At 44.1% G+C, this 143,704-nt stretch overlaps 3 protein-coding genes and 1 long non-coding RNA gene across 7 annotated transcripts; 3 read left to right on the forward strand and 1 right to left on the reverse strand.

The window, feature by feature from the left end:
• The first annotated feature begins 7,106 nt into the window (after positions 1 to 7,106).
• LOC129737387 (uncharacterized) lies at positions 7,107 to 10,335 on the forward strand. Its single transcript, XR_008735159.1, has 3 exons — positions 7,107 to 7,289; positions 8,996 to 9,188; positions 9,913 to 10,335. It is a non-coding gene; the product is annotated as an uncharacterized LOC129737387 (long non-coding RNA).
• Positions 10,336 to 10,999: 664 nt separating this feature from the next.
• On the forward strand, positions 11,000 to 36,161 carry LOC102046175 (hepatocyte nuclear factor 4-beta-like). Of its 4 annotated transcripts, none has more exons than XM_027803430.2 (11): positions 11,000 to 11,286; positions 17,258 to 17,329; positions 17,673 to 17,844; positions 19,715 to 19,809; positions 27,431 to 27,537; positions 28,627 to 28,782; positions 29,348 to 29,435; positions 30,254 to 30,406; positions 32,105 to 32,341; positions 32,990 to 33,103; positions 34,150 to 36,161. In XM_027803430.2, exons 1-11 carry the CDS (start codon positions 11,097 to 11,099, stop codon positions 34,284 to 34,286), a joined length of 1,521 nt encoding a protein of 506 aa, XP_027659231.2. In that variant the 5' UTR covers positions 11,000 to 11,096; the 3' UTR covers positions 34,287 to 36,161. The 4 variants fall into 4 exon arrangements, with proteins under 4 accessions (XP_027659231.2, XP_027659237.2, XP_027659243.2 ...); XM_027803436.2 differs by having other exon boundaries at positions 34,362 to 36,161; XM_027803442.2 differs by having other exon boundaries at positions 11,001 to 11,211.
• A 2,261-nt stretch (positions 36,162 to 38,422) lies between these two features.
• On the reverse strand, positions 38,423 to 62,465 carry ZDHHC7 (zinc finger DHHC-type palmitoyltransferase 7). Its single transcript, XM_055726330.1, has 8 exons — positions 62,296 to 62,465; positions 55,823 to 55,908; positions 51,599 to 51,921; positions 48,696 to 48,820; positions 43,571 to 43,667; positions 43,019 to 43,100; positions 41,632 to 41,762; positions 38,423 to 40,653 (listed from the first exon to the last, which is right to left on the reverse strand). The coding sequence occupies exons 3-8, from the start codon at positions 51,902 to 51,904 to the stop codon at positions 40,477 to 40,479; spliced, it is 918 nt and encodes a 305-aa protein (XP_055582305.1). The 5' UTR covers positions 51,905 to 51,921; positions 55,823 to 55,908; positions 62,296 to 62,465; the 3' UTR covers positions 38,423 to 40,476.
• A 6,055-nt stretch (positions 62,466 to 68,520) lies between these two features.
• On the forward strand, positions 68,521 to 79,445 carry LOC102049963 (uncharacterized). The gene is made up of 11 exons (XM_055726927.1): positions 68,521 to 68,954; positions 71,087 to 71,221; positions 72,515 to 72,639; positions 72,932 to 73,000; positions 73,457 to 73,570; positions 74,383 to 74,498; positions 74,785 to 74,840; positions 76,315 to 76,367; positions 77,011 to 77,138; positions 77,667 to 77,823; positions 78,931 to 79,445. Exons 1-11 carry the CDS (start codon positions 68,742 to 68,744, stop codon positions 79,031 to 79,033), a joined length of 1,269 nt encoding a protein of 422 aa, XP_055582902.1. The 5' UTR covers positions 68,521 to 68,741; the 3' UTR covers positions 79,034 to 79,445.
• The last annotated feature ends 64,259 nt before the right edge of the window (positions 79,446 to 143,704 follow it).

A 143,704-nucleotide genomic window follows, 5' to 3' on the forward strand; every position in this document is an offset into this window, starting at 1 on the left:
TTAAAGACAGATGTGCAAAATACAGCCTATATGATGGATATAAGGAAAACATACTTTTCCATGTGAGTGGCAAAGCCCGCCGCCACAAATACCTCTCCAGTCTGGTAGCCTCAAAAATGTATTCACAAATATTATTCATCTCAGTGGTCTGCAAAGATTTATCGGGGGTTATAGCTTCCTGAAAACATCTGTGAAACGGGGAGTTTTGTATATGTGTGGATTTGTCACTCAGTAAACAGTCACTTTCTTTTACTATACCCACTAGTCGACGAGAGCAGCAATTATGAGTAAGGCAGTCCGGAAGGGACTGAAGTGTTCAAAAATGGATATTATGGGGAAAATATAGCTTGATGTTTACAATAATTTCTCCAATTTAAAGTCATAAAAAGCATCTTCCCAGCACGTCGGTATGTCTACATACCACTTTTTTTGTGGGAGAATCTTTCAGAAAGAAAAATCTGTCTGAATTTGACCCAAATACTGTTAAAATAACTTCTCATCTTGGATGAGGAAGGCAGGATATATCCACCTATAGATGAATGCAGTAATCCTGAAAGTCCAGGATTTAAATAAGAGGCACCTGATATTCACTGATTTTGATGAATAACCCCTTCTTGGGTTATGGATGTTGTTGAATGGATGCTATATCAGATTTCTTCCTGGTCATTAAGGTGTTTTTAAAAGATATTCCTACTAGGAATGAGGAAAAAAAGGAGAAGTCCCCCTAGGATGTTGGAGTGATAGCTTGGTAGAGATGATGGGTACACTGGAGTGTGCTAAAGACTGTAAGGGTACAAACATGCACCCAACCAACACCGGCATTTCTTTCCCGAATTCACAGAGACTGGGGTGCCATTGGTGTTACTCAGACTTGGTTTCTGGAGGAACCGCAGGATAAGCTACTGAATGACAGTGCTGGATTAAATACTTGCTGATGCTTCTCATTTTCCATCTTTCTTTCCAATATCTGGCTGGCACGCGTGTTTTATGATGACTACTTCTGGATGCATAGCTGTAGAACAGAGACCGGCAGTGATTCCTCAGAACTACGGGGGTTTCTCATCTCCCATCTGAAAAACAGTGCTTCAGTTCTGTAGACTAAACTATCTTTTCCTTTTGATTTTCTCATTTTTCTTTTTGGCTTAACCCTTTGATGTTACCCATTAAGACTCATAGATATTGTCCCCAAAGCCTCATTAATTTTGATACAATAACCATTTCAGATATTTTTTTTAAAAGTAATATTTCTTTAGGTCTGTGTGTTTCAGTTTTCCAGTCCCCTGCACAAATGGAAGAAAGTCAACTCCACGCATGTTGACTGAAGATCTTTCCTTCTTACCCTGATGCCAAGCTCCACCAAGATGTTTGTGTGTGTGCAAGAGCTGCAAGATCAGACGTGCGAATATATAACGGATTATGGTGGCTAAAGCAGACTTGACCTTGTTTTTTGAAGTGGTAGGGCTTCCGTCCTTTCTGAGCTTTTTATATTTGCACTTGGCTTACTTAGAAGACAGCACTGAAAGGAGTAATTTGCAGGAACTCCACATTTGTCCTGAGCTACTGATTTATCTGAAGAATGGCAAAGCTAGAAAATTTAGGGGACCAGAACAGAAACCAAAACTATGCAACAAAATGCTGCGCGATTTCCCCGGTAGGAACCTTGCTTTCAGTTCCACAGTTTACTGTAACACAAGACGATACAACCAAATGTCAACTTGTTCTTGATGCTTCCCTAGATCTGGGTCAAAATCTGTTGGTTTATCTCAGGTAATGAAAATACAGGGTGAAGACACAGAGGAAAATGCCTTACAAAAAGCTTACAACTGGAAAAGATGGATTTTGGGGAAATTTGAATCCTTATGGGGGTAAAGCTGGATCTAGGTCCCACCACAAAAGTTTTAACGTACAAAGGACCAAGGAACAATGTAAATGTTCTTAGACCCGGAACTAGGAATATGCAAGATACGAGCCCAAATGTAAGTCCTGGGTTAATTTTTGGGTATGTGGGATATTATGTTTTAAGATCTATGAGCATGGGTTTGATAGAAGAATACCTTTAAAAGGGTGCTTTATGTGATAGAAATATGCTTTTGAAATAATAAAGGCCTCCCCTAAAATAGAAAGAACAACAGCAACATAAAACACTCATCATGCTTTCAGTGCAAAGTGAAAATTTGCACTCCCAGCCTCCCACATTGGACCTGGGTCTTGAGTAATATTCCTGTTTTCTCTTCAGCTGAGCTAATGACAGATCCTGAAGAAGTGTCAACACTGCAACCGAAAAAGCTCAAAGCGGCAGGAATGTCATTCACGGGGGAGATGGGAGTCATAGCAAATACTCTTTTCAAGCGTGGCTACTCCTGACTAATGGCATGTCGTTTTCAGCAAGAAAAGCCGAAAATTTGCCCACAGGCAGAGGGGTGGTCCAGGTGAGTCCATGCCTACCCCAGGCAGCAGCAGGTGGGGTGATGTTGCCCCCCCAGCTCCTGCTGCCAGCTCCGGTCTGGGCTGGGGTATTTGCTTTACTTAGAGGTCGATGTCACCTGTGGCCAAGGAATCCAGCCTAATTCTTGATGGTGCTGTGTGTCATTCTTTGGGTTGGCAGGGGGAATTCATCTTAGGTGACTTCACCTTCCAAAAAACCCGCAGTGTGTAATTCACCTGCGCTCCCCACGTGCTCGGTTTAGAGGGATCGGCATTGCTGTGCAGTTCAGCCCCAGAACCCCGGAGACCTGACTTAGTCTGGGATAAATCATCCTCTGGACATAGGATGAGAGGAAACAGCATCAAGTTGCACCAGTGGAGATTTAGGTTGGATATTAGGAAAAGTTTCCTCACTGAAAGGGTTGTCAAGCACTGCAACAGGCTGCCCAGGGAGGTGGTTGTGTCGCCATCCCTGGGGGTATTCAAAAAGATGTGTGGATGTGGCACCTGGGGACGTGGTCTGCTGGTGGACTTGGCAGCGCTACGCTTATGGTTGGACTCTATCGTAAAGGTCTTTTCCAACCTGAATGATTCTGTGGTATGCCAGTTTTTCTTTAGTGGCTGCAGAGATACTGATGCTTCTGATCCAGATATGAAGCCTTAGTCTGGGATGGTGAAAATGAGGAGAACGGAGTTGCTTGGTGCGGTAGGCAGTGATCTGGGGCAGGTGGTCTGCTACAACCCTGCATTTCCCTGACCAGCAGACATCTGGACTAGCAGGTGGGGAAGATCTCATCCCGAGGGCAATGAAGTGGGTAAATGAGGGAAGGACTGGAAGGTTGGGTGGTACTTAGGTTTTCTCCATGTGTTTTGGTTCTCTGGCTAGTATGCTCCAATGTGTGCTTTCTGCTTCCTATTCAGTGTTGACCACGTTGAGAGTTTGGAGGAGTTTGGGCTGGATTGGTCTAAGCCAGAGCAGAGCTCACCCCAAACTCTCATGATTATTTGAGTCTGAACTTTCCCATGTAAGCTCAGCCTAGGAAAGACTCACATGGAAACGAAGCGGGTGTCATCTTTGTAGGAAATAAGTAGAAACAGAGCATTTCCCTGCCAGAGAGTGAAACACTGCGCAAAGGTCTCACCTGTGAGACGCTGAAAGAAGTTACCCGTTAATTTTGGTGACTGAGCTGGAGTTTCACAAATGTGTTAATGCTTTCACAAGTTGATGGTATCAGAGACGAGCTGGTCTGAAATTCTTAGCTTTTCAGTCAAAATGTGTTGCTTCCCCATATTTGCCAGTTTTGCTACCTGGGACCTAAAGCTGATGATGACTTTTGAAGTCTCAGCCACGTGCAGTGAACAGCAGGCAAGTTGCCAGGGGTCTCAAATGGCAGTCAGAAGCCGGTGCCATGACTAGTGTTTGCAAACAAAAGTTAAGAACCCAAATGTTTTGTTTCTTTCCTTTCAATACTTTTCCTTTTGTTCATTACTAAATATTTTAATTCCCTTCCCTTCTTCTGTGACTTTCAAAGTTCAGTTACAGATGAGAAATCATTTTGAAGCCAACAAATATTCTTTTCCCCAAAAAGAATCTAATGAAAGTTGTTGCCTTTTTCTCATAATTATTTCAAGTGTTGATCAACTGTTCTCTTTCAAGAAAGAAAAAAACCAAGAAGTTCTCTGAAATATCCCCCAGGAATACCCACTGACAGAGGTATTTGTTGGTGTGATGAATAACATGCAGTTCCAAAAACATTGCAGGCATTTCTTCTTTCTGAGAACTTACTCCTGCTTATGGAAAACAAGAGAAATTCCAAGTGGTGCAGGCAGGAGTCAGGTGTTTGCTGTGAAGCGTTTGCCAGCAAGGGACAGGTTTGCAAAGAGCATTGGTCTCCAGGAGACCCCACCTAGACTGGGAAATAAGGTCTTAGATTTTACTGAAGTGTCCAAAAAGGGGCATTTATTTCTAAAACACAGTCACCTGTGGCTACATGAAGGTATCTTTGCAAACCCAGTTGTTATTCCCAGTGGGAGTTCCCGTTTCGCAACAGATCTGAAATTCAGGCTGTCCCATTTTTAGAAACCTAAATGAGCACCTAGTGCTGCTGAAATTCTGGCCCTGGCCAAGCACGCCGGAGCCAAGAATGAAAGAATATGAACTCAGAAATAACAAGCCATCAGGTTAACCTTTGGTCATCAAAAGAATGTAAAACTTCTTAGATTTATTCCCCGAATCCAATTCAGGTTTCAGCTGTGCTGAACACTCAGTACATCAGTAAATTAACTGGGGGGTTTGTGAATTAACCAACCTGAAGTCTTTGCTGGCAGTAGGGTCTTTGTGTGATTTGTGCTTGACAATTTCTAAAGACCAAAATCTATCATTTACACTTGGTGGAAAAGGTTTTTTGGTGTGGTTTTGGTTTTGTTGTTGTTGTTGTTGTTTCGTATTTGGTTTTTGTTTTGTTTGAGTTTTTTTAATCATCCCAGATGAATTTTTTCAGCATAGTGACTGGAGCTTGCTTAACTCTATTTTCCTCAAAGGGTTGTTATTGAAGATGGAATCTAATTGATCTAAAAGCAAAATAAGTATATGTTAAACAAATGTGTTTGGCAGAAGTAAAGCAAAATAAGTTTGTCTGGAGAGAAAGGAGGTGAAAGTCCTAATCTTTTGCTTTTCTACTCTCCAGCCTCCTGTATGATGGGTGATGTTTTCCCATGTCCATCATGCCACTGTCCATCACGAGGACTTGGAGAAGGCTGTATGGTTAATGCCATCCCTACTGGAGATGCTGTCAAGTCATTGCAGAGAAAAGCCACTCAGATCTTGTTCACCGCCTCAGGGTATGACTCAGGGCTACTCCAGAAATTTGGTCTGTCCCTAAATGACCTCAGATTCCGTGGGTTTGGACTCTAAAGGATCTCTGTCATACCTGGAGGTCTTTGAGGCAAAGCTACCGAAGGATGGGTTTGAAACGGGGTGGGTTAAATGAGCGCTAATGCAAGCTGCCACCAAGCCAAACCTAAGATGTGTTGGGGGTTTTGGCCAATTTATTTTTTTTTTTTTGGGGGGTGGGGGTGGGTGGATCATGCTGTTTCTTGGTCAGCTGAGATTAGTTTTAATGGGAATGGTATTACTTGGGGGTGGAGGGGCCTTTGGGGGACTGTAGAGAAGTGAGCAGGGGCTAAGACTGGAGCCAGATTTAATTTCCCCTTCCTTGTTCACATACCTCTTTCACAGCACTGGAAGAAATAAACTGTTCAGCTTTGATGTCACTGATGGAGTAATTTGCCTCTGGGTTTCCACCTATACAGAGAGCGGGTGAGGCTGGCAGTGGTGGTGGGCTCTGTGGCTGCTGCCCGGCACCACGGGATGCTGAACGTCAGCCTGAAACCCCATCGGTATCCCCCGCGACCAGCCTGGGAACTTCAGCTTGGGCTGCCGCGACATCGACACTCCTAATAGGTACCTGCCTGACTGTCTTGCTTTTTAAACATACAGTGAGTTTTAAACAGAGTAAATTAATTGGCCTGATGCTTTTTGGGAAAATAGACGTTACCCAAGAAATTTCTTAAACTATTTTTATTTTATGAATAATCACTGCGCAGACAAAAATGTTTTTAGGAGATAACAGCAGGGAGAACAAGCAGCCCCTCACTATACTGTGAAAGGCACGGCACTGTGGAAATGCAATGTTAATTATGATTAGAAATACCTCAAAATGTAAAGAGAGATGTTGATGCTAACTGTATCACAAATATTATTCAGTGATTATAAGAAACTGCATCCATGAAAGGAGGGAACTGATTTAGTAGACATCTGGTCTAGATAAATGTGTCATGTCTGCCATTGTAATTATATGCTAATGATATGATTTCACACTGCTTATAATCTCAGAAGCATACTGTTTCTAATTATACCTTGCCCAGAAAAAAGGCCTTACTGGCTTCTGTCTTTCAATTATTGTTTTTATCCAGACATGTTCTCTCCAAGTAGATAATTTTATGGCTGCTGTTGCTTCTGGTACCTGGGAAGCACCTGAACATCGGTGGGTCTGTGCTCACTAATCCCTGCAAGTTCGGGAAAGGGTTTAATTATTGCTGCATTTCAGATGGAGAGAATCTTCAAAATAGTGGTAGGCCTTTTAAATGTGCTTCTAAAAATAAAAGAAGAAAACTTCTACGCCAAAAATAGTGGCTTAAGTCTGCCTCAGCATTTTGCATAGCAACAAGTCTTTTGTTAGGATTTAGTGTCTCGGAGACCTCTCCCCACTTGCAGCATACTTTCCTCTAAAAAACAGCCTCCAGAGACCAACGTACAGCTGCCATAGCCTGCAAGCATCTTCAGCCCCCACTTACCTGCCAAAGAAATGTTGTTTCTGATGGCTTGCTCACAATGCTTCGTGTTCTCTCTTAATTAATCAGAGCTCTTATCTTTTCTGCACTTCATCTTGTCTAAGTGCATTCCCCAAAACATCTGAGTCTTATTTCTAGGAATAAGCGTGTTGTCTTATTGGGACTATGTGTTCATCGGAGCCTGCCCTCTGTCCTCTCCGCAGTACGTGTGAGAAACCGTATCGGTTCATTCCCAGAGCACTATCTTGAACGTTCATGCCGTTTTAATTAAACATGTCTGGGTTTGTCTCCCTTCTCCCCTTTTTCCTGCACCCTCCAGCTACATTCAACCTCACCGATTTAAAAAAAAAAAAAAAAAAAAAAAAAAAAAGGAATAAATGGAAAACATATTAAAAAGAGGCTTATGTCCATCTGGAGGAGGATTGACGTGCATTTCCAAACTGGGAAGGCTGTGTTGTACCGTCCGGCCAGTTTTGCCTTCGGCTATCCCTACACCTAAGATGCCTGTGCAGGTGAGTCAATGCCCAAGCACCCAGGGAAAGGACAGATGCCCCCAGTCCTGTCCCCCTGCTGGAAAACCAGCAAGATATTTTGAGAAAACTGTGGTTATCTCTGTATGCAATGCGTTGTGGCCGACTCACCCATGCGAGCATCAGTACTGCAGCCCAGAGGGAGCTCGGCCACGCTCTGACGTAGAAGCTCTTTCCCTCTTGCATGGCTGCTTGCCAAGGCTGGCGTGGGGGCATAGCACCCCAAGGCGGGGTATTTGCTGCTGTTGCCAGTGGGGTTTCTCAGGTGGCCACAGCTGGGGAGCTGCTCCCTGCTTGTCTGGGCTGAGTACATGCTCCCCACACATGTTCCTCCTCTGGGTGAGAAAAGGGAGCAATATGGTACAGGCAGACGGTGGTCCTTTGGCTTTCCTGGTCTGTTCTGGCGAAAGCTCTTCAAACCCATAGATCTACTTACTGGGGTTAGTATCTCTGAATTGTGTCGGAGTTACCTTTACCTGTGGTTAGCGCTTGGCTTATGCAAGGACCTGAACGACCCCATCTTTTCTCTGCACTGAGAGAAGGTTAGAAAGGGGTGGTGGAGAAGGATCAGAGCCTGGCTTCAGCCCCGCAAGGTCTCCTTCCCCCCCCCCCTCCCTCAAGAAGGCAGGAGTTTCTTCCAGAGCTTTGTGCAGGCAACGTAGTAGCCCTTGTTTGACCTGATCGGCTCTTCTCAGCTCTGGCATGTTGCAGGGAGGGACAGAACATCTGCACACAACCCCCGACACACACAGACATCGTAGCTGAAGCAGCTTCTTGAGAGCTGCCATATCTGTGCCCCACAGGGGGCTCAAGCTGGGAACAGTGTCTCAGCAGAGAGCTGCTGGTCAGCCCCACAGATCTCTACCTTCAAACCTTTCCTTACTGTTGCCCTGGTTCTGTAAAGGATTTGAGATTCCTCCTGTCCCCAAAGTCCCTCTTGTGTGTTTGTGGCACGGTTCCATCAGACTGACCAAGGCTGATGGCTGCCCTGGGGACACCCTGGGAGATGCTGGGAGAAGAGCGAAGGGGCGGCAGGTCTGCTGTGCTCCAGGGTGATGCCAAAGCACAGCGAGCCAAACAGCAGCCCTCTCCCACCTGCTGCCAGCCTGTTCCCCACATCAAAGGGAGCTTTCCAAGGGCAGGGTTTTTTATGTCTAACACTTGCTTGAGGTCAACTTGAGAGAGATGTCTTCTTAGCTCCCCAGTTGGTCTGCTCCATCAAGTTGAATCATTGCAAGGCAATGAAGGAACCAGCTAGAGATTTCTGGCTCTTGGCTGGGACAAGTGTCCGCTCTGTTGCAATAACGAGCAGAGCTGAGTAGATGTTAGGGCACCTCAAAGTGAGCTGGATTTCTCCTGATGTTAATAAAACTCAGCCCCAGCCTTGAGGAATCACGCTTGAATTGCAGCTGTGACTCAGAAAGTGATGTAAGAAAGCAGGGAGAGGAAAAAGAAACGGTTCAACCCTCAGCAAAGCTCCAGGCTGCTGCTGTGCTGGGGTGGTTTGGAACAGGGTGCTGACATCTGTTTGAAATAATAGAAATGCCACATAACAACACTCCAACACCACCTTCCGTAACAAGTCAGTCCTGATTATCAATGTGGATGTGATGTTGAAATCCAGTCCTGAGCTATGAAATTCACTCTCTAACCTTTTCTTGTCCCCAATACCCTTTTCTCATTGCCAGAGTGAAAATTGTCTGTGCGTCCTCATCGCCCAGCTTTCTTTGGAAAGAAGCCTTAACCCTTGTTTTGGGCTGAGAGACCGAGAACATCAAGGGATCTCTAAAGCCAACATCATCAGGGCAGGAGCCCAGATTTCTTCTCTCAGGGCCACAACTGCCCAAAAGCACGGTGAACACCAATGTGGCTATTTTAAAGGTGAGAAACACATACAAAAACCCCCGGAATTGTAGAAATGTGAGAACTGTTAGCTGTGGTAGTAGCAGAGTGCTGAGAATTGGGCAGGATTGTGCCCATAGCTCAGTTAAAAAAAAAAAAAAAAAAAAGTGCCAGATTAATAGGCATAATCAAGACTGACATTGGGTAAGAGGCAAGAACGACTAATCAGATGCTAACTTAGCTGATGCTGGCATTACTGAGAGCCTGGGGGCATAGTCCAAGGATAAAAACATAACGTCTTATCTAACCAAGGAGTCATTTGTGCACCACTACTTACAACATGTTCTTAAAAAAGGAAAGAAGGAAAAAAAAATATCTACGGCACATGAAATTATTTTATGCCTCAGAAATGATAAGAAAATGAAGGTAAGTGTTCCTGTACCCAATCTTTATAGGGGAAAAGCCTATCTAGAGTTAACCCATTGCAATGTCCGCCCTAAGTCCCCAGGATATGGAAAAAGCCATTAAAAATAATTTTTAAAAAAAAAGGTGAAATGGAGGTGAAATCGAAGTGAGTATACCTAAGACATTTCAAAACTCAGCTTTGACGTATTTCTTGCTATTTGGAGATTGCTAGGCTACGTGGGGCCGCCCTGGTCCTCGGTTCAGTTAGAGTTCAGGCAGTCTGGCAACCCCCTTCTCTTGGCCAAGGCTCCTTTTCTGGCAGCGCATCTCCCTATTTCTCAAGATTCTTTTCCTCCAGGTTCAACAGGATGTTGAACTGTATCTCGCAGAACAGCTCATGGAAAGGCAAGGCCCTCTGACACAAAACAACGTCACCGGCGAGGGAACCGTCATGTCAGGGAAGGCGTCTGGAAGGTGAAACCGGGAATAAACCAGGCACATCAAGCTGTATCACTTTGCATGTCTGTTTTTTTATTTCCACCCTTCTGTAGTACGGTTCACGAGTCTTAACAAGGAAAGAGCTTCTGTGCAAAATTCAGTAAATTCAAAAAAAAAAATTAAATAAATAAAAGGCAAATAACACAGCCCTGTGGGGAAAACCTGGAATTGTATTTCCATAATACAGGCCTTTCCCAGAAAAGCCAGGCATGGGTCAGTGTGAAATGCAACACCACACATCTGCAAGGGAGTCTGCCGGTTCCTTCCAGCCTTTCCCATTTTCATCGTTTGCCATGGCTTGAAACCTCCTGCCCTGACAACTGCAACCGCAGCTGAGCTCCTTCGCAGTGGGAGCTCGGGACATGGGGGCTGCCTGGGAGCAGGTAATGGGGACAGTGGGTGGTGGTGGGAGAAGTCACCTCCCCTCTGCCTATGGGGCAGGGTGAAACCCTGTGGACGGCCGTAACGAGACCTCATTTTTCCCTTCCCATAGTAACTCAAGGGGTGATCTGGTGTGCAGCGTTGCTGATGTCTCATGGCAGACCTATCTCCACAGTCTTCAGCTACCAGTGATGCTGACTTGTGGCCTTCACCAGTTTCAAGTGGCATCGTTTGGTCTTTTCTGAAGAGCTAGGTGACATCGGGGTGGGTGTCATTTGGTGAGACCACCGCTTCGCCCTGGCGGGGTGGCACATGTGCGCGCACGCCTCTTGGCAACCCTTCTCAAAATGTTTGTGTAGGAGCAGCCATAAAGCAGGCTGTATCGACCCAAGGATACGATCCGAGTCGTTTGAGTCTAGGCCTTATCTACATCACATTATCAGGACCGAGAGAGCAGAGATGCACCCCGGGAAGGGAGGGGACTGGGTGCCGGGAGGGCACAGCTTCGTCCCCTCTCTGCCGGCGCGGGGAGGGGACAGCGGCGCAGCTGGGTAATGATTTGTCATTGCCAGGGCTGGGGTGTCTCTCTTTGCCGAGGAAACCTTGGCCGTGATTGACAGCAGGGCTGTTTTTTGCCGCTTCCCTTGCTGTTGAAAAGTAATAATGAAGCTTTGTCAGTCCATCATGGACATGGATATGCCAGATTACGTCAATTCCTTGGACTCCTCTTATACCATGCTGGAATTTGACAACCTTCGGGTGCTCCCCAGTAACACCGGTGAGATTTCTGTTCGTTTCCTCTTGATTTACCTCCGCCACCTTTGTTCTGAAGCTGAACACCTAGGAAAGGCAGGTAGGAGGTGTGGGGCAAAGGGTGGCAGGGGTAATATTTAAGCGGCTGACCTGTCAACATCTGTTGCATCTGCAGTTACGTTGGGGCTGCAACGGGACCCCTGCTCGTGCCAGTGCTGTTTTCATTTACTCTTTTCCTCGGTGGGCTGAGCGTCGCATCCTGAAGAGCTCACAACGTGTAGCAAGTGTTGGTAGAGCTCTTTGTGGCCCACCATGGGTTTGTCCCCCTGTATGACTTATGAGAGGATTTATTATTAACATTTCTTCCATAAAATGTGTGTTTCATTCCCATATATGATGTAAATTCATATTTAATCCTTGGGGAAAAAAATGCCGCCTGAAATAGCATTTGTCTATTGCTCGGACAATACACCAAGTGTCCAATCTAACTTGCTCCAGGTACTTGGATTGAGAAGCAATATCCAGATCATTACTTGCCTTATATTTTTTTTTCTGGCTACCAAGATGGTCTAAAAGCCTTTACAGCACACAAAGAACTTGGCGAGGCGTGAGTGTTTATAGGCAAAGGCTTCCACTTTGCTCACAGAAATAAAGCGTATCACCTGGTACTTAGGGTTTGGGTAGTCAAAAGTACTCTGACGTAAAGCGAATGCTGCTCTGTGAAATTAACTGTTCACTGTGTGAGGAATTAAGGACGTTTTAGTCACATAGCATAAAACCGATCGTGTAACTAGAGGAGATGCCAATGTTAGCAATGCCTTCGGAGAGTTTTGGCAGCATTTAATGTAATTTGTTAAGAAGCTTAGTGAAATTAAGATGGGATTTTCAGGGTCTCATGTTTGCTCATTAGCTGTCTCCTCAAAAGAAATCAGAATTTCAGTTAGGGCTATCGTCTACAATATAAAACGATTACACTTATTATTGTGGAACATGGAGGGATGTCAGGAGAAAAAGTTAAAAGGCCCTAGTAAATTAGAATTTAAAGCTGACTTCAAGAAAAGCTCTGTCTGTCCCCAAGTAAAGGACTTTCAATATATATATTTTTTTTGCCAGCTCCAGATAGACTGGATCTTATTTCTTATTCTTGCAGAAAGGTTTCCATCTGCCATCCTCCTCCAGAAATGTTATTTAACACAGATGTTTCTCTTTGTCACTTGCTGCTGAATAACAAGATTTTTTTAAATTTTTTTTTACTTTTTAGAGTGGTACAAATTTCCTCAAAATTCAATATAATTTTGCAATTTAACTACCAAAACCTGTTTGGGGCTCTCTGTTGTTTCATGCAGTGGAACTGACAGGTTGAGTTTTTTTCTGAAGTCTAGCTAGATCAGTATTGTGTTATTTGACTAGCTGTTAATGAGTAACCGGTTCTCTTGGGAACTAGCTGTTTTGAAATTAACTTGTTTGTCTTGGGTAAGTGTCCTCTTCTACAGTTTGTAAAAATATCTTCAAAAAAGACCTGAAACGTCCATACGTGGATCTATATTGCTAACCAACTGAGTTCAGTTCCCATAGGTATCTCAAAATAACAGTTCACACAGATCCTCTCTAGTTTCAGAAATTCTTTAAAAATTGTTAAAATCAAGACATAATCTCATTTTAGGTATTTTAAAAAATATTATGGATTGTTTTAAGCCATATCTTTCCCATTATGCAAGATTATTTCACCTCCTAAATGTAATGGCAGTTCTGCCTTCTATAAACAGGAACAGGAAGGGGAGCAATATTTATTTTAATGGATTCAGGACTGTTTCTTAGAATCTGAACAATTTTAGAAGTGAAAATCAGAATACTTTTAAACAAGGTCATGCATTCTTGAAAGCAACTGTCTCCTCCTTTGGAATATTATTTCATCAAGATTTTGGGCTGGTTAACGATGCGAAGCACTGCCGGTGCTAAGCTTTCTGTTCCAGGAAGCTGCTACCGTTTCGAGATTTGCCTAGATACATATTTTGACTTTCCAACCCTAAGTAGCCCATAATTTTCTGAATATTTTGAAACTAATTCAAAATAAGGAATATAATCTATTATGGGAGCGGAGAAGGAGTATAAACAATTGCCTGTTTTAAACAGGAAGAACAGCAAAAGGAAATGAACAAAAATCGATGTTAATCCTGCTTTCCTTCATAAAACACGTGTTGTAACTGCAGGAATTTTCCCGTTCTGTACAAACTTGTTTCCTTTACCTTGGCTGGCATTACAAGCCATGTTCTCACTCGGGTTTTATGTGCTGTTAATACAGATTTCCTCGCGCTCTTGTCAGAGTTGTCATTTTGCTTAAAATATGGAGCATTATTGAAAGACTGCACTAGTTCTTTAGCCGGGTGTCAGCGAACGCTTTCTCCCACGGTGGTGGGTCCTTCTCCTGCCTCAGCACTCAAATGCCACGCTGATCCCTGGGACTTTGGCTGCCGAAATGCCTTTCCCAGCCCCGCTGCAGTCCAACCCAACGCAACCGTCACCAGACCATCGGGGGGGTTGGCAGGGCCTGACCATCCCTCCAGCTGCACCCGTGCTCGCGAGGAGCTGCGGCCTCTTCGTCATTGCTACTGTAGGATTTGGGAACGTGAAATCAAAACGATGTTTTAGATCTCAGAACCTCCCCCTCTATTTGCTAAAAGCTGAGGTAGAAAGTGGCTGACCTGCACATGGCCAGGGCTCCAGGGCTAGCCCCCACCCAGCCCTACGCCTGTATGCACAGGTTTCACAATTCTGGCTTTGGCCACCAAGTTTGACCGTGTGTGCGTGCCCTAAACCCCTGTTTATGATCTCTCTACAGTCTAGCACAGCACATGTAATTAAGGGATTTGTTAGCTGTAAATCATGTGTGCTGAGACCGGCTTGGATTTCTGGGTAGGTAAAAGCAAAAGCCATTCCAGAAAGTATTGCAAGGTAATTCTCCTACACAATGTGCATCTGGAGGAGGTGTAGCCAGGAACATAACTGAAAGGAAAAGCAGCAAAGAGGTCTGCAGTGGTCACGTCTGGTGCAGAGCTCCACCTTTGAGTGGAAGCCAGATACCATTCCCCAGCAGCATCCTCGCTGAGACCATCCTCACTGTAACTTCTTATCACTGTAAAATCTGGCATCTTCATTTTGGCCTGGTTAGGTAATACCTTACATATGGAGGCAGTAAGTAATGAAAATTTCTATGCATTTGGTTGACCCCAAAGCTGGTGAAGCCACGGCGATACTTTCACCGGTGCTAGGCAGGCTGCTGCACGCTGCTGATCTATAACTCACAAAAGATGCTTGAAACTTCAGATTTTTCTGCCAGTGCACGTCTGGGATGGTTCCAGTGAGGGGTCTGGCCAGAGCTATGGGTCTTCAGCTCAGCCTGGGACCCACACAAGGTCAAGATGAGTTATGGTGTCTTCTTGGAGAACATAGTCAGCTGCACCTCTCCAGGAGAAATTTCGGAGGCCCCATGGCACAGCTCGGGAACTGTTCTGTTACACCACAGTGATGAGCGTCTATAACAATACATGCCCCTGAGCATCTCTCTCCGGGGCGGTGAGGACAGACGTGAGCTCGTGTCAGCTGTCGTGAGCCAGCTGGGCTCTGACCACATCCACCCTAGCAGCCCTCCAGCACATCTCAGTGCGGTGCTGAGCTCCAGGTGGCAACCCCTCTAGAGAGGCACAACATGTTGAGTGAAGCTCTCAGCCTCGTTCACAGGCAGGCGACTGTCCTGGCAGGGATCCTGGAGTTCCTCTGCCTTTCCTAGCAATGATCATTCCAGGGAAAACCCAGATATTTCCCCAAATACTGGGTGGGTTTGAAAGCCACATCGAAACAGTCTTCTGATGCACATGATATCATTTGTGCCTTTGCTCTTCTCTGAGCTAATTCTCATCTGGAACTCATCATTACTTGGTGACAGCCAGGATTTTGTAATTAAAATTTATCATCATAATTAACGTGTATACTGGCTTAGGGTTCCTTTTTTATTATTATTATTATTTCTGTTCACATTCTCAACCAAGCTGAAAAGGACATGTGGCCACCTAACAGCTCTTAGCTTCGTACCTGCCCTAACGCAGAGCCACCTAACTCAGCCGTAGCCCATGGGCTTGTCTGTGTTTTCATGGGTACAAGTGAGGCAAAATTTGGTTTGCTGATTACATGGGCCATCACGTGCTCAGTGCTGATGGTCCTTCCTCCAGTAATGCTTGGTTTAAGGCCAGATTATTAATTTCTTCCTTATACCAGAAAGCAGCTCCTCCTATGTCCTATTCACATAAGGGAAAAAAGTTTCCTCTGGTGAGTAAAAGTTTTCCAGCATCAGGAACATTTTGCAATCTGGACCCAGTTGAAGGATGCTGGTTTGCTGGAGACCCAGACTGTATGACCTTGGCTTGATTCCTCTGAAGTCAGTAAAGAAAGTGTGAGTGGAGCAAAGAGAAAATTGGCCTTTTTATCTTTTTGTTGTGTAGTTTTTTAAATAGAATCCAGCACAATCAGTGCGTTTGTTTATGGTCATATGTTCCTTCAGAAAAATAGATGGAGCAACAGATGCATGAATGTTTAGCAGTACGGTTACTCTCAAAGGAATATTCTAGTACAGTTTGTTTAATACTGAGTTATCAAGCAAAATGAAATGAAGCAGCATTGTAAAAAACCTAAAAATCAATGTAAACTGCCATTAAGCCCCTTTGATGCAGACAATGTTCCCAAAGGAGCCAAGTGCCACTTACTGACAGATGTCAGAGCTGGGAGCATCTTACATGGATTTTGGGAACAGGTAAATCTCAATTCCTGTCATTATGACCTAAGAATGATTTTGATATTGTCATTCTTCCTTGTTGTGTTGCTCCTATCTTGCTACAACCTATTTATTTATTCATCCATATGTTAGAAATTGAGATATATATCAAAAGGGTCTTTTGAGGGAATGAAAGGAAGTCTGACCTTTGCATTTGTGAAGCTTTAGCTAAAAATGTCTTAGTCTTAGCTAAAAAGCTTTCCAGTTCTTGAAAAACTAAAGCTTTATTGGCCTTTTTTTATTTGGCTTTTGATTACAATTTTCATTGCATAGTAAATATTTTCACTATAAATTTTTGATGTGTATTCATACGCAAAAATAGCCTGCTCTCTCCCTCCCCCTGTATATATGCGTGTTGTGTGTTGATTACCCAAAGCTATTTTTATGCGTTATATGTAGAAAACTTTCTCTAGTCTGCCTGGATCAGAGGCCAATTCCTCCCCTTTGAGTAACTTTCTCTAGGATTTGCCTTCGCTCAATGCAGCAGCAGCCGAGCCGTGGCCATCCCACCCGTCCCTTTGGCGAGGCAGGAGCTGTCTCGTCCCAGGGACTTTGCCGGGGTCGCTCCAGCACGAGGTCACTCCCCGGGTGAAGAACACGCTCCCGGAGGGGTGGTCAATTCAATTCACGACACCGTCCTGCAGTCAGTGCCCAGGTCAGGACAGACTCCACAAACATTCCTCCTCTCGGCAAGATGTAAACACCGTCATCTGCGTCTTCTCAAGTGTCTTTTTTTTTTTTTTTTTTTCCCTCTTTTTTTCCCCAAGCTGTGCCTCAAATTAGGAGGATTAAGAGGGCAGCGAGTCTGGTGGTTAAGGCCGAGGGAGAAGTTTAAAGGGGAGTTTTCAGCAGTGTATACACACAGCCCGGGCAGGGGCAGAGCTATTCCTGCCCCAAATGAGTGGGTGCAAACAGAGGACATGACAGAGGGCATTCATATGACCTAATTTTAGGTCCCTAATTTAGAAGGTTGATCTTCCTGCACCCCTCTATTGCTTTCCAGTGGAAAGCAATGGGTATTCAGAGGGCAGTTCAGAGCAGGAGCCAGACGCAGAAGAACTAAAGTGACCCCTGTGGGAGCTGCTGTCTCTGTCTTCCCCGCAGAGGAGCTCTCCAGAGCAGCCTTTTCTCTCCAGCACCTCTGCCCCGTGCAGGCACTTCATCCTTGCTGCCTCTGCTGTCTCTTCTCTGCTTCCCATTCATTAAAGTTAATGTTGTTCTTTCCATTGTCTTCTGTGGGCACCAGCTTTGAACCATGTTCTCCAGGTGTCTGAGGAGGTGGCTCCCCATCCCTCAGAAGCACGTATCTCACATCCAGGTAAGGTTTCCCTGCATCTGCCAGAAGAAGTAGTGGTAATTGTTAAATTCTCACGAGCATGTTGGGTTGCACAGCTTGAAATCTCTCTGTTCCCTGAAGCAAAGCAGAACACCAACACCAGCAGCCAAGCAACCGAGTTACTCTCGGTTGGTGTTGGGAGAAGCACCAGAATCAGTCTGGAGGCTTTACCAACAACACATACTGTGTGTACACATGTTGGGGGGGGGGGGGGGGGGGGGGGGGCTGACTCAGCACATGCTTCACTTGGAAAAAGCAACTGGCTGTCAGCTGATGCTGGTTTCCATCACAGAGGGGTCTAACGGTCCCTGTTCTCTGCCCTCAGATGCCATCGCAGCCGAATCAGCAAACACCACCCTGCTCACCAATGGCATCAGTTCCCTGTGCTCCATCTGCGGGGACCGGGCGACCGGCAAACACTACGGGGCATCCAGCTGCGACGGCTGCAAAGGCTTCTTCAGGAGGAGTGTCCGCAAGAACCATGTCTATTCCTGCAGGTACCTGCTCTTTCTGCAATAAATACATACAATTTATTGATGCTGTAAATAATTTGGGGTGGAGATCAGGTTGTACCACAAGGCCTTTATCCTCTATCCAAATGCCAAGTTACCATGCTGGGAATGCTAATGGGAATATTGCCATTTAGTTTATGGCTGGAGGATGGGGAGCTAAGGAGTAAAATAAGTCCTATTTCATCTTGGACCCTGACATCTTTTGTGGCACTGAGCAATCTCTTCGGTGAGTTCACCAGCACTGCTTTCCCCTTGCTGTAAATCAAGGGAAACTTACAGACCTGAGGTTTAACTGGCGTGTGTAACGTGTAAGTACAGATAGCGGGTGCAGAGTGACACCAAGACCTTATCACAGCCCAACAAGGGAAAGCCGAGGTGGCAAAGGATGAAAGCTCCAGAGATTTCTTCTGCAACACAGCCTTTCTTGATTTTCCTGGTAAAAAGCAACAGGCATCCAAGAGCCTGTCACCTCCAAAGCCTCCACCCCCCCACCGTACATTAAACTAAGTACGCTGACATACAGTTGATGTTTTTACAATCATTCTGAGAGCTGAGTATGGACCAGAGATGATTCACATCCACTTTGGCACACAGGTATACCTTTGAGAGAAGTTTTTACCAGGAGGAGGCTATAAATTATAAAGCAGCTATCTTGGTTGACCTCAGAAAAATGAAGTTTATTTTAGAACAGGAGGAAGGGGAGAAAATCCCCTGAATACACTCAAGCCCTTCATCTCTAGTTAAAACTGGAAGTTTTCTTTCTGTTCCAGAGCTCTTCCTCCTTTAAAAGCATTTCAAGTTTTTTAGAACGTGAGGCGCCCTCTCTTTCAAAATGCTCCTGGGGTCCTTATCACTCCAGGAGGCACCAGCCATGAAAGAAACTGGGGGTGACAGCAGTGCCCACCCCAGGAACGGTGGAATCCCAGCAGGAGGCAGCGACATCTACTACTGGTTTCTTTGCAGTTTCAGCTGTCGGTCTCCTGGGAATGGAGTTGTTGCCCCTCCCCAGGAATCCATGAATCTCTGTGATATTTGGCAGCTCAGGGAAGGTCTGCAGCACCGAAGCCAAGCGAATGGCAAATGCTCGCTTGCCTGCAAATCCTTATTTGGTGAGCCGCGCTGTGCTTAGCCCAGCTCAAGTTCTGCTGTTTATCACAGACGTGAATTCCTTGGGAAGTCTTTAGGCCTTTCTACCTTTGGCTTTTTACCAGTCTGGGAAAGTGTCTCAGCTTTTACAACTTGATGATGGTTCAGGAGCAGCCCACGTTGTCTTCTCTCTGCATGGCAGATTCTTCTTCCCTCACTTCACGCAACATGGCAAGGGCTGCCAAGGCTACGTTGGCCACCCCTTGAACAGCACCTAGACTCCTAAATCCCCCACTGAAATGAACAGGAATTAGGAGGCCACATGCCTCAAAACTAGGCTGCAGACACAAAAGCGCTTGTGGTCCATAATGTAAATATTCTATACAAAGCAGGACAGTGCCAGCAAGTGGGATTAAACAAGCCTAGACACCAAACACCTAATAACTGTCTGAAAGTGGGAGATGAGGTTCGTACACCAGCACAACTTGAGTCACAGCCGTGCTTTCACAGCCAAAACCATCGCAGTCCTCCAGGGTGGGTGGTCTGAAATCGCCGTGCTCCCAGCTGGCAGGAGCAGCAGTGGGGATGGTGAGGAACCGGGCCAAGCCAACGCTGATTCAAGCCGTTTCTTGCAAACCTTTGGCTCTTCTCTAAGTTCACTCAGTGCACAGCTCGGTGGGGTTTGGGACTCTATGTGGAGCTGCTCGGGGTGAGTGGGTTGCAGATGCCAGGCTGGTTGCTCCATCTTTTATTTCCCATCCTCTCCCAGGTTCAGCCGACAGTGTGTGATAGACAAAGACAAGAGGAACCAGTGCAGGTACTGCAGGCTGAAGAAGTGCTTCAGAGCTGGCATGAAGAAAGAAGGTAGGTGCAAAGGGACATTTCAGAACTGCCTGCTCATGCCTCTTGCACTACTACTGCAGAGCACAGTGGAGAGCAGTGGCAGCACTGGCCTGGAAAGATGATGTTCATGTGTCACAGGGAGATATTCCTTGTTGTTGCCCCTGAACCCCCTGTTTCCCACCTTATCAGATGACAGTTTCAGCGAGAGCCTGTGACAGTATTCACCCATCCTGGGCAGCTGGTCTCTCTGGGATATTTTTATACTGGGAGAGGGATGGGCTTCCTCAGGGTTCATTTGGTCTCTAAGTGCTTCACAACAGCAGTTCCCTTGCTGCATACCTGCTAGTGCAACTCCTAACCGCAGCCGTGACCATCTCAGTGAGGACCTGCCATCCTCCATCCCAAAAAAGCCCACAGCTGGGTGCTGCAGGGTAGTGCTTGGTGGTTGACCTGGCTGGTGCTCATGTAGCTGGGTGCAGCCCTTCGGGCGAGGTAGAGCCTGAACGTGGTGCCTTACGGTGCCAGAGCTGCTCCAGGCAGCGTTCCCAGAGGCAGCTGGCTCCTGTGTCCCCAGAGCTGGGACCTGAGTCAGACCCTTCGGCAGTGCTGCCCTCGTGGTGGCTGTAGCACAGCTATAAAGCCACTGTCAGCACTGATGCTGGAGGGTCAATCCAGTGTTGGCTGGTGCCTCTTGGTGCACTGCGCGTTGGCTGTGGTAAGGGGGAGGTGGAGTGCTGTAGAGCGGTTGGGTACCAGGGAGCATCGGAAAGCGTCCTTCCGATCCGACGCACTGAAGGACATACCAAGTGTTACAGTGCCTAATGCGAAGCAAGAGAAAACCCACTTCTGTTAACCCGTGCCTTACCTCCCTACCACCAGCTTCCCCGGGCAAGTCTGAGACCTACGGTAGCATTTCTGATCTCTGCTCGTTCAGTGTTTGTGTAGTGGGAGAGCGTAGGTGATACTACTTTATTTACTCCAAGCTTTCTGGGCAGAGGCTGCGTGTGTACACTGAGTGCTTAGTAAAGTGGGGGCCCAGCCCACAGCAGATGGTACATCCCTGATGTGCAGGTAGTTGGCTGATGGTTTCAATGCTCTTCATGCTTCATTTGTGCCGATTTCCAGCCCACTGACACCTAAAGGATGAGGGAGCTGGAAAAGAACTTGAGAGTTTCTTTCCACACCGCTGAGTTAAACAGCCCCTACCCAAGGGGTGAAATCATGGTCCCACTGAAACCAAGGGGAAATTTGTCACCAATTTCTGGTAATTCGTAAGGTTTCACTGGTGATGAAGAAACCTCTCCCACCTTCTGACCATATGTTTTCCTGGAGAACAAGGGTGTCTTGAAATTTAGCATAAGTCACGGATGTAGCAAAAATGCCTGCCAGTTTAATTTAGGAGAAATGTAGTAAATATAGCAGATGGGGTGTGTGTGTGTGTGTGTGTGTGTGCGCGGAAATAGCCCTCAAATTGATGAAGGCCAACCTGAAGCCAGCCTGGTCAGCTGTAGATGAGGATAAAGCCAACTGCCAATGCAGCAAGCTTGGAAAGGCTGAAATCTGGTTATCAGCTCCATTCTTTGAGCTGAAGCATGATTTTTATTGGTTTTATGGTAAAAGTTATAAAACCTTGGCTCATGCTGTCATTATTGATTGCAGCTCGATGGCAGATGACTCAAGTTCCACATAGTCACATTCTTTGAAACTCTTTTATGAGTGCACAGTCAGGTTGTGTGCTCACAAACCGCTCGTGTGTTTGGTAAGGAAGGGTTTAAAGCATCTTGAGCAACTGCTTTGCAGAAATTAGCTTAGCTGACCAGAGTTATATCCAAGGCATGTGTGCAGGACTGTGAAAGAAATTTTCTTGCACAATTGTGTGCACAAAAAGAACGTAGCTATTTGCTTTAGGGTGGTTCTAGATTAATATTAAACAGTATTGTGAAGTATTAGGGGAAAAGAGAAGCCATGTCTTGGAACAGAGCAGTATTAGGAGGATACAACGTTTGTACAAAATCTTTTGGTGGCACGTGCCAATTTGTGTCAGGAGATCACAGCTGTGACACCCACACTCGCCGTGTCCCCTCGTCCCAGCCCTGGCACGCAGGAGTTTGACACGCTTTCTCTGGCACACCACTTCTCAGCCAGCCCATGTAATAGCAATCAGACTTTCCAGGGTGTGGTAACAGCATTGTTTATTCACAGCCGAGGGGAAGAAACTGGGAACGATCCTTTTCCCAGCCTGCCTGTGACAGTGCACCTGGGGGGGTGGGGGGTGTAGCAGGGTTGTGTCACCCTCGATGGTCCCCTCTGCCACCGCCCCACTGACCCACTGCTGACAGGCGTGTGTGCAGCCTTGGAGAACTTGCTGTTCCCCAGCAAAACTAACTGATAAACCGGAATTTTGGATCTAGTGTGATTTTTTTTTTTTGGCTTCCCCCCCCCCCCCCAATCTTCCTGTGTTGTAAGACATAATATGGCACATTTGGATCTTTATTTTTCTTTCCATTTTTCAATTGTTTCTTTGGAAACAATTCTCGTGGATAAGAAATTGTGAGGAGCTGTATTATCTAGCCTTGTAGAAGGGAAATGTCTGTCTAAAGAAGAAGCCGTATGATGCAAAAACCCGGGTTAGCTTTAAAAAGACTGTCTATAGTAAGTGCTGGGCGAGGGTCTCAGCACAGGCTGGTCCTGGGAGCACAAGGGGTTTGGGGCAGCTGGGAAGAGGTTGTTGAGAAAAGCATCAGTGGGGTCCTTTAGATTGTCTTGTTTTACACTCTGAATTGGATCCTGCTTTCGGAAAGGACCAGGACTGTCCCACACACGAGCCCTGTGCTTCCAGGCTTGTGCATTGAGGTGGGATCCAGGTTCCATTGATGCCAGTGAGAGCAAGAAAGGGCCAAAACTCGAGTCTTGTGGAAAGTTCAGCCCCCAGATTTCCTAGAAATTAGCTCATTCAGAAACACTCCTATCCCAATTACATTTTTGGTATCAATAATTCATTTTAACTACAAGTAAGCAATCAGCAAAGTTGGGGTAAGGGGAGAGGAAAAGTCTTGCTTGAATGCAAACCTCTTATTGTCCTCTGAAACACCACTATAATCAGGTTTTGAGATCTGTACCAGAGATTCATGCTTTTATTCTTGTTTTGTGGTTGAGGCTGGGACTGTACCACTGGGTGGTTTGGTGCTTTTCTGACTCTTTGCTCCGATTTTCTGCCTTTGCACCGGAGAAGGTTCAATTTCTGTTGTTTAGCACAACGTTACCAGACAGGTTTTTGGTCACTATAGCATCGGTGGATGTGTGCACCAGATACTTAAACGCCCAAAGAAAACAGCAGGATACTATTTTTAGCATCTTACTGAGATCATATTTAACCTTGAATAAATTAGCAGGGTGTGATTTTTTTCAAGTGAGCCAGGTCATCTGCTCACATGGAGTTGAGTATCTGAAAACCTGGAAGCCTTTTGAAATGCCAGCATTGCACTGTCAGGATTCAGTGTGCTGGTGGAAAAAAGAGGGGTTAATGTTTAACCTCTCATCCCCTTTAAAGTAATTTATGAATGTACAGGAACTCCCTTAGTTTTATGCAGAACTAAAAAGAATTATTGTATCGCTTACTGCCACAACACAGTGGGAAGATTTGAGGCTATTTTTTATTTATTTTTGTTAAACTGGGCAGGTTTATAGGACAGTTTTATTAGTGTTTCACGGGACCTCTACCTTGTTTCGTACCTTTTCTTTGCACATCTCTTCTGCTAGCTTTCAGAAGTCTGGGACTGCGGCTTATTGCAAAGATTATGGAAAAGATAAAGGTTCTTCCCCACTTTACGATAGCCAGTGAAGCCAAAAGCCTGTGAAAGGATTAAATGTGCGTGCACCATTGGGATTTATTTGCAAATAAAATACACCACACCTACAGTATCAGAGGTAGCTCGGGGAAAAAAAAATATTTGCGCATGTAAGTTAATCAGGGAGCAGGAGGAGTAAATCGGTGAAGACAGAAACACTGTGACCGCTGGGGACTGCCAGCACCTCCCTCCTCCTGCTCTCTCCTTGTGCCATTTATTAACACATTTCTAACTCCATTGGCATTGAATGAAGATGTTTGTATGGAGTAATAATGGGACTGGTAATTCCCATGTAGGCAGGCCTTTAACCTCTGCAGTTACTGTGGAAAGTTACTGGTTTGCTCCTGTCCCCTTGCAGTCAGCGCCTGTGCCTGTATTTGTTGGACTCCCTGGAGATTCCTCACCACCGGCTCTGTACCTATGTGGCAAGGCAGCAAGGACAAAATGTTTGGGAAACACGGGTTTGTTGCAATCCCACAAACACACCGCTGTTTGCTCAAGAGCCCCCGTGCGTGCTCCGCAGCCTGCCCGGCTGCCGGCATCCTTGATGTGCTCACGGCAAAAGGGCCCAAGCTTGCGCCAAATAACAACCCCCCTCCGTCGGCTCCTCTGCGTCAGATGGAGAATATGTTTGTTTTCACATCTGCTTCCCGCAGCCAGGACATGCCGTAGCCATGGACAATTCCCCGGAGGGGGACACGGGTACATCTAGCCCTCTTGCCCCTTTCCCCAAGGGAAAGCCCAGATCAGGACCGTGCTGTCCCTGGCCGGCAGCATCGTGGGGACTCGCTCCCACTGATGTCCCCTCCCGTGGGGCTGCAGTGGCCCTTCATGGTGTTTATTGGCTTCGGGAATTGGAACACTGTGCAGAGGACAGGATTAGAGGGGGTGGGGGGGGTGGGGGAAAGGCAGCAAAGCTTTTGCCAGGCTCATACTGGACATAGTAGTCCCTGGGAGGCACTGGGATCCAGCACTGGGATTTTAGTCCTTCCTGCAAGTTTGCTGAGTTTTATTTCCTGCTAAGCCAAGATTACACCTGAGCCAGAGCGCCCGGTGCACACCCCTCCAGCACTCCCGATGCCTCACCACGAGTGACCTATCCCTTCCCTTTTACAAGCACAATAAATATAGCAATATAATTACCCCACAGTAATAGATTAATTTTGTGGCAGGTAAAAAATTAACTGCCTTTTGTATCTAATGCCATCACATCTTGGGTACTTTCAGCGATAACACCCAAATCACCTTGAGAAGGTTGGTCTGTACCATCCTCTTACGCTTGAAGATTGAGCTTATCGGAGCGTGAGGGAAGCACTGAAATATGGCCCATAAAAGGGCCCTGGAGAAAAACAGGCTGAGGCTTCTTAAAGGAGTCTGCCTGGGTTTGTAGGACTTAGGTAAAATCAGATGTGTAACTCAGCTGGGAAAGCAAAATTTGTATCTTTTAAGTGGAGAAAAAAGGCCCCATCCCCCCTAGGGAGCGATATCGGGGAGCATCTGGTATGAAACCAGGCATAGAAGGTTGGGTGGGGGCTCTCCAAGGATGTAATTCGGGCTGGCTTGTTCTACTCGGTGCTGGATGCTGCTGCTCCTCTTTCTGGTGTACCAAAAAGAGCCGTGATGGATTAATCTGTTTTGAAGATTAATTATAGATTATGGCTTCTATAACCACCTCCAGACTGGTGGGGATCCCCAGTGGAACAGCCTCTTCCATCACCCTGCCACGTGTAGGGTGAAGTACGCTGCTGTCTAAGGTAGGTGAGCAGAGCCTCCCGAGGGCTGTGGTTGTTTTTTCTCTAAATAGATGTCTAATTGCCTGTATGCAGTATCCACAGCCTAGGAAGGCTTCAGCGACACGTATGTGTGCTGCATCTTTTACAAATCGATGTACCCATCCAGCCGCTTGCTGGCAAGGTTGGCTCCGAGTCGCAAAATGGTTTTGGTGGCTGAACCCCAGCAGCCCCCCAAGCACACCCAGCTCAGTGGGGAGCAGGTCCCAGCTGACAGCCAGGCTGAGCCCCAAACCCTGAAAAATAAATACTGTGCTCCTGCCGATAACGGGGGATATTGATTTTTGTCACTGTTGCTTGTTCTCTGCCCTTTCACTTTGTTGGCCTCTCATCAGAGGCTGGCTAAGAAATTGATCGGTGGTTGGACGTGAGCTGGCAAACACCCACCTTCCCACCCCACGTGCGGAGCGGTGCCCACCTCTCCTCCTTTGCAGGAATTCAGGGAAACGTGCCCCGTGCAGAGAGTGATGCTTGCTCTAAAGCAAGGCCCAGCAGCCAGGTAAAGTCTCAAAAGAGTGATGGTGAAACAATTTTGCTGACTCTGCAAAAAAATGGTTACTGGAAAGATCTTCCCCAGTGGCCACTTTTGAGACAGAACTATGCTGTTTCACATCCAAGCGGTTGAAATGAAAAGGAGCCTGGAATTGCTGTATGAAGGAGGAGGGATATGTTGCATTATCACCATGTGCTGCATCTTCCCACCCCCCCATGCTTTAAGGACCTGACAATGGCCTTTCCAAGCAGATGTGGGAGCTGCCAGCAGAACGCTGCCTCTACGGTTGGGCTCCTTCCTCCAGCCCCACGTGGGCTTGTTTGCTGCTGGATGGAGGCAAAAGGGCTTGGGGGAGAAACTGACACTGCAAACAAGGTTGGACTAAGTCTAAATTCTGCTTTTTTCCTCCGCTGTTATTTTACTTGGTGGCTGCAGTGGAGGCGAGTCAGTTCTTGGAGCTTGTGTTGCAAAAATAAGCTGCCAAAGTGCAGTAAATCCCTTATGTTCAACTTGCAGGGTTGATGGAGCATGAGGCTAGGTGTGGCTTGTGCTCCAGGGAAAAGGATGGTTTGAAAGGTGGAATGGGACTCAAGAATTCAGTGGTTGGTTGGTTTTTTTTTTAATTCACCATGGCATGGCCATAGCTTTCTGTTTGCAAAAACACCAGGGCTGACCCTTGCTTTGCTGTGGTCACGATAGTACGTCCAAGGTGAGCTGTATCACTGTCATTAACAGCTCAGGACGCTCAGAGCTGATTTGCAGCAGGGATCTGCAGGGTGCCAGCAGAGCTGGAGACAAACCTGGCATGGTGCGCTCCCCCAGCTGTGTGCTGGCATTGCTGCCAGGGTTACAGGCTCCTTGGGACCTGCAGTGTGACGGGCAAGGCTGAGGGAAGGAGTTTTAATTGGGAATCGGCAAATTTAAGCTTCCTTTCTTTGGAGCCTTAATGAGGTGACTGTTCCTGCTCCCCATGAGAGGTGGTGAGGTCCCCTGGGGGACCACCAGCTGCGATGCCTCAGGGGCAGGGGACGCTTCAAGGCTGCTTTGAGGTGGGATCAGAGGATGGCTTTGCCAGTGCTGCCATAAGGTGAGACACAACCCCACGAGCATCCTGCTGTACCGGGAGCTCAGGAGTGGTCCTCAGCACAGACATGGCAAAAAGGGTATCGGAGGCCAGGACTCCAGCAGCGTGGGTGCATTGCCAAGTGGAAAGGGTTGACACCAAATCCCCTGAGCTGCTTCAAACCCACTAGGACCAGCTAATGTACCACCGAGGCTGCTCTGACAGACCTATCTCCCTCTGTTGCTCCTGTGCTCAGTCTTCTTCCTCTCTGTTGGCCTTTTCCCTTTCCCCAGGGCCTGTTTCACCTTATTCCAGCACCCAGCCAGAGTGGAGGGTCTTGCAGGCTCTGAAGCCCCATCCACTCTTGTTTGGGGACCACAAGTAACAGCAGCCATCGGCTGTGTAGGAAGGGTCTTGCTAACAGAGCTTCTGCTTGCTCTCCTTTCAGCTGTGCAGAATGAGCGTGACAGGATCAGCATTCGCAGGAGCAGCTACGAGGACAACGGCTCGCTCTCCATCAACGTGCTCACTCAGGCCGAGGCCATGGCGCAGCAGGTATGAAGTGCGGGGAGAGCCCTCCAGCAAGTACCCGTCCTTCAGCTGTTCCACATGGGCTTGTGAGCCCACTAAACCAACCAGGGCTGGACCTTCTTCTGCCCTTGGACGGCTTTTGCACAAAGCCACAGAGAAGAAAATGCATTAGAGGTGTCCAAAAGCAGAAAGCAAAGCCCCTCAGTGCATTATCAAGATGACAAGTCCCGCAAGGAGTAGATGCATCCTTTGGGGTGGAAGGTGTAAAGCCGCAATTCCACGGGCTGAGGGCTGTTGCAGACCCCAGGTCCCCTCTGCCTGCAGCCTAAATTTTCACTGCACCCCTAAAAACTCATTGCCTTTCCCACAGAATTTTATCCCTCCTTGCTGCATACTCTGTGCTGCTCAGGACATAATGTTCCTGTCACGGTCAATTATATCTTTTCTTGCAAATTCTTTTACCAAGAATTTTAGGAGAGAAGAATAGAGCTAATACAATTGCTGGGCTTCAACGAACGCTGATTGCTTTCTTATTTCATGTTCCACAATGAATTTCACCCTGTGCATCCTTTAAATTCTTATGCAAATATCCGTTCTTCACTGAAACATACGGTCCAGCTGTTGCGTATTACATGCAGCAATGCATCCACTTCCTTTCCAAAAAATACGAAGTTTTAACCCTCTCCCCCCCCACGCAGCTCTTCAGAGATTGAAATGGGTGTTTCGTGCCCCAGCCAGCACCCTGGGGGAGAAGGGCTGGGTGCGTGAGTGAGTGATGGGAAGCTGAGACCCGGTGCTGCTGGCTACTGCTAAACCAGGAATATCACCCAGATTTTGTTCGGAGCCAGCCCGGAGAGTGGGGAAGGAGGCGGAGGAGGGAGGGGTGTCTGTTGGGGCTGAGCACCACCTCGTGGAGGCTCCACCGTGGGCTGTACATCGGACGGTATACACTGCTGAGCAAACAAGCGTGCAACCGCAACAGCAAATGCCTTATCAGTGCCCCGGTGAGGTTAATGCCCGTGAAGGCTCCATGTTATCAACGAATTGTTGCTATGGAGGATGACAAAGCAGCGCTGATCTGGTCCCAGTGTAACCGGGTTGTTTCTCTTTCAGTATTCATCACTGAGCCCGGTGCACAGCACAGACATTGCTATGAAGAAGGTTGCAACCATCAATGATGTGTGTGAATCCATGAAACAGCAGCTTCTGGTGCTGGTTGAATGGGCAAAATACATCCCAGCGTTTTGTGAGCTCCCACTTGATGACCAGGTAAAATGCAACCACCTTCCCTGCAAACCCACCGCTTTCGATAAGAATTCCCAGCCGTACCTTTCAAAAGGAAAGCCTGACATTAACATATAGATCATCCTATGCAAAGCAATACACCACCAAGAGAGGAAGAATAATTAAAGGACAAGGGGTCATTTAAAAAGAAGTCAAGTAGTCAAAGTCCTAAAAATATAAGAGAGTTGTTCACTCCAGTCTGCACAAGGACCCAGTCAAAAAAATACTGGGTTTCCCTTTATTGGTACCCAATAGTTGAATATAAAAGCTATTTATTTCCTAAGAACTCAAATTACTCAAGCCCCTCTTTGCTTTTTCAGTTGAAAACGTGTTTATTATTTTAAATAAACTTTTTATTTAGTTTGCCATGAACGCAGCACTTTGGAGAAGTGAAGATACACTAACAAATTCTAGCTTTTAATAGTACTTTAGCTGTAGATCTGACATATTTAAGCAAACACCAAATTTGGCTGGATCTAAACAGCAGCTCAGTGTCCTGTTCTGTGCTTTTCCGACATAATACGATTTCTTTCTTCTGTGCCATCTCCAGGTTGCCTTGCTCAGAGCCCACGCAGGGGAACACCTGCTCCTCGGGGTGGCCAAGCGCTCCATACCATACACCGATTTTCTGTTATTAGGTAAAGTAGGGAAATACATTCCTGCTTTTATAGTTCGTGCACTCGAGTCGTTGCCAAGTATCCTGCCTGCCTGAAACCCTCCCTGCGCTCCTGGGCATGGTCTGCACGTCTGGCTCGAGGCTAAGTGCAGGAGGAGGTCTCCAAAGTGTAAAAAGGAACAGACAAATTCACGGGGACTTTCACAACTGTTCCCTTACTGCTTTGAAATTGTGGCTGAGAAAACACCCAATGTTCAAATACCACCTCAAACTGCATTGTCTTGGGTTTGTAACTGAAATTTCCAGGACAGAGGCAATGAGGTATTTGGGTATTGGTGCTTAAAAATTTAGCAGAAAGCCCTAGTAAAAATTACAGTGCAAATAGGTATTTCCTTTTCCTGTAGCTCTCTGCCCCCAAGAACACAGGCGTGATTATTCTTGGAAAAATGAGAATACTGACCTTGAAAGCCACACCTTAAAGAAAAGAGGGAGGGAGAACTTTGTTTAAAAAAAAACAAAACAAACAAACCACCAAAAATAGAGATACAGCACCACCAGCAAACAGATGGTAGGTATAACAGGGGGGAAACCAGAGCAGAACGTGGAGCAGGCTTTGTGTATGGTGTGGGTGCATCGACATGTGCAAATGAGTTAATTAAGGACCAAAGAATGAAATCCACGGCTTGTTTCTCAGTCATAAGTCTGGGTATGAAATCTGGAAATCTGCTACATGTGGGCACTGGGAATATCTGGCAGCATGCCTGGGGGTAACTTCTGGATGAGACCCTGTCCACAGAGCTAGAGCGAAACTCTGACGGCGTATTTCTCTTGTCTCACCAGGAAACGACTTCATCATCCCCATGCACTGCCCAGAACTGGAAATTGCTCGTGTGGCCACCAGAATCTTGGACGAGTTGGTGAAGCCCTTGCGGGACATCCAGATCGATGACAATGAGTACGCTTGCCTTAAAGCCATCATCTTCTTTGATCCAGGTAAGCTTCCTTCCCGATTGCCAAGCACGGGGCTTGTAAAGGAGTTGAGGGCTCTCCAACAACCAGGAAAACCCCTTGGCAGCAGCTCTACCTTCCACCCTGTCTCTGCTGTAACGAGCAACACCTCGCAGTGCAGCAAGGGCATGTTGGAAGTGACCTATCACCAAACACTTCACTATTTACCGAGTATTAGCTCCAGCCAGACCCATGTGCAAGACTCTGCAGACCCTAGAGGAGTTTTGCCGCTTCTGTAGCTTGGCTTCGGGAAAGCCCATCAGTCTGAGAGGGAGATGACAATTAAGGATGTATATGCCTATACTGAATTATGCACAAGTGAAGTGAGTCGACTGAGCAGTGGTGTGGAGCATCCATCGGGGTTCAGAAAGCAGCATTAAAACCCACAGAGAGCAGGGCTGTTAGAGAACCAGAAATGCTGGGGACGCCCGTTAATGGATCCTGCTGGCAGCCAGCACCGACCGAGGGCAGGGCTGAGCCACACGGGACCGGGAACAGGGAAACACACAGTGGCAAACAAAAACTTGTTTTGAACCTTTGCTGTATTCTCATTCCACAAACACGGGGGTTTCTGTCTCAGCCCAGGTTCCCCCCAAGCACGCCTGTTCCACGCGCGTACAGCAGGCACACAGCACCCCAGTCCCTTTGGGGTGCATGGCCCTGCAGCTTGGAGAGGAGATGGGAGAACAATCCTAGCTCCAGCAAAATCCCCTTCCGTCTTTGGAATTTATGAGCATAGCGAAATTAGAGTATCTTCCCTTACTTATTTTTTGCTGTGTTTGATCATTTGAAATCAGGACACGGGAGTTTTATAAACATCATGAACTTTGGCTCACAAGGAGCCTGCTGTAAACCCAAGTAAGGGCGCTGTCACCAAACTGAGTTTGACAAATGACCTTCTTGGTGGGTCAGTACCTCGGTGAGGCTTTAGATCATTCTGACAGGTGCTGTGATTTCATCTAACAGGAAGACATGTGAAGCTCTACAGAAGTGAAATCTGTTCATGTTAACAAGCAGGCATGGCTATAGAGTTACATGCTGACATACAATAATTGGTTAACCACTTTATCTAATCCCTTGGCATGATGATGGCTAAAATGTGGTGCTTGTGGATTCTTTGTAGACATTGAAAAGAGCGGTCTGGTAAGCCAGAGATCTGGGGTTTAGACAGCAGAAGAGGCAGGAGCAGAAAGCTGCAAAACCTGGCACTTCGCCCTACCCAGGGTGCACGTTTACTTGCTTAAGCAAAGCTGGACCAGTGGTCAAAGACAGGACACCCAGGCAAGACTCTGATGCGGCAGCGGGTGTCATTACAACATACAGGCACTAAACCTGCACCGAGTTAGTGGCAGTAGTTGGGACTCAAAGTATTCAGCAAAAAATTCCAGGCTGTTTCCTTGGGAGGATAAATATGGTTCAGCTTCTAAATCCTCTTCACTAGTGGCGGTAGCCACTAAAGTTTCTGTTTCCCCTCAAATTCCCCTTACTGTTTCCCTGATCCATGTGAGATATGAAGTAGCAGCAGCCCCATCCTAATCTGTCAGATAAACTTGGAGACTCTGACAGATAATTGTCAGAGGATCACTGGCATCTCATTCTTTTCCCTCTGCAGAGCCTGACTGACAGGGTAATGCTTCTTGGTTGCACAGGCTAGCAATTAACTTCATTTTTTTCCCTTCCAAGACTGCAAAGGCCTCAGCGAGCCCGGGAAGGTGAAGAACATGCGCTTCCAGGTCCAAGTCAACCTAGAAGACTACATCAACGATCGCCAGTACGACTCCCGAGGCCGGTTCAGCGACATCCTTCTCCTGCTGCCCCCGCTGCAGAGCATCACCTGGCAGATGATCGAGCAGGTCCAGTTCGTGAAGCTCTTTGGTGTGGCCAGGATCGATAGCTTGCTGCAGGAGATGCTGCTGGGAGGTACAAACCCCGCTGAGAAAGGACAGCGAAGTTATTTTATTTCAAAAGTCTTCATGTCTGGGCTTACATCCTTCTCTGGAGGACGTATGGTAGAGGGAACATGGTCTCGGGAGGAGCAAAGTGAAGGCTCAGGTTGAACTGCAGCTTGAACATGGGTCCTTCTCACTCCAGTCCAAAGCCCAAGCCATGTCTTTCCAGCCCATCTCCCCAGATCTGACCCAGGATCAGTTTTATAGAAATGGGTACACTCTGTGGTACTTCACACCGCTGGGGCACTTGACTTTTAGGCACCCTACCAAACTGCTGCGGTTTGCAAGAAGACAACACATTTTTTTGTTAGCAATATGCAGAAGTTGTAACTTTATGGGAAACCCTGATGAGAGCAGTAACTGGGACACCCACAGACAGATGAACAGTGGGTGGATATTAGCTGAAACCCAGACACAGCGGGAGGTTGTCCCTAGACAGTGGGAAGGCTGAGAGCAGAGAGGACAGCCAGAGCAGGAAGGCAGCAAAGGCGAGCCAGACCAGTAACCCCCACCCACAGAGGTCTTCCATGTTCTCTGAAAAAAAGAGATCTGGCCCAGAGGATCTGGCTTCTTGGTAACTAAGTAGAGAATGATGTCTTTTCCCACTTCCGCTTCCCAGGAACCACCATTGATCTCCAGTACCAGTCAGGACCACCCAACCTCAACCTGGAACCGCTGCCAGGACACGTCCTCCCAAGCAACATGAGCTCTGTGATTCACACCGCTCCAGACCGTAAGTGTCCATTTTTATGCTATTAGTGTCAGCATAATGAAGGGACTAGCTAGGAGAAGCAGTTAAGAAAAAGAGCTTGAAGGGTTTTTTTCATAAGTTTAAGCATTACACTTGAATCAGAGTGCATAGCCCCCCTTGCTGGCTCCTTTACATGCTTCCAAAGAGAAGCTGAGATTTGCACAATAGCATGATCCAGAGGGATTCTGAGATGCTACTAAATATCACAGTTTTTTTTTTAAAAAAAAAAAAAAAAGCAAGCAAGCAAGCAAGATCAGTGACAGTGTGTTTCTATGAACGTGGACAGCACTGGGAAATACCACAAAGCAGCACACAGTTATTAGTGGCAAAAGTTTCCCTACGTAAAGTCTTGCTTGCTGTCAGAACACAATACGACCTGAATACAAGACTGTCTCCAACCACTCTGGGCAGTGCTGCGAGGCAATGGCTAGTAGTTAAGGCATTTACCGCTGTAGTAGTAAATGGACCATGCTATTAAAAAAAAAAAAAAAAAAAAAAAAAAAGAGAGAGAACATAAGCTGCAATTTAACAACCGCTGCCACGTAATCACAGTGTTGCGCATATGCAGTCTCATTCTGCCAGCTACAATCACACACCTCTTGTAGCACATTTTGCTGTTTCTCAGCCATGTAAATCTTGGCATCATATATTTTAGCTTGCTTTGATTTTTTTTTAAGCCACCTTACAGCAGGGGAGACTAGAGAGATGCCGTGTTCTGAAAAGGAAGCATAGTGGCTAGCAGGCTGAGCTCTCCTCTGAGGAGAGGAAGGACTGAAAAGCCATTGGGGCCATGTGGTGCAAAATTCCGAGCAGAGTTGGTGCCTGCCTGCCAGCGCGCCCCGTGCCTCACCGCACACCAGGACAGAAGCCTGTGCCAGAACGTGCCTGAGTTTGGGCTGAATCCCCCTGCCCCATCCCCCAAGCTCCTGCTCCTTGGTTCATGGGCTGGTTTGCTGATTTTATTTGGGCACTGCTCTATCAAACAGCATCCAAGCCCAGGTTAATTCTGTTTCTTTTCTCTCCCACAGCATCTCCTGAAACATCCCTTCCATCTCCTTCTACGAGCACAGGCAGTGAAGACTATAAACTAGGTTCTAGCGCAGGACCCAACGCCGTAGTGCAGCTCTTACCTCAGACAGTGATACCCAAGCAGGAGATTTTATAGGGAGAGATGGAAGGAGAAGCTGGGAGCAATGTGGAAACCGTGCTGAAAGTGAAAACGGGCCCTTTCTCTTTGCAGAGGCAAAGCCCAGCAACGCCCTGCCTGTAGCTGGATCTGTCGGGCACACTCTTTCCCATCCGTGAGACAAGCACCAGGCACCAGGCTGCAGCAGGAGCCTCACCACGGGTCTTCCCACCACCGCCACCCTCATTTCATGGCATTGGGGTTAATGCTCTTCTCAGCAGGACCGAGACCGTAAGCTCTTTGGAGCGGGGATATCACATTGCATTTGTTATCGCCTAGCTTGGTGCGATCACAACCCTTTAAAAGCCTTCGGCCGCTATCTTCATAAAACCAAATGTCTTAGCTCCTGGTAATCGCCAGTGAGTACAGTGTGTCTTGAATTGTCAGTATGAAAAGGTCTATTCCCATTAAAAATTTCATTACACTCCCATTTCTCCTGCTGCATATCAAAAATACCTTCCAAACCCATTAGCAGGCCAACGCTTTCTTATTCCACACAAATGTCTCATTCCACACGGACCAGTTAACGTTTAATGCTGATCAGTTATTATTTGTGGTCAGCAATGCCAACATTTTGTTATTTTTCCATAGTTTCCAGTATATCTGCAGTCCAGCTGTGAATTGTTTGATGCACCCTCTACTTTGTGTGCACATCTAAGCTAGCTCCAAGACGGCACCAAGGATCTCTGCATCAAACCCTGGCTGCCTGGTAAAGCCCACCACCGGCAGCAAGCTCGAGAAGCCATTGACTTACCAAATCACTGCTTTCCATCTTCTGCAAACTTTTGCTGCAAACATATTTGGAAGAAGCAACAGCCATAACAAAAATGCCAAAAAAACTTTTTCCCAGCACACAGACAGAATTTTGCTGTAGTTTTCACTCTCTTTGTAATAGCTGCAAACTAAACTTCAAAGCTCTAAATTAGCCAAAAAAGGCTAATTTATATACAGGTCTCCTATGAGACATTTATTATAAAAGATGTATTTAAAACATAAGGTGCTTCTGCACTTAATGAAAAATATAATCAGCAGTAGGTGACCAATTATTAACCATGTTACAGCTACTTAAATATGCCCAACAGATGACTATACAACCTCACATGTTCCTAAATCGTGGTCATTGTGTTACAGTGTTTATTTTGAATTAATTGGACTTTTATTAGACAGCAGATTACTGGACTTTTGCTCAGCTGTACAGAAGTCAAACAACCTCCATCAGGCAGCTCTTGGGGGACCAGGAGCAGCTGTTCCCAACAGTAGGACACGATGGAGAATTGTAAGTTCTGCAACACTGGACAAATCTGTCAACCAACGCGCATCTGCGCTGATGGCAGAAGAGGTGCTGGTGCCCAGCTATGGCTTTGCGAAGGTTGTTTCACTAATGCTCGTGGAGCACTTTGAGAACCTCAGCTGGACAACACTGCAGAATGCGATCTTACTGACTGAGAGAAGCTGGGAAGAGCATACGAACTTTCAGCAAAAGCAGAAGACTGTGCATTTCATTCCTTGGGGAGGTATTTCAGAGTTGCCATTCTACAGCACAAAAGAGATCTGAAAACCGTTGAAGACTGGGTTGAATTTCACCTAGGATCACTGTTTTATTTTTCTACTGTCTATGATGAATTTGATCTGACATTTTATGCTGATAACTTTGATTTGAAACAGCTATATCTGGAAACCAGGTTCCAGTGCAAGCATTCCTGCTGCATGACAGATGCAAGGTACTTAGGTAACATTGCTTCCCGTTCCTCCATCATGTAGATCACATTACTTTTCTAGAAATTAAATGTACATTTATACCTATTAATGGTAAGAAAATAAATCTATGAGGGAAATAAATTCAGTATTCTCATATTTCAGATGGACAGTTTGCCTTTTTTCTCGAATTCCAAACCAAGTTTTCAAGTTTCTCTATCAGCTTCCGCAATACAAATACCTTAGGATTTTCACCTTAGGGATTTTGTTTTCATAAAAAAAGAATCCCCTAGGGCTACAAAGCCCAGCTTTGAGACCAATGTAATTAATCTAAGATATTACCTGATAGAAGACAATAAAATTGTCCAGGAACAAGTAGATTTCAGATTCAGCCTCCGGTGTTCAGCTAGTCGGGTGAAGGTTAACAGCAAGAATAATTTACTGTCTCACAGGGGGCCTGTATTAAGGGGCAGAACAGAATCATAACAAAAATATCTTTCTGGCTTCCCTATGTCAAACCTCATATTGTTATGGAAACATATTGTTATGGAATGTTATGGAATTGTCTATTTTATTAGATTTCTACTTTACTAGAATAACAATTTTGTTTACTGAAGAGGTTCAAAACCATAACCTAAAAATATTTTAGTTGCCTGGCAAGATGCCAGCACTGCTTTGTCAGAATACGAATCATGCATCTCTGACAGTAAAGTCCGTAAATTATCGATTTCCTTACCAATTATAACATTTGGATTTATTAACACTGAACCTAGGTCTTATATTAACTTTATCCTGCACTGCAATATTGTAAGAAATTGCAGAAATATTCTGGAGGTGCCAATTATCACTTATTAAGAAACTAAGACTGTGATCGCTTTGATGCATGCTGGCTATTTTCCACAACTCTATTTGGGTGCACCAAGAGCAATGTGCATTTCAGTAGCATATATGCCACTGCAACGCAGTCATGCAATACTGCAAAAACTGAATTACAGTATTTTCTCCATGAAGAAATTCAGAGCACAAGAAAAATAATATTAAAAATGTAACGAACTTACCAGCCAAGAAGCACCAATCCATATTCAACCACAAAGTACACTGTATGAATCGAACTGTTACTCTGTTCAGAGGAATAACACTTAAAAAAATATAAATACAGAACTGTAATGCTGGTGCATTTCATTTTAGTGTTATTAACAGAGTCAAGAATCATTTTATAGTCCAATTTCTGTATTTCAAAACCTATTATGCCACTTTCTTTCTCCAACAGCATTGAATACATTCACATATTGACACAGAGCCAATAGAAAGAAGTGAGAACAATCACAGAAACACAACACTTCAGCATAGGATAGCTGTAAAAAAGTCTGTAAATGTATTCTCACTTGCCACTACTGCAGTCTAAGACTTCAGAAAGAGTTCATGAAACAACCTGACATTACGACTAGAAATTAAACAAGAAAATAAAAAGGAGATAAATTAGCAGGATCCATCTGCAGAGACATCTGTTCCATTTGGAGAGTAAACAAGCTCTTCCTTAAAATATATGTAAACACAGCACAGCCTAACTGTTGTGGCACATAAATATAATCAAATCATTAACCTGCTTAAATATACAAGAAGCAGTGGCACAAAGTTCACGTTTGGAGCTATTTTCTCCATGGAAACAACAGTGTATGGGAAGTGTGATATTATACCCAGGAAAGGTACCACAGTATTTTTTAGAATTATTGCGAACAGGAAATTAATTGCTTCCAATCTCCATCCTTTACTGCCTTTCTAAACTTTGTTTCCAGTTGCTCTGTTAACATCTACCCAAATTGCTGCTTTCTAGGCTGCATAACTGTCTTGATATCAGTTTCAACCTGGTCACAGATTATATGTAGACAGCCTTCTCTGGGCCCAAATAAATATTATATAGTATTCTTTAAGTTCCAGCATAATTAGACTCAAACAGAAAACTGAGCTCCTCCTTTCTTTGCATCTGAAACTACAGAAATAGTGGAAAAAAGTCAACATTTGCGCAGCGAAACTAGGAAGTCCAAATGTGTATTTTACACAAACACCTTGCAAGTGTGAAGCCTGAGATACTTGGTTAAGAATTTTCAAACAGCAAGTGTTCACCCTGTGTTTTCTCACTCAACTTAGACAAATAGGTCCTAATAAGATAAGCAGTTACAGCAGAGGATGCAGAAAAGGAAACGCCCAAGGGCTAAGCAGTTAGCATAGCCTAAAACCCTTAATAAGCAGAGTAGCATCTTCACTTTGGAGCAATATCAGCTGTTACTTGATACACATATATAAATTACAAGCCAAAGGATGTAAAAATTAAAAGCAACCATTACCCTGAAGTTGCTGCAATCTAAATATATGTGAATATGCACATACATGTGCAAAAAAAGTGACATACAGAGCAGAAGTTAATCAACTAAGACTTCAATTCATTACTTTATTTTTTCTTTTACATTAAAAAAATTACAACGTAACAAGGGTTTGAAAAGCCGAGTAAACCTGATTTCACACACGCACACACTTGCTAAGTCACTGGTTTCAACCGCTTGAAGTGATATTTTCTGATTTTCGTCAGGATATTTTATTAAACAGTATACACATTAAGAGCCTCATGACAAAGCCAGACACATTTTTTCCCCAATCTTTAAGATGTGCAACTGAATATGCAAAGATTCCTGTGGAACTTCCAACTTTCCCCTCAGTTACACAAGACTTAGTTTTCTGGATTTGACTGCAATTTCATTGGATGTGTCCACCTAGAAATTCTCCAGTATTACATACACATGATCCCCCCCCCAAGCAAAGTGAACATATTACATAGTATTGCACGGTTTTGTTCGCAGGGCCATAGATAATAAATGGATCCCTTAATAATTTCACCCATCCAATGGTACAAAACCTGATGAAACTGGAATCGAGATGCCACAAACAGTTACAAACAAATGGAGAAGCAGGTCACTGAAAAAAGAAAGTATAGCTTCTGTATGTAAACTTTATAATGCAAGATTTTTCAGCATGTTGAACTGCTTGAGGTGGGACAGATCATGAGCAAAAGCAAGAACAGGACAATTTTAAGGCAAGTCCCAGAACAGGGAGCTATTTACTTTCTAGGCACGATTTCAAACTATGCATCAAGGCTCCTGCTTTATCTTTTATATTGTCAGTAATTTATAGAACAGATTAGCAATAATACAAAATATAGTCTAAGTAATTTTTAAAGAATCCACTTTTAGCTGAATTTCATTACTTGCAGCTTGTAGTTCATTACTTGCAGATTTATAAACATTTCTTAGCACTACTGTTGTTTGTCAGGCCCACAATAAAGCAGTTCTAGATCTATATTGCTCTCATTTCTTGGAATTATTTTGAATTTAACAGTTTTCCAACCAGAACTACTTCCTCCTATGGCAGATCTTTCTACATTTAAGATCAGTTGTACTTAGAAAGAGGCAACATCCCTCATTTCTGATGTCTTTGTTCAAGGGATCATTAACAGCTCTCCTATGAAAAGTCTGTACAATACAAAAGGGGCAGAGAAAGACCTTACAAAGACAACTGTTTTCTGTTAATTAACTCCAATCTGCAGTACATTCATTTTCATCTCACACAAGAGGATAAAGTCACTGGTCCCACTCATCCCTGCAGAGGACTAGATATGATCCTTAAACATCTACACTTAAGTTCCTCTAGAATCAATGCATTAAGAATTGGAGATGCATATCTGAGGGCAGAATCTAGCCCACAGCCGGTCGTTAAAAGTGTTGTTTGCAGAAGATTTAGAACTTACCTAAATGCCATATGAGATTAATACTGCCAAACACAAGACATGCTTCTGTGAGCCTGGGAAGACACTTGGCAGGGGTGTAACAGTGCCTCTGATGTGTTATGCTGTTATGTGCACCAGTCCTTTGAATCACTTGCATATGAGGAATGTGTGCCTGAAGTGGGACACAAGAGTACAGCTCTGTTTATTAGGACAAGCTGAAATATAAATTGTAACTCAACAAACCACTATTCCCTGAAAAGTGGATTTAGAAGGCTAGGTCTCATTTGAGATCAACTTTCACCATAATGCTCCTCCTTATGATTGACAACTGCACCTAAGTATATACTTCTTATAAAAACACACAGGTAATACCCCGAACATTTATCAAATGAAAAGGGCTTAACAAAAATGGATAATTAATCTCAGAAAATAAATTACAGTAGCATGACAACATTTGGCTTCTTTAGTGTGACCACGTGCTTTTCCTTCGTTATCTTGCTGTTAAGACCATTACAGATCCAGTTCGCGGCTCTGAAAGTCAATGAGATGTCTGTGACGATAAACGTAGAAAACTCTGCTTGCTACAAGCAAATGTCTGATATCAGTTTCACCTGGTCACAGATTATATGTAGACAGCCTTCTCTGGCCCCAAATAAATATTATATAGTATTCTTGTAAGTTCCAGCATAATTAGACTCAAACAGAAAATTCAGCTCCTCCTTTCTTTGCTCTCAGTAGAAGTCGCCTGATTTGAAATCCTGCAAAAGGACTGATCCACAAGAGTGAAGGCTGACCCCCAAAAACAGATTTCATTCCTTCCCAACGTAGTCGCCGCTCCCATGTTGGCTTTTCACTCTTCAGTCTTTCAATCTCCTGTATATAAGCAGACATGCAGCGATGCACTGTTAAGTGTGAAGTTTAGTAACATCTAATAGCAGTTATCAAAACTGATGCCTATTTTGCATTCTTTTAATGGGTACAGGGCAGAAAACTTAGAACACAAAACGTGTACAGGAAGGCTGCTCTACCTCTACCTCTTCCCTCCTCAAACTAAAGGGCAAACTGACCAGAAAAGCTGGTGTTACAGTAAAGGACCTGCATGCAATATACCTACACCACAAATTGTCTACTCAGTTAATGAATCCAGACAAGGTTTCTAAGAAGGCTCCTGTACTGCAACTACTGAAGCCAGGCTTACTCTCCCAAATACTTTATTTTGATGACCATTTTTTATACTTCCCATTAATGAAGGCTCGATATTTATCAATTATCTTCCACATTTCACAGTTATTTTTCAGTACAGAAGTATATTTTCAAACAGCCTCACATAAGAAAAATTCTGAACAGCCACAAGGTTCCAGTTCCCTATGTTTCCAGTCAATTATCCGTCACAAAACATCCTCCCTAAGGCTTAATACTGCAGATCTAAGGCCAAGGGAGCCGAAGGTCCAAACTATGGTTATACTCAAAGTGTATCAAAGTAGAGGAAGGTGTGACGGGTTGATACAAGATCGCTAGTTTCAATCTAAACCAGACCAAAGCAGACATTTCTCCTGACACATAGGAGTTTGTGACGGCAAGTCTGAACTGAAGTCAGAAACTGCAATCTTTGCAATTGAAAACCTAATTATAAAATATATGTCAGAAAAGCAAATAATGCAGTAACTTCTGTTAGAAAGCAAACCCCAAGAAAGCATTTCAATCCTTATAATTGTAGAAAATAAAAATTATGAGCTATTTCAGATCTGGGGTTCTCTCCCAAATAAGAGCTTCCCCTCATGCAAATAAAACAATATCTAACCACATCTTCCGAGAATAATTGTTATAGCGTACATAAGTAGAGGTCTTTACCGTTTCATCATTGCATATTGAGTGGATTTGGGTGCCAAACATGACTGCAGTGAAAGTGAGAAACAGAAAACCCTCAAGGCACAAGAAGATCATCAGGATCACAGTTACAGGTGGGGAGAAGTCACTGCATTCTGTGGAAACATTATATGTAGTTATAAATATTTTTTTTTCATAAATTATAGAGCCTGTTCATACTGAGACATCCCCTCTACAACAAACAGCCATAAAAGCTAAATATCTGCCTCCTGAAACAGCATTTCACAATTAAAACAAACTTCTGATTTCTAGCACTGCAGCAGCTTTATTGGCTGCCCAAGGAAATAAAAAATTTTATGGAGGTAACACTTTCGACTTCCTACGAAGTACATGGTACTGCATTACTGCAATCCTGCCTCAGTATTTCAAGAATATCAAATAAATGTTTGCACATGAGACTATTTAAGTACTCTGAACTGCACATATATAAAGATGAGATCAGCCTGACATTTCACGCATGACAAAAGCTGTAAAAACCATCAACACTGTCAGCTCCGACTCACTAGTTAATCCAGATGTTCCATTTTGCTGGGATAGCTTTATTTTTTTTTTTTTAATGTACCATACAATGTAATCAGGTTCTGACTTACACTTACAGTCACATCTCTGGAGATCCTCTGATCAACCGACTAACTCAATTATAGTTAAACAAGAAATTGGACAGTATACAGGAAGCAGAATGTTTCAAGTAAAAAAAAAAATGACTAAAATTCCATCCATTTAGCAGAATATTCAGCAAAAAACAATCACACAGATTCCCCTGTTGCTTCAGGTACCAGGAAGAACACGTGATCAACCATCTTCTGTCAAAAGCACAAGATCAGAATGAGCTCTGGCACAATGGAACATTAAGAAATGCAAGGCAGGGGCCTCAACAAACAACTGGGACAGTTTAGGACATTTCTTTTCTACAGGAGCCCCACAGTTGACTCCAGTAACAGAATGAGGGAGAAATTTGTTTAAGTTTCAGCTGTCGTTCACAGAATTGTCGTGGAACACACAAAGCCCAGCTGGTAGCTTCAGATAATATACTGCTGAGGTGGTGGAGGACCAGCTATCTGTTTCCTTTCTATTACAGAGGTAGTAAATTTTTGCTGTGTGGAAAGGGAGTGAGAATGCCCTTGACACCCACAGCTCTTACAGTAAATGACTAAATTAAAGAAAGATAGATATTTTTTAAAATAACTAAATAAAAAGGACGGGTAAACAGGTATGAGATATTTTCAGGACCTCACTTTAGAAAGATCGAAGTCCTTTAATATTTCACTCACGGGACTAAAATAGGTGGAATGCTATGACTTTCCCCTACTATCTGCTAGATTATGACAGTGAAAGTTAAGTATTTGCTTACCAGTCCACTGCCCTCGGACACAGGAGAAAAACTGAAACCCACACAGTATGAGCGCATGAGCTGAAATTAGGGCTATATACATCTGGAAATAAGAGAGAGTGCTTACTTTTGACTGCTGCCAGGTAGTAAATCAGACATTCCTTTCAGCCAGTCTTCACCACTGCACAGCGAATATACTTTCCTATTTCAATTTTTAATTCAATACAACAATGTAAAAACAAATTCTAATTAAGCTTCAATCTAAAAACATGGGCAACAGTGAAAGTTTAAGGATTAGCTCCCTAAATCACAGTATCATTTCACCAATTGTTACTACATAAAACACAGCAGAATTAAGGTAGTTTAAAATAACAGCACTTTACAACATTAAAATTGAGTATGAGCAAAAATATCCTCCTGCTTAGAGAATAGCATACACAGAAGGAAGAAAAATAAAACCCCAATACAGAACAATTGTGCCCTTAAGCCATTACTCACTACTAAGCACAATCAAAAGTGTTACAATCAAGGTAGATTCAGACCAAAATCAAGCTGCTGTTGATTTTCACTTACCGTAAACAGAACAAAAAATCTCTGATTTTTCTCCCCCACACAATTATTCACCCATGGGCAGTGGTGATCCATCTTTCGAATACATCGTTTGCAAATACTGAAGGAAAGGAAAAGAGACTTCTGTTGAGAAACAATACTTTGCATTTTAATGCAGGGACAAGGGCATCCAGTAGTCATGAGACGATGTGCTGAAATCTTTCTTGACAAACTGTAAACAGTGATTTTATTTGCAATTCTTTAAAGGAACTATTTGCTCACGTAAAATTCAGGGTTTGGTTGTTACAAAACTCACTGTGTACTTAAGATACTCTTCACTGGAGAAAAACAGTATTAATACGAGAATCACTGCATATCCAAACACAGAATCATGTGAATCCAGCAACTTGTTTTAGACATTTGTGGCACTCAATGAGCAAAGCTTCAGCTCTTTTTAGATTCAGTATTAAAAAAAACCTTCCCTTCTGGACAAGATTTTTTTAGACAAAGTAATTGGTTCATTTAGAGACTTTCAAGTTGTTAGTTTGAGAATTGGAAAAAAAACCCCACATCTTCAAGACAGAAATTGTCACTCCAGAGGTTTCAACTGGCCATACAATTCTAAACATAGGCAATCAAAACCTCAACTGAAAAACAACTTACAGTATCACGCCTCACTTCCTCAACATAAAACAAAAATATGGAAACTGTAAGCAGCACACATTCTTTGTCTACTTGTTAATGAATACTTAAACATCAGTGGGTTTTGCTAGTTCTGCAACTAACTGCTTAGCTTCTCCCCAGTTTTGAGTCAAGGTTATTTCCAGAAAAGTATGTCAATAACTCCATTTTACATCTGCTAGGCCATACAGCACCAGAGGGCTCATTTCTCTTATACTCAAGCCCATCTGCAGCCAACATGAACAGTTCTACAATACAAACAGAACAGTTGCAACACGCGTTGGAAGTTCTTCCATAAACGAATAGCTTAAGTAATGCTGATATTTTATTTTCCTAGCTTTGTACTTAAGATAGCCACACACTCAAAGTGTTCCAGATTTTCCTGCAGAATATCCAAAATATTAAGCATTTTCATTTCAGCAGTTATAAAGCCAAATAAGTTTAAAAAACCCGCAGGCACTATTATTCAAAATCCTTTGTTTTTAACACATGCTTATTTATGTATGGAGTGCCGCACTTAAAAGCCACAAAGCAAAGCTAGATGACTGTCACTAGAGTGAAGAAAAGGAGGGGTGTCAGTGAGAAATCAATGCTCCCAGGCATAAAGAAGTTTTTAAGTCATCAATATGCATGATTGTAAGGCAATTCAGCAAAGGGCAGAAGATACTCCTGTGCAGCTCATATGAAAGAATCCCAAACCTCTCACTGCTCCTCTGAAGCTCCCTTTGTCCCGAGTTATCATAACCCAGTTCCTACACACCCACTGCCTCTTGTTTTATATGGACATTAAAGACAATTAATCCTCTGATACAAATAACTTTTTAAGTAGTGCCCAGTTACCCATGAAAATCCCAATACCATAACTAAACACCGCAACCATTCTCCAGTGCAGAAGACACAGGTGTCAGTCAAGGGAAAACATTCAGAAGGCTCTCCAAAAGATTTTCATTTAATAACCTGCTGCCTGTAAGTTCAGCCTCTCATTAATCTTCCAAGCTCGGCGGGAAGGCGAGCTAACTCCAGTTGTAATGTAACACAGAATATATACTGTCACTCTAAAAAGAATATTAATGTGAAGTACTGAGTAAAATCACATCCAGACTCAATCGAGCCAAACACTGGAGGATGTGAGGTGGGCAGGACTCACTTTTGCTCATTCAGTATTCCTCACAAGCCCACACAGAGCTCTCCAAGACACCAGATGTCTGGAACCCTGCCTTCATTTCTTATCTCACACCACGACTCGGCGAACACTTCCAGCCAACAAACCCTGAGCAATGCTTAGAACAGTGGTTCTGCTCCTCCTACCCCTGTCACTTGTATTCTAGTCCTTCCCCTGTCCAAGCAGCAAGAGTTTGGGGAAGTCAGTCCATTAGCTGCAACCTCGGTCATTTCACTGTGCGTGAACACTTAGGCCTTACACAAGAGGGAGGAGCAATGTGGTAGCGAGAACCAGCAGCTGGACAAAGGAAGGTCTTCACCAGCTTGGCACTGCTGCTGAATGCACTCGGGCAACTGCAGGGGCAATTACAGTTGTGAATGCCAAAGACAACGTTCAGAAAGACACAGCTAATGGCTTAAGAGAAATTGGTCTGGATAACAGAAATTCACAGGAAGCCTGATGCAAGCATCTCAGTGAACTGATCCTGAACAACAGCTCCCCACACACACAGGAGGGCACTCAGAATAAACTAGAAATATTGACAGCTGCACTCCTTCAGTGAAAATGAAACAGCATTCACTCAGCATAAGCCTCTTCCTTATGCTCAAAATTTTAACTGGTTAGTAAAACCTCAGTTTAATGTATTTCGCTGAAGCTTGATATTTAGCTGTTAAAAAAGTTTCTTGTTCTTTTTCGTATCACTAATGTGTATTATGGAGCTACTTTTCATCCTTAAAAGAACTGCTGCAGTGTTGCACAACAATTTTCATAACTGCATTGTAAGAGTCTCTTCTGTTAATAATTTACCACTCAAAACATGCACTGTGGCTTTGAGTATATTTCCCAACAGGAACCAACTTCAATTTCCATTTTCAAGTCTCTTCTATAAACAAATTGCCACTTTGACTACTTGGGACTAGACCATCCTTTTAGTGTCCTTGGAATGGGTTTGTAAGCCAGTAAAAAGTTGGCAGTATAATCAAACAAATCGTTTTTTCTATTTGGTAAACTTCCGCAGCGCTAAATCTATGGCAAAGAATCAGATTCTAGTAGCTGGTTTCCAGCCCATTTACCTGTCTATGTAGCACATGTTCAAGAAATTACAAAAAAATCCTTTTTTTTTTACTTAAGAAAAGTTAACAGCAGCTAGTAGTAGTATGTATTGTATGAGTAACAGAAACGAAGACAATTAAACCAGATATCCAACTGCCGAGAAAAACATGACAGCAGGCTTACAAAAGGACAGCATATACACTTTCAGAGTCTGGCTTTCTCTTGCAGATGTTCTGTGCAGCCAGTTATGCATGGTGCAAGCACCAAAATGCATCCTTTGCTCTTACGTGGAACACCTCACAGCATATTTTTACCAAGGCATAAAAAATGAAACAATACACAAGACATGCAAAGCTAGGTCCCTAAACCAGTGGCTAGTGAAAACAAACCCTTTGAAAGTATCACAGGTTTCCTTCACTGTAGACACTACCCATTCTTAATCTGTTTTAACAACAAATGTTCCTCACATTCTTGCTATAAACAATGTATTTGAAGTCCCCACTTAGTTTATTTTTCTTCTTCTTCCACAAAGAAGTATTTTTTTGATCAACATTGCCTAAACTGGGATCACAGGCTACTGGAACATCCAACATAACACAGCACCTGCTCAGGATAACAGCCCACATGTATCCAAGGGACTCTGCAGGGCTTGCCTGAAACCTATATATTTTTTAGTTCCAGGTCTAACAGATAAGCACTGCCCACACAGCTGCACGGGCTCTAGGCTCTCCAATACTCCAGCTTTTTTGCTCAGATACAGAGTTCAACATAAGATGTCTTCATGCAGGGCTACTTCCAAATTAGTAAATCCTATCAGGACCAAAGATACGGGAAATACTTTACCAAGATACCTGCTAAGTCTCTGTAGGAACCAGCCTAAATGTGAGATGAGAAAAATTAGCAAGATCCAGCCTACACTCAGAAGAGGCTCTCAGGTGTCCCTTTACCACATCCCATGAACACAATGAACACCTGAACAGACTGCACAAAATTGTTTTGGATCCCCTGAGATTAACAGCTTATATTCTGCCACGAGAAAGCGGCTGTGCTGCTTCCACCCCCAGGCCCATCAAGCAGTCGGTTCAGCTATGTTCACGTAACGCTACCAGAGCTAATAAATCCAGCCAGAACCAAACCGACTGCACACAAAGGCAGGCCCGGTATCTGCATCCATGCAAAAGCTAAACAACACCACAGATAACCTAACTGAAGATAATTCTATACTTCGCTATTTATGCATGAAACTTTTCCCTTCACACTCCAGATACAAAAACCCACTCACATCTGAGAGCAGAACAAGATTTCAGTGCCAAGGCTGAGTATTTATAATGGAAATAGCTTCTCAGCCATAACTTTCACACAGAGAAGTGACATACACAGAGACATTTAATTTAGAAACCACAAATCTACAGAATAATTTCAAGAGTCCTGACAAGACTTCACTCTGTTCTTTTGACAGGCACTAACTCAGAGAGTTAAATGTAATATACCACACAATTCAAGACACATCACTCCTCACACCTAGAGGGCCACCAGAAACATTTACATATTTATGTAAGTCTTAATTATGCAGGCATATCTATTTTCAACTCTCACACAATAAACATTACAAATGCATATCCACAGTGCCTAAAAACTCAAAAGATTGAGAATTAAAAATGGATACATTTACTATCTCTTCTATAGCATGCTTAGTTCAAATTACCATCCCTTCTGTCCTTATTAAAATGAATCTTTAATAAGAAGTGCATTTAACCAATTATGTATACAACTCTGGGAAAATAATCTGCCAACTCACATACAGCTTTAAATGACACACTACGAAGACATGACAACACAAATCAAAGTGATAGTTTAAAACTGATCTGTATTTTCTTAATTTAAGGTTGAAGAAGTAATTTCTTAATTCAGCTTCCATCAGAAATCTCCTTGAGATTCTTCCTTTTGCCCTGCATTATCAACAGCACGCTAATTACAATGACAAACAGAAAAAAATATTCAAAGATCAAAAAGTATTTCAGACACCACAGTATGATTATTTTTAAAGCTTCTTTGAATCTCTTGCTTCTTTCCCCTCATCCACATTAATTTCTGGCCGTAGTACATTTTATTTACAAAATACTCTGCAACATATGAATTTGAAAGTTTATTTGATATCAAAAGGAATTTGTGGGAAAAACTAACACACAAGTATCAGGAACATTATTCCAAGACTCAATATACATAACTGCTTTAAAGAAAACCAGGGCATACCTGCAATGGTGTGCACGTTCAGGTTTGATACTACAGCACTTTGGACATTTGTAGATCACTTCTCCTGGTTTCAGTTGCAAATTATCCATGTATTCTTTAGTGGCATTTCCTTTGGGTACAGCCCCCTGAAATAATTCCAATTAAAGAACAGAAAGCTTCTTAAATGGTATGAGAGCATTTAAAAGAACACTTTATAGACTTAATACCAGTAATCTCAGGATAATTGCTGAAACAAGTTAATTTATTCAAAGCTAGTCCACCACAAACCAGAATCTTTTCCAAATGAATAAATTACCTCTGCTTGACCTCACATTCAGTTTCATTTCAGCAAGATTCATGTATGCCCAAGTACTAGCATAATTCTGATAGAATCTACTGTCACCAGCATACATAAAATGAAGAGCAAGACATCTTTACATGCAGGTACAAGCCCTACAGGTACAGTATTTGCTGAGAAGTTGCTCTGAACAGCCACTGCTAAGAGACGTGCTTTCTTATGGCAGCATACATTAATTGCGATGATGTTCAATTATTAGGCCAAGCCATCCACAAAAGTCAAATCAGCAACAACTACTTGAAAGATGTTATTTCAGCTCTCTGAATCCAAGATTTAGCCACCTGCCCCATGTACACAAGTTTTTGAGAACCAACAGTCAACCTTTTTTCCTTTATACTTAAGCTTTTAGTTTGGACGCTGTCAGTATTAACCATCTTCTTTATTCTACATCCCCTGCTGCCTTCTGCCACTGTGACAGTACGCACAGCTACATGGTAAACAGCTGAAGAAACTGATCCGGAAGAAAAATAACCCATCAGCAAAATAAATTATTTTTTACCGATCAGTTCTCTGAGCCACAAAGCTGCATTAGCAGCTGTTTTAACACACTAAGGAAGATGATGAACAGACAGGAACAGCAGGCAGGACTGCATCTTCCAGTAACAATATTAATCTAAAGTCTTGAGAGATCCAAATCTAACTTTGGATTAGTAAGAATTAAATAATAGACAGTACCACTGTCACCTTGCTTATTTATAGAGCTAATGGCTTATCCGTGACAGAAAGTGACTGTAAAATATACCGGGACGTGAAATGAAAGTGTAATGGCCTTTCTGTACCAGCTCCTCCAGGCCAGCATGTACTTCACACAGGGATAGCCTTCTCCAGGTTAACTTAAATCATCTACAACATTCTATAAATATTTCTCATTCAAAAAAAGCCCTCTGGCAACATCATCACTTCACATAAATACCTTAAGGAAGTTTTTGGGACAGACTTAAGAAAGCAGCAGGCACTTCAGATTCAATTGCAAAAGACCTTTCTACTTCAGCAGAAACTTTCTGTTGCCTATGGCATGGAATAACAATCTTGTGGTTTGCATTGCCCGAGACACAGCCCAAGTTCTGCCCCAGAACTCTTTGGCTAAGCGGTGCTTCAAACTTGAGCCAGCTGGCCTTTTCTGGGGTACAAACTGAAAGATTCTTAAACACTCATGTTGTATTGCTGAAGCGCTTTTTGCAATATGAATGTTCTCATTGAAGTTAATACTTTGGTGTAAACACGGTGAGTTATCTCAGAGAGAACTCCTAAAGCACAAATTTATCTTGTTCCAGGTAAATTTATGCTCATAAAACACATCACACATTCACCTATTCACCTGTCACTAAGGATGGTAACTTCAGGCCATGCTTTTAGCATTTTGCTGATAAAAATATGCTCTATTTACAAAACAACTTTAATAGTCTCAGACAGTCACCAATTCCTTTCAATAAAAAATACGGTTTTGTAGTTATAAGAGTAAATTTAATTCACATATGTTTTGAGGCAATTTATTCCTTTTTTCCTTCAATCTTAGCTCCTATCACACAGTCATGTCTTCCATTCTGGGAGTCAGCAGGAAAGGGGTGGAGAAAAAAAGGTAGTGATTCATCTCAATTTCTATCATGTTTTATCCATAAAGAACAACATAGCTCTAGAAAGACACACAGTTTTACCAGGAGATATTTTTAAGCAATCTATCTTTAAACCACTAACTTTCTTAGCTGTCACAGTCTGTGGAAGTTGTAACATTTCATCACTGGGTGTGGGCTCAGAAGTAAATCAAAGACCTAGAAAATTAACTACAACACCCTGCTGTTTTTTAACACTCCCATAACTTCTATATACACGTCTACGTCTCAAAAATCTGGGGAAAATAGATGTTTTTCCCCCTTACCCCTCTCTCCCCAAATTTATTACCTAAAAAAAAGTAATAGATGTTTGTACAAAACAAACAATTTCATCTCTTGAACTCTTGAATTAAAGAGTAGAAGTCCTAAAAAATAAGTACTTTCAAGACCTCTTACACATACACCATTCCAATGTAAGTTCAACTTAAATCTCCCATCCTGCTGACTCCAAATACCTAAACACAATAATGCATGAACCATGCAGGACAGCAGTTCTTGCTTTATGCCAATACATTACTGAGGTTTTTCAGCATGTCTACCTGTAAAAGTTCCTTCACATGTCATAAATAGAAGGTACATTTAAAATGATACAACAGGATGAATTTTGAAAACACATCTGATGAAAAAAAGAAAGAAAAATTAGGACAGAAAAGACCAAAGCTTAATTAGCTTCATCAGAATGTGGGTTGATATTTTACAAATAAAGTATTTCTCATGAGCCTACCTCTCACTTATAAACTGATTTTATACTGCCTGCTCCTCAAGATCAAAACTATTTATAGTTTCATTAACAGAACAACAGGAAAAGTACAGGTCATCTCTTTACCTTCAGGGTTTTGAATCTAACACTACTTTTCCTGGCGGGAAAAGACTTATTGATACCACTTCAAATTTCTCTGCAGATTGTGAGTTACATGAGAGAACAACCCAACGTCAAGGAACGATTGCATACTTACTGGATCAGTTAGCATAGTTCTCAGGTGTGATGACAAAGCTAGTACTGCCAAGCAGTTAAAGAGAACACCGTTGATCACAGAGTACCAAAAGTCTTTGGAAGGCAGCAACATGACAAAAGTCACTACGAAGTCTGCATAGACAACCAGAAGCCATGTCATTATAGCACAGACCATACCACAGCCATCTCGGATAAACCAAACCCTCTCTGCCATGTCGGCCTCTGAGGAAGAGGAATCGTAGCTGTCATTTTCAGCAAGAAGCGGGTGGTGCTCAACATCACGGAATCTGTGCCCTGATGACTGCATGGTTTTCTGGCCTTGCCCTGCAGGAAGCAAAGATACCATTATTATGCACAAGGAAACTGGAAATACAGGCAGGTCTCACTTTTTATTTCTGTAAGATAAAACATATCCAAGTTCAACATAGATTACTCACGTTTTGATCAAAACCTGAACAGTTCTATGATTAGATAAAGACAAAGTTTTTCTGTAATCAAAAGATACAAATTTATGAAGTTTCATCAACAATTTTGTAAGCCATTTACTGAGTTTTATAATCCTGTAACTTTTTTTTTAAATCATTGTGTTGGGTTTTTGTAACAAGGTTTTGGTAGCAGAGGGACTATAGGGGTGGCTTCTGTGAGAAGCTGCTAGAAGCTTCCCCTATGTCCGATGGAGCCAATGCCAGCTGACTCCAAGATGGACCCGCTTCTGGCCAAGGCCAAGCCCAAGCCCATCAGCAAATGTGGTAGTGCCTCTGGAATAACGTAGTTAAGAAGGGAAAAAAAAAAAACCCTGCACACCAGCAATTACAGCCAGGACAGAGAAGTGAGGATATGTGAGAGCAACAACTCTGCAGACAGCAAGGCCAGTGCAGAAGGAGGCCGGAGGGGCTCCAGGCGCCGGAGCAGAGATTCCCCTGCAGCCCGTGGTGAAGCCCACTGTGAGGCAGGCTGTGCCTCCAGCCCATGGAGGTCCATGGTGGAGCAGATACCCACCTGCAGCCCACGGATAGCCCTGCACCAGAGCAGCGGGATGCCTGAAGGAGGCCGTGACCCCATGGGAAGCCCATGCTGGAGCAGGCTCCCAGCAGGACCGGGGAGAAAGGAGCCCAGGCTAGGGCAGGTTTGCTGGTAGGACTTGTGACCCCACGAGGACCCAGGCTGAAGCAGGCTGCTCTTGAAGAACTGCAGCCCGTGGGAAGGACTCATGTTGGAGAAGTTCATGGAGGACTGTCTCCCGTGGGAGGGACCCCATGCTGGAGCAGGGGCAGAGTGTAAGGCACCCTCCCCACCAGGAGGAAGAAGCAGCAGAGACACAGTATGATGAACTGACCACAGCCCCGTTCCCTGTCCCCCTGCAATGCTGGAGGGGAGGAGGTAGAGAAAACTGGCAGTAAAGTTGAGCCTGGGAAGAAGGGAGGGGTGAGGGGAAGGTGTTTCAAGATTTACTTTTTAATAACCCTAGTCTGATTTGATTGGTAATAAATCAAGCTGACTTCCCCAGGTTGAATCTGGTTTGCCTGTGACAGTAGCCAGTGAATGATCTCTCCCTGCCCTCATACCTACCCATAAGCCTTTCATTGTATTTTCTCTCCCCTGCCCAGCTGAGGAGGGGAGTGACAGAGCGGCTTTGGTGGGCACCTGGCATCCAGCCAGGGTCAACCCACCACAGTTGTGCAACGTCAGTGCTTGACAAAGGGATTTTAGAAGGGTTTCATTTCCATCTCGCTGTGCCTGTAAACCATTCTTCCTCTCTTGTTAAAAATGCAACTTCTTTCTTTTATCTCAAACTAAAATGGCAAAGTCTTCACTAAATTTCAGCTCTCAGAAAACAGCAAATTATGGCGCCAGACTGTTGACTTTTCATACTGCTCCAGCAACCCAGGAACAGCAGAAGGAAAATAACAGAATGGAAATAAAGCTGTTCTAGTACATTGCTCACAACAAAAAACACAAGCAAGTTAGAAAGCAGCTAAATTTGTTGACAAAAGCACTATTGTGTTGGAAAAACCACAAACCTGTTACAAAGATGTACTGGATAACGTACAAAATGGTCTCAGATCAGACCAAACTTAAGGGAAACAAATGGTAGTGATTAAATCAGCATGGCAATGGGTTGCATGAATCAGACTTTCAGAGAACACATTAATTAATTTCATGAAAACTCTTTTACGGCTTTGTTGCTGTTCCAACGTGGAACAAAAACAAGATTTGAAACCTTAATAGTTTTCATGAAAACAGAATTATTTTCCAGACATCTCTAACAAGCAAAGATATAGAATGGCAGAACTGAAGCGCTATCAACAAACAGGAGACGAATTAAAGCTTAAACATTATGCATCAACAATAACATAGTACTTTAAAAGTATACGGTGTTCTAAAAATCATATTGATTCATGCTATTAAAGGCCATGTGTGAGAGAAACTTGAAAGCATTTATATTGATTGATGACAGCCACGCAGAAGTCTCCCGTTTTTTCCTCTTATTAATGGTAGCCTATGTATGACTGGTAGAAATTATGGCTCTTCAATTTACATCCTGAGACCCTGAATCTAGGAACACTTTGTTAGTCTAAAATGGTCAAAGTGACTATTACCAGGCAAAGAGACTCACACTGAGATAGTTTTCAGATGAAGCTATGAATTTCTAAAGCCTTTAAGAAAGTCTCAGTCCTATTACCAGGAATCAGAGAAACATATTCTGCCCAGTAAATCGTTCTGACCCTTAAGCCTTAAGGCTAGAATAGGCAGGAATAATCCAAGAGACTAGAAATGAAGACAAGTATATGCAGATTGCAGCGTAGGGATCCCAGAGCAACAGCGAAATAGCTGAGATACTCATAGGACAGAGTTAAGCGTGGGCTACATTCTCTGGTTGTGAAACAGAACAAACTGAAATACAGCTCTAGTGCTTGGATCTAGTCACTAACAATGCAATATTACAATTTCTAGCAGTTACACTGTGGTTTTTACCCACATGTTGGGTCTTCTGGGTTTGTTTTTTTTTCCACATGCAAGTCCCCTCTCTTACCAGAACGCAGCTACTAAGCCATGGGTGAAGGTAGTCACATACTACAAAAGCATACCTTAGAAAGGAATAAAATTCACCTCCCTTAAAAGCAATTCAAGCTTAACTTAACCTAGATAAGGACCTCTTTTCAGCCACTTTAAATTATCCTAATCTTTCTGAATGTTTACAGTGTAAATTACCATCTTTGCCAATTAACTTCAATGGCACATTGGGACATCAACCACCCCTCCTGGTCAAGACTTGTGAAAGAAAATGCAAGTTTCATAAAGCCTACATAATCAGCAGCTGGAACATGAAGATAACTAGACAAATCAGCTATTATTTCAGCAAAAATAGGCACATAAAACTTTTAAGAAATGTTATTGTCTAGCACTCAAAAAAAAAAAAAAAAAAAAAGGACCCACAGAAAAGCATGTACAATAAACTTTCAGCCAAGCCTTGAGGATGCCCAACAAATGCTCTAAAAAGCCAAAATTCTTCTAAAGAGGTAAGTGGCAGTACTGCAGAAACAGTCCAATACAGTGCATTCACATGTCAGCATTTTGTCCAAGTATTTTTTCACTGGCAAATTCTGGTTTTGTTAACTCAAATTTAGGGTAAACTCAATCAAATTCACAATGGCAAAAGTACTAGCTTTTTCCAATTTTTCAGTATTATTTTTCCCCCGATTTTATCTTTTTGTTTAAAAAAGTCAGTACATAAGTAATTTGGAACATTTTTCAAATATAATGCCATCTTTCTTTTTTTTCCCCACTAAAGAACTCTTTAGAAATCCTACCCCTTCAAGACCTCCTGCCACACAGATGTTTTGAAGTGTTTGCGAGGAATCAACGAATCAAGACCAACCTCCCAATTCTGAAGCTTCCTACAGAACACAGATTTGAAATGCCTTCCAGCTAAGGTGCAATACTTCAGGAGAAGAAATATAGAATTATTTTTCAATCAAGGCGAGTTTTCAGCTGCTCAAGTCAACAAGTACATTAAACAAGAACAGACATGAAGATTCTGGGTGAAAAAAGAAGTCGATCAGTATCTGTGTATGTCACGACAAATATGAATTTTAGATCAATTCTGCAAGCAACTCCTTTAGCATACAAATGAAATTGCATAAAATTGTTGTAATTTCTTTGTTGAACTGTATTAAAGACAACCAAGATTTTTTTTAGTACAACAGAAAAAAGACCCACATACCTCACAAATGTTTTGTATGTTATTCTGACATCACGTCCATCCTTTGGGCTATCCTAGGCTATTCACATAGTCATATCTGCTGTAATCTGAAAAAATATCATCAACAAACTGATTAGTAAAGCACTCCTGCTTCATTAGGAAAGTAGTGTTAAGCACAAATAATATATATAGTAGTACTTTGAAACATGCTGCATGTACTTTACAGCAGACAAGTTTCTGACCAAGAGGAAAAAAACTTTTAGATTAATCTATCAACCTAAAAAACTCCAGCTTCCAAGTGCTTCCAGTAACATTGTATCTGTCTTGTTCATTGTTTTTTAAGGCGAGTTGGATATCCAGTCTTTAACATTATGGATTAATGCATCCAAAGACACATTACTACTTTCTTCTGCTTGCCACTCCTACATGACTAAGAGATGCGCTATGCAAAAAATAATAACCTTACTTGATCGTCTTCAGAGCTTACGGCAAGGTTTTTGATAGCAGGTTATTAATAACAAGTATACATGCCTACCACTAATCTTACAAATGTAAGATAAGATAGGAAAAATTGTTTTGACTCAATTATTAGATCAAGCTATGGCTAATTTAAAATTCCAGAATCTATATATAAAAAGAAATGGCCCACAAGTACACCAGAGGGAATATATGCTTAGAAAGTTCCCCTTGCTAGAATTCCACCATATAGGCAAATAATTACCATACAACTTATGATATACAGATCAGTATAAGGACTGAAATGCTAGCATAAGCCATTCTAACTATGCTTAATTCGTCAACACGATTGTTCCATGATCTTGAATCGCATTCCTTCCTTTCCACAAGGACATAATACTCAAATCCAACACAGACTGCATAAAGTAAGTAAACATCAGTAATTTTAAATGTGTAGAAAACTTCCTTTTTCATAATGAGAGGAGGAGGAGGACACAATTTTATTTAGAAAACCAAGTATTTCAAAGCTTGAAAATTTTAGCAGTTAACTTTTGGAAATCACCACGTGATTTGGAAATCACCACGTCAATGGCATGTGAAGTGGGACTGCAGCACAAAAGCTTGAGTTAGATTTCTACTTGGAGAAGAGAACAGAAGAGGTGTGGGCCTGAATTTCTGACTGGAAAAGTTAGTGCTCACATGCACGCTGCACAGAAAGCACTGCTGCACTGGTTTCTGGCAAATTAAGTTGGGACCCCTGCCCTGCGCAGCAACATTGACTGTCATGGCCACTCGCTCACCCAGACCTACTGCAAACTGTAACATCTGTCTGGCAATTCAATCCTTGATATGTGATCAAGGAAGATTTTCTTGCTTTGTTTTATATCGTACAGGATAAAACAACAAGCTGGAAGTAGGAATTTCCAATTTCTGTCCGATTAGAATTGTCTGAAGAAGTACCAAGGTTTATTTCTTCAGGATGTTTGCATTTCCAGCATTTAAAATAAGCTTCACTCTTGCATTTGGAAGGTTAATTTAAATTAATATATTTTGAGTAATGTAAGGATTCTGACATTTAACAGCTATAGAAAATATGAAGCCACTAACTTGTAAAGGAAAGCTTCTGAAACTAAGCTTGTTAGAAAAAAATATTTCAAATGCAACATTACCAATGGAGTTCTCCAGTTTACATTTTCAAATTTTGCTGATTCAAGGGGAATTATACCAATACAGACTTTCCCTGAAAATGAGAAGCCTCTTGTCTTGTATTTCAACAAACTCATATATTCCACTGCAATCCTAAAAAGTAATGCAAATACTTATTATGCACATACAACTGCGAGAAGCTACTGATTGTTTTCTGGTTTGCTTTATAAATAAGCTTTTATACTTCTGTTAAGCAAGTTTTCACAATATTGTGAAATCCACCATCATTAAGTTGTCATTGACATGGCATTTTGTGGAAGCTGAGTAGAAACACATAAAAAGAAGACAAGTGTATCACATTAATTTGCAATGTCACCCACCCATTCTCTGACTTGAAGATGACAAGCAATAGAAGATATGCTAAGCCTCTGCAGGTGAAATAGTGAAGTCAGAGTAATCACTTGAAATTATTAACAGAGAATTTATTGACAGGACACGGACATGACTTGTTTAGTCAGTTCCCTAACCCTAAATGCAATTCTGTGCAAAATGTCGGTGTTTATCATAGCCTCATCAGTTACTGGTTTATGTGGAAGTGCCGCCACAGTTCAGCTTTTGTGAGCATAATAGATGTAATCATTCTCATGTGATTTCTCCCTCCCCTTCCATCTCCCCACTCCTGTACGTCATTCTCCTCTCCAGCTGCCTACACCATTACCCCCCACCTTGGTCCACTTCAAGGGGAAGAGGATCAATGTTGGAAAAGCACTTAGACTTTATGAAGAGCTAAGAATCCCCACTGAGATGCTCACAGATTTCCTCTAGACTATTAATTTATTGGCTTCAAGGTCTGTCCTAATCAAATTTACTTTGAGTCTTTGCTGTATAGTTGAAGTGCAAACCTTCAAGGCAAAGCATTACATTTCAAGCCCTAATACGCCAAGAAACAGTTCTTAATTTGACCTTTTAAAAATCTTTATCTAGCATTGGAAGATAACACTAAATTATTCAGTGTTTCATGCAAAATATCATCTGCTTGCACACAATAAACCTCATCTAACACAGCTCCACTCCTAGGTGTTATTCAGAATTCTCAGGTTAAGAATGCCTCATCTGACCTGCACTTCACTGTTAATGAAACATAGGCCCAAAACGTAGATACAGTATTGGAATAAAAAAAGCTTTTGCATAAATTACATTATAAACTCATGATCACTGGAAAGATGATCTTGTAAAATGACTGTGCCTAAGATGGTTTTAGTTTTCCAATAGGGCTAAAGAAGATCCACCGTAACAGGAAATCTCCCTTCCCTAAGTTTACTGGAAGAAGGCCACCAAGGGCATTGGGAAGGTAAGTGATACAATATAATCGTTGTATGATGACGTCCCTGTGCCGTTAATTAAATGAAAAAGGGCACCTCAAGGCTAACCACACTCCTTTTCCTGAATATTATTTGAGGAAGAAAGGAAAAACGTTGAGGGGGGATAAGATTTTTCTTTTTATAAAAAGATATACAGAAAGAATTTATATACAGGCTAAAAATCCATCAGATGTCAAAGCCTAAATCTTTTTTTTTTGGTTACTTTTTCCTTCAAGCTACACAATGGACAGTTCCTCAGATTCCTCATGTTTCAGTTACCACGCAGTAAAGAGAACGTCTTTATTTCAACACTGCTGATTGCATCCTGGTAAGTCAATAGGTGTAGGCCACTAACAGATATTGCACACTAGAATAATAATCCTGCAGCGCTTACATACGATGGATTTAAATCCTACCTAGAGAGCAAAGCCTTGGTGGCAAATCAAAATAACAGAACTGTAGTCTCATTAAAAAGTTACAGTGTTACATTAATAACTGCCAAAATTTTAACTAAACCAGGTGGGCACATCTACTACTGCATCCAACTCCATGGACAATTTGGACCATTAACTGCTGACAGATAAATGGCCATCAGATAGTGTCTAGACGTAATCACGCCTAATTTAAGTGAAAAACCTACTTTCTATTACAGATACATGCAAGCCAAACTGCAAAGCCATTTAATAAGTAAACTGCGGCTTGTTTCAACTTCTTCTCAGTGACTAGTCTAGCAAACAACCTCACAGCAAACAAATCAAACTACTCCAGTAACTATATCAACCACTAACCACACTGAAAACCCCTTAGCTCAGCCCCAGCAACTGCACAAGGAGCCCTCTGCTAGGGCTTTACGGCTGACCTTTCCCAGCAGCCACAACATGTAAGAACAGCTAGAGTAGCAAGTATTAAGAAGAACCAGTCCATCAACCACAAACCCAATTTAGCCCTGACTCAACTTCTGCTATCTGTAACTACAAAGAGATATGCCCAACACTGTGCACGCAACGTAGGAAAGAGCAGCTGAAATGGCTTGTGATGGCAACCCATGATACAACCCTAAAGTGTTATCAGCTTATCCCCAAATCTGTCCCACACCCTCAGTGGCGTAGCTCATCATCTCTCTAAATCCTTGTCCCTTTTGCTCCAACTTGATATATTTTGTACCATATTTATCTCATGAATTTCCTGTTTATGTCTTGTAGCCTGTCTTTGTACTGACCAATATCTGCTCTACTGCCCAGACAGGGACACTTTACAGCGGAAACTGTGATGCTGTTTATATGCAAACACCCAGCAAAACATTCAAGGGACACTCTTCAGTGGTACATATTTAACAAAGAAAACTTTCACGCTATTGTAATGATTCTCCTTATGCCAGCAAGTGCCAGGCCATAGGAAAACACGGCAATTGTTTCTTTTCGGCTCTGAAAAGGGAATATGCTTCTTCTAAATAACCTCAGAAAAAGAGTATATAGAAGGAGCACTTTGGCATAAGTATGCGTGCCTTACTGCAGAGCTGGTCATCTACTTACTTATGTCTTTACACCAGCAACATCTTTACAAACACCCTCAAAATCCAGAAATGAGAATCCAGGGTAAAACAAGTTATCGAAAATGAAAGAAAAAAAAAACCCCAACATATATTCAGAACACATATTTATAAAAAGTAATAAAGAACTTTGCTATCACAAATGAATCTGACAGATCTGTCATTTTTCCATAAGCAAGAAAATAATATCCAAGATATTCAGCATGATATCTTTTAGATAGCAGTTTTTCCCCCCGTGGATGTAGAAGTCAAAGAAAATATATTTCACTAGACTTTGGTGCCCAGCAAAGATACACATTATCCAATACATGAAGAGTTCATTGAGCTAAAATAGCAAGGACAGAACGCTTCTGGATTAAAGAACCACCTTCAACTGAGAGAAGGACAAACCCACAATCTACGGCTAGGCTTTTTATCTTAGCTCTTTTGGAACAGGGCCACAAACTCAGAATCAGATTAGATTCCAGAAAGCTAGATGCTTAAACCATTATCAGCATTGTTATGTGGAAACTGAAAGCTTTACTCCTTTGCCAAAAGCAACTGGATGAATCACATTCTACTTTAGAGTATAATTTTTTAATTCTAGCTTTTGCACTCATCACTGTATGCTATAACCTCAAACTCAACTGGAGACAGCTTGGGTATCACGTATACTGATTACTCTGTGATATCAGACTGGCAAGCACATTCTTCTGTCAGTTATACCCACATCCACATGTGTTTCTTCCTTCCAGGTTCCAAAAAGTAGTATCATAGATCAGAGCTGGATTTCTTGCACTAGCAATTTTCAATATCAATTAAAAGAATGCGAAAGCCTTTGTTTCAATAGTTCCTCATAACAGACATATATAAAGCCTCACATTTCCTCCGTATTCTTCAACTTCAGCCTTTCAACTGCTGCAAAATTCTATCACTTTCTTCAAAAGATCTATGCCTTCCTAAAAGGGATAAAAAAGAAATCCACCAGATATGTATGATACAAAATATACCACACTGGAGCCAAATCAAGAAAGTTTCAGAGATGAAAAGTATTATCAATTTCTTTTAGCCACAAAGAGCTTTCAGCTACTTAACTCTACAATCTAAAACCGCTAAAATTTCACATCAGCTTCATCTGCTAATGAATCAGTACAGCTCTACTTTATCTGTATATTTTCAAAGTCAGAGAGCATCCACTTCAAAAGATCTAATTTAAGCCTGTTAATATGAACAGTCACAGTGTCTTCAACCTAATTATGTCTTCAGCAAACAGCTACATCACTGTAATTCAGCATCCATTATATATCTGTATACGCAGTACAGAAAATCGCCAACAATTTCCCAACCCTTTTTTTCACGGCACAGATCACATACGTGCCGTGCTGTACGAATCTACCCTCTCATTTTTCAGAGTGTGAACTATTTGCACTCCCACTTCCTGTAAGTGCTGTGCTTCCCTCCTGGAAACAGGGCACACCAGCACCACATAAATCAGCAGAACTCCCAAGATCAAGTGCTAGGATGCCACGGAACAGCCTGGCGTGTCACATGGAAACTGCTGCTCCCTCCCTTCGGCTTCCCACGGCGGCACCTGAACGCCACAACTGAGCCGTGCTGGGGCACGGGGACACTTCCATGCACTCGTTCCCATGGCTGCTGACAGATGGGGTGTGTGTTAATTTATTATTTTTTTTTAATAACCCGAAAAGCGGCAGGAGCACAGCCAGGACCCAGACACGCCGCTAAGAACTGACACCAAGCACCAGCAGGGACGGCGGCCGCCGGCGCGCCCGGCCCTCACCCGACCCGCCGCCGGCGAGGGCGATCCCCGCTAACCTTCCCCGCCCGCCCTTGGCCGGGCCACCGCGCTCCGTCCCCGCGGGACCGGGGCTCCGCCAGGGCCGGGGGAAGCGCGGGGGAGGCCGGCGGCGGCGGAGGGTCCCTCAGGGGAACCGGCCGGGCGAGGGGTCCGTGGCCGGGGGAGGGAACGAGAGCGGATTTACCTCAGCAGCGGCGGCCCCGCCGCCCTCAGAGCTGCGGCTGGCGCCGTGCCGGCGGCGCGCTGGGGCGAGCCGGGGCCGAGCCCCCGCCGCTGGAGCGCCGTGCCCGCCACCGTGCCCGCGGCCGGGCGCTCCGCGGAGCCGAGTCCCCCCGGAAGCGGGAAGGGCACCGCCGCGGCAGGCGGAAGCCGGGCGCGCCGCACTGCGCAGGCGCCGCGTGGGGCGGGGCGGGGCCCTGGGCGCGGTGGGCAGGCGCGCGCCAGCGGGGAGGGCACGGCGCGTTGTGCGCAGGCGCCGGTTCGCGTGGGATGTCCTTGGCGCCGGGTGTCCGCCCGGGAGCGCAGTGCGCATGCGCCCCGCGCCGCAGCCCCGCCCCGCGCCGCAGCCCCGCCCCGCGCCGCAGCCCCGCCCCGCGCCGCAGCCCCGCCCCGCAGCCCCGCCCCGCGCCGCAGCCCCGCCCTCGTGCCTGAGGCGGCTGCACACCTGCAAGCGCGCCTGAGCGGACACGGGGTGCTGCGACTGGGCGGATTTCCCCTCAGAGAGCAAAATAATCACGATCTGGGGATCAAGTTGCACCCCTAGACTTCTAAATTCAGAACCGGGTGCAGAGTGAGGGCACAGAGACTGCTGATAGGGCAGCACCCGCTGCCTCAGCAAGAGGCTGAGCACGTGCCCTAGCCGAGGCCACTAAGGCAGAGCCTGCCCGGTGCCATTAAGGCTGAGCCTAATCGGAGGCAACGCATGCAGAGCCTGCCTGAGCCCGTGGCGGCACAGCCTGCCCAAGCCCATTGAGGCAGAGCTTGGCAGAGGCCATGGCGGCAGAGCCTGCTTGGTGCCATGGAGGCACAGCCTGCCCGAGCCCATTGAGGCACAGCCTGCTTGAGGCCATTGGGGCAAAGCCTGCCAGATGCCATTGTGGCACAGCTTGCCCAGGGCCATTAAGGCACAGCCTACCTGAGGCCATTGGGGCAGAGCCTGCCCAATGCCATGGTGGCACGGCTTGCCCAAGACCGTGACGGCACACCCTGCCCGGGGACATTGAAGCAGAGCCTTCCAGGGCCATTAAGGCACGGCCTGCCCGAGAACATGGTGGCAGAACGTGCCTGGAGCCATTAAGGCACAGCCTGCCTGAAGCCATTGAGGCACAGCCTTCCCGGGAACACTAAGGCAGAGCCTGCCTGAGGCCATGGTGGCTGAGCCTGCTCGGAGGCTATAGAGGCTGAGCCTGCCTGGGACCATGGCGGCACAGCCTGCCCAAGTCCATTGAGGCACAGCCTGGCCAAAATCTTGGCCAGAGACTATCTGGGGCCATGGGGGCACAGCCTGCCCAAGGCCATTGAGGCACAGCCTGACTGAGGCCATTGAGGCTCAGCCTGTCCCAAGACATGGTGACACAGCCTGACCGAGGTCATTGAGGCACAGTCTGCCCAAGGCCATGGCATCACATTCTGACTGAGCTCATGAGGCACAGCCTGCCCCAAGACATGGCCGCACAGCCTGACCGAGGCCTGGGCAGCAAAGCCAGCCTGGTGCCATTGAGACACAGCCTGCCCGAGGCCATTGAGGCACAGCCTGCTCAAGGCTGTGATGGCACAACTTACCCGGGGCCATGGAGGCACAGTCTGCCCAAGAAATGGCACAACAGCCTGCCTGAGGCTGTGATGGCACTGCCTACCTGGGGCCATGGCCACACAGCCTACCTGAGGCGATGGAGGCACAGCTGGTCCAAGTCTGTGACAACACAGCCCGCCCGAGTCCATTGAGGCAGACCCTGCCCGAGGCCATGGTGGCACAGCCTGCCTGGGGCTGTGACGGCACCAGCTACCTGAGGCCATGGCGTCACAACCTGCCCGAGGCTGTGGTGCACAGTGTGCCTAAGGTGATGGACACACAGCATGCCCGGGGCCATGGCAGCACTGCCCGCCCGAGGCCATGGAGGCAGAGCCTGCCCGGGGCCATTGAGGCCCAGCCTGCCCGATGCCGTGCCAGCACAGCCTCCCCAGGGCAGCGCTGCTGCCCCATCCCTTGGTCTCCTCCTCACCTGCAGCGCTGCGATCCGGCAGCAGCAGCAGCAGCAACAGCACAGCCACCTGTGCTTGCTATAACCGCATACAGACCCAGCGGGTGTTTCTTCTGTTCCTCCATAAAGGGTCTTTGCTTTATGTCTACACACATTTTTGTGGCAATACTTTGTTAGAGTCCCTCGTTGCTTCAGCGAGTCTGAGGAGGGTGATTCTGCACCAAAATCAAGGGCGTGTTCTGTGGCCATTCACTAAATTTGATGCGCCTAGGCTTCAACATCAGTAGTTAAATTAGACAAATTGTTTTATCTGGAAATATTACCACATGACACTCATTCAGAAATCTCCACTGTGTACTGGGAAAACTATGTACCCAGTAGCTTTAAAAATGACATGCAAAATAGCAAACCTTGCACTCCGTGAGCTGAGAACGCATTAAAAACATAAAAAAACTGAAGGATGACAAACAAATGACAGCTCTTGTGTCTGCATCCTGTATTTTCCTTGTAGCACGGTCACCATCTAGTGGGACAGGGGCAGCAAGCACATAGCGTCTGTGTACGCTACAAATTACAGGAAAATACAGCTGTCCACATGCCTGTGTGTGTTTCTGCTTCTTTTGCATTTCCTTCTGCTTCTGACCTGAAATATCAGGGACTTCAGAAAAGTGTGTTTTTGTAGTATTCTACTTCCAAACAGCTGGGTTTCGCGTACTAGAAGTTGTTAGTGGATGTCAATGCCACTGCTGTTCAAATGAAAGTATGTAAACATCTATAGACACAAAATCGGAAGAGCTGATATTTTTCTAAAACTTCCTTCTTAAGTTTTTGCTTAATATGACTAATAAGTCATTTATCCAGGAATAAAAATGAAATTAAGAAAAGCATTTTTCAGGGGTACATACTTATGGTGCTTATTATAGTGAGCTTAACTTCTGAGGAAACAGAAACGCATTGCCTCCCTTGCGCTTTTATCTCAGAATGGCCAAGATATGACAGTTACCCAAGAAGTTACAGAATAGTTAGGTGCTGTGTTGGGGCGTTTTAGCAGCATCAGCTAGAGAGTACACTGCATGTTGTCACACCCAGGAGGTTGTAGACTTCAGCAGTTCCCACACAAGCTTTTCAGTGAGAGCTTCTAATTCAGTGGAAGTTTTGCAATCGATTTCCATGGAACTATCTATGCTTAGTGACTTGTCACCTCAGTGTAACTAGCACGTGTGTCCACTGAATGGTGCGTCACCGATTTGTGCAGCCCTGGGGCAGCCTAAATAACTTTAGTCTTTTTGATCATATGACATCGGCAAACAGCCTACCTCCAGACAAAAATGCAGAGAGGAAAGGTGCACAGACATGGCAGTTATGCAACAAGTCTTTGAAGAAACATCCACATATAACGATATGCAACTTAAATATAGGCTGAAACTAGGAAATTCTGTCCCAGATCTGAGCTTTCTTGAAGTACAGGCCTATCTGGGTCTTATGCTACAGATGCCAGTCTGGCCATTATTTCTGGATGGAGTTCTGAAACTCCAGTTACATTTACAGCTCTCTGAGGAGGAGAGGCCATAATGCATTTTTTTTTTTCTTCTCTTGCCTTTGATTTCAGCTCAAACACTGCTAGAGAGCCTGGATAGCTTTGCACAGCAAATGCAGCCAGTGCTCACTGCTGTGCAAAGAGCCTGAGAACCAGTATGGACCTCAGAGCTACGCTTAATCTGATTTTACAGACCATTGATTTCTGAGAGTGCCAAAGTATTTTTGCTGATGGAATATAGCCCTAACATATCAATTGCCTTTGCCAGGCAGCCGGATTTAAAACAAGCAGTGCTGTTTAAAGTGTTCACTACCCAATAAGAAGTTTGATGGTCAATATTGCAGATGCTTAAATTAGCAAATTTATGCTAACCAGAAATTCTTAAATTCACCTTGCTTTGTTCTCTGTATTTTTAGCACTGTGCATCAGTCGCAGGTTCCTCATTTCCTCCTGAACACAGAAACAAACAAAACAATTGAATATTTTCCTCCCCACATTTTTCCTAAGTATGTGGAACAGATCTTAAGACTTGTTTTAACATGCACAGCATTGTTTTTGCCATGCTAAAAACACTACCAGACATGTCAGGACTTTGGTTCTTCTGCAAGTCCTGCTGGTTTGGAACCCATTTCCACAACAAACAATATTGCCAAGATAAATTGTTTGCCAGACATAACTTTCAGTCCTCGAACAAATTATCTAAGAAATGTTGAAACATAATGCTGCACGAAGCAAACTGCTTCCATGCTTCCTGTCCTCTTAGGAAGGAACAAAGCTTATCTCTGTTACAGATTCCGTAGAGACAGGCACAATAACTTCACCGGTGCGTTGGTTAGACTATGGGAGTTTTTGCATACTTGTAAGTATCAGAGGAACATCTGAAATATTCGTGCCCCATTGATCCTCCCCTCAGAAATGGAAGTACTGAAATTCAGATTTGTGTAAGGACTCCCAACAGTTCAGCAAGGAGCAGTAAAGCTGCTCGTGGACTGCATGAGGAAAAAAAGGAAGAGTTTACAAGAATCCGTCATTCGCCATAGGTTCTTGCTTCTCAAGCAGAGTAGAGCTGCTGAGGGTTTAATTACGTGCATATTTGTAAAGTCCCAAAAGTTTGTCATTTGTGTGGCTCTTTCCCCACTGAGTACTGCTTTGTGTTAATACTGTGCTTAAATTTTAACTAAAAAATAAAAGCTGTTTTTCATAATCCATTTCCTTTCAGCCTTTCTCTGGACTGAGCCGTGTCTGCTGTGCTGCAGGTACAGGGTGATAACATTGTGACACATCTCCTATTTTTAGACCGTTTTCAGTCCCTCCACGACACAATCTGAAGTAAGAAAATAACCTTATTATCTCTCTGGCTCTCTGCCTACTCTGTGTGGTTAACTTTAAGATGTACCTTTTCAATATTAACTGAAGCAATGGCAATTTACAGAAATAAATTTCTGAACCTCATTGTCTTAATCTTGGATGCCTTCTGCTTCTTAGTGCCTGCCCTTCTATTTTTGATTTGATGTGGTCCATGGATAGCAATAAAGCAACACAGAACAGTTCTGCCTGATCTCAGAAAAGGGGAACTGTGTAAAAATAAGGAAGCTTTTTAAGAAGGTAGAAGGAACACTAAAAGCTTTTGAAGGATAGATAGAAACATCATCACAGAGGCAGAGTAAGTGCACATCAGTATCAGAAAAGACTAGATACGGGGCAAAAAGAAGAACAGAACTAAGGAGGTTATTAAAAACAAGTTGCATTCAGAGAACAAAATCAAAAGAACCATAAGCACTGTTAAACACAAACCACAGCAGAGGTGGTTATAAAACCCAATCGAGGGACAGTTGAGATAAGGCATAAAAATGTACAGTAAGTGCTTTTCAGGTAACAGCAAGTCCTCTGAGAAGTCTGTAGAGCTAACAGGGAGTCCCAACACCCAGAAGACAAAAGAAAGCACAGGTTCTGAGAGCCCCATCTTCCTCCAAAGCCACATCAGCTACACTTCAGCTACTCCTGAGAGGCTGGGTTTATTTCAGCACAGGGAAATGAGACTACATGCTGGCTAACTGCAAAAGGAATAAAAAGATCTGTTCTGCAGCCAGCCAAAAGCCTTCAAAAACAGAGCCTCTAGAAATGGGACCCGCAAGAGCTGCTGAAGGGATGCCTGCTGCATTCAGTTGGGTTTTTGTGTGTGTGCCTTGGATGCCAGGGGCTGCCCAGCTTTCTCCCTGCCTCTTGCCCAGAGCTGGCAGCGGGAGCAAGCGAAGGATGCTGTGAGCCCAGTAAAACAGGGTCAGAAATCTACAACAGGAACTGTGATGCCAATTGATGAGCTGAGCCACAGCCACAGCCTTCCAGCTGGGGGGAGAGCCGCTGATACTGCCCTCACCCCCCAGAGATACCCCAAACCCACCTCTCCCGCACCTTCACCCGCAGGCTTTCCTGAACCTTGGCTGTGCCTCTCCAGGGGAACTGCCTGCGCTTCCCTGGGGGCCTTCCATGCAGCTGGGCGAAACGCGCACTCAGATCACGTTTCTCGAGGGAAAAAATGTTTGGCTTTTTTTTTTTTTTAAATTAAAAAATAAATAGAAGGAGCAAACGCTGCTTCCCAGCGTGACGCAGCGCGCCGGCAGCCGGGACAAGCCCCTGGCGGAAATGCCCGTGACCGGCCCCGGGACGGGGCGGTGAGCGGCCCTGAGGCGGGGTCTGCTGGCGGCCAGAGCCAGCGCCGGGCTCCGCGCACCGCTCCGCCAGCGCGCACCGCACCGCACCGCTCCGCCCCGCCCCGCGCCCCGCCCCGCGCCCCGCTGCGCCCCGCCCCGCGCCCCGCTCCGCTCCGCTTCGTTCCGCCCAGCCGCGCTCCGCCAGCGCGCAGGGCTCCGCACCGCCTCCGCACGCCCCGCCATGCCGGGGCTGCTGGCGCTGCTGGCGCTGCTGGCGGCGGCGCTGCTGGCGCTGCTGGGGGCGCGGCGGGCGGCCGCCCCCGGCGCGGGGGCCCCGCTGAAGCGCTGGGCCCTGGGCTCCCTCCTGCTCTTCCACGGCGCCTGGAGGCAGCGGGCGGCCGGCGGGGGGGCCCCGGAGCCGCGGCGGCCACGGCCGCTTCGCCCCGACCCCCACGTGAGTGTCCCGCGGCACCCCCGGTCCTAGGACCCCCAGCCCTGGGACCCCCATGCCCCGGGAACCCTTTCCGTGACACATCCTTCCCTCCCATCCCGGTCTCTCTGCACCCCTGCCACCCCACTCTTCCCTTGGGACCCCATCCCCAGCACCCCCACCCCCGATGCCTGGAACCTCCATTCCCTGGGACCCACGTGCCCCCCCCAACACCCATTGCCCGTGGACCCACACCCCCTGGACCCATACCACCTCCATCTGCCAACCCACCTGCTCCCCTCTGCATCCCCAGCACCTTGCACACCCAGGGACCTGCATCCCTCAGGTACCCCCATCCTCTGCATCCTGGTGCCTGGCAGCCCCCACCACCCAACCCCTGAAGCCTGGGGACCCACGTCCTTTCCCCCCACTTCAGCCCATCCCAGGGAGGGCAGGTTGGGGATGTCCCCTTGGCTGTCCCTTGCAGGGAGGAGGGTTACCTCTAATCAGACCAGCTGGTGTTGGTAGGAGAAAGCAGATACCCTACAGGACACAGCAGCCTTTTATTTTAGAATACTTAGTGAATTGAATTTTATTTTCCAGATGTACTTGGCTGCTTAATAAATAACAAACCCTCTGTCTCCAGCCTGTACCTTGCTGGTGTTTGGGTACCATCCTGCCGAAATGCTCACTGTGCCTAGCAGGGAGATGTGGGTGGGCTTTGCTGTGTTTCTTGGTGCGAGGGGGAAGCGTAAAGGCTGATGTGGCAGGATTTCCCTCGCTTTTCCTTGCCTCATCAAGATTCGACTTGCAGACGCCAGCTGAGATGTTGGATCCTAAGTAACTTCTGTGAAAAATGGACTTCTTATTAACATTTCCCAGAGCCTTCTAGGAGTCCTTTAAGATATATTATTTAATAAATGCACTGAGGCCTCTGCTTAGCCTTAAAAAAAAAAAAAAAAAAAGCTGTTTTCTCTAGCTTTTCCTTTTTACTAATTAAGGTGCTGCTTGGGGAAGCTTTTTGCCAATCTCAGCCAGATTTGATAGGGCAGGAGTGACACCTTCTTCCAAATCAAACTGAACATCCAGGGTGGTTTGGGATATAGCCAAGGGGTCTGTGCTTTCCTCTCTGCTCCTCCAGGCAGCGACACTGGAGCAACACTTACAAGAGAAATCTAAAAACGGATCTGGAAAATCTTTCAAAAAATTATGTTTCTGAATTTTTGCATTGGCATCCAGTGGGCTCGCTCTGTGTGTATTTCCAGACTGTGCCCTCAAACCCCCCTCTTACCCATATGCATAAAGGGGATAATCATCTGATTTTAGTATTTTTTTCATTAGCATTTTCTGGTGGATAATTTTTCAGAGATGGAACTTCATCTATGCCCAAAAATACAGACATAAATCTTAATTTCCACGTTCCAGCATTTAAAACCTCACTTTGAGTCAGTCCTGCACAAATGTGTGGAAATGTACGTCTGAATTTGAAGTTGTCACCTTCTGTTCCTAATAGTTTTTAAGATTTGAGATGGTAACTGGCCCTACAGCAGCCCAGCTGCTGATCGTGTTGGCAAAGTGCTGGGTTTCCTGTTACCTTCTTTCTCTTCCTTTTTCCTTTTTAGTGCTGTTTCCCCTACATGTCAGTTGTCCTACTTACAATTTGGAGTTAGGTGGGGAAACAGCATGTTTGTGGCTCAGTTGCATCCTCACAGACACACGTTTTGAGGGTGTATTTCATAAGGTCAAGGGAACTCATTGCAAGATAATCATCTTAATTCAGGATACTGTTTCACCTTATCCGTGGTTTACCATGCAATAATTATGTTCCCTCGCTGAAACTGCTTCTCATCCGCTCCTGCTCTGCTTTCTGTGTCTGCCCTGATGAGGAAATGGGCAAACAGGAAAGGAAAAATGCTTTTGTGTCAATGCATGATGTGCTTATTGTACACCAGCTTGACTAAATGTTGTGGATCTCAGTCATATGAGGCTTCACTGCTGCTAGCAAAACTCTCTGGCTGGTCATTGCTAATAAATATAAAAAGTGAAAGTAAAACTTGATTGCTGAGAAGCAACCTATGGAAAACAAAGAATTACTCACCTTCTCCCGCTCCTTTCCTGCCTCCAGCTGGGGCTGAAATCCATTTCCCTTTCCCTAGGCACTTGATTCGGTTTACTTCACCGGCTTTGCAGAGACCAACAAGTCCTTTGTGATTGCTCGTCTTGCAAAACGTCCTGACGGGATCTGTGAGATGTGGCTCTTCCTGAGAGTGGATGGAATAGGAGAGTTTGAAGTAGGTGGTGGATGTGAGGTGGCATTCAAGAGCAGTGCTTAACTCCTGTCTTGAACACATGTTAGGATCCCAAGCAAAAATTGATGTTCTCTACATCTTCTCTACAAAAACTTCCTAACAGGAAGACATCAGTGCTTTGTCTAAGGGCAGCAGCAAAATTGGCCAGATTGCTGGTAATGTCTAACATTTTGAGGAGATTCTGACATTCACTTCCTTTTTCCCATAATGTGCACAAAACATAGCATATTTTCTAAAAAATGCCTTGTTAAGTCTCCCAGGAAGACTTTGAGCGTTTAGTCTTTCTGATAACATGCAGCACATGGTTACTAAGTTATGTTGTATGCTTATAACATGCAGCACATGGTTACTAAGTTATGTTGTATGCTTATGGTTGATTTTCCCCCCTTTTTTAATGAGTGAATGCTATAAAAAACATTGTGCAATTGCCTCTTTAAAAGAGAAAGAAAAGCTTTTAGGGAGTTATGTGTACATCGGCTTCATTCTTGCTAAAAAAACCACAATATTAAACATATATTTTCCCTGTGAAATTCCCTTTTTGTCAATAGCTGACTACATAGTAAAGGAGGGAAGGTCTGGCATAAATCCCTTTGCACTCAAATATCTTTATATTCAAAAATTAGTTTCACTAAGTAGCCATGACCAGAAAAAGCAGGAGATGTCCTATTTGCAGAAAATTAAGAAAAGAAAAAAAAGAAGAGATTGATGTGCATTGTTTTGTTTTCTAGTAATATTTAGTATAATCATACTACTTTGTGGCTTTGTGACTTGGAACTGCCAAGTTCAGGACCTTCTTAGATCCTTCCCTACAGCAGCAGGTATAAGCTCGCTTTTAGAAAGGTGGCAGCTTTAGGAAACAAGACACGTTTTCCAAAGAGCAGCTGAAGAGTTTTGGGAGCTTGCATGCACTAGAAATTTAGAACATTTTCATCATCATCATCATTAAACTCAGTCTAAAAATAAACTTACCCCTAAAGCCCTGCATCAGCTTGGCTGTGAGCTTGACAGCCACTAGCGTCAGGAGTTGAGCTCTTCCAGTGACATCCCTGTGCACAAGTAATTCAGTTGTATTATCTGAAGCAATAATGTTTTATCTTATAACGCAGGTATTTTAGATGCAATTTTCTCTCTCTAATAATTGATTACCAGAAAGCAGGCAGAACTGAAAAGCCAATTCAACCAAATGTTGCTCCTGCAGAGGGCCATGAGAGCAGGAATCCACCCACATTGCGTCCTCACAATTGAATTGAATGTTTTCCTGAAATGTCTTTTTAGCACCCACAACATCCAAACATGATGGTGAGAGATGAAGCTGAAGACATCTGGAGTGGGGGAGGGCTCACTATTGAATACTTAGAGCCTCAAACATGCTGGAAAATAAGCTTTAATGGATTACTCAGGTATTGCAACACTCCATAGTTTCATTTATCTACCCTTGAGACCAAGGCTTTTTGAACACTGTCTGGAAATATATTTAACCAACTTGAACCAAAAGCAATTTGGTAACAATAGCATGCATTGATTTTTACGGAATGAAAATACAGCTAGTTATATACAGCATTACTCTTCTACCTTAGCATACAATAGTGTCATTCTTCTGCGCTGTCTCCTATTGCACCCATTTCCAAACATACAAGAAACATTTTGCTGTTTGTTTGGGAATGATACAGAATTATAGTGCTTTCTTTACAGAAAAGGACCGTACCGGCAGGAGTGGAGTGAAGAGGAAGGTGAACTTGTACCAGTTAAATTCTCTTTCCAGTAAGTGTTTCACGCTTGCTTTGGGATGTATAGTGATGTATAGTTCAGGGTTAGAGATTTCGTTACTGCTTTCGAAAGGTCATGTGCACAAAGGAACACATGAAGCCCTTGAAAAATAATTTGCTGTCAAAGCAGCACAGCATTTCTGCAGTATTGCTGCGTTTGTGCCTCTGAGCAGACTGGGTGAGAGAAAGCAGCATGCTGTCGCTTGCGGCTTTGCCCTGCCAGCTTCCCTTCCTAGGCAATCTGTTGGCTCTTGCAGGCCGTTGTTGCTCTTCTCAGCTTCCTTTTGTTTGCTTCCTTGAAGAGTAGTAACATATTTAAAATGACAAAAATCAGAATTTTCCAATAATGGCAAAATACAAAGATTGCCACTGTCTGAGCTGCAAGTGCACAGCTTGGCCTGGTATGGTCTGAAAACTAATAATGTCTTTTATTTTTTCCCCATTTTTCTAGTTGGGAGAACTTCACAGATATCTTTAACTTTAGTGTCGACAGTCACCCCAGCACATTGGCACGTGCTTTGGCCCAGGAACCGTGGACCATTGAGTTCTTCCAGAGGGTCAAAAAGTGAGAGGCGAGATTAATTTTTCTGGGGTTAATGGCAATTTTTCTAGAGATCTCTTCAGGGCTTGTCCTATGTTGTTGTAGGTGATTTTAGAAGGCGTGTTTAATTTGAAATGAGCTAATAAGGGACATAGCTCCTGTCAGGTGTCTCCTGGTTTCATGACCTGGCAACCTCTAAGGAGGTTCCTGCGCACAGATGAAGTCTTCCTAATGTGTGGGTGGAGGGACCTGCCCACGGTTTTGGTCTGTAAAACCTTGAGCATTAGGAATGTTTCTTGTTCTGTCTTTTTTCATCGCTATCAACCTGATTTAGGCTGCTTCCAAAGTCAATGGCCTAGGTATGTCTAAGCAAAGGATCGACTGTAATGGTGTGAAAGAAGAGCTAAAGTGGGTGTTTTAATTACTATACAAGCTTCAGAGAGCTGAAAATACGAGAAGAAAGTATGTGTATTGATAGTGCGTTGTCGAAATACAAGCAGAAAATATGGATACCAACAGTCTTTGGCGATACCTGCTGACTTCTGAGCAGCAACTCTTCGGTAGTACGGCATTTTTTTCAAAGAAAGGGCATTTTTATAGTCTGTTAGGGTGGGAATTTGCTGTTGTTTCATTCTCAGGTGTCTCATAGACATTATGTAGCAATAACTGGGAAATGTAAAAGTGATTACTAATGTGTAAAATCTGGCATAGCCATTATCCATGTGCTCTGAAGTCTCTCCTTCATTTTGGGATATAAGTCCATCAGGTTGACATTGAGGCTGCTTGAATAGGAGACTTGTTGATTTTGCCTGTGTCAGTTCACTCCTTTCTTCCAGACAGAGGGAACAACATTTCCGACATGAGCAGTGGGGCCAGTCTGTTGGAGGAATTGAAATAGAAAACCATGAGAAAATCGAACTTTCCCTCAAAGGCGTTCGGAGCCACTCTTACGGTAACGGCTCCAGAGGCAATTCGCTCACTTGTCCGTTTTCACTATAGCTGGTACTGGCAAGACAGTGGGACTACAGATTATCTTTAAAAATAACCAACTCCATGACTGGGCATGAAGTTAAGATGTTTCAGAGGAAATACCGTTACTGTTCTGTATTTTGCACGCCTACCGTGTTATCAGTTACTGGGTATTTCTTTACCAAAGTTAATGTCAAGCCACATACTATTAGTTCATGTTTTCCAGCAATGGCGAACTTTAAGTTGGTTGATTTTCTTCTTTTTTGCAGGTATCCGAAACTGGTCTGAGATTTACCGTTATGTCATGATTTTGGCACACTTTGAAGTAGGTATTAACATGGCAATGTGCTACTTCACCATGAAATCAGAGGTGTTTCTGAACTTCTCAGTCGTATTTAAGTATCCAGAAATAAAGCATTGGGAACATCCATGGCGTGCAATCAGAGGTGCTAACTGGTGCCATCATTAGCACCTATAAGCCTTGGGAGCAGCTCTCAAAAGCAGAGCCATGTGTGTAAAAACTGAGGTTTTGCTACAGGGTTGAACCAAAAGTTGTTTTGGTAACTTGAAACTGCTTATTTTGGCTTTTTAAAGAAACTTTAGATAGGCAGCTTTACAGGACAGATTCTCAGCTGCCGCAAATACCTGGTGCTCGGTGGAGCTGATGCAGTGCTGATTCACGCTAATTGAGAGCCTGAGGTGTTTGAAGGCGTCCTAAGCCTTCATGACAGCAGCCGGCAAATATTTCTGCCTGTGCTGAGCTCTAATTCTCTGCTTTGCTGTTGTGGCTGTGCTGGAGGAGAGTCAGCGCGGTGGCTGCTGGAGCGTGCAGCCTGGCGAAGCGTTGAGTGCTGGCCTTACAAGCTGGCATGCAACCCGAACAGATGCTCCTGAGCAGGCATTTCCTTTGCCAAGACAGGCGTAAAGAAATCGAAACTCTCTATTATAGGCAGTGTTACAGGAGTTAAAGACTGAATTCAGAATAAAAGTTCTTTTCCTGGGTGTACGCTGGCCAGCACAAAGCGCAGCTTGGAAAATCCCACATATGTGCAGATTTGGGAGCTGCTGGGATCTACCATGTGCCTATGTACCTTTTAATAAGGCTGTGCTTCTGCACTGCGATGTGTATCGTCAGGTAGTAACCTCTCCCTGATCTTCATAGGACTCAAAATAACTGTGGCTCTTCCTCTCCTAATTAAAAGCCATCTGACTGTTTATTAAGAAGGAATTAGAGTTTGTTGCCAATTGAAGTTTGGATTCCTCATACCCTGAGTGTCTGTGCCTATATAACGTCACAACGTGGGCTTATATTTGCCTCAGAGCAAGCGGAGCATTGGAGGGGTTCAGACTTGATGGAAGAGAAATGCAAAGATACGAGATTCCAGTTTGTTCTTATTTAACATTCTCCCGTTATGCTTCTCTGAGGCATAGAATAATATAGATTAGCAGAGGTGTCTGGTCAAAGCAGGGCCCATTTTGACAGGCTGCCCATCAGTTTTGAACATGGCTAGCAATACAGCTCTGCACGTATTGTTTCCTCCTCTTATGTCCTCTCGCTGTGGACATTCTGTTGTCTTTAGTGCCCTTAATTTGCCTTAATCTGTTTGGTTTATATTCTTGGACGCTCACTTGCAGCCAGATTTTCATGGAAGATGTATTGAGAAGATTTGAAGGTATAAATCAATAGCACACTGCATAACCTGCATTATAGGCAGTGTCTTCTTGGTCAAGTCATCCCGTGACCCACAGAAATGAGTCTGCACAAATTAAACTGTGCTTTCCTTATCGCTGTCTTACAGGATGGGACTGCAGCACATTTAACAGTTATTAATATGCCAGCTACCACAACTAAGTAAGTAACCAAGGAATTTTATGCTGCTAAAAACATATGTGTTAAAGGTGGCATGCTGTGCGGGAGCTATATGCACATTCTTACTTTGAACCTGTATAACCCAATTTCCATCCACACCCTCTTGCTGCCTACCCCCTCCGCCCAGTTTCCCATTTTCAGTTAGTCACAAGGGCAGCTTTTACCTTCAATTACTTCCTTTCCATTCAATTACTGTTCAGCTGATGCAGCTGCTTGTCCTACTGACTAGATGATTTAGGGGTACAAATTGAGCACCTCCAGCTATTTCAGAAGGTGTGTCCGTCTCTAGCGGGGCATTACGCAGGGAACCCTGCCTTGCTGACTGGCACGTGCATCCAGAACTTGAAAGACCAGCGTTCATGGCCCTGTGACCAAGTGGAACCCAAGGGACCTGCCTGTCCCACCTGCCCACCATAATCCATCCTGCAAGCCTCATCTTTCCTGCATGCGTGGCTTCCCCTGCCCAGCATTTGCAACATCCCACAATATAACCTTTTCCATTTATTCCTGCTGCTTTCCAGGGATGAAAGCTGTGCACAGTGTTGAGCTCTTCTGGCAGGCTGATGTGCTGGTCCGTTTGAGTTTTGGTTGAACTTTAAATCTGCCCCCTTTCTTTCCTTTCCAGCCTCACTGTAGGCTATGTCTTTTTCCCCGATGGGAGGAAGGCTGGCATCGAGTGGTCCAATGCCTCGCTGGCCGAGATGGCTGCTGATGGTGTTATCAAGGATGAGTATAGAGTCAGTTTTACTGCTGGTGAGTTCAACATAGCCCAGCTATATCTGCCTTCAGGTTTTTGGCGTGCAGTTAATTTAGTGGAGGAAAGACTATTCAGTGAAATTCCATGTGATCCTTGAAGCAAATGTGAAAGCTAAATGCATCTTCTTACACCCTGAGCAATTAACTTCTGTGCTTAAGCCATGTGTGCAGTGTGTCATCAGCGAAATGGTGCATGTCCACTGCAGGATCAGGGCCACAGGCAGCTGTATGGGAGGGAGAGTTACAGTTTCTATTAGCGGTGGTTGTTGCTTATGCTAATCCAGATAAATGATGTGGCTTTCACTTTTTTGGGTGTCAAAATGTGTGTTACGAGGTGGATTCAGCTGCTCTGGGAATATGGCTTAATCAAAGATTTTACTTAATTTAGAAAGCAGATAGGAAAGCTGTTGCTCTTTAGAAAAGCACAAGAAGGAACTATATGCAAAGATAATAGTTCTTGGGATTTTTTGAGATAAAATACTGCTGAAGGTTGGAGACATTCTTCCCTTCTTACTTTTATCAAAGGTGGCAAGTACTTTGACGTTTCTGCTGTGCTGGATAAGCAGGCTTGCCCCGTGGTGTATAACGGCCTGACTGGAAGTGGCGTTTTCCATGAGTGCATTGCAGATTTCCAACTGAACGGGTTAACACAAGGCTGGGGCTTGGTTGAATTTTATTACAGGTAAAATAATGATAGGCAAGAAGAGGTGAAGAATTCCCATCTTCCCATATTACCTATGTGGCTGCAGCTCCATAGATATTTGAAGCATAAATGCACAGACTTTTTGTCTGATGTAAAGAAATGTTGTTCATTTAGTGCTTAATGTTTTTATTAAATTGACAAACACTCTATATAGTATTTGCAAAAGAATATTGTGCAAGCACTTCATACATGCAGACAAACCATGGCCACTTGTTTAGTTGTTTGTTACAGGTTTACGTAAGATTTTATATAGGTCTCCGTATAGGTTTATGAGCTGGTGCATGGTCCATTCTGGAGACTGTCTTATTTAGGCAATCTGTCACATTATAAAAATAATGAGTCCTCTACCCCAAACAGCAGGCTAACCATTTACAGGGTGAAATTTGCTCACACAAGTATTTGTCAGACTAGAGCATAGAAAAGATAAATGTTCAGAAAATCGGTACAGGAATGCCTCTTCTAGGGGAAAGCATTATATTGACAAATGATGTGCTTCTCAGCGAAGTGCTGTTTCTCCTGCCGCAATTGTCAGTTTTTTACTGGAGTCTTTTCCCTGTTGGGTCTTTTCTCTCATGAAAAAAAGGCAAGTTTGGTTGCTTACATTTAGTTTGCTTTTTAAAATAAACACTACTACTTCTTGGCTGTCAGAGGAAATGCCATAGATGACTTTCAGGAGATTGAGAGCTCAGCTTCTTCTGAAAACCAGACGCATTTCAAGCACATAAAATAAGCCACTAAACAGCCAAATGCCCGTTGGTTGAACTTGAAAAGTGTGGGCTGTAGCTGCCGCTGGGTGCCTGGTCCCCCCATTCACTGGCTGTCAAAACCTGCATGGTGGAGGAAAGGACCCGGCATGGAAAGTCTCAGCTAAAACCCCAACAAGGCACCTTCTGCAAGTCCGGACATCCCTGGACGTTTCTAGATCTGCCCCAGGAAATCTTAATTTGGCAATGATGACAAAATTCCCGTGGGCTCCCATCTTATATCTGCTTCCAAATCAAAATCATGTTAGAAATTAAAGGGTGGGTGTCTGGCTCTTCCCCCTCGCTGCAGGTCGCCAACTCAGCATCACTGCTTCTCTTACAGGGACAAAGCTGCCCAGCTGGTTCCAAATTTGCAGCTTAGTTCAAAAGCTGAAGGACCCGACCTTTCCTCCTGGTGCCCTGCAGCCAATGGCTCTCCCCCATGAGAGTTTGCAAGCTCATCCCAGCAATGTTAGCAAGCATCAGCTTTAAAAAAAAAAAAAAATTATTCCCTGCAAAATGCAGTTTTGAGTGTGGAACTCTTTGTCGCAGGATGCTGTGGAGATCGAGGGTATAAAAGGATATGGAGAGAAATGAGATGTGTTTTGAGTTGTGCAGCTCTTAGTTGTTGCTAACCATGGTGGTCTGGAGGCAAAGGAAACCTCTTGACAGCTGATTGCAGGAAGAGTGCGCTAGGAAGGATTGCTCTGTGCTCTGTCTTTTGGTATTTTTCTTAAATTGCCAGCTGCTCCCCGCTGTGAAGACCAGGACACTGGGCTACGTGGATCTCCGACCCGGTTCAGCAGTTCCTCTGTTCTTTCAGATTTGTTTTTGAAATAAAAGCTCTAACTTTCTGAACTCTCTGGTTGTTATAGTCATTAAAACATGGGGAAAATCTATTACAATTACAGGAAACTACACTGATTTGATAGTCTTGTCTCTGACTATGTGAGAGCTGAACTGGAAGAATAGGAGAAAGCACATCTAAAAGAGTTGTCCTCTAGGAATAGCATTAATAGCCAATGAAATAAGTGGTACAAACACATTTTTCCCTTGAAGGAAAGCCAAAGTCTGGTAGTTTGATTTAGAAGACATTCTGAATTTCTTACTGTTCACTTGAACGTAGATGCCATATTTATCACAACATCCATGTTAGTCACTGATAGCTGCTGGCCCAAGGTAATCTAAAGTGTATTCCCTACCTAGATGCATCTTGCTGTAAGGTACTGAAGATTAAACAGGCATGTGATATGTCAAAAAATAGTTACATGGAAGATCTGGACAGCAGGAATTTAAAGAAAGATGCCTCATTCTCTGTACCAGGCAGCAACGCCATGCAACTGCTGGGAGCGTCGTAAAGACAGGCTGTAATAGTACCTCCACTCCGTGTAAGGAACTAATGAAATCTGGGTGCACATATATATTTATAATCTCTGCTTACGTTGACACTGGAGGAGGCTTTAATAGATTTTAAAGAAGACTTTCTCCTTTCTGAGATAATTCTTACACTTATTAATATCAGCATTATATGCAGAATAGGTGCATGAATGTAAAATTTTTCAGCCTATATGTGTCATGGCAATGAGTGCATGTTCAAATCGGGGTATTTTACTGAACAAGGGTGGGATGATGCGAACGATGTGTGGTGTAATGAACAGGCTGCTTTGGCCAGCAGTGCCTTCTGCAGCTGCGCAGTAGGGCAGAGAGATTCCCACTCCCTAATTTATGACATGGCCCCTGTTCGGCACTTGTGCTGGTGAGCTGCACCCCTGCTGAGCACACAGATCTGTGCTGCCAGTGCCGTGCCCCTCCTTGCACCCCCGACTGTCAGCTGTATGTGCGAAGGAGACTTAGGATTGCATTTCTTGTGGGATAGCCATTGATTCAGAGCTCTGGATTTTAGCTGGACTTCCCCTATAAATGCTTCTCTAGTTACAGTGGTATTAAGAAACGCATTCTTGTGAGTCTTGCACAAACTTATACATGTCTTAAATCTGTCTGTGCTCTGGTAGTCTCAATGCACCAATACAGAGAGCTTCTAAATTACTCGAGACAATAGTACTTTGACAGAAGGGAAGGTCTTATGCCTCTTTTTACACATAAGAAATCAGTCATATAGGTAATTTTAGAAAGATTAGAAAAATAACTGTTATATATCACAGTTTGTTCCTACTAAGTATGTGGCTTGTTTTGCTATGATCTCAGGAACATCTGTTCCTTTTTTTCTGTGGAGTTTTTGTCATCCCTTTCCTTCTTTTTTTTTTCCCTTGAAGACTAAAACTTTAACATTTAGAAGACGGAATACAGGCGCATAATTATACAAGGTCTGTGGAGATGTCAGAGAGTGTAGATAATGAGAAAAATGGTTAATTATTACTCTGGAATGATAGTGTGAGAAATTGCTGCAAAAGAATTCCTTGTCCAGGCCAAAAATTAAAAATCCGTCCCATCAAGGAAGGTGTTGGTCTGGCTATTTCTGATTTGCAAGAACCGGGCTACAACCAGGGATGCTGTGGGGCAAATGGCAGGTACCCTCACCAAATCATCATCTCTGAAGTTCATGTTCCTGCAGTGGAGAAGGCAGAGGAGGATGGCGTAGCCTTCATCGCTCTTCTTTTGTCTTCTCTCCTTTCTTTTGGTACCAGTGAATGGAGAATTAGAACACTCCTGAGTTCAGCTTGGAAAAGTTCAAGCAGGGTACAGAAAATGATTAATAAAGTTTTGAGCTGGCAGGTTTATTTGCCAGGTGATGAACTACTGGTACAGTATTTTGGCTTGAAGGACTGAAAAATTGACTGTCGGGGGGTTTCTCCCTGGATTTCAAATTAGTTTATAGTGAGCTTGTGTCCAGGACACATGGAATAACTTATTTAATTTAAAATAAATCTACCAAGCCCTATGCTTTGACCATATGAAGTGGTCCTTCTCTTGCGGCTCCTTTCTCGGTGGAAAAATCCATCTTGGGAAATGCTTCTGCAGCCCAAAAGCATTAATTTTGAGGAGGGGGAAAAAAAAAAAAAAAACAAAAAAAACAAAGCAATAAATGGAGGTAAGTCCTGGCCAGAAGTGAAATGTAGCATATGATCTACTCCCGTCCGGCGTGAACGGAGGCAGCTGGAGCCTCGTCGGGATGAGCTGCTTTCCAGCATCTGCGTTTTGCACGCCTGGGAGGAACTGAACACCTGTAATTCCTGCTGCTGTCAATGGGCCAGCGCCTGACACGGCAAAATACTTGCACGTCCCACTGGACCTCACATGCACGTTGAATTTCAAGATTCAGGCACTTGTAAAGAGGTCATTTAAAGGCTGGCAGCCCCAAACTAAGCATTTCCCATCAATCTGGCCTTGGCTACTGATGTCTAGAATGGTAAATATTTTACTAGGCTTATTTATTCTTCTTTTTTGCAGTCTTTCATGTGTGCATAGTATAGATATAAAGGCCATTTTCAGTGACATTGTATTTCACTGGCAGAAAGGAATAGAAAAGGTCTTTTTTCTGTTTGGATTTATGTCCTAGCTTTACAGTTTTTGAAGAAAAGTGTAGCCCAGGGTGTTCTGTAATTTATATTTTTTTAAAAAAAACCCACTATATGGCCAAATTATCTCTGCAAAGCAACCAATTATTTCCAAAGTAGATTTTTCCCTCCATAAGAGCAAGCTCAGCAGCCAAATGACTCAAAGACATTCCAGAGTAAATGACTGATAACCACCCACTCCCTTCTCCCATTTACTGAAATTGTTTACCATAAACAGCCACATCAGTCTTTCTCCACCCAGAACTGCTCTTCCTTAAGCTGTGGCTTTGTTGTTCTTGCTGCTCTCCCAGCACAGACTCAGAGCTCAGGTGTCTATAGCAGGGCCTCCAAAGGGATCTGTTCTGGGGTGGTGGCTGTGGCTCTTGGGGTCCTCCCTCCCCATTTTGAGGTACTTTCCTGGTTGAGGCTGTAATTAGTTACAGCATTGATTTTTACTTTTATTCAGCATAAAGAACTTTGCTGAAAACACAGTGCAAGTGAAGTTCATTCTAATCTGGCCATAAAGTTTTACGAGGGATGTAAATCAAAGGGAGGAGTGGCAGCTAATGCTCTGGAACAGTTGAGCCCTGTTCAAGTTCTCAATAGAGTTAAATCCCTCCAGGAGCAATTAGCCTAACAAGCTGTTTGGTCCACATATAAATAACGTCACCAATGGAGACGTCTGGAGGTGTCTGCTCTGTGCACAAGAGACTTTCCAAATATGCTGAGTAGTGAATGACTTTTTTTTTTTAAACTCAATCCCCAGCAGGGGGGTGGTGATGCATATCTGACATGTCCCAGCAGCTTCACTCACATATTCATCATGTTTTCCAGGAAAGATGTAGAAAGGAAAGTAGGAGTGCCATGCTCTTCTGGGGTATCCTCCTACATTGCTTGGTAGCTCTGCACAGGGCAGCTTGTCCTAGGTGCTGAGCCCAAATGCTTTGGTCAAATTAACTTAGAAATTACCCTGTGCACAATAAACCTGGGAATGATTCATGGTTGAAGTCCTTGTCACATGCCCTGAGACATCTGAGACTGGTGAGGTGTCACAGCACTATCCAGACTATCAAGCTGCAACAAGGCTTTTACCATCCCACACCAGGTTAACTTCAGTAAGTAGCTCCCACACCTTGCCCTGGCATGGCCACCAATTCCTCACAAGGTTTCAAAGGTTCATCTACTGTTCATGCTGTTTCTCCATCCTCTTCAGGCCAGGCCACCCTGCTTCTTGCCTCTACTGCATCTGGAATCTTCCTTCTCCTTGTCTCTCCTACCTCCAGGGCACTCTCTCTCTCCTCCCTCTGCTTTTTCCAGGTCTCTCTTCACCCAGAGCTCCCCTTCCATCCCCCTCAGAGCTATTTAACTGCTTAGCAGGAACCAGCCACAGCTGCACATCATCCACGTCAGCCAACCCACTGCCCCTGAAGCCAGCCCACAGCTGTATATTATCAGTGTTAATTAACCCGCCTTCATTCCTCTACAATTCCTCTACAGTGAGGGGCTTCTGGTTGCTATGGGTGTTGGAAATGTAATTTGCGGAAGGAGGTCCATCAGTGCCATTTGAGCAAGAAGATGTTGACAGGAGCGAGGGTCCAGGTGTAGCCCATGACTGTGCCAGCCCTGGTGGGCTGGGGCACGAGAGAGGGAAGTTCTACCTCTACAGAGTGTCTTTTATGCTATCATTTGACTGGAGAGACTCAACAAAGTGGAAATTTCTTTCATGTGTGACCAAGTGACTGGTTTCTGCATTCAGAGGCATCTTGGGCACATCTGGACCCCACCACCTCAGCTAACTCTATGGCCTCATTTTTCCCTTCTGCTAAGAGCTGACCTTAGTTTTCCCACCCATCCCATTGTCTTGAAGCATCTTCTTGAGTTTTTGGCTTTTTAAAAATTGTAATCTGCCTTCTCTTTTTCCAAACTACGTTGTAAGCCTGTAGCATTTGTGGTCTTATGATTACGGAGTAACCTTCTGCAGCACACAGAGAGCTCACCCCATAAAACTGGCTCTATAAAATGCTTACTAGATGTTTTCAATTGCAAGGATAAATAACTGCCCATATCCCTTTAAAGTTTGACTTTTCAAAAGAGGGCTGAAAGGGGCTTGTAGCCAATCTCTGACAAAGCATAAATTCCACCATTGGTTAAAAAAACACCCACACAAGGAGAAAACAGAACTGAATAATTACAGTAGCCTTAAGGTGGTGTCTTCAACCATCAGAAATCAAGACTACCATAAGCAAATAAAACTCAGAACAGATGCTGCCTTGCTTTCAGCCTCTCATATGATTCTGTCATTTGAGTTTACTCACCGAACCCAGCAGAATTCCATGTGTCAGGAGGCATGAACGCTTTTGGATGAGAGGATGAAAAGGATGGGAAAAGGATGAAAGGTATCATCGTGTTTGCACCTTGAAGGGACAGACCTTCGTTCTGCATATTGCATTCAGTGCAGAAAAAGGGCTGGCGCGGGTGTCTCAATAAGCTGCTATCTGAGTGCAAGTGAAACTGGTGATTATCTTTTTCAGGAGTTCCACCATAAAATCGAAGTTGGATGAGACCACGTTTGGTCAGGTCCCGTGGCAAGGGGACTAGGATACGAGACATCCTATTAGGATGTGCAGGACTATGCGGTTCAGCACCAATGAGCCGCTGTGCCAGGGCAGGACCAAGCGCCGTGTCGTGGTTGAAGGCATGGTACCAAGCACACCTCTGTGGTGACAGGAACCAATCTTGTGTTTGAATCTATAAACAGAGAAAAAGTGACCATGAGGCCATCTAGGAGCTGACTTGCTGTTCATATTTTTTCTTTACTTTGAAGGCCAGGAAAGTAGTAGCTATTCAGGCAAGGAGACCGTGATGTTTTTTACTCCCACCATCCCCTTTTCCTTGGAAATCACATTTTTTTCCTTCTGCAAAATGACCCAAATTATGCACACTTGATAGCTTTTGATGAACTTCTTAAACCTTCCTTTTGGATGAAGCATGGGAAATTCCACTGTTTGTTGCTTTTGTTGTCAGTCCTAAATGTCCTTCAAGTAAGGACTGTCTAATCAGTTGGGAAGGAATTAAAAAAATTAATTACAAGCCCCAAAGACTATTTAATAGTGTTTTGCGGAGTGGGAAAAGCTCTGAGGTTACACAATGTACTATGCTGCTGGTTGTCTTTACTAAAGCATCCAGATCTCAATGTTTCCTTTCCCAGTCTTGTTTCTGCTGTTATTCTAAGGCATGTAGGCTTCTAACACATGTTTATAAGCTGATAAAACCATAATGCCAGGAATGTTTTCCTTCCTCTATGAGATTAACAAAATAAGTGCCTTTTCAGATACAGCCCTATTTACCATACTCTCCACACCAAAACAATAGTTGTGAATGAAAGTCATAACTCTCAGAGAGGTGAGAAAATAAGTTGCTCAGCCTAAACGCCAGCGTAAGATGTATCTGCGCATCTCCCTGCTGGTGGGAAATGTTCTGCTCTCCTCACGGGAGCCCTGGTATCACACCACTGCTTTGCTGGGCTGGCAACCCTCAGCTGTGACAGGAGGGGTGACATAATTTTTAGCCCAAATATCTAAGAATAAGTCCCATCAGACATGACTGAGTCCCTGTGCAGCCACTGTTGAGCAATTCATAATTGTACATGTCAGGCAGCTTTCTGACGACATGGGGTTTGATCCCATTAAGACAAAGCAACCACACAAAACATTTTTCATAATGAAGAAGGAGTATTTTAAATGATCTCTAATGAGATTTTCCCAAAGCCATAAATACGCTCCTCTTGATCTGGCATGCACTTAGAAGAGCCGTGCATTGCGTGGGGCTTTCAGAACAAACACCGACATAGAGGAGTTTTGGGGATGGGGAAGAGCCTTGAGCCATCAAAGCCAATTACGCTAAACTCCCAAAATACATAAAGCATTTCATCAAGGGAGATCAAAGTGCCTTTCATGGGAAGGAAGAGCTATGGTCTGTCTTTTACCCATGGGAAAATTCTGGGGAAGAAATCCTCTGGCCAATTCTATAGCAGCATTCTTTAAACGTTAACCCGAGAGTTTACTTTACATTCGTCGCAGCTTCCTATACGCCCTCGCAGCCTCTTGTGAGATCTGCCCAGACCTACAGCAGCCTTCACGTATTTTGGGGTGGGACACAGAGCAGGCAAGGTGAAGAAAGGGGGAAAGTCTGCAAAAGAAACAAAATGTAGGCAAACCCATGAACGAAACAAGGTAGCACCCGCTGTAGATACCTGATGTGTGCTGCATCATGCAAATGCTCTGCAATTGCCCCCAGTACCATAGCTAAAACTGTGACTGCAAAGAATGGTGAAATATTTTTGCAGAAGTTGTGTTGCTCGTTATCGGTTGGAGTCGTTGCTTTGGACTGTGAAGAGCCCAATAGCTGTAAGAATCCTCAGTTTTAATGTACATTATGAATATACCTTGATGATAATACCAAGGCTTTTCCTTCAAATCACTGCTAGTCTTTGGGCTTATAGGGGTGACTGGCTCAGCTCAAGCAGCAGTTAGCACTGTCTGGGTATCTAGTGCAGCACCTTGTTCCTGGGTAACTTAGTGTTCTGGAAATGATGGAAAAGCACTGAAATGAGTGATGATTTGCTCAGTTATCCCTCACCTTAATGAACTGGGGATAAAATATTCCTTAACCATTGTTTCCAATTTTTTTACATTTGTCTCAGAGAGAAAAGAACATTGTGCTGAAGCACACAAAAGAAGTCCAGCTCTACATGCAAACAGGCATGGAGTGATGCTCACAAGAAGGCTCAGGATCTGCATTCACGCTTCTGATCTCCAAAACACAGTAGTTTCCTATGGACAAGCCAGTCCCAATATAACCAGAATATTAAACATTTCTAGTGTGTGAAGTGGTTATGGAGTTTGGTTTCAGCTCTTGGATCTTGGCTTTGGCCAATGCTAAGACCTTCAAAAGCTCATGTAACATTTGGGAAGTGCTGGCACGCAGAGAAGCTCAGCTGATGATTGAGGCTGTTGTGTAACTGGTGTAAGCTGGATGATGATGACCCATTTCTAACCATCTCTTTCTCCCTCAGGCTTTCTCAGCTTCATTGATGGGTGGTGATTCTGCACCCTTTTTTACAGGGACTTCACTGTCTCAAGGAAAAAATATCGAATCATTAGATGGATATCCTTTTCTGCATTTATTTTATTTAAATCCTTCCTCACTCACACCAGACATCTGATTAAAATGCTGTTTGTTAGCATTGTTTAGCAATATTTTGTAGAAAACCATATAGTTTATGGCACTTTACGAGTTCACGCTGATTGAGGAGCAAGGACCCTGGGCATTTTTGTGCAAGTGCATGGACAAATGAGTGCAGGAGCAGGAAAGCACCCAGGTGTGCTCATTGCCTTCCTTGTCAGCTGGAGCTGCATGGACACAGCACGGCCAGTCCTGGTGGAAAGCTTCTCTGTATCTGTTGGCACCGCCCCAGAGGAAAGCATCACCCTGGTCATCTCCTTGGCCTTAGGTTGCTGCTTTCTCTTCATGAGCTTGGGATGGTTTTGCTGTCTCCCCCCCTTCAGTCTGCTGGGACTTGCACTTCCAATTTGTCTTCTCGAATGACTCCAGAGGGTGTTTCTGGGAGGACCTTGTCTCTTGAATTTGTTTCCCCTGTCTGATTCACAGAGCCTGAGCTCGTTTGATCTCCCAGGGCCAGCGTTTCCAGCAGCTCCCTGGGGCTCCATGAAAGGGGAGTAAGGAAGAAGAGTTCACATATGCTACACAGAAATCTCCATATTTTAAAGGGTATCCTGTATCCCTGCTGGAACATTTTTAATGGTCCACAAATCAGGGAAAAAAAAAAAAAAAAAGCTGAAAACCACACTTAAGGCATTCATTGTTCAAAGCCCAGATCTTCTGGGGCCGCTGTCTTCACGGAGGCTCCACGGGGCCGTGATGTGAGGAAGTCTGTGCTGAGATCCGACTCCGAGACCCCGCTCAGCCAGGGCTGGGTGGGAGTGCCGCTCTCAGGCACACAGTGTTTATCTTTCAGGGGTATGTTTCCATTTTTGGTAAAGGAAACAAGCAAAAAGATTTCCAAGGAAGAATATAGAAAGGTATTAGCTATGGAGATTTATGCTTTGCTTATGGCAGCCAATGGGGATTTGGTGAAATGTGTGTGAGAAGAGGTAGGGACTTATTTTATTCCTCTTTAAAACTCTTAGAGCAGTATTCTGCTCTCCTCGTGACATCCTTTGGTGAGACTTGACAGTTACCAAGGCTGGCCAGGCCAAAAATGGTTGTTGCTATTTTCAAAACTGCTTGGTAAACCCAGCATTAATTCAGCGTGCTGCAGAGCTGCTCTCTTCCCTTCACATTCTCCATCCGTACCCTCCGCGAATCCCAGTCACTGTGACTAACACAGAAAAATGAAGAGCTCCAAAAGTCAAGTCCGCTCTCTTTAAGTGAGCCATTCGATGTGTCTTCTGCTCTAGTCTTTGGTCACAGGGTGGTAAGAGGAATGACCAGGTGCTGAGAATGCTCCAGCTCTTCAGCAAGGAGGTGTATTTTGTGGGGATGATACGTAAAGACTGGATTTAATCTTACCTGTACTCAGAAGAGCGGTTACTGAAACTGAAGAAAAAATATCCCACAGGAAGTAAATGATGGGACTGGCCAACAATTTGCAACTCATTGTTTAGACACACAGAAAGAATCATATTTTCTTGTGAAATTGTGAGAACAGATTCTCAAAATGTGTCGACTATCATCTATAAATACTTCCAGAATATGTTTGTCCTACAATTCTTTTGGAATGGGATTTACCCATTAAAGTGTGCTGTAAACATTTGGTAATTCTTCTGCTTCCTGGTCAGTAACTGACTAAAGCAGAATTTGGGAATTATACATAGAAAATGTAATTTCATTTGATTTATGACTGTTACGAATCAAAATGTACTTTGTATAACTATTCTGCAAGAATAGGACAAATATTTATATTTCTCCTTTGTAAGGAGACCAAAATTTATGTTAATGTTTTAATAGTAAAATTGTACAAACCCTTAAAAATGTTGACAATCCAGAAAGGTCAACAGCTTGTAGGGAATTCCCATTATTTCAGCAGAGATATTGCCAAAGCAACTGCTCATTTGCTAAGACAGCATCTTTTGCAAATATCCTCCAGCATATTAGAGGTCTCCAGTTAAAAACGTATTAAAACCTATTAAAAAAGGACTTGACACTTTTCCCGCCCTCCCCACTGCGATGCCAGCAGTGCCACTGTTACTGACCAGCTATTTGGTACTAGGTAAGGTGTTTTCATGAGGAAGGATGCCTTTTCCCTGTTTATCTGCGGGATAAGCAAGCAATACTTGCTCTTTGCCTTAGCTGCTCTCATAAGCCATGGACTAATTTATGGATTTTTCTGCCCAGGGAGTGCATGAATGCAACCCCTTACTGCCACAAATTGCTTCCTTCTCTCCTTTGGAGACATTTGCCCACCTCTCTTGCAGATGCCCGGTCCATCCTTCTCCTCCTCCTCCTCCTCCTCCTGGCTGAGGAAGGCCAAAATGTGCTGGATCTAGAGGGAGCACGGATGGGGGTTCCTGTGAGCTGGTGAAGGGACATGAGCATCCATTCAATCATCTGTCTCATTTCAAAGCAGGAGAAGAAGAATATGTGGAAATATCCTGTGATTATACAGGGCTCTAGAGACCTCTCGTGGACAAACACATGTTTTTTCTTTCATGTTACATGTTTGCATTACAGATAGGTTACATTTATTTCCCAAGCCTTAAGCCGGCGTGCTATTATTAGCGGTCCATGGTGATGCCAAGGCTGATTCTGGTCCTACAGTGATGATCAAGCAAATCACATTTTGAATATTTTTTGTCTACTTTCTCACTTTGCCTTGTTCTGCAATTTATTTTTGTGTTAGGATCTTTACGTTCTGAAGTGGTATATGGCAGTGAAAATCATTCAGATTCACATAGCTGCCCTGTTGCTCTTGACCAAAATGGGTTTGGTTTTTCTTAATATTTTAAGTTGTTAGACAATATAGATGCTACAGGAGGAAGCATTAAAACAGCAACACTAAATTTCATTCCTATGTATTTATTGTTGACCATAAAGTATTTGGAATGTGGTATTTTTTCTCATCCTATAAACCTATCAAGATTCATCAATTTTGTTGGCTCTTCCCCCCTCGCTTTTTATTGATAATTTTTTCCTTTGTCACAAAGCAGAGAATTTTCATTAACCAGACAGAAATCTAGGGGTTACTGGGCATTTCTCAGGCGGGCAGGAAGTCTTCAATGGTTGAAACCCACCACCCTTAAACAAGAAGGAAATCAGTGATCGAATTTTTACTTACTGATGAAATAAGTTCAATTTTTTTTCCCCTGAGAAGTGTGTTAACCTGGTTGGATCCAGGCACCGGGATGTGTGAGGTGAGTGTTATACCAAAATCCATGTGTCTGTACCCATCTGCCAGTAGAGGGATAAACTGGTTTTTCTCCAGAGATTATTTGATTTTTTCCATGATCCACCTAATTTTCCAGTTCCATCCTTTCCTCACGTAGGTGAGTTATTGGTGACCCTTGATGTTTTCACATAATGAAAAACATAAGGAGAAATGGCTGTTTTCTTCACTGCCCTGGCTTTGCATGAAAGTGCCATAAAATTAAAGGCAGACAAAAAGTTTTATATTAAGGAGATATAATTAAAGAGTGCACTCAGTTCCCAGTGCTTATCTCCAGCTCCTGTGAGCAGCCCACTGTGTAGAAGTCAAAGGCAAGGTAATTTTTCTTTTTAATATTGCAATAACTCTAAGCTATTTTAAGAGAAAATCTGCTGACAATTTTGGGCAGAAAGCTCCATTTCAAAAATAAATTAAAAACTTGGCAGGAAGCACTTGATTTCACAGGAAAATTTTGATGTACTGGAGAGCTGAAAACCAAACGAGCGGGACATATTTCAGCTGAAATGCTTTGATTTCTGCAGGGGAAAGACACAGATTTGGTGCTTTGGCTTTAATTCTTTTCAGCTGTTTTTTTGCAGGAGAAAGGACTGGCAATATTCTTTCGTCGTCCTTCGTGGCTTTGGTTGTAGGTGCATAGCTCTAATGAGGGATTTGGGAAGAAGATGATAAAGTCGTTGAGGTTCAGAGCTAGCTCTCCTTTTCCCAAGCTGTGCTCGGAATGCTTTATATACCATGCTCTGAGCAGATGTTAAGTGGATTTTAGGTGGATTTGAGAGGAAATTTTTCTCTTCAGCAGGTTGCTCTACCCAGCCCCTACACCTAGAATCGTAGAATCATACACTCTACTTAACTCCTACACCTAGAATCATAGAATCGTACAACATTTTAGGTTGGAAAAGACCTTTAAGATCATCAAGTCCAACCGTTGACCCAGCGCTGCCAAGCCCACCACTAACCCATGGCCCTGAGCGCCACATCTACACGTTTTTTAAACACTTCCATGGATGGTGACTCTACCACCTCCCTGGGCAGCCTGTTCCAGTGCTTGACCACCCTTTCAATGAAGAAATATTTCCCAATGCCCCATCTAAACCTCCTCTGGTGCAACTTGAGGCCGTTTCCTCTTGTCCTGTCGCTTGTTACTTGGGAGAAGAGGCCGACCCCCTGCCCACAGCCCCTGCCGGGTGGCTGCGGAGACACCAGGTCTCTGAGCCTCCTCTCCAGGCTGACCCCCCCAGCTCCCCCAGCCGCTCCCCACAGCACTTGTGCCCCAGCCCCTGCCTGGCTCCGGACACGCTCCAGCCCCTCAGGGTCTCTCTGGCCGCGAGGGCCCAAACCTGAACCCAGCGTTCGAGGTGCGGCCTCACCAGTGCCGAGCACGGGGACAGGCACTGCCCCGGTCCCGCTGGCCACCCTGTTGCAGACACAAGCCAGATGCTGCTGGCCGCCTCGGCCAGCTGGGCACACTGGGGGCTCATGCTCGCAGCCACCAGCCAGCCCCCCAGGCCCTGTCCCCCCCGGCAGTTCACAGCCCCTGCCCCAGCCTGTCGCGCTGCGGGGGCTGGTGCGCCCCAGGCGCGGGGCCCGGCACCGAGCGGGGTTGAACCTCGCACCACCGGCCTCGACGGGCCCAGCCTGCCCAGGCCCCTCCGCAGAGCCCCCTGCCCTCGGGGACACCAGCGCTCCCCCCAGCTTGGGGTCATCTGCAGACTGACTGGGGGGCACTCGATCCCCTCGTGCGGATCGTCGGTAAGATCCTGACCAGGGCTGGCCCGGTACAGCCCTGGGGACACCCCGTGTGCCCGGCGCCAGCGGGATGTGACTCCATTCCCCACCACGCTCCGGCCTCGGCCGCCCAGCCAGCTCCCGACCCCGCGCAGAGCCCCCGGCCCGGCCGTGAGCGGCGTTTCTGCAGGAGATGCCGTGGGAGACGGTGCCAAAGGCTTCACGAAGGCCCAGCCAGGCGCCAGCCACAGCCTCTCCCCCATCCACTAGGCAGCTCAGCTTGCAGAATGTTACCTGTGTAGGTTTAACACCACTTGCGTATTTACTCTTGTCCTCACGCTGACTGCAAACCAGCATATTCTCACGATAAAATTCTGGGTGTTTTTCAGACACCAGGGAACAACTGGAGCAATGTGGGGTTTTAATTTATTATCTGTTTTCTGGTTTTTCCCCCTTGTATTGCAATCCTAGGTATCAGGTGTACCGAGGAAAAACATGGATCTGTAACCCCAAATTCTTGCCCCATTTTGCTCTCTATCTTTGCCTAAAGCTTTCTTTTTCCAGTTTGACAAACCACCAAGAAGTTTGAATCTGGATATTATTTTTTGCGGTACATCTTATCAGCCAATTAGTGTTTTAATTTAAACGTACAAGTGCCTATCTCTCCGTTCACAGTTATTCTGCCTGATATAAAACAATCGTTTGGTTACAGACTTCATGAATCAATGTTATCACAACTCATGAAGTATCTTATTTGCTTTGTGATATGAATGTTTAGTGTATTTTTAAATTCTATTTTCTTGGTTTTTACTTTTATGTGCCATGAAAACCAGAGTGATCTCAGCAGGCTATTTTCCTGTTGTTAAGCCCTGAACCCTAATCTGAAGGAAACAAACCCAGCTCCTCTTATTTTCAAACAGATAAGATTTGCGAGGTTATTAATCACAGGTTCAAATGGCCTCACTGGGAATTGAAAATGATATACAGTTTTATATAAAACTTGTCAACATTTATTACAGAGACGGACCATCCGTCCAGTGGGAGCCTTAGAAAGTCATTATGTGTCTGGTGTATGATAAAGAGCGATTTAACTGCATAAACAGCCATGACATCATGCTGAACTTACATGTTCTTTCATCTGCCCCTAAATGATACCATTCCTTTTTGGCTATTGCCCTGAGCTTTGATTGTGGAGGGGGGACTTGTTTCTCCTCCTGTGTATCATTTAACCTATTTATCTTTATTTATTTTTTTTTAAACAGAGCAAATTGTTGTTGTTATTTTTCTCAAGGATCTGAAAGCTTTCGGGCTGGATTCGGAGGATTAGCTCCTGGGCAGGTGTAAGTCAACATTATCACACAGAATCTGGCTTCCATCAGACAAGAGTTTAGCTCAGGGTGTTTAATCTTGCTAAATCTGTATGCAGGAAAACATGAAATTACGCCCTCCCCCACATAAACAGATCCTGGTAGGTGCTGAACACATTCAAAGAAGATAATTTTCAGATTGCTTTATTTCCTTTCTCAGCATTGCTTCTCAGACATTAAACCTATTTCATGGGTGACTGATACATTAGGGCTACCCAACCCACTGGCTATGCCGACAATTAATGACACAGATGGTAACTTAAAAAGGAGGTTAATTTCTTTTTGCTGTCTACGAGTGCCCAACAGCCTTTAGCTGGAAGGGCTTTCAGCATGTGGTGTACCATCACCATTACTATGACAAAGTAGGTTACAGCCCTCATAAATACCCCATCAAAATCTTCCAGTGACCGTTTGGTGCTGAAACGAACTGACATTGCTTGAAAAGGATGGTGCATAAATAAATATATATATATATATGCAATGGTGCTTTGCAGAAGCTCAAGATGGGAAGGGACCCCTTGGAGGGATGCCGCGGTGCAATTGCAGCCACCCTGGGACACCTCGGACTCCCTCCCCATTTACTGCCAAGGACTGTGTTGGAGTAGCTGGTGATAAGATCACAGTATGCAATAAACCTCTCAAGTCCCTTCCAAGGGCTAAAAGATGGCAAGCAAAGTGTTTTAAGTGCAGCCAGATTGCTATCCTAGGCTGGGGAGAAAAAAGAAAAAGCAATGAAACCGGTATCCAAAGAAGTGGTCTCTGAACCGTGTAAAACTGTGTTTGGCATTGGGAAATTAAGTTATGTGGAGACTAATAAATATAGCTTTTTGCAGCTGGTGGTGCTGCAGCCTTGAACTGGCATCCCCGGGGCTGTGGATACCGAAGGGCAGAGGTGTGTCAGAAGTGGAGAAACCGAGATAAGAGTCTTGCAGAATGACAAAGGTTTCTCTTGTTCCTTTCTTCGATTCCTCCCTCCCAGAGGACAAAGTGCAGGAAGACTGCTAGAGAACTGATGGATTTCCCCTCATGCATACAAAAAGGTTGTTGTTCAAGCTGAGAGGAAGAGCGGTATGCCTTACAACAAGGTGGGTTTTTTTGCAAATTCACAAAGGAAAAATAATAGCAGTGTTTTGGTTTAGATCCCCTATTTAAAAAAATAGTCTCCTCTGACCACCAGCCATTCTTCCCTTACGTGTCTACTTATTAATCACTGTTTAAATTGCTGCTTGGAGCTCCTGTCTTCTACTCCCATCCCTAACAGGGGTTGTGTCACTTTTAAGTAGAAGCTTCTTCAGAAATCTTCCTGTATCATCCTTCAGAGCAAAGAAGAGCCTCCATTTTCCACTTTTTCTGGAGAAAAAAAGTGTTTTCCATTGCTCTCTGAACCTGATGAACTGATGAGCATCTAGTCCCTCTCCCCTGCACACCCGCCGCAATGGCAGAATGTTTTTATAAGCTTGAATATAATCTGGCAGAAAACATCCCCAATCTTTTAAAATCTGAAAATATCAGTTAAACCAATGTAAGGAGAAGGAAGAAGATCTTATTTGAAATGGGATATCCACAGGGCTTTTCTCCGTTTTCCAAGAGATGGATGCTCCGCTCCTTCACAGCCACAGAAATCCTTGGGATTCGACCATGGTGCAGTTAGCTATAATGGTGTCAGTGTTGAAAGGGTAATTAGCTGAACTCCAGAGTATGTCCTCCACATCCCAAAGGAGTTTTAAAGCCTGCCCTGAGCTTCACATTGCCCTAGTTAAGTATAGCTGATCTCCAGGTATAAAACACCAGTGCAGAACACTGACAGCAGAGTAGCTCTTCCCACAGTGCGGATATTCAATGTAGATAATCGTCTCTGCAGCCATCAGCTGAGGTCCTCCTGTTGCTGCTGTTCTTAAAGTACTATATTTGCTGTTACTTGGAAGAAGCCATTCTCATGAGCTGGCTGTTCATGGAGTCCCCGGAGGTCATAAGTAGCTGAAATGGCTGTGTGAGGAGAACATTTCTTGGGAATAGGAGTGATTTGCATGAGTAAGTCATCTACAAATGGGTTTTATCGAAATCCACACAATTTACTTAATGGGAAAAGCATGCATGTGGGAAGAGACATTTCACTGAGGCTTCCTCTGCTAGTGTTTTAGTCTCACTGTAGGTATTTTTCCCTGAAATGTGCACATAATTTTGAATTTCAAGATTTTTTTAATGCAAAAGACAACTTGACTATTGGCTAAAGCCGATGATGTAAAATGCTCCACTCTTCGGTAGAAAAAGGGTCACTGTTTATGCAATTCTAAATTCTTCCTTTTAAAATAAAATTTACAGCCTCCTGAAATGGCTTGCACAGACCTCCCAGGCTTTGATTTCTTGCAGAGTTTTTGAAATGCATATCAGCCCCGAGACTGGTAACAGACTGAAATAATTACACTCAATGGTAGGTGTTAATGCCTTTGACATTGCCTGCCAGTTGTCTTCATGCTTGTGAGAAATTTATGTACCAACTGCCCAGCATTTTACTGCCAAATTGTACTCTTTTCATTCCTCTTAGGGATTACCCTCCATGCCATGAATCTACTTGTTAATTTATCATAACAGTTCTTCAAGTCAGATTTATCTCAAAGACAAAAATAAGGCGTGGGCTACAGATCGCTCAAATTGTGGCGAGGTTTTTGGAGGAGGTTAATGCACAGCACCGGGCACCCTGCACAGGCACGGCATTGCTCTGTGCATTCATTGCAGGCAGAGGAGAAGCTGGTGGAGGTAGCTGGGGTGTGCTGTGACTTTAGGCAACGTGCTGAAAAAAGCGCCTCCAGATCTGCTGAGACATGGCAGGATGTCTAACATCAACAGCTTGGTAAACCTCCAGCTCTCCGTCTTCGTCTTGGCTAGGGAAGACGGTGTTGTTGGTTTTCCAGTCCTCTGGATTAAACATTAGCTGTCCCACTGCAAAACCGTAATGGAGATGAGGAAATTCAGTGCTTCTGTGGAGAAAACTCAGCTAGGGTGGCACTCAGTCCATCTCCCAGGTGGAGCTTGCTGTCAGCACACCTGGAGCCTCGCCTCTCCACGCATGGTCTTATGAAATCCCTTTCTTCTCTATGCAATCTCTACCTTCTCCACCTCCATTTCAGAGTTTAGAGTGGGATAGTGCATGTGTTACCTCAGTGTTCAAAACCAAAACAGACCAAGAGGAGTCTCAAGTCCCTGTGCCAACACACGATGGCCACACAGTAAGAACTGGGGAACGTGCAGCTGAAGACAACTCAGGAATTGGCATTTGCCAGCTTGTCAAATGCTGGAGCCTAAACCTGCCTCTTGGAGGTTTTCCGTGGCTTTTGGAGAGGGGACAGGGAAAGTCAGCCTGGAGGGAGGCAGGAGGGGGCAGATAACAGAGGACCGAAGCTTCCAACCCAACCAGGCTGTGCATTCGCAGGCAGCGTTAGCTTCCTCTCCTCAGCATGGTGATGGGGCTGTGGTAGCTTTGTAAAGCTGAAACGATGAGGATGTACTTGCTAAGGTGCAGACCATGCCCATTGCCTGTGCTTTATTGGGTTTTCATCTAGGCTTTAGGTAAGAGGTGGATCCAAGGTGCCACTGCTGCGTGTCCTCCATCTGCCGCTCCCCGCGACGCCCTGCAGCAGGGGGTGACATCAATCACAGCACCTCCCAGGCACAGATGCTGCTTCGGTTTTATAGCCAGGTGGGACTACCCACCCTCTGTGATGGCTAGGAGTGCCGAGCCAAAAAGTCATGACATGAAACAGTATTATTTCACCACCCTATTCTTTCCTGGCACACGAGTGTGTGCACCATGGTGCAGGAGCACGTTTAACCTGCACACGTTGGGTGACTTGATTCTCTTCTTGCGGCTCTCGCAGTGGTTTTGCTTCCAAAAGGCAAATATTCAGCTGCACCCCAGTAATTTCCAGGTTGATCATCTAAATAGGGCCAGGGAGGTGATGTGTTCACTTCCAGGGAAGGGAGGGTTGTTTATGCGGGTAACTGACTCAGCATAGACAAGTCACCTCACTTGGAGAAGTCAGAACTTGATGGGGTTTTGCATTGCATCCAGATTCCGGGAGAGCTGAAAAAGCTGCTTTTCAGTCCGTGAAAACCAGCACTGAGGCGTGGCAGATCTGCCATCCTGTGTGCCAGAGCTGCAGAGTGCAGCACGAGGCACTGATAGCTCTGCAGGAAATGCTGCTCCGTGCTGGGCAGATTGGATCTGGGCTTTATTTTTTCAGGTGGCTGTGGAAGAGGCTGGTTCTGTACATCATGGTGATGAATGTGGCAATTTCCCTATTGGGTTTGCCATGGTAAGCTCTTCTGGGTGATGCTGAGGAGACTATGAGAGGACTTAAATGTCTAAACAATTATAATTACCTGCAGGCAGCACACTGCTCTGTCAATACTGATGCTGAAAGCGAAAGTGTTGAGTGAGAACTGGGTGACAAGTAGCAAAAAAAGAGGCATGGAGAAGGAGGAGCAACATCTCCACACCTTCTTTACTTATCAGAAGGGGTTTGTTGGACATATGTCCCACAAAGCAGCATCTGCAGCCCATGTTTCTGGTTCTGGCATGTTTGAGGACATGCTCTCCAGGCGTCTGCCTGGCCTCAGGACAGCTGTGTGCAGCGTACACAACTTAGCTGCGGGGCTGGAAAGTAAATACTGCACGATGGAGCATTTGTCACCTTCCACAAGTGTTTCACCAACAGCCTTACTCCACGGTGTCATGTTTTGACCATTAGCTTAAAGAAACCTGATGCCTCGTGAACGACTTGAGGGGCATGTTCTGCTCTCCAGGGCTACACTGGTTCTCTTTTCTGGTTTTTTCCTGCATAGGGACTTTTCTGGTGGCCCTGGAGTCTAGTTATTTCACTGTCTACTGTTCATGTACCATAGGTAACCCAAACAATCTTTTTTTAGAGTAGTTCCAGAACTTTAGACTAATTTTGAAGTAAAAGAAACAAACCCTTATAAGCAGTGTTTCATACCTCTTGCTTCTAAATTCATCAGAAGTGAGGGAAGGGAAGATCAGCAGAAAGCTATTTTCCTCATGGTCCAGGCAACTTTGAAAAGTTTTGCTAAAACCGTGGAGTTCTTTAACAATGTTTTCAGCTACACTCCATCAAATAGCATGGCTAAACAGGGAAACGGCCAGCCCTTTGAACCATCTTTGTGGCTCCTCATCACTCACTTCTGCACAGGACTCTCTCATAACAATGATCCCGAATAGAAAGGCAGGAGACATACTTAATATATGAGCAGTGTTTCCTGCCAGACCTCAGCTGATCTCAAAGAAACTATAAATGATCTTACATCTAGGCAGAACCACGGGTTGCACTGCAGTCATTTTATTTTCATTAATACCTTAGTTGGGTGTAAACCCTGAGGAGGTCCTTTGGCTCAGACCTCTGCAGAGGATGCGATACAGCTGAAGCCTCCCTATGGGTTGAAAGAGACCCTGTGAACCAAAAGCTCTGGGTTTTATGTTAAAAAATGAGAACTATCCTTAGACCCATTTATCTCCCCCTGCAGTGAAAGTGCCACTGGGATGTGGTTACTTTGAAGTCTGAATTAAGAGAGGAGCGAGGAGGTCGATATCTGGGGGAAGACACTGATCCAAAGAATAGTCTCTCCCGAGAACAAAAGAGCAATGGGTGAGCTGATAAGAGGCAGCTCTTTTTGGACATGGGACCCACAGGGAGGTCACGCAGTTTGGAGAGATCTCCAGACCTCCCATCTTACCATGCAGGAACTTGTGTAGCAAACCACAGCATCCCAGTGTCCACCTTCCACCACCTTCCTCCGTCGGCTTAGCATTAAACTACCTGTAAGCTTGCCTGGGCGAAGGAGACCCAAAATATTACAAAATTAGCGAGCCTTTAGCTGAGTTTATGATCCTCATCCTGAGGCTGGGAGATGCAAGGTCTCTTTTGGGCAGGTGGGAGCTGGAGGGTGGCCGCAGCCACGCTGATCGCAGGTGGGGCACAGCCCCGGCTGTGGCTGGGCGTTTTGGGTCCAGTTGTTGGCTGGGGGTGGGAGACAGCATCTCTCTGCTTTGTACAAGATAATTAGCTCTTGTGGGATGCAGGCTAGCAGGGCTGAGCTGAGAGCAGCAGATGACCCTGCCGTGGCATGTTTCCTCTTGCAGATTAAAAGTCCTTTCTATAACCTCAGCAACACCCGATGCCAAAAGCATTGTTTTACAGAGTGCCGTAGATGCTACCCATTAAACAGCAATTAGTCTGTGTTGTATGCATAGCCCGCTTTCTCTCCCAGATGGCTAGTTATTAAGATATTTATGGTTAATATGAATTTCCCCTGCCATAAATCACCAGCCTTTATACCTGCAGGGAAGTCATGGCAATCAGCGACCCCACTCAGTCGACCTAGGCAACGAGTGCTGTCTTGTAAAATAAAGATTGTAACAACTTATCGTCATCGTAAAAACAACAGGAGAGGGAAAAATCCCAGTGCTGGTATCTGATAACGTGCTGTAATCAAGTGCTTGCATATCCTCTTCAAGGAGGCTGGTAAATGGAAAATTACACAGATTTGTTTATCACTTGGGGACTTCTGGACAAGGAGCCAAAGCCTGTCGCAATTAGATGGGTGGGAGGATGGAGGAGCAGTGATGTGGATGGCTTGCAGGAGGACTGCCGGCCAGCAGACATGGAGTACACCTCACCCAGCACCGGGACATGCAGGAAACACTGAGTTTTAATTAAGTTTGCTGGGATACCACCCTCTGGGACATGCTACCGTAGGTGCTGTAGGCTAAAGTTATTCCAATTCAAGGTTGTATTGAGATCTGTACACATTTTCTGTGTGGTTTATACGCTTTGAAAACCTGAGTTATATGTATGTCTCAAAATAAACCCTCCTGAGCAGTATTAGGCATGCACATGTTCATTGGTTTGGTTTCGTGTTGGGAATTTGGGTGTAGTGGTTATAAATGACACGAAAGTATGCAGAGTATTTCTACGTTTGGGGCTGATCTCATTTTCCCCCTGCGATTCAGGTCTTATCAGAAATTAATGATCATAGCAACACTGACTGCTTCTAAGCACAGATCTCCAAACCAGGGCAACCTTGTTGCCTTCCCACTCCGCACCCCCCCTTTTTTTTTTAACCTATCTGGGAAATTGTGAAGCAGCTTTCTCCAAAGCACCTGAACTGACAGTGGATGGCAGGAGATGACACATCCTCCTCTGCAGGTGTGCAGCTCCCAAGCAGGTTTTTTTCCCCCACCTATAAGACACCGGTGGCCCCACTCATGTTGCTGCCTCAAGCCACGTCACTTTGTCTCTGGTCCTTCCTTTCAGGTGTTTCCTCTTGTCTTAAACAATGTGACAAGGGATTTCATGTGCACCTCAACGTGCCTTTTGAGCACTGGCGAAGGGAACTAACCATCCTTGCATTCCCCATTAACACCTTCCTGCCTTTTGCAGAGGAAAATCCAGACCTGCACAGTATCTTTGGCTTTTCATTAGGAGTTCTGGGCTGGCACCAGTAGGTTTAATCCCTTGCAGCAGCCCTGCTAGCACGAGTATAGTTTCTTCCAGTATCAGTTTACGGTTGCTTTAGTACCATCTGAGTAGCGTGCCCTGGTTGGAGAGTTAACACAGCGATGAAGGGATGGAAAAATCAGCTTTCAAGGTCTTGTGCGGAGTACGCAGGAGCTGTTGAAATGCGATGTCAGTAGATGGCACCATTTTATACTTTATGGGGACACAACACAGGTAGGGAGGGAGTAGTAAAGCTCAGGAGATGTTGCAAACACAGATTTCTTCTTTCTCACTCAGTGCAAATATGTTCCACCAAGATCGGTGCAGAAGAGGTGAAGGGTTTGCTCCACAGCATCTTCGCTCTCCCCTTGGCTGGTACCGAGCCTTTTGCAAAGGTTGAGGTTTAAGGACAAACTCTGTCCTTTCGGGTTCTGGGGATGTTAAGATCCCGTGGCCACAGAGATGCGTTCCTGTGCTTAATAACCATCTTTAGCCACCCTGCTGGGAAAGCGTTCGGGTTGCTGCAGGCAGCTGCGGATAGTCCCAGTTGCTCCCAGAAACTTGCTAAAAGGGGGTGAAAAGGGGTGACATTTTCATTCCTCTGAGGCCCAGAGTTGCTGATGGAGTGATTGAGAACAGCTTTTTTCAGCTGGGCAGGATTTAAAGGTCTCTCTAATGTAAAATGGCTCTGGGTGTTTTATATCTTGGCATATATAATTCTGTGATTAATACCATGTTGTAACCTCACTCGGGCAAACTTGAGGAGGGAGGAAAGGTGCAAACGGAGGCAAAAAGTTACTTTTCTTGTATCCGTTGCAAAGCAGAGAAAATAACAGTTTGTCTCCCCAGTCTAATTCTTTCACCCGCTGCCGCAATGCGGGGATAATCCTGGAAAAATCTACCGTGTGACTCTGGTCGGAGGCTGGGGCGCGGGAGCAGAGTTTGGCTGCTGTCTGTCTGCCTGTCTGCCTGTCTGTCCGCAGGAGCCGCTGCTACCGCAGTGGTGCTGGACGCAGCCAAATGATGCCACGGGTGTGTGGCCGAAGCCACCCGAGGGACCGACCCTGCTGTTTGTTGCCATTTCTTCAGAGTTGGATGGGTTTTAGTTTAGAGGCTTTAAAGGTCAGAGAGTTCAAAGTTCAAAAACGCTCATCAGAGTTAACATATATTTTGCCTTTCAGTAAAAAAAAAAAAAAAAAGAATCTGTCCTTCACTGCTAAATCCCTTATATCAGGAATTCTTGTCATCCTCTGACAGTGACATTTTACTCCCCTTAGTAATTGATTTTTTTCCTTTTCCCCGGAGCCTCCCTTGTTTTGATTCTTGCCATTTATTACTTTTCTTTTTACTAGGCATCTCAAAGAACTGTCGCCATTCCACTAGTGTGCTCCTCTGTCCCTTTGCATGTATAGTGTCTCTTTTTCTGCACTAAAACCAATTAACCGACATGTCTGAAGAGCAGTCAGACTGCCTGGTCTTCGCCCATGCTGGTCCGCAGAAAGGCTAACCTGTGCCCATGTACACCCAAGCCATTTCCCCCTCTGCCCTCCTGCCTGCTCGCTTCCCGTTGCTGATGCAACGCTAGATTTGTAAAAAATCCTGACTACTATACTGTTTTTATCTTGAGGAACATCTAAATCACTTAGAAGTCTGTTGGCTGAACTCAATAAATAAATAGCAGAAAGCTCCCTAGTAGCAGAGAGTTATGTCTTTTCTGTCACTGCTACGCGGGGTTGTATACAGCAGCTGCACTAACAGCCACCCCTCTATTAGCATATGTTTCTTTTAATCCAGTTCAGAAGAATTAAAGCAGTGTTCCCCGCATTGGGGAGCGTGGCATTTTTTAAACGATCCAGATTAAGGTCTGCCTAGGCGGCGTTTTGCTGCCGATAAATAGCCCCCGGGGTTTGCCTGCGTGCAGAGGAGGTGCTCACACCTAACCACATGTGCAGCCCCACTTTGATTTGATGGAATAAATCATCTGTTATCATGCAAATCTCCAAGGAGCTGGCAAAGCTCAAAGCGAACCAGAAGGCAAGCAATGCCCTCTCCTGCCGAGGGAGTAAGCTCACCTTCAGGAGGAAAGGAAGGGGAGGCACGCCTGATGCTCTGCACGCCTCCCCTTGTCTCGCTGTGTGTGCACAGCCGTACGGGTGGCAATGCCGGTACAGATGTCACTACAGCTGTAGCAGAAAGTGAGCCCAACATAGAGTTATTTGCACTACGACTGTACACACAGATTATCTAAAAATAGGTATGATCTCTATCCTACATCCACTACATGTATTCACTATATCATATCTTTACAAGACTATGTATCTTTACTCTGTCTATATATGACAGAGAACTAGTGTAACATATATCTGTACTATATATTGGGTCAAAAGGACGCATGACATCTGTGATTCAGGTTAACAATTCACTATTCAGTTGTTTTCTCCATACAGGTTACAAAACCCTAGCTTTTAGTTACCTACATTTTGCATTTCTGTGCCACTGAACAGTAACGCCTTTTGGGGTTTTTAAAATACTCTGAATTCCTGTTATGCAAAAAGCATACTAAGATATAAATATTTTAATTTTTTTTTTTAATCCAGGATAGCATATGACTGGGTCCTGTTGTCAACTTTTGACAAACTTAGAATTTCAGGTTCATTTACAGGAGTTTTGTACTATAACCTCATAAAAGTATTTACAATATTTCATTATATTTTAAACTAAAAGCACTGAGATAAAATGCTTTAAATAAAAATGCCCATAATTTTCTGGTTCCCTTGTCACTGTCTGAAAACCTTATCAGAGTTCCTCATTACTTTAATGGTATAGGATTAAGGGTAATGAAGAAACATTTAGGGATCTGCAAATCACTTTGATTTCATTGTATAACGTAACAGCACTTCTCTTTGATTTACTACTCGGTTGTTTGAAATAGCCTATGGTATTTATCAGTCTTGGAGGAAACTCTGTTTCCTTGAACAATAAATTACTCAGACTAAAGTTGAATAACTCTTTTCTTTTATTAGTTTTTTTTTTTCCTTGTCCAGAGCATTTGTGGATGGGAGATAATGGTCCCTCCACTGTATCCTACCTTGATGTTTAGTGGAGTAGAGATGAGTATTTTTATTGCAAATTTTCTTGCAAACAGTTTGATTGTCTAGACAGTTTCCCCCTTTTTGAAGGTTAAAGTAAAGGTCACTAATCATTATTAAATTGGGTTTACTTCTGTATTTTTGCTAATTTTAATTTGCTCATTTTGATTCTCATTTTTCTCATTTGGTTTTCAGTTCAGGTCTGTTTTCCTCATTGCCCACATGGATTTTGCAGTTTCCTCACTGAGGGGGGTGTTTTTTCAGTTACAAAGATTAGTTTTGAAACAAAACACTCCTGTTCAAACAGAACAATAACATTTCTGACTATTACTATGTTCATAAAATAAAATAAAATAAAATAAAAAATCCAAAGAACTCCAAAATATAAAAAACCTTTTAAAAACATTGCAGTTTTCATGGCAATTGCTTCTTACTTTTGGCTTTTCCTATTCATTAGCTGCTGCAGAAGGAGTCCTTCCTCCATCGAATTTACCAACTTCTGCAGGAAGATACCCTGCCTAGAGCTGACTACGGTGGTATAAACCCGAAAAGAGGTGGCTTCTTGGCTCATATTTCTGTCGGCTCAACCCCTGGCACATGGTTTCAGAGCTGTATCTGCTCCTGCACACTCTGCGAAGGGATTTCTTCCGCTCAGGATTGAACCTTTTTGTGGTCTGAACGGATGCTGCTGCATGACCTGGGTATCAGGAACGCCGCAGCCGCCCCGAGTTCATGGGTAGTTCAGTGCATGTGGCGGCACGCAGGGCTTCAAACAGATCGCTGGCGTCGGGTCGAAAATGTTCCAGAGTTCCCCAGTGCACTAAACTCCTTTAAGCGATTTAATAATTGAGGATTAAAATAATGTATCTGTGGTTTTGCTTTTACTAGATGAACGGGTAGCTGGACCAGTTCCTTAATTCCCTTTGATGAATTTTTCCCATGGTATGCACTAGCCAGGTAAAATTCACTGTCAGTTTGGAAAGCCTTGATGTAAGCACAGACTCACTTGAGGTTCAGCTCTTCCCAGCAGGATGATCAGGAACTGGCCGTGACATAATTGTGGTTGCAGACAATGAGTACTATGGGATATCCCCACCTTTAAGGGGTTGATCAACACAACATCTCTGGAGCTGGAGATGACTAAGTAGGGTAGATGGGGAAAGAGCACCAAGAGATCTGCGCCTCTGAAGCCTGGAAAGTGGTGACTGTTGTTAAAAAGGCAGGTGTGTCCTAGTAGGCACAAGAAATTTGGTATGGCAGAGAAGGTGCTGGATATGACTCTCTTCCCAGCCCATTTCCTTAGGGCATGAGCTCGTGTTGTAACTCCTCCACTTCCGAATGGTGTGGGGAAGGCGTCCGTCATGCAGTTGCGCTTTTAGCCCTGTACGCTACTGCGTGGATACACACTGTGAAACAAGTTGAAACACCAGTGTGATTAAACACAACTGATAATACTGATTTGATGGTCTGTCACCTGGCAAAGACACCATAAGAATGAGCCATCCAAAGTTTTTGAAGCAGCTATCTACAAAAGGCATTACGGGCATCTCACAAAAAGTTTTCCTTTGAAAAATAAGGAATATAAAACATAATCTTATATCCAGCAAGACCACCATTAAAAGCATATAAACAACACATTTGTAGATGCATTACAAATGCAATAATGCCTTTTTATATGCCTTTTTGTTTGGAAGTATCTTTGTGGAATTTGCTGAGCTCAGATTAGTGTCTGTTAGTTTCTAGCTACTTGCTTTATACGTTCTCAATGGCTTCTTTTTAATATCCCTCTTCTTGTAAGCAAAGAAGTAGTGTAGGAACCATAATGTATCATGTGCTGTATTAAACCAGCAGTATAATCCTATATTGCTAGTGGGAGATAGCAGTAAACTTAAGAACTTTAGGAATCACAGAACAATTTTTGCAGTGTAATCAGTGCTACCAAAACCCCCTCTCCCAACATTTTTTGGGGGTAGGGGGCAGGAGAAGGGAGAGATTTCAAGCTAATTCTTTCCATCTGGGCTTCATTTATGGATTATGTGGGAAAAGGCGAGATTAATACATCGGAGGAACGAGCACACATTAATTTGCCATCTGCGGATGTAAACAGGAAGCCCAACGCGTTGTGCCTTAATGCCTGCTTATTGGTTTAGTGAGGAAAGATGAGCTGACGCCATGAGTCTTATGCTGAAAATATTTTAGCAAACTCTAATAAGATCTTATAAACAAATGTCAGTCCAAAGCTTTCTAAAAAGGGGGAAAGAACGTTGTCCTTGGATACAAGAGCAGCTGATAGGAGGAAAAACAATCCTTTGAATGAATTTGGCAGGAAAATCTCACTTGTTTGAGATTATTTTTCTTGAAGTTTGATTTTTTTCTCTAAATTTTCTTTGAATTGAGCATGTAAATTAACCCCCCTCTTCAACCTTTGAACATCTGCTGCTACTCCTTTTAAAATTTAATAACTGGCCTCAAGGACTGACAATGCTTTTAAAGTGTAAGTTTAAGAATAATCCTTTTGTACTGCGATGGCTGAGTGCAAGAGGGATGATTTTCTCCCCTGGCCTTTTCTTTTCACTTCCCATGTATTCATTAAGACTGGCGCAGACCACCTACGTGAGGTGTAACCTGGAGGTCTCCCTGCTCTGCTCCCAAGTGACCAGACCCCATCCCTTTCCACGGTTTCAGTCCCTGAAATACACATCCCTATCTTTCCAGAGCACGTTTCTCTGGAGAGGTGGAAGCTGAGTAGTTAAACAGAGATGACACCGATTCTTCTTTCCCAAGACCCGTAGCTTCACTCCCACCTTCCTCTCCCGTGGCAGGGGGTGGCCGCAGAAGCCCCACTGCCCTGTAACCGCAACCGAACCACCAGGATGTGGTTTCCCACCACCTGCGCGTGCAGGATGCCAGCAGCACCCCGCGGCAGGGCAGGACCTGAACCCTGCCGAAATCCCACTGCATCATCGCACCCGTGAAAAATTGTGGAGGCATTCCCCACAGCAGCTTTTCGTTTCCCTTAGGCTAAAAAAGCCTGCATCAGGCTGCGTTTGCTCCCAGATTACCCAAAGGATGGTTTTTGCAGGTCTGGACAGCAGCTATTGCACTGGGGTTCATAAATACTCCTACAGAGAAATACTCAGGTCTCTGCAGACAACTGATTCTTTCAAGCCAGGAGTGTTTATTTGCTGTCCCTGGTTTCAAGACAGTGATCAGGACTGCAGACAATAAATGTCAAACCTTGGCATTCACAATTTTATACAAAGTTAATTTGAGAAATTAGGGCAGGTTGGTTTTATGGCTGGCTACAGAAACGGCACAGTCCCTCCTTGTTTTAACCTGCTCTCAGGACTCACTGTGGATGTGGGCATTCCCATCCAGCAAGCTTCGCAGGATAGGATGCTCCTTGCGCTAGAATGGAGCACCCTTCTTTTATCCCCGTGCACCCCATATCACTCCTTGCCCAGGAGTCTGCTGCAGGGCTGTGCTTGGTGGTGGTACAGCATGAATTTAATTTCCAAGGAATGTACGAGGCTCCTCAAGGCTGCTAGAATCCCAGAAGCCTAGAAGATAACTCATTTAAGCCTCAAAGCCGTCTTCTTTCCTGCCCATATCCCATAATTATCCTTTTATATTAATATTTTTTCAAGTACATATGTGTATGTGTGTGTGTATGTACTCATCTACCATTAACTGTGGGCTATTATAAATTTCCATTCCTATCTAATGACTTTTTACAGGCAATGTGATTACCAGCCCTTTTATTGCTATTATAATGATTCAAACATGCATGTAAAAAAAGCATAGTCCGGCTAAAGAAATGGCTGCTGTAAAATTCTATATATGTTTTCTCTGCATAGCTTTAAATTAATCCATTTTTATTAGAGTGCTTGGCACAAATATTAATCGGAAACTGAGTCCAAACAGATTAGAATTTATTACGACTCTGTAACTCTGAAGACTGACTTGATGGATTTAAACCATTTTTACAATAAAAAGAAAATAAAGCAAACAAATTATCCTGGCTTAAAAGCTGGAAAACCATTCTCCCTTCTTGTGCTCTGCAATTCGAACCAGCTGAGACGATAAACTCAAGGTCTGAGTCTTTGGCAAGGAGGGCTGATGAGCTCGGACCAGATGGCATTTGGGCACTGGGTACCCCGCAGGTGCTGGTCGCCCTCCCAGCGCTGTCCCCCCAGACCTGCCCGGGCGACGTGGGGGGCAGAGCTGGACACTGTGGGCAGCACCTCAGTCCAGGAGGGGATTATTTTTATTTCAGTCTGTGAAGGCGGTTGTTAATCAGATATTCAGCAGTGTGTCGAAGTTGAGCAATAAGCACTCTAAGCCTCAAGGATGCTAAACTATTCCTCATCTCTTTAAATATAACATAATTTTGTTTTCTTTTGGGTTCTTTGTGCAGAAAAGCAAACCCAGTGAAAGCCAGGAGATGCCACTATGCCTGTGATGCTCTGTAAGATCCAGCGCCTGTCCCTGCCCTGCCTTGGTGAAAGCTAATCCTGGTGGCAGGTCAGTGGGTGCTGAGGGTTCTAGCACTGCCTGTGGTCACACTGGGCTGGGCAACTGTTAATTAATCCTCCGCTCCTTTGGAGGAATGTTTTCCAAGACTCATTTTACATGCTTTAAATCAAAGCACAGAGAGTTTCCTTTGTACACTTTGACAAATGCTTTCTTACTATTTATATTACTGCAGTGTTCAGAGGCATTAGGAGAGATTGAGGTCCTGTTGCAAGAGATACTGTACAAAACCTCTCTGAAGAGCTGACAAATTAAACAGCTACGGCAAAAATCAGAGGTATGGATATACAGGGAAGTGATTTGATAAAAATATAAGGAGGCTGGGAGCAGCTCTCCTTCCCCATTGCTTTGGTGACCCAATGGTCCAGCTAAAGACCCAGCTGCCACAAGTGTAGCTGTGGCCGAAATCATTCTTCTTTCTTAGATGTTGACTTTAATAATGCCTTAGGATCTCCTTTGGAGGAAACAAAGTCTTGCAATGTTGTTCAGTATGAAATGAAATTCAGGAGCTGCAAGGATGGAGAATATTGGCATATAGCAGAAGGAGAAGTGATTCACAGCAAACGGAGCCACCCTGTTCATCACACTCCTTTGAACACCTCATTTTGGAAAACGAACTTCAAGATCATAATACCTTTCATCCAATTTATGGATTTTTCAACCTTTGGAGAACTAGGAAACATTTTCTGCACACCCTGACCAATCCATCACCAAACAGTCCCCAAGCCTTTTCTTGCCCAAAGACAGCTGCCTGTCTCTTGCCTGCAACAGCGTGCCTTGGGCCACCACATGCTGTAGTTGCTCTCTCTCACGCAAACGAGCACATCGAGTCACTCAGCCCTCACTGGGGACTTGGTCTTCATAAAGGAGCGCAAGGTCATTTATAATAACTAGCAGGGGCTAACCCACATGCAGTATTTAAAATCCCAGTGCAAACGTACATCTGGCTATCCTGGTTGTTAAATGATGTATTTTCTTCCTTCCCCCGCAGTGTTGTCCGTTATCGTGACCAGTGTGGACAAGACAAATAGCACCACACACCAATGCGTCTCTGTCAGAGGACGGAAGCTGTACCGAAGGCTACAAATGCCTTCTCAGAAGTCACTGTTGACCTTACTACTAACACAGAGGTTTCTGATTCAAGAGGCGACTCCCTCTGTGCTCCTATGCATTCCCAATTCCTGTATTTGCTTAGTTATTTTTCTTTATCTCCCTGCTTTTTTCTCTTAACTTCTTCCACCAGCAATGGCCATCATTCACTGGGTCACCCCAAGTCATCCTGAATAGGAGCTTTGGCAGCACTTCACTTACTAGTCAGCCAACTCATGGGATCCTGGCAACCTTTTTCTCTCTGTAAGGAGAGGGTCCAAGCTGCTCTTTGATGTTGTCAAACCATGACTTCCACTGGTCTCCCCGCTGATTTCTTTGCTCTTTCTCCCTGGGAGTAGAAAGCCACAGGGAAGCATTTAGTGTTGTATCAGGCACCATGCCAATATGGTTTCAGTCTTTGTTACTGTGTGGAGCAGACAGCCCGTCAGGTCCTGGATCTGCACGAGGGATGCTTTCATCTTCTAAGAATGCTGTGCGTTTCTGCCGTTCAGGTTGTTCCACCTATAGAGTCCATCCAGGCAACCTCTGCAATAGCCAGTCTTCCTGAAACCTGAAGCAATAACAAAAACTCTAAGTCAAACACAGAGATCAAAGTTGGCCCAGAATTTATGTTTTATGGATTCAGAAACATAGAGGATAAGATGAAATCTGCATTTCTGGTGGAATATTGATTTATTTCTATTCCATTTCCCTCCTAAGGCTTGAAATATGTGGACAAAAAGAAGTCATTCACCATATCTGAGACAACACGGATGAAATTCTGGCCCCCGTTGAAGCCAATGGCAAAACTCCCATTGACTATGGTGAGGCCAGCATTTCACCCCATGATTTCTCATCTTGCTTTATTTTACTGACCTTTCTCTTGAATACTAGCGAAATGCAAATATTTTTTTCCAGCACAAGTCTTTGTACTCTATGAACTCTGCTGGATTCAAAGTACTTCATATGTATATAAGAAAAACAGTTAAAAACGAGAGAGCAGTTAACTGTACAAATAATGATCTCCACAATCTATAAAAAATGGCCATGTTCAAAAAGAGATAGTGGTTTAAATGGTCAGGATAAATAAAACAGGCTTAAGGCTAACTTCTGCGCCACAAAGAGCGTTCTGAAGCCTGCATGGTGCAGACCACACATCTCGGGAATGCAGATTGCCTCCAAGGCCACCTCAGCATGGCTCCGTGGTGGCCATGAATTCACAGACACTTTAATATCATTTTAACATCATGCTGATGCACAAAGCCTAAGGAATCCAACACTTCTGGTGTGAGAGGATGGGGGATGTTGCCATTCTTTGGGCATTATTCTGGCTAACTCTTCACAGTAGAAAAAAATGATGTTTCTTTCTGTGCGGGTTCAGTCTCAACATGGAGCGGATAAAGACTGCTGATTTCAGAGACAAATAACTGCCCTCTTTGCTCTCTCCCAAAAGCCTTGTTTCGTCCTTAAAATATTTTAGGATAACCCACACCCTGTGTTGTGATTGCGAATCCAGGGAGTATCACAATTAATGAAATTATTATTTTTTATATTTGTGGAAAAATGCCAAGTATCAAAGCTGTTTTTCAAAATAATTTCACTTTTCATAGTAGCCATCCCTTGCCCACCAAATCCAGTGATTCATCACAAACCTTTCCTCCAGCATCATTCACAATATGAAAGGGCTGTGAGGGACCAGAGATTCAGGCAGCACGACTGAAAGAGACCTTCCAACAGCATCTCAGGCATTTGCAGGTGGCTTGCACGGTTTGGACAGTCCTCAAAACAGCAGAAGGATGTGACCCTCACTAAAACAATCCTGGTTTTACTACGAGCAAATAGAGGCACAAGAAGTCATGTAGAGTGACAAGCCAAGTAAAAGCAGGTGTGGTGGGAAGAAGGCAGAACTCTTGACTCCCAAAGCAGACATGGTATTATAATTGACATCTTGATATGACACAGAAATGAGAAATTATATGCCCCAATCATTTGGAAAGCTTGTTATCACTCCCAGTGCCCCAGTGCAGAAGGAGAGCAGAAGGCTTCTCTCATTCCAGTCTTCATCTTCTTCTGCTGTCTCAGTGCTTTTCAGCATCCTTAAATCCACGGACAACCTCACTTTTGCAGCCTGTAAAATCCAATGGCCATCTTGTGTGGTGCTGCTGTGAGGGCTTTCCTTTATAACCAAATAAAAACGAGGCTGTTTTAAGTGCTTTGGGGTTACATTTTCTCCCCTTTCATTTATTTTTGTTTCAGAATGTGCCATTTTATTAAAAAAAATGAAAAACACAACAAAGAGACTTCTATCGTCTCTTGGGCCATGTTCTGGTGCCTCATGGACCACCAGTGGTTTGCAGACCGCAGGGTGAGTAATGGTGCACGAGAGCACATTGCATGTTAAGTCCTCCAGTCTCACTCCTTCTGCCAAAGTAGCCCTGTTCACACCAGCGCGCTCGCCCATGCTTTGTCAGACCCAATTCTGCCTGATTTGAGTTATGAAGCTTCCATCACGTCTTTGGGGAAAATTATTTCACTGTCTACCAGGTCTCTCGGGCCAAAATGTGGATTCGTGAAGCCTGCAGTGTGTATTTAGTCGAAAAGTGCTTTGAAATGAATAAGGTTGAGGAAACGGGGCCAAAATTCTGTCCTCAGCCTCACCGGTGTGGTGCTTGTTAGAGTGCAGAGGAGCCGCCCCAATGACAAGGGGTGGAGGCTGGGGGGCTTCTGTGGGGGCTGGTGCATCACTGAAATTTGTGAGCTTTGGGAAATTCTTTGATTTTAATCACTTCAGCTGGGAAACCGAATAAACCATCAAACCCTTGCTAAAAAGCCAGTTTCTGCACTTAAATTGGTGTTATCACTTACATAAAAAATAAACAAATCATATACTTTGGGCTTTATTTCCTGGCTGGAAGGAGCGTGAAGACTGATCACTCACATAAAGCAAATTTTATACCAGTTTTGTTTTATAACAAGTGCTGTATTGCACTTGTGAACATGGATTAACAATATTGTTCTTTCTGAAAACGTTAGCGCTCACTGAAATGTTTCAGACAAACATCCTATGAAGACTTAGTGGCCTCAGCTTGTTTGATTTGGAATCGGTCTTGATTTCTAATTACCCAATCTTCAGCAGTCTGTCAGAAAATGCAATGAACTGCCAATTTTCACACCTTAGCCCAAAAAAAGATCCCGGTAAAAGTCTTAAGAAAAATGGCCTATCACTACTACTGCTAGGAAACTCCCAGTATGTTCAGGGTTCTTCTTCATTCACACACACATACATAGGTGCATACACACGTGCGTATATATCTATGTGCCTCACTCATACATGATCACCCCCGAATCTTAATATATATAAGTGTAGAGAGTCCAAGGTAAGAATATTTTCTTAATTTCCTACAATTTTCCATAGAAAAGGAAAGTTCCACGTATTTAAACAAGCCTCAACCATTCAAAATAACCAATGTTAATCAGCATTTTAGCTCTTTAAATCAGAACACATGCACTGATGTTTTTACAATAAAAATCTATGGGGAAATGAAAAAAATAGAGAATTGGTAGTACATGCTGAAATATAAGCTATCAAACAGCTGTTTAGGTCAAGCATAGAAGTGGTATAAGTAGCATAGCTCAATGGAGTTGAAACTGCGCCCGTCATTATTTTAAAGGTCTTAAAAAAATTCCATCACAAGTCCCAAATGTATCCATAACATTTTCCTTCCAAATTTCATTCATTTGGATTCACCACTGATCATTTTCCATGGCCCCCAAATCTCAGATGTGAGTGACTTCCAGGGGGACAACAAATTACAACCGCTTCTAGTGAGAAAAGAAGTAAAGCTTGAAAACTTTCATTCAGTCTTTTCTCCCGGTTTTGTCAAGAATTCTCTTCGGTAGACATTTCGTGATTAGTTTTTTTTTTCACTTTTGAATTGCTGTTTATCTTCATGCTTTGGTTTTAGAGCCTTCACTTAGATGTGTAACAGTCTTCACTTCAGCATCTTGCTTAGAGAAATGGCTGAGTTCAGTTCTACCATAAATGTATATAATCATGACTCAGATCCAGCTCAGAGGGACTCCTTGAAGGGACGGAGTATATCATGGATGGCATGTGCTGTCCTCTTCTACAAATATACCTAAGGAGCAGCAATCTGTCCTCCATCTGCAGACAAGCTACCTTTGCTGCCCAACGGGTGATGGGCATAGCTTAGATCCCAAATACTCTCTGACCCTTCTTCTTTGAAGATGGTGTTGGGAGAAGTAACTTTTTCCCCATGGAGTTTAAAAATCTGAAAGCCCCTTTAAAAAAAAAAACAAAAAAACCAAACAACCAAAAAACCAAAAAACCCCACGAAAACCCAAAATACCCAAAGTATTAGTGTCCTTGCTCCTCAAGTGGTTAATTTTCACAGAGATTATTTCTCTACCTTCACCCCTGAGGACCAGAATAAGTTAACGTGTTGTTTTATGGAAAATGGTAGAAATGGAGATGAAACAGCAAAATATGTGCTCTTAATGGTGTTGGCAGACACAGAGATGTCTCCGTCTAAATTTTTGCTTGTGCTTCACATTTTCAAGTATGGTTCTGTCTTCTTTTCTCCCTCTAATAATGTTCAGATGCGAGGGAAAATGTTGTTCACTGTCAGCCACAGTGGTTGTACAGCTTTGAGCCATATACTTTGCCTATAAACTGCCTTGTGGGGACTTCTTGACACTTAATCAGAGCATCTGGTACAAGAAAGGGCAGTGGGTTTGAGTCCTGAAGGCCTTTTTCAGCTGTTAGGGAGCCCCTACTCAGGCAAATTCCAACTGACTTCAAGAGAAATTTTGGCCAATTAAAGTCTAGGTGAGAACTCCTAGATTTGGCCAATACTAATAAAATTAGAGAAATGTGACTTGCTTCCTCAGCTAATAGTTTCCTTAAAGGTGCTACCACATGCTGCCACATTTCTCTAATCTCGCTCAGCAGCCCAAACGCGCTCCCCTTGCTGCAGAGCCTGCTCCCAGAGATGTTGATGGCGGTCATGTCTGTTAGGGATTATTTGCATTCCTTAAGCAAGCATTCAGCCCATAAATTACTACAAGAAAGGCTCTTCTCTGAGCCCTCATTTTTAAATTCCTCTTTAGGAAGGTTTTCACTCATATAATGATCCATTAACTAAACCATATGTAAGATCCTCCATCCAGAACCATTCCACTCCCAAAAACACAACTGCTAGGGAGAAATGAATATTTGGATCCATTCTTGTTTTCTTTTCTGGCTGTTTATTTAACACCGGAAAGATTATTGAAGATGTTACCTCAGAGAGAGTTCACTGGGGCATTTTTCTGTGACGGTATTATTGCAAGCACGGTCGGCTGGCTCTTATCTGCAGCTAATAAAGGTGCCTTAAGCAGGCAAAACTGATCAAATGTGCATTGCCATAATTTTGTTGGAGATTTTTTTTTTTTTAAAGCAAATATTCTATTTCTTGCCTCTTTTGTTCAGCTTTAAACGGTTCTGCTTTGCTTTTTGAAATCAGGATGCTACCTAAAAACTAGAGGGTCTTCATTTGGGAAAGGACTCTTTGGGTGTCTGTCTCAATTCTTCATAGCCACTAGCACCTATGTAATAGGGCATAACCCAAAAAAGTCCATATGCTCACTGTGAGAAAGCTCCCCAGCTCCCCAGCATGCTTCAAGTCCTTGCTAGGAGAAGAACAAATTATTTATAAATTGATAGAAATGTCTAGATGGGACTAAACCATGATTTACAGTCCAAGCCTCTGCCGAAAACGGTCTTTCTGCACCTCCGAACTCCCCAGGGATTCCAGCCTGTTTGGGGAGAAGGAAAATGTATTTCCGGTTGCAGATCCATCCATTTGTAGTCATTCAAATATGCCAGGGCTGCCACAAAGTTGTAGGCATTTTTGGTGCCCTGCAAAGCTCTGTGACAGCCTGGTCCAGCCGTTCTGATGCTTCAGCAAGGGATTAATCCATGCAGTAAGGAAACATGAGATTATTATTCCTATTAATGCCGTATAAATAATGCGCAGCAAGTATCGCATAGACTTTAAGAAAGGCTTCCAGATCATCTTTTGGGCAGAGGAAGTTGAGCCGCACTCTTTTTTCCCCACATTTCCAGCATTTTTAACAGACTGAGGCTGAATTTCATGGTCTGTTGGTAATTTGTATGCATTGTAACCACTCAATGATCGTATTCTTTCTGCTGACCCCACTTGAACTTGCTTCCCTCGAGTCCATGGCAAGTCCAGGAGGCAAGGGCTTGGTTTACTGCAACGAGCCCTCGGTGGGACTACACCTTGGACCACCCAGGAACGGCAGCGAACCGTAGCACTGCTCGTGTCTGGAGCACACCTGCGCTCCTTGACCTGCATTGGCTTCTCCTTCATTTCTGGTCTCATTCAGACCCACCGTGCCCCGAACGGTTTAGCTCTTAGGTACCTCAGAGACCTCATCTCTCTCCCTTCTCCTCTCTCCTTGCAAAATCCATTGCAGTGGTGGAGTTGACTTTATTCGGCTTAACTGAGAGCAACTGAGTGCAGCTGGTGTGAATGCGGCAGGCTTTGCTGGAAGCCATGGGAACTCCCATGCCAATTTGCATCCTTTAAGAGGTTGGCCCAGGATGTTTTCTATTTTAATTTTTATGTCTGCACCTAGCGTTCCAGTTGGATGTATTTTAAAGTAAACAGAGTTGATAAATAAAAACTAGTGCATTTCCCAGTCATCCCAGAGTATTTCTGTTCCCCCCTCCTTGCCCCCTCCCTACTAGTCTTCTACTGTTTGCACAGATACAACAATAAAATACTCAGCCAGTGTGCCAGTTTTCTCTTGCTCGGTTGATTCATCCCAAAATCTGGTTTTTGAATGGACTTCTTCTAAGAGAATTAGTGCCAGGGTGGAGAATTTAGGTTGTTGGGTGGAAAACTCCTTATGCAGGACTTTTCACCCCAAATTAGTCATCAATCATCAGCGACCAAGTACGTTTTACTCTGACCTTGGGTTTTGCTGGAGCCAAACTGCAGAGGCTTAACGAGAAGGATGGGAACAGTAACACCCAGCCGACCAGCAGCCGGCAAAGAGCCCTGTGATTTCTTCTGGATCCAGATGGTGGAAACAACAGGGTAGCATGCCCACGTTCCAGGTGAAGGTGAAGGGGGGGTGTGGGGAAGGGTCTGTCTTCCCCATCAGCCCTGGTGATGCTCACCTTCCCTGGCCTTCTGCACCACCAGCTCTGCACTGTATGTTTAGGCGCTTTTCCAAATCTGTGACTCCAAGAGAATTTGCCTTAGTTTGAAGCACCAGTCTTTGATCCTAGTAACCAAGGTCTTTATTTGTTTAAGATGGTAATTAACTGAAATTAGTAATGGAAAGATTTTTTAACTTAATGGGCCCTTAAGTGTTTGAAAACCACTGCTGGATTTTTTTTTTTAAATATAAATCGCACCCTTTTCCCACTTTGTGAACTGCTTTCTGTTCATCCTTCTCATTAAAGACCTCAGAGCTAAATGCTGGGGCTTGTGACTTGGGAAGCATATGGATTTTACAGTCCATGCAAACCGAAAGACGAGGCATTCATCTGCACAGACCGTTCCTGTTTGTTTATTGTCCCAGCAATGGGACTTCTTGGCTCGGCAGCCATCGGAGCACAGGTTCCAGACTCTTGGCTTTTCAGGCTCTCGCTGTGTGTCCCAGCTGCATTAAGACCCTGGCAGGTCTAATTCTTCTGTGACGGCCACCTTCCTTCACTGAAAACAAGCCTGGGGATCGTCAGGCCTTGGTTCATTTCCAGAGTCTATTAATTGAACCTGCAGGGCTTAGTTCTCCTAGCACACAAGGAGCCCAACTCCGCAAGCTCCATGCAGCTGCTCTGCCTATTGCAAATGCAGAGCACATGCCAGCCTTACATCTCTACGTGGGAAATAAGGGACTATTCCCAGCCCAGAAGGACTTAAAAAAAACCAAACAACTTCTTTTCTTTTCTTTTCTTTTTTTTTTTTTTTTAAGAAGGTCTCATTGAGAGTATGTTTCCTGGCTATGAAGAAATTATTCCTACACAAAAATTGTGTTTATGTCCAAACAGAGCTGTGGAAAGGGTGGGATGAGAAAGAAACTTGCCTCAAAGGCCCACTGAAGACTTGCTCACACCCTGACATCTGCTGCCCAGAGTCCATCCACCCCTGCCCGTAGCCAGAGAGAGAGCCTGGTGATGGCAGCAGTAGGGGAGGGACAGGAACTCGTTGCCCAAAGAGGCCCTTTTGATGCAACATGTCACAGCTCAAACACGAGACATCCTGAAGCCAGCAGAGAACCTCCAGAGACTTCTGAGACACATTGCTCACTTCTCCAGGGCTTTTGTAGCTGTGGTTCAAGTTTTTTTCGGGCACATGGGAAAATAAGAAGGAATTCAGGCTTTGCACTGCATCTTCTCCAAAGCGAAGCGCTTGTTCTGAGACAGTGCAGAAGAGAGGCAGGTTTCTGCTGAATGATGGCTGAGCAAAACAGTGTCCTACTGGGGTCCTCACCCCTCTGAGGAGTCTTCATCTTTGCTGATGAAAGAAAACACCTCCTGCCTCTGTCTCTCCTGTGCATTTTAACCTTCTGAGCAGTGATGCATCTCTTTTCTATTTATCTTCTTCAGCTGGGCTTTTCTGAGTCTCCATGCTTCCAACCAGTTTTCAGACAGAGAGTGATTAAAGGGCTCAAGTTATCAACCCACATGTAGCTGTTTAATGTTGTTTGCGATCACCTCAAGGATCTCTCTGGCCCCAACAGTTACTCCCAAAGGATATAGGTTTCCCACAGGTCCTATATCAAAACTGGCAGCCCCTTGTAGGTGCCTCAGATATTTCAGGATGCCTCCAAGCAATATATTCAAGCTCCAGAAGTCTATGGCTGGGTCAAGGTCAAGCCTTCATCACCCTGCTTGGATGTGACTACTCAATGCTTATGACCCCTTGCAAGCCTTGCTTCACCTTCCAGCCTGCTTGGCCCCAAAAAGCTGGAGGTTTCCATCACAAGCGATGGTTCACTGAACGAAAAGGGGGTGAGAGCCAGGCACAGCTTTATCCCACCACTGGCGAACTCCGGCGAGCTGTCTCCACCAGCCTTTGCCCAGGTAGAACCAGCTCCCACAAATGACTGGGGAAGGCAGAGAGCAGAGGGGAGTGAATACACAGAAAGCCATTTGTTTGAAAACTGGGACACACATTGACTGAAAATATTTTGCAGCATTCACTCAACCCTAATAGGAACTCACACATTCCTTGAAATGGGCTATTCATTATACAGCAGCTAGTAAAAAAGAAGGGATTTTTTCCCCCAGCCCTTAAACATTAGTCCAACAAGGACTTTACGAAGTTCACATGGAGAAACTCCACCAAGGGCAGCGCGTAGTGCCGTCGGCCGCGTGCGAGGCGGGGGCACTTGCTCGGGGCTCGGCAGTCCTGGTGCAAACCCGTGTTCATGGGCCCCTTGTGCCTGGGAAGCTGTGCCAAAGTCATGAGCTTTTATTAGCACTAACTTTCCATTTAGTCGGGAGGGACCTTTCCATTTGCTTCCCCGGCAGTATAGCACTGGCTCCACCTCAACATTTGCACCTTATAAAGTGTTGTCATGACCCGACTAGAGCAGTTTATACAAGGCCCTTCAAGATCCCCAGTAATGAAGAGTAAATAACCGAGGAAAGCTTTCTCTCACTTTGCAGCTTTCTTTCAGTCTCAAAAGAAATAAAACAACTTACTTAACAGCATTCTTTAATCTTTTGCACCAGTGGCCTCCTTTATAGGGTGTTATACAGAGCCAGTGTAAATCCAACCTCTGTAATGGGGTCAGTGTTTCTCAACAGGTGTTGGGTGGATACAGTGTAAGATCTATTTTTTCAATAAATGTCAAGCCAGAAAGCTTGCTGTTCATACACAGGCAACGTTAACATGTGGTTCTCTCACGCGCTCACCCTCCCCTACCCGGTACCCCTTTCCCAATCTCTTTTTTTCTTTTTTTTTTTCCAGCAGCCCACCAAGGTCTCCAGTTTAATAAAGAAAAGCAGTGAATGCCCGTTGCCCAGCCGTAGGAGCAAGAGTACAAAAGCTGCCATCCTGCTGTGCTTTGGGCATGACAGACCCCAAAAAGATTAGAGGAATCCTTCATTTTGGGGAAAGAAATCCTTCCTCCTGCTCTTTTTCCATGAAGGGGCTGGAAAACACGCTGGTGGTACAGGGAAAGTACAGCAGGCAAAGCCATTTGAAAAGACTCGCTCCACCGTTTGGGAGCAGCCCCGGGCCTGATCCTGAAGCTCTTAATTATTCTTTTACTAAGGCAACCCCCCCCCCCGGAGCCAGCAGAACGCTCACCTGAACAAGGATGGCATTAGTGAGCCCACGGCCACCAGGCCACAGCCTGAACTGACTTTGTTGACCAGCAGATGTGTTTCAGCAAATGTGCAGTTTTATGTCTCCTGTGCAATGGTCCAGGAAGCTGTATCACAGCAGCGTTAAGAAGTATGATCATTAGTTATACAATTAGTTCCCAGCAAAGCAAGTTATCTAAATCATGCAAATTTAAGTTTATGCTGATGACCATTATTTTAAATGGGTCTTCTTAAATATTTACATTTTAATATAACTAGAAAACTTTTGCATGTGTCTTCTTTGGATCAAGCTAAAGTTCCTGCACTGATAGCTGCCAGATCAGTAATTAGGCAGCTCCCCTGGGGCTGCTGCTCCCCCCCGGTGCCAAATCCTGCTGTAGACCCCATTCCCCAGGTGGTCTGTCCCTGTGAAGGACGATGGGTCCAGAGCATGAAACCTCCTGTGCAGTATTTGCTTGTGGCTACAGAAAACTGTGCTGCCTCCCCGCTTGCCTGTCCACATACCATGTGGGAAATTAATGCAAAATATTTCTGTGAGTATTCATTGGCATTTAAGGAGGGGTAGGGGAGTGGGGGGTGGAGTGGACCGGAATCACACTTTGCAATCTTTTGGGTTTATTCAGCAAAGTATTTACTTATATACTTAACTTGAGGCATGTTCTTAAGTCCATCTCCTCTTCATTAACACATTTCAGCATCCAAATAAAACCTTAAGCACTTTGCTTTATAAGGGACTATGAGAATCTAAGTATACTGGGAAAACAATCGCGGAAGGCAATTTGCAAGATATTATAGAAACCAAACCTTAAATTTGCAGGTTCAAATACCCTTGCTATGTTCTTTCAGTGAAAAATACTATGTGGTCTGTCAAAACTGAGCAACAGAGTTCTAATTCCAACATTTCTGAACAAGCTTAAGGTCTGTTGAAATAAAATTTCCACTTAGATTGTCATCAAACAAATCAGGAGAACAAAGAGATTCAATGAGATTGCAAACTGTACAAAAACTAATACAAAAATACATTTCAAGACATATTAGATATTTGTTGTTGATTTTTAGCTGGTGGTGGGCATAAAATTACCAGTGGTATATAGGAAATAAAATTTTTTGTTTATATCAGATTTGATTATAATGGTATTTTGGTATGGTATAATGGCCACTGATCCAGTTTTGCCTGGCTGGATGTTAGTCAGTTAAAAAAGAAGGGGTTTCTTTCTGCTTTGTTTTTATCTGGTAAACCAGAAACCAACTTACCCATTATACATTCTGAAAACAGTTTTAATAACCTGAGCAAAGTGCTGCAAACATGTACATATTTGGGGGGGAGGAATGGATCTGGTGAGATATAGGATCATGCGGGCTGGCTGAAAATGGCATTTTCTTTTTTGTTTTCTTTTCTAATCCGGTTTGAAGAGTCAAACTACCAAACGAGTTGTTATCCACCATCGGTTTTGCATTGATGTTGCTCAGTTCCAGTGGGTTTGGATCATGTCTCTAGTTTAGTTGACGGAGTTGCAATGGAGTAGAATGTAGTCCGGGGATCGATACACATTCTAACAGTTAGGGGGGAAAAAACCCACATGGATAGAAGTACTTTTAAAACACAGATAAACACAAAGTTGTTCTGTGCTTCTGGAGAAATATTTTACTCAAAATGACAGTAGAAATTTAAAGGACTCACTCTCCCCAGTGAAGAAAAGGGATTTCCCCCCGCCAAGAGCATCCTGGCTGTGTCTGGGTGAATTTGATTCTTCTTGATCACTCACTTCTGATTTACAGAGCCAGACACCGACGCCGGACGAGCCACCAACTTTAGTTCTCTCTCAGAGGCAATTAAGGAGCACTTCTTTAAAAAAATGAGACCTTTCACAATCATAACAAATTCCACCACACACTAATGTTCAGATGAAACCAACTGAGGCTGAAAGTGAAGTGTGATGGCGAAGTGACTGTCCCAGCTGGACAATGAGGAATTCACCCCAGAACAGCTATTATTGCAAGTAAAACTAGCGGAGCAGTGGTAAGAGAGAAGGAATGAGGTAAATAGCAGCTGTGGGATCAAGTCTTTTGTTTGTAACTTCCAAGAATATTTGCATGACACCAAAATCAGGAGGGGCCTCCATCTAAATGCTTCCAAAGTTGAGTAGTGATGAAAGTGATTTATTTCTAATGAAGATATAGTAACAGATATTTAGAAGTCAGGTGGGGCTGTGAGCCTATCTAGTGTGCTATTGAGAAGAATTATTTTCCTGATAAAATTATGTTTGAGGAACGTAGTCTGGATCAGAAGACTTCCCAGTTTCAAAAGGCATGAGAAAATACAAGATTTGAAGATGCAGTAGAATGCAGTTACTCCTAATCTTATATTAAATATGAATCATTTCTAATCATAATTATATTAATACTAATAATAATCACCTTTATTAAGAACAGATAATTACTGGCTGGGGAAAAGAGGTTAAAACCAAGGACAAGAATAGAATGATCCTTTCCCTGGTTTGCCTTTCCAGCTCCCGGCATCTTAGGAACCAAGTAAACCAGATATTGCATCCAGACTCCGATGTTTGGTAGCCACCAGTGAATTTATCCACCATTAATTTGTCTAATCCCTTCCTGAATACATTCTTTTGGCCTCCACAACATTCTGTGGCAGAAATACTGAATAAATATGATCTCTGGATATTTGTTCAGATTTTGCAAGCATAAAACAAATAGTACCATAGGATTAAATCATGATTGTGCAACTCAGCCCTCATACATCTCATCGGGAGTTTCAGCTGTGCAATTTCATTTGCAGTTTGGCATTTCTGTGGGACAGGAGCTGCATGTCCTGCTAAGTTTTGTTCAACACTGTGTGAGCTAGCACCACTGGGAAAGAAAAACGGAGCTTGTATCAGTACAGAATTTGAGCAAGGGCACATGCTTATCCCAGGGATTTGTTTATAAAAAAAAGATAAGAAAAAAAATAAGAAAAAAAATGTTTTCCTAAAAATTACTCATGCATTTACAAACTTCTATCACACAAGCAAAATTATACAAAAATTGAAGTGCAAAAATTGAAAAATAGCTAAGAAAGTGCGTGTCTCAGTTTTCATTGGAAATGTTGCAGAAAGCTTGCAAGCTTCTAATTAGAAATGAAGGTAACCAAAGCAGACACCTTTTGGAAAAACTCACTGAATTAAAGCCTTTAATTTTTGGTTAAATAATGATTTGCAATAACGTTTTCAGGCAACCCAAATAGCGAGTAACTTTCATTTCTTTACTTCCTTATCAAGCCCTTAGACAACACCACTGAGCATTGTTCCTGCTCTGGCAGTGGGACAGCCTGTCACTCAAGTGTGATAGAACCGCTGAAATCAACGCTCATACATGGTAGCCTTGCTATACATGTGTGCATGAGAGATTTAGAGAGTAAAATGGTTTATTCTCTAAATGTTCAAGTTACTGTGGACGTAAACAGCCATGTCACGTGAAGGATCTTCCCAGGTTCAGTGCTGGTATTACTAGCATTTGTTGGTGAGCTCCTGAATCAGAGATAGCTGCATTTTATTCGTAACACCCCAGCTCATTCCCCTGTAGTACTCCGGCCCATGGTTTAAGGCATACCATCTTATCTATCATGACAGTGACGTTAAACTCAAATTAGTGCTATATCTTTTAATTCTCAGAAAATTGTTCACGTTTAAGGGTTTGATTAATGATCTGAAATGTTATTAGGTGATGTACTACCACAAGGAATTGTTTCAATATGTGAGACCATAACTGCTAGATACACACGGGAGGACAAACTTTACTAGTGAGGGCAAGACCTGGTTTCCCTGAGATGTGATTACCAGTAGATACCATTACCAGAAAAACCACAGAAGTAAGTACATTTTAAGCTGCCTTTCCCCCCCCCCCCCCTCTTTTTTTTTCTTTTGACACTAAGTATCAGTCTTCTGGAAGAGAAGATTGAGAATCAGAATAAAACTTCAGCCATTGTCAGCTGATCCAAAGGAGAGGGAAGAAAACCCCCAAAGTTTGTAGCTATGAGGTCTCCTTGCTTGCTTTTATTTCAGAGAGTGATCATCTCTGATTATTAAAGACTCTGATTAGGGCAATCAGCTCCAGCTGATTTCGATGACCAGTACTTGCAGGATATTTGAAAATCCTGTGCACCAGAAGTGGAAAATTGATGTGGGACTCACATTACAAATAAGAGAGGAAAATCTTGAAAGGTCCAGAGCTAACTAGATCGCTTTGTAGGGTTTGTTATGGATAAGAATGGAAAAGAGATGAATCTGCAAAGGAAGCTGCATTTTAGAGGTCAGCAAGCATAGGGGTAAAGCGAGAATTGCCAAAAGTCAAGCTGAGTTAGACCTTGCAAAGGATATTAAAATAAACAACATAAGTTCTTTAACCAGAAGAATAAAAGAGAAGCAGAAAAGAAGATGTGGGTTTGCTATGCAGTAAGGATGGTGTTGAGATTAAAAGAAACTGACTATAATTCCCAAAATTAAATTAATGCATTGCATATGTTTTCAGTAAGGAAGAGTGTATACAGTAAGGGATAAAGGCTAGATGGCTCATGAGCGGCTGGGAATGGAAGTTACCACATCTGAGGTGGGAAGAAAACTCAGAGGACTCAATATGCTGAAGTAAGTGTACAGAGGGGAAAAAAATCACCCAGAATAGTGGAAAAACTAGCAAAGTCTGTTAGCCAGGATAGAAATAAATGTGTCCAACTGGGGTGACCTGAGCAACTACAGATGCCTGCAGCTGCCCTCTGTAATCTGAAAAGCTTTAGGGGAAAAAAGGAGAGAATAAGGATGATTACAGACATCAAGGTAAAGAAAAGAAATAAAACATGATGTGAGTTTACCTGAGGTTATTCTAACATAAAATATTTCCCTGACCTTTTTGCGTTCTCTAAGCAGAGCTAAAAAATGACGTAGTGCTTGAGGGGAAGGCTTTGGTTAAAGTGAAGACGATGGGAGCGTGCACCAAATTGTAAGGTGGTAAGAAACCTGCCACATGGGGTCCGATCACTGCCTGGGGTGGTTGGCTGCTGGGGGTTATAGGCAATTCCCAAAGATCCATCCTGAGACCAACTTTAAGCGGTGTTCCCAAGGTCCCTAGTAGAAAATTCAGGCAAGATTAGACAAAGAAGCAAAATGAAGCCTGTAAACCGTATCATTCCAGAAGAGATTCAGCACAGAGAGGCAACAGAACTAGAGGACCCTGAAGGCTGAAGCAGTACAAAAGACATGAGATTTACGACTGCAAGATTTAAGTCGAGGGAATGAGAGTGAGAATTTCTGCGAGTCAGAATCTATTCTATTCTCTTCTTATTGGTGGGAAAAGATGAAGGGAAGGACAGACCTGACTAGAATGGGGAGGAATGAGGATGTTCAGTGGGACAGGGACCTTGCTCCCTTTAGCTTAGCAAAGCAGAGATGGAGCAGGGACACAACTGTCTCCTGAGGCTGCATCCAGGGAAACATGCTGGCAAGGAGGCAGAACTTGCTGGATAAAGAACAATATTGGCATGCACAGCACATGCTGGCCAGAAAGGTATTTATGGGTTTAGAGGGAAAATAAATGATCTGAAAAAGTCTAGTTTGCTGAATTTGGTGGTCTCTTCAGACCAAGTCATTTCCATTGGCAGCAAGAGGCTCTGGAACAAACTTCCTGCAGAAGTAGCAGAGTAAGGAGCAAAGTAATTAAAAAGAGGAAACAGACCCCAGAAGTTCTTTGCAGTTCCTTATTTCTGGACCAGTAATTTGGGGCTTTGTCCAGAGCTTATTAAATTGTGCAGAATTCTTCATCAAGGCCAGCATTTAATACCTGTCCGTGTAACAGCCGTTGGGGATCAGGAGGTACTAAATATAGGTATTAAATCGCCTAGTGCTCTGTTACACTGGGTTTCCATTCCACTTGAAACTTCTGAAGTCCTCTCCTTCCCTCCCAACCCTACTTTTCAAACAGACACTTCTAACAGAGAATCAGGGCCGAGCCATAAACTAATTTTCACAGTTTCAAGGCCAGTTGGCATAAATCATTGCCACCAAGCTGCCGACCAGAGGAAGCATGTATTTAACAGATAATCTTTGTGAAACGCAGTGATAGTTACAGTTTTACAGAGCCACATAATTTTAGCCTCTAACAAATATTACAAGGAAGGCTTTATCCTATTTAACCTTGAGTCACTATCAAGAGCTTATTTTTAATGTGTTTTTCTCTGTTTTCTCTCCTTCCTAAAGTCATCACTGACATTTAGAAAAGTTTGTAGAGCACTGACATGTGGAATAATAAGGAGAAGATCAGTTTTTAAACACAGGAAAAAAACTCTTTCCATTCATATGAAATATTTTCAAATTAAATAAAACAGTTTGCTCGTACCAAGTTTGCTTTTGGTTTTTCCCAATTTACATTTTATGAGCGGACCCTTTCAGTGTTTTAAGACTCATCTTCTGAGTACATTTTAATTGAGATAAAATCTTTTAAAATCAAGGGAAGTATGAATAAAATCCAAGGAACACAGGTTTAATGGATCGTTCTCTGCAAGTTCCGTGCAAGTCAGGATACGGGATAGTCACTTCCTGACCTGAAAAAGCAATGAAACACTGTCCCGACATACATAGACTGAAGCGCTCAGATATAATGAATTGCAGCCCAATATTAAATCTGTGCAGTTTCCCAAGCTCCAGATATGCTGACCCAATCACATGACCAATAAATAAGAAAGAAAAAAAAAAACAACGAGTTTTTCTCAAGAGAAGGCATCTAAGTGCTATTTTAACTGCGCAGACAGGGTACAAGGTGCCTCTTCACGATTAAAAGCTGTAATTCATTTTCTCAGGCTAGATTCTGACGGACACAATATACCAGATTCCATCCAGAGCCTAAATTCATAAAATTTAGGACCAAGAGGGACCATTAGATCATCTAGCAAACAACCCAGACTCTTGCATTTCACCCTGTTACTCCAACACTGAGCCCCGGAGCAAGTGCTTAGTTAAATCGTGTCTGTGCTCGAGGTATCCTATCCCTGGTATAAGCTCATTAGTTCAGGAGATAATATTGCCCTTTGGACCTGAAGCTCTCGGGCTGATAGCTTTCTGTTGTCTGGGGTGACAGCCTTACCAGGCAAATCCCACCACCACCAACGCGGAAAGCGATGGGCAATGGGGCAGACCCCTTGCACAAGCCCATGAGCGCCAGCCCTGAGCCGAAGATCTCCCTCTATGGCAAGTGCTGTAAAGATCTACAGGTCAACCCAGAGCTGTGGGACCCCACGAGCATCCCGATCTTTATCTCTGCCTGGGAAGAAAAAATACTTAATGTAGGGCATGAAAATGAGATCTCTGTGCAGGAGGACGAAGGCTGCTTGTTTGATGACGGTGATTTGGGGAACACACCTTGCGTTCTGCAAGGGCGAGGGACATCATTAACCATTTTTATCTTTTTTTTTTTTTTAATCTGTAATTAAGAATATCACTCAACTTTCTGTTTTAAAACAGTGTGTTCTCATGAGAGCTCCACAGGTTGTTTGAAATCTGGGCCTCTTCCCAGTATTTTTCAGCCAGTTTCCTGAGCTTGCTGACAGAGCTGTCTGGACGGCCACTGGCTCACATTCCTTGCAGTCTCTGCTCCAAGCCAGCTTCTTTGGGCCCAATTTCAACAAATACAGACGGACCACCACAATCCAGAGCTCAACGTGGGACTGGCACCGCATGCCTTTGAGATATTAAACATAAATCAGCTGTGGCGAGCAGAGACAGATGTGGGCGTTAAGAGAACTGCCAGCTCTATACTCTAAATATGGAGTTTTGCACAGGGAATGCCAAAGATCGCAGGTCTTTCTTTAATGCAAATTCGGCTGGAGGAGCAAGAACAGCAGCCAATTAAGCAGCTTTCAATAGAAAGCAGGCACTTTCTATTGCATTTGCAGCTGGGAGGCCTGGGTTCAAGTCAAGAGGGGGGACAATATTATAACATTGAGCTGGTTTGTCTGAGACACAGGAGAAAGTTGTCAATTTTGTGTTACAAGAGCCCATGCTGGGAGAGCATCACTCCTGGGGATGCTTGTAGCCCTCAGAGGCTTTCCCTGTCCTCTGAAATTGGAGAGCAGTTACTCCTCCGATCCCTCAGAGGAGGCATCAAAGCAAACCTGTTTCCAGAAACCTGCCTGAAAGGACGTGACTTTGTCAAGTACGAGGTGAGATGAAGAGGGAGGTGGAGTACGGCATTGGCTGGGGTTTCACTGGCACAGGGAGCAGCCGTGATTCCCAGGGGAAGCCATGCTGTGGGCAGCTGAGGCTTGTGGGCACCCCCCCCACACACCCCCGACCACCCATTCTCATCACAAAAGCCTGCAAGAGTCAATGGCAAGCACAGCCTTGCGGCAGGTCAACCTGGTATTCCTGACACGCCATTGATCTCATTTCTTAATCACTGCTGAATCTGTGATCTTTACTTTCAGGGGTGTCTTGCTCACATCTCACCCTTGCACACCGGCAGACACCAAGAGGTCAGGCTGGGCCATGCCGTTAAATATACCGCACCATCACACAGCTAGCGAGGCTGCCCGTGCGTGACCCACCAGTGCCGAAATGAATTGTGCCTAAATATAGTGCAGAACCAATATATAATTTTTAATGCTGCTCAGTTATTAATTCATTTACTGACAATGACAACAATACTAAAAGGCATCATCTGGGAACACACTGAAGGTCTCGTTTGTAAGTCTTTATGCACGTTAATAACTTCCCTCGTACACCTCAGTCCTACAGAGGCTGACAGCTTTCTGGCATTAGAGAAACCCAAACCAAAGCTGATGGATAAGTATCAGTAGGACTGGGTCTCAGACGCTGCTGGTGTCAATAAGGCTGTGAGATGCGTTTTTGAATCCAAGATACTCCAGCTGTGCTGGCTGGTTCCTATTTGATATCTCACCTGCTGGCTCCATCTCGTCTTAAAAAAATGTTAGATGACAAAAGAAGATTAGAAACTGCTTTCATTTCCAGAGCCATAGCTACAGCACGGCAACGTTATGCTTAAAAAACGAAGCACTGAGCGTTTTATTCAGGAATCAGGACATTCCACCAGATTTTGTATGGGAAGTTTACATTGATTACAGACCAGAAACATCTTGTTAAAACTCCTGAACCAAAAAGGGATAGAGCAGCCAGCAGCTGGCAGATTACAGAGGTGGACTCTAATGTTAGCATCTTATTACCATTACATCAGGTGGCTTATAAACACAGAACTGCTGACACGCTCTCCCCAGTGCCATTGCAAGCTGACAGTGCTCCACAATCAGATCTCACTTGCTGGATTTGCCTTTCTAGGAAAGTTATTATTACTGCAAAAGGAGTTGCAGCAAGTGAAGTTGACACCATTTTAGAAGAGACCCAACTGCATTCATAGGATGGAGAGCAGTCTCGTCTCGTGACAAACATTCCTGGTGTCTGGCGTCACATTTATTGCCTCTGGTGTCAGCTCAAATCTTTGTCAATGCACGAGTTGGCATCGGTGCCGGCTCCTGCCAGAGATGGAAAGCTGAGATGCGAAGGAGTCAGCGGAGGACTGAATATAGATTCGCCTTTTAATAAGGTGATAAGGTCAGGGGAAGGTGACCCTGTCTTTTGTGCTTCTGAAACCTCGTTTACCCCTGTGGGTGCCTTTAGCTGGAAGCAAACAAGTCCCCTTCAGGTTCAGTTACTAAGCATCAAAACTCGTCTGTGAAAACTGTCCATCTTCATTACAGAATTTCCAAATTTTCCACCATATTTCTACATTACAGCACAGAACTCAATAAGAAAGGAGAACGCATGATGTGCATTTCCCCCCATAGAAACATTAAAATTCTTTGGGCACGAAGATGTTGTCTTAGTTTCTAAAAAGGATTCTACCACATCCTCACCCCATTTTCTCTCACCTCCAGAGAAATCTATCTGAAATATTTGATATGAAGATTAGGAAATACTCTACAGAATATTGAACAAGAGGTACATTTGGAACCCCCTGCCTGTAATGATTCACACACTTGCAGAGTTCCGCAGTTTCTCTCTCTGACTCCCCCCCTCAACAGTAATAAGGTTTCTTGAATTCTCAGCAAGTGAGCAAAAAAACATCGGAGGCTTGAATTTAATATCTCTTAGCAAAATATTTTTTTCCTTTTCAAAGAAGACAGCAACAAAGATATCTGTCCTCAGGAGAGCAAACTTGGTGTATAGGATACTCTCTGCTGCCTGGGAGGGTATTGCTGTATATTAGGGTATTTCTGAGCTGGCAAGCGGAATAAATGCCACAATCCCTAAGCATGCCAATATTTTCCTTCTTGATATTGGGATTATTTTAGATATACAACTTTGGAGGGTTTTCATGATGTAGAATTACAACAGTGGACAAAACTTTTTTTCCAGTGTCACCGCAAGACTCATACACATCCATTTAAGAGAAGCTAAATTTTGTAGCCAAGGACTACAGAATCAGCAAGCGGGATGTTGTAGGGTCCATCACCAAAGGGGAGCCTATCGGCAGGATTTCTGAGGAAGTAAATGTTTTCATTAAATTTATTTGCTCAGAGGCATCACTTTGCACTGTTGGAAAGTTAGGAAGAGAGAGCGCGCGAATCGCTTTTTAACTGGAAAAGGTGACAGAGTGGAAGTAGCAGCTCCTTCTTTCCTTTCACACAGGAGAGCAGCCCTGGGCTGGCACCTCTGCAGCCAGACTCAGCAGCAGGGACACAGTTCCATCGCTGTCCCCGAGCACCGTTACCCTCCTTCAACTTTTAGCCTGTTCCCTGAACTGAAACTTCCCTCCCATAGCATACGTGTGAGACACAGGGGATAAGATAAGAATTGTAATCTATCTGTCTAATTTCTTTCCTTCCGGTGAAGATAAAGAGATACAGCTGAATTCTTTCCTCGCTCCCTTAGCGGCAAAAAGAAAATCGTGGAAAAAAATCTCTTTTGAAGAGGTTATTGGTTGTTAGAGTATCGCTGCAGATTTGTTGAAGCTGGTAAAGCAGACAGAATATATCCATCAGTATAAAATCAGGAAAATGGAGTTCCTGAAGTTTTAGTCTTCCCTGCTAGGATCATAAAAATAAAGCTGCTTCCTTGGAGGTAGAAAACAGAAGCAATTCCCTTTGTTAGAAAGGGAAAAGAGTCAGTCTGTTCCCTGCTTCCTGGGAACAGGGACAGAGCCACTTACCAGCTAAGCCTGGAGAAGGTACCTGGCACCAACTTAAGGGCAGGCTCTGACAAAACCCCTCAGGATTGACAAAGGTAACCCTGCAACAGCACAACTCCAGCACAGCTCTGTTGTACCAAGGCTGCAAAGAAGGAATTTAGCAAATTTATGAAGATCTTGTTAAAAATCTAGGCTACTGGAGATAACAGAGAACACCCAAAAAGCTAAACCCCTGTTTTGGGGTTTTTTTTTTCTTTGTCTCCGTTAATGCAGCTATATGCAAGGGGCAATTATTTTGCAAACCTGCCCCACCTGCTCTCTCAGTAACCCATACCGATGCCAAGCTCTCACTGCTTGATCATGTAAATTAGTATCAGTGGTGGTTTGCGCTGGTGTGACATGGAAGTAGCTTTGTTGTTAACAGGGCTGGACCCACCAATGGAGCCTGCACTGGTGATGGATGGTCCTTCCCTTCCTCCCACCTAATGCATTTCCAGGTGTGCATCCCACCCAGGGGGGCCAGCCACAAATAAAAGGCTCTGCCCATGCCTCTGGTTAAAAATAAAGCTTTTGTGCTGGGAAGTGACAAGGTTATTATTGTTTTGCTATGGTGGAGATTAAAAAATAAATAAATAAAATAAAAGAAGAAATCAGAAGAAGCTAGATAAGCCTATAAAATTATGCTAATTCAATAAAAAGGATGCCTGGTGAGCACATGCACCACCTCACCGCTCTGGTATTTAGGGTGAGCTTTAAGGAGTGTTAGAATTAGGAAGGCATTAGCAATGGGTTTTATTAAATTGGTAACCTCTCTTTACTGGATTTCTGCTCGTAGCAGAAAAAATTCAAATGTTATGGTTATTTTTAAAGCAGTTCAGGAATCAAGTGCAAGATATTAGAGGAGCTTGGTCATCCAGCAGATTTTACAAGGTCACTCTCCCATGTAATTTAGCCGTATTTTGGGAAAGCCTTTCCTACAACAGAGCTACCTACAGCCTCAGAAATGCCGAATGGAAGTACCTTCATCTGTCAGTGAAAGCTGAACCGTGTCCCATCTTGCTTTCTGTTATAGTGCAGTTTTGGTTTTGAATTTGTTTGCTTCTCACTGTTGCTGAAATCATACCTACCAGCAGCAAAGCTATGGAAAAGGGGTGAATAATACTATCCCCTCCAGTTTCTTTCTCTGCTTTGTACCATTACACCACCAGTGGATAGTCTGAGCAACTGCGTTATTTCAGATCAAGCCACCAAGCATTTTGGATTAAAAAAGCTAAGGAGTGATTTATATTAGCACCATTTAGAAGCATTAGGGTGTGCCAAGAGATTGTGATATGCCAAAAAGCTACAAACATTCAGTACAAAAACAAAATCTATGGTGATGCTGCTGAAAGTCAGGTTAAATACAGAAATCAGGTTTGCTGGGAAAAAAACATTCAACTAGAAAAATGAATCCAATTTTTTGACTGGTCCATATAGAGATACGGGTGTTACAAGGACAATTGTTGTGCCCGATCAAAATAGCAGACAGTTTTGGGAAGTTAATAAGGCCTCATAGATTGAAACCTCCATCAGGGGTTTAACTATTGCATTTTGGTTCAATACTGAGCCAGTGTGACTGAATTACTACTAACAACTGCTAATGGAAATCTTAGCAAATATCACAGAGAATTTATGAGGTCTGAATCTTGGATCAGTATTAATTCCTAGCCGCTTTGCTATCACCAGTTCTGGAGGCCAAGCCTCTCATTTTTTCTTTTGGTTGAAGTTGGTAAAATTTTAGCAAATTAATTATCTCCTTTAATCCTATAAAAATCAACAACACAAAAAAAGCTCTTCCTATACCTGTGCTCGATGGGTCTCTCAGCTTGTAAATCAATATCCTTGAGTTCTCACTGTTACCTTGTCTAGGTTTTAACCCTTTTGCATTTATAAAAGCTGCTCTTCTTGAATGAGATTTCTTGATTTCTGGAGTTTTAAGTTTCCCTCTCCAGTATTTTCAGCTGCTGCTGGTTTTACTAGTGGGTATAATGGATGCTAAATTTACCATGAGCACGATATTTCCAGTTCGAGCTGCCTTTGATTAACTGGCACTCCAGTAATTCCAAATGCTCATGGCTGTTGCACCTAGCAGACCTTTGGCAGCTGGTGCTGGCTGCCCATTTTTCTTGGGAGCATTCATGGGGAAAGGAATTTTATGTTCGCTAAAGCCCCTGATGGCGAAAAATAAAACACAGAGCCACACAAATCCCCCAGGAGGTCAAGAGGGCAGCGAAAAAAGGCCTGACATGATCGTCCTTTGGAAAGATCTCCGTGTGAGTTGTAAATAAGTGCTCTGTTTCTCTGCATCCCTGAACCTCACGATTCACAGGCTGCTCGGAAATTGGGTAAGTGGGGGTTTTTTTGGTGGGTTTTTTTTTTTTTGTTTTGGGGTTTTTTTTGTTTTTTTTTTTACCTAAACTTGAGTAACCGCTTTTAAATGTATGGTTGGAAAATCTGGCTTGCACAGCAGACCTCACAGTCATTCTCCCAGTGAAATTCAATCCTCTTGGTTTATTTCGTTTTGCCTAAGACACCACTGAAGGAAAAATGGGTTTGGAGTAGATAAATCTCTTTCCATTCATGTCTATGGTTTTTTACAGAAAATCTTGGGGGGGGTTCTTTTTTTTTCCCCCTCCTTCAGCTGTAATTCAGATAATCAGTTTTCTACTCTGTTCCTACCGAAAGCCAGGCAAAGGCCCCTTGCGAGGAGCAGGCCACTGGACGTGCCATTTCCGATGGTCGTGGCTGGGTGTCTTTGCTTGCTGCATTTGATAAGTGATCCGGACAGCCAGGAATGATTTACAGCAAGTCTCCGTTTGCCCTTGCGCTAGGATTACAATCTGGGAGGTTTTTCAACAAGCATTCTCAGCCCCCATTTTTAATCAGTCTTTCACCCTGATAGGCCAAGAAAAAGTTGTAAAGTCAGAAGAAACGCTGGCATCTGTTCTGTGACTCAGAACAGAGCAGAGGTTGTCTCCCTTCCATTTTCTGCAAACTCCAATTTTTTTTTTTGTTGACCACACACAAATGGTTCTAATCAGCTTCCAAAAGGCTCTTGTTGGCATTTTAAGATGTTTGCTCTCTGCATTCTTCTCTACATCCCCCTTTCCTTTCTCATCTGAAAGCAAAGAGGATGTTGAAAAAAAAACGGACAATTTTTTTCTTTTCTTTTTTCTTTTTTTTTTCCTAACCGATTTCGGTTTTCCATTAGCTGAACACTTCTATTGAAGGGTGTTGTGCAATGAAAGTGCAACGGATATGGAAACCTCTTTATTATGCTTGGAATGTCAATTTGGACATTTGTTTTAGTTGGACCACGCGAAACACGGTCATGGCAAGAACAAGCCAGCAGTTTGCTGCTTTAATGAGCCTTCCTCCGCTAATGGGGCTGAGGCTGTCAAGCAAGTGATGCATGTTCCTCGATCGCAGGTGAATTCAGGTGCTTGTCCATCTGGGGCCAGCTGGGAGCTGACAATGCCCGTGTCAATCAGCTCTCCAAGAAGCACAATTGGTGATGCCGCTTTGAATGGAGCATCCTTCAATCATACCACGAAAGGAAGCGGTTAAAGGCCTTTTTCACCTCTGATGGCACTGAGCTGTTGGAAGATGGCGAGAAAAGTTGAAAGCTCCTCAGGAAGAAGAAGAAAGATGGTTGTTGGCGTGAGAGCTGTTGTGACTTCCATAGTGAGAGATCACAGAGTTTGCTGAGAAATAGAAAAAAAGGGAAAAGAAGAGGATATAATGCCCAGAAACTGAACACACATGTCTCTTCCAAAAGATTTTCTTCTCTGCTATAATATTGACAGTGAAATATATTCCTTTATATAAACAAAAATAACCCCCAAAAAATGAGCCCTTGGCATAGGCCAGTAAAATCACACATTCTGAACAGGGCTGGGCCAAGATGGAAAAATACTCAGTCTAGTTTTCCTAAAATCTACCGTATTTCTCCACTCTCCTTTTTTTTCTTTTTTTTTCTTTTTTGCTTCCCCACCCCCCACTGGCATGAATGTGCATGCAAGATATGTTTTGCAGGTATGTTTCAGCAGTGCACAACTGCACCCCGTTGGGTGAAACCACAGCAGCCCTCAGCGGGCTGACTCCTATGAAGTCAGGTCCAACAGATCTTGTTTTGGCTTGAGGAACATCAGATGTTAAGTGACAAACACCTCCAGAGAAAGGGCTCACCATCCCTCCCTGGCCTGGGTAGGATTCCCACAGGTGGCCCCCATGGATATCACAGCCTCCACACTGAAGTCCCCGGTTTCCTGACTTAATTTTCTACCTGAAAGATCCTTAGTTCTAGCAGGGTTTTGATTAGACCTTACACATGACCTTCTACTGAAGCTGACAAAGTTCAGTCATTAATTCACAGAACTGATCAGAAGTCCAGAGAAACCACGAAAAGGCTGAGATTGTGGCCCATGCAAGATGCAACAGATTGATTTGACTAGTAGAGGAGCTGGAGAAGCTAATGGCTCAGATCGGTGTAATTCACAGCCTTGAATAAGGAGGAGAAACTTTAAAAGAGAATTATTTTTTCTGCAACTTCAAATGGTTATTTGCACTTTGTTGTTCACGTTTCTTACTAAATTGCAATCTCCCCTGTAAGACCTAACGGGCTAAGTGTGTATTGTGTGGCATACCTGGAAGGGAAAAAGGCTGGAGAAAACCCAACAGTAGTTCTGCTTTCAGCAATCCCCTCCTAACTTCATTTCCCAGTGCTGCCCTTTATCCCCTCTCTGCTGAGCTGCAGACCACGCAGGAAATATCAGTGTGGCATGACCCAGCCTCATCTAGGCAGTTTGGATGTGTTAACACAACTCACAAGAAAACACTGAGTTCTTGCAGAAACTATTTTTAAAAAAACATTTAAAAAGTGAGATATTTTTTTCCGGAAAATACAATCCAAAAGAAAAGAGAAAGGGCCAGAGCAGGGAGAAGGAGACAGCTCTTTCCTTGCTGGCTGGAGAGGTGGCATTTTGAAGGGGAGAATAAAATGAGTTATGTCATACTTGTAGGCATTATTTATGCACTAACAGACACACTATTGGCTTCTTCAGGTTATCCAAGCTGGGTAATTTTACTAGCACCTTCATGACCAGGAAGATAATCAGGAAGAGACAATTTTATTGACTAATACCCCCAAAGACCTGTTGATTCAACACCCAACAAGGACAGTTAATGACCAGTGCAGACTGTTCAAAGGTGATGCTAACATTATCAGGAATTACTCTCATACCATAAAGAGTGTCTGCTCTTGTGTCCTCCTGCGAGTTAGAAAAATCAAATTTGTTCTGTACAAGTCATCATTTCTCTTCGGGGCACAGACAGGTGTTTGTGAAGGTAACCATACCACCCCAGCAGAAGGTGTCCTCTATTAATCAGCTTTAGCAAACCTGTCCTTCAGACTTTTCCCCTTTGCACATTTTTTTCCACCTTAGATGGAATTGGGATGAATCAGAGATCAGTTGGCAGGATGGTAGTGGGGCAGACTGGTGTCCAGCCACCACTTGGACCCCCACCCACCCCTGGGACGGGCAGGCACCTCCATCTCCATCACGTTTCTCCTCCTTTAGACACCCACATGATTTTAGCTTGGGTGGACTCAGCTCTGTGAGGCGACGGACAAGTGACAAATGGAAATGGTGGCATATCTGGGAATGACATAAAACTGTCATTTGCTCTGATCAGATGAGCTAAGGTGTCTGAAACAACTAGCGTACAGAGTAATGGAAAACTGACATTTTGCCCCAAAAGGTCTTTAATATCTACATTCTATCTGTGGTGTCAAACAATTTATTTTTTGTTGGTTTTCCTTTTTGTCTTCCTCAATGGCAGCTATTCATCAACAGCAGCGTTGACAATATAATGCTGGTTTCATTATTTTGAGCTAATTTTGCTTTGCTATTTTTAACTACTGCAAATGCTACTGCCACAGGGAATAGGTGGAATTATTTTGCCATTTTAGCAGACTGAAAAGAAATTGAATGAACTTTTGCATACACTGGGATGTTGCCCTTGCCAACACTTAAATGAAATAGGTTTGCCTGTGTTATTATAGAACTATAATAATGTAATTACATAGTACTAGCCGAGCATTTTAAATCTCTGCAGTAGCCTGACATTAATCTGTGCAGTAGCTAAGTATTATCTCCATTTCATAGACCAGGAAAGTAAGGAGATGAGTAAATCTGTGATCATAAAGAACATTAGTGCTACAGCACAGCTGGGATGAGGCAAAGCGTACTCCCTGCAGGACTAAAAGACAAGCCCGGGGGATGCTCTACTGCCTTATGTGATTTCTAAGGTAAAATACTCTCCTGGCTTTTCTTTTCTCATCTTGACACAGACATAGCCACCCACCTCACGGTCTTTACAGGGACGATGCTGACCATGCAGGGTGAGTCCTCTGTCCTCTGCGAAACGGGGTGATTGATAACCTAGTTATATGTAATGCATTTATTCTCATGTCTCTGTATGAAGGGAAACCCAGGCAATGAGAGACCATACAGTTCACAGAAGTCCCCAAGATAATTGGTTATAGGGACTCCTCAGCTGCAGCCAAACATGCTTGTGTCCCTTATTCCCCCACAGCCACAGCAGCTGCAAGGGTGTTTGTGACAAAAGCATATGGTTTTATCCAGTTTTCAAGCACCTATATTAAATTCCTTTCATGGTCAGTGCCCAAATTCATCCAGTGCTGTAGAAAGCAGGTGGGTCAGCAAGACCTTGGCACCTACGATGAGGCTTGTGAAAAGCCATCCCTTAACTCCCCAAATTCACATCCCTTCTTCAGGAACGCTCTCTTCACTCCCCAAAGATAGCCACCTTTCTTGAAAAGCCTGGCTGTGTCAGCCCTAATCAGCCTCACGGGCTCCAGATAAATGCTCTCATGAGTGTTACCATGGCCAAACTGCACCTTCTCCTCTTTCCTGGACGGCAACCGGTGGGAGAGTTTGCAAAGTGAACTGAATGCCAGCAGCCTGAGCTGCCGCTCCTGGGGGAAGGGCACAAGTTGGAATTCCTTGCAGATTCACTCATGGGTGAAACAGCCTCCGTGGATCTATAATGATTTGTCATTTCCTCGTTCCGGGAGGCCCGCTCTTCTCCAGCATCCATGTAAGAGGCCATTTCTATTAATAGGTCTCAGGCTTTGCATTTCCTGCATCCAAAGTGCTAATGAAAACTCCTTCCTGGTGCTCCTCCAGGGGAAAGGCAGTTTCCTCCATCTCCCCATCCCTATCTGTACATCTGGCCATCCGACCTTCTGGACATTTCTGTCCTATGGCAGATTTACATGAAACATCTGCCCGTTCTTGTTAGGATAGGTATTTTACAGGCAAAAACCACAGGCTGACTCAGGACAATAAGTGCTTCTCCCTGCCCAGATGACTATTCCCATTCTCTGGAAGGGAAATAGCAATCAGACCTTTTGCCCTGGTTGACTTATCATACTGCTGCTTCTGCCCGAGCCAGGCTTCCTCTAGGTTCTGTTAAGCAAAATCCTTCATCCTGCATAATTACAACTTCATCCTGATGCTGAGGGCTGCTTTGACAGCTCAAAGAATGTGAGCCGGGGATTTTGGTTCCTGCAGATGTTGGTATGGGAATCACTTAGCAAGGATAAACGTTTGAGATATGCCCTACCTATGTACAGCTCTTCACTGAGCCACAGAGCAGTTTTCCGTGGTGGCTTTGCTCTATTCCTTTTGTCATAGGAATGTTCTTGATATAGAAGACAGGTACTGATCAAACCCTTTCTCCATGCCATGCACACCAAAGCTCCGAACAGCTTGGGCCGGGAGTGCAACTCCAGCGTTTTCTTAGGAGTGATGCTGTTGCACATGCCACATTGCAAGCCAGCAGCTGTGCCACCAGCACTGCTCAAGTTAAATATTAATACTCTGAATGCAAATGAGCTTTCATCTTCTGTTGAGCCCACAAGAGGTTTCTAGAGCTGGTTCAGGTGACTCAAGAGTTAACCTTCCCCCCGTTTTGCCCTGCTGCCCTCTCCCCAGACTCTCTGTGCTATCAGGCTTGCTGGAGTGACTGTCACATCTCTGAATCCTTCGGTGGCAATTGCACATCTTGGGGTGATTCCTCACCATGCCTCAGCTCTGAGGACGCCCCATGGAGCTGAACCATCCCATTCCTGTCCTGGGCAAGTGAATAGCTGCCTGGGACTAAGCTGCTTGCCAAGCCAGACCAGCGACCATACCATGGGGGATGCCATCACATCCCAGGGAAGGGGCAATTTGCAAGTAATTTTTAGTTTCAACTCATTTAGGAACTGGGGGGAAGGAAGGCAATGTGTCTTGGGAGTCTGATGAAGGCTGGCTCTTTTGAGGTAAATAAAGCAGCAATTTTTGGGGGGTACATTTCCTATTTTTTGCTAAGTGTGTATTTTCTGCAGTGAATGTGATACCTAAAATGCCAGCAACATTTGGTTTCCATTCCCCCAAAGAGACATTTGTCTCCACACTAATAAATCCTAATCTGAATGTGCAGCCTGGTAAAAAAAATGGTGCCAACATGACCTGTTTATGTCTCCCATGTCACAGATTTTGCCACTGTTTGAGGAACAAACTTTCTGTTGAAAGGTTTTGTGGGCTTTAAAAATGACAGGTTTTGGATCATTTAGGGGTTCCAGATCAATACATCCACTGAACTAGATAAAAAACACACATGCAAGGAACTATTTCTTGCATAAATGAAAGTATTTTTTTGAAGAATCTGTCACCAAGATGGTTTGGATAGTTTTGCCTCAGCAGTGTTGGCTGTTGAACTCTTTTCTTTTGAAAAGAAATACCTCGACAGCAGCTAGTTAAATATTGTGATTTCATATGGCGCCTTTATTTACAATGTGGCATTATCTTCAACAGCATCTATTTATAATGATCTCTGTGAGATAATAAACAGTGCTATCCTATTAAGAGGGACCTCAAGGTTCAGCCAGCAGCAAGAGGAGCCTGCCAAAAGAGCTAGGTGGCCTCCTATGCAGCCCAGAGCAGCACAGCTGATGGTATTTTTTATGTCCCTATATTGCTGGGTTCCTGTTCAAATAAATATGCATTAAAAGTGCAAAGAGAAGTTTATTGATGTGTGTGCAAGCCCATGACCATTTGGGGTACTCCTGAAGGGGAATGGTGCTACTCACGCTTTCGCACCAGGCAGCTCCCTAAGAGTAAACCAGTAAGCAAACTTAGATGTTTGATGAGAAAAAAAAGAATTATTTTTTTTTTTTTTTAATCTGAGAAAGTTTTCCTCCCCTGTAGCCACCCAACGAGGAGGAGGCATAGTCCTTCACCATCCCCATCCTGAACCTGGGAGATTTTGGCACCGAGGAGACCAAGGATGAGCTCTGCCACATCACGGGTGTCAGGGCCAGAGCCCGTCTTCCCACTAAATCTCTTCCAGATTATAAAATAGGGCAAAAGGGTGCATTTCTACAGTGATATAGCCCACCTGGCGTGAGGAAGCACCTTACTTCAACACCAACGATTTGCTGTGAATGCCACCACATTTCAGCAGTCAGACAGAGGCAGCACGCATGAGGGGTAAATATTTTTGGTGTGATTTCCGTGCTTTTGCGGCTGGGAGGTGCTCTGCCTACTCCCTGCTGTGGCTGTTGCTGCCTTTGCTGGCGCTGGGTCCACCCCAGCTGAAATGGAGCTTGGGAAGCGGATCGGGCGCCTGGGGCAGCGTCTGCAACGGATGGGGGCACAGGCTGGAAACCTGTCTGTGGCAGACAGCAATCCCTGTGTTAAGCCCAGCGGAAGGTTCCTCAGGCTGCCTGCACAAACAAGTCCCTTTTCATGGAAACGCCTGCCCAGAAAGCTCAGTGCCCCCCACCAGGGAAAAGCCCATCCTGTTCCAGTGCCCAACAGATGGCACGTCCCACCAGAAGGCTTTCCATTCCTTTCATCACATTATTTATTGCTTTGTTCCATTTGCAGGGGAAGAGATGGTTTTACCCAACATCTTCCATTTTCAAAGCCAAACAAGCCGCTATAAATGCCTCCTGTCACTGCTGGGGTTTGTGCGTGTTATGCATTTGACATCATGAACTATGGCCAAACGTGGCTATAAGCAGTAATTATGTGACCGTATTGCGTAGGATGTGGTGTTTTAATTGCAGCCCTAATTCAGTCATGGACAAGCACATTGGACCTGCTGCTCTTTGGAGTCAACAAGTCCAAACCTCCAGGAGACCTCCCTATGTCACACAGCACCTTTCATACAGCATCATTTTTGATGTCGTGGTCATCAGGGAAGTAAGATGCAAGTGTCCCACTGAAACGCAGGTCCTGCCGTAATGGCTAGAAATTTCCAGTCTAAATTTCCAGGCAGACAGTTTATCCTGAGGCAGGTCTGGTAACAGTAAAGGTAGTCATGTGACAAAGCAGCCTGGGGAGGATATTGCAGACACAGGGCATGGGTTATGTTCTGTGTTTCTTCTCAGAGATTGCACAGGAGTATTATCTGCACTGTGAAATTAGTGATAGCCTGGAGAAACATGCAACAAGCTCCTGTATGGGCTCCCAGGGCTGCCTGCTGGGATTTACAGCAGCATGTGTCTGTGCCGGCCAAGTCCCACTGCTCAGCTGGATCTGCACCACTGTGCAACCACCCTCAGAGGGGGGTGGATAAGCTCCAAATGGCACTTAGAAGAGAAGTTGCAGCCTGCAAAAACCCCCACACGAACAGCCCAGGAGTTCTCAAGGTGTGATATGTGACAAGGTGTATGATGCTCAAGAACATCTGAAACCCGCCCGCTGAGATGCTGCTGAAGGACACAGCGCTTCTGGGATCGATCCCTAATAAAAACTGAATTTCTGAATACCTGCAGTTCCTGATGCTACCATGGTCCTTTTCTCAAGATGACGTGTGTGAATATCAATATATTATATATTAATCCCATTTTCCAAACTCCTTTTCAAGATGAGTTTGGTCCTCTCCAGCTCTGTAGTGGAAATGTATGAAAAAGGTCAAGCCCCTCACTTCTCAGTTGCAAAGCATCAGCGAAAGCGAGCTGGGAGGGGTGGCCAGCTCAAGGGCATCATCTCAGAGGGAGCTGGACGGGTGTGGTGCAATGTTCTCCACCTCCAGGGGGTTCAGACTACGCCTTGGGAACCCATGAAGCACGAGATGTTAAGATGAAGACTTTTTAAGATGGTCTGGAGGGGGATTTATGACCCTGGAGGCTTCACTAAGCCTTTCCATAGGTTTCCCTGCAGTTCGCATAACAACGGAGTCCTAATTCACAGCTCAGCACTAAAAACTTGGACTTCCCTCAAAGAAAATGGAGGAGAGAAAAAAGATATCAAAGCGATGAAAACTGTGTTTGCGTTAACATCAGACATCAGATGGTGGCAGGGCCCTCTGAAGAAAAAAGGCTTCGATCTTTTCCTCTTACCAGTGTCCAACCTGTAAAAATTAATGTGTCAACATTTCCAAGAAGTATTCTCTCCATGACCTTCCTATTCCCCCTCAATTGGAGGCTGCTGCTCATCACAAACGTGTTTTCTCTACATTATTACACACGGTAGATTTGTAGAAAAAAAACGTTACATTAATACAATGTTAATTATTTTGCTGCATAGAATTACCTATTAAAGATATTTTTATTCAGGGGGTAAAAAAAAACTCAATTCCCCTTACAAACCCCTCTCCTCTGCCACATGCATCCCTAAAATCCTTTTGCTACATGTCTTGAAATATTAATTCTTTTTGGGGTGGGAGGTAAGTTTATAACGCAGCTGAAAGGATACTTTTCATCTCCTTGCCAGTGGTATCTATTTATTTATTTTATTTTTTAAAACGAGACTCCAGCTGAAGACTAACACTTGAGTTTAGCAACTGCTGAGGAAAACTTATTAGCAGGGTGATATACAGGATCTTTTTACTTCACAGATGGGTTCTCCCTAGTTCAAAAGAAAACCGAGGTCTCGAATAGCCTGTTCTTAAAAAAAATAATAAAGCCTGACTTCAGGACGATGGTATGTGCCCTCAGGGCCGCGTTCAGATCACGGGGTTAGGGAGAGGCAGAAGATCTGCCCTGAAGCCCACGGGTGAGCTCCTACCCACAGCCCTTACTCTGCCACCTCTGGCAAAAACCACTGAGGAGCTGCTCGAAACCAGAGCAGGGGGTGTGTGGCCATTGCTCGGGGGGAGCGGGTCCCACCGGCTGGAATGAGCCCTGCTCCGTACCTGCATTCCCCTGTACTGG

The sequence above is a fragment of the Falco cherrug genome, chromosome 14, assembly GCF_023634085.1.
Source record: "Falco cherrug isolate bFalChe1 chromosome 14, bFalChe1.pri, whole genome shotgun sequence".
NCBI classification, from domain to species: Eukaryota; Metazoa; Chordata; class Aves; order Falconiformes; family Falconidae; genus Falco; species Falco cherrug.

Coding starts and splice junctions, on each gene's coding strand:
- LOC102046175 (XM_027803430.2), top strand. CDS start 11,097: ATGAAGCTTTGTCAGTCCATCATGGACATGGATATGCCAGATTACGTC. Junction 17,845..19,714: donor AACCATGTCTATTCCTGCAG/GTACCTGCTCTT, acceptor ATCCTCTCCCAG/GTTCAGCCGACAGTGTGTGA. Junction 19,810..27,430: donor AGCTGGCATGAAGAAAGAAG/GTAGGTGCAAAG, acceptor CTCTCCTTTCAG/CTGTGCAGAATGAGCGTGAC.
- ZDHHC7 (XM_055726330.1), bottom strand. CDS start 51,904: ATGCAGTCATCAGGGCACAGATTCCGTGATGTTGAGCACCACCCGCTT. Junction 41,763..43,018: donor TGTCCGAGGGCAGTGGACTG/GTAAGCAAATAC, acceptor ATGTTTCCACAG/AATGCAGTGACTTCTCCCCA. Junction 40,654..41,631: donor CAATATGCAATGATGAAACG/GTAAAGACCTCT, acceptor GCTTATATACAG/GAGATTGAAAGACTGAAGAG.
- LOC102049963 (XM_055726927.1), top strand. CDS start 68,742: ATGCCGGGGCTGCTGGCGCTGCTGGCGCTGCTGGCGGCGGCGCTGCTG. Junction 72,640..72,931: donor AGCTTTAATGGATTACTCAG/GTATTGCAACAC, acceptor CTTTCTTTACAG/AAAAGGACCGTACCGGCAGG. Junction 73,001..73,456: donor CCAGTTAAATTCTCTTTCCA/GTAAGTGTTTCA, acceptor CCATTTTTCTAG/TTGGGAGAACTTCACAGATA.